At 39.4% G+C, this 144,179-nt stretch overlaps 1 protein-coding gene across 2 annotated transcripts; it reads left to right on the forward strand.

Moving 5' to 3' along the window:
• The first annotated feature begins 13,344 nt into the window (after nucleotides 1-13,344).
• Nucleotides 13,345-102,574, forward strand: calcr (calcitonin receptor). 2 transcript variants are annotated; one of them, XM_036145033.1, is made up of 23 exons: nucleotides 13,345-13,768; nucleotides 31,366-31,492; nucleotides 54,099-54,166; nucleotides 58,497-58,647; nucleotides 60,833-60,940; nucleotides 66,083-66,168; nucleotides 66,273-66,408; nucleotides 66,496-66,606; nucleotides 66,687-66,799; nucleotides 68,276-68,348; nucleotides 68,452-68,562; nucleotides 68,697-68,809; nucleotides 72,564-72,729; nucleotides 72,810-72,920; nucleotides 73,004-73,116; nucleotides 76,256-76,347; nucleotides 78,448-78,574; nucleotides 88,796-88,949; nucleotides 92,207-92,267; nucleotides 92,475-92,541; nucleotides 92,645-92,863; nucleotides 94,046-94,087; nucleotides 101,323-102,574. In XM_036145033.1, the coding sequence occupies exons 3-23, from the start codon at nucleotides 54,122-54,124 to the stop codon at nucleotides 101,542-101,544; spliced, it is 2,421 nt and encodes an 806-aa protein (XP_036000926.1). In that variant the 5' UTR covers nucleotides 13,345-13,768; nucleotides 31,366-31,492; nucleotides 54,099-54,121; the 3' UTR covers nucleotides 101,545-102,574. The 2 variants fall into 2 exon arrangements, with proteins under 2 accessions (XP_036000926.1, XP_012715647.2); XM_012860193.3 differs by lacking the exon at nucleotides 31,366-31,492.
• Nucleotides 102,575-144,179: the final 41,605 nt, after the last annotated feature.

Raw genomic sequence — 144,179 nt, forward strand, 5'->3', positions numbered from 1 at the left:
GTTTTAGAGCCTAATCCTGCTTTGAGATTCTCCATAACTTTATCTATGACCCGTCTGCCATGCTCCTTAATCTTCACGATGCTGTTTGTTCAGTCATTTTCTTGAACAGAACCTTAAGGTCTTCATTGAACATTGGGATTTATTTTGAGATTAAATCACGCTTGGGGGATTTCAGGGGAAGCTGGTTGTCCTTTACTTTATGGTTATCCTGTTAACCCTCCTATTAAATCTGCCACCACCTTCCTTGCCCCAGTGGAAGAAAAGCCCGCCCACAGCATGATGCCGCTGCCACTGTGTTTCACCGTAGGAACGGTGTGCTACTTACAATGTGAAGCATCGTTTTCTGCCACATATGTAATGAATTGCTGTGGTGAATCCAAAGTTGAGCCAAACACGGAGCTGATGCTAAAAAATGGTTTTTATTGACAAAGATGACGGATCCTCCAGGGTGACAAAAAGGCTGGGACAGACTCAAAAAACAGGACAGATCATTCAGGGCAACAGACAGATAACATAAACAGAGGCTGCAAAGCTCTTACCACGAGGTAGCGGACAGGGACAAGATGAGATAATCCAGCAACTAAGCAAAAACAAATCCGGGCTTAAATAGGCAACAGAACAGGAGAGCAGGGCGGGTCTAATTAACAAAAACAGGTGGAGGTGATAAAGGGAGGATAAGATAGATAAAGAAAACCCTAAGGTAAGGAACGAGACTAAACGGACACGGGGTGAAATAAAAACTAACAACAAAGGCCAGATAACAAAAATAGGCTAAGCATAAATCCAAAACAAGAAACAGAAATAATCCTAAACTGAAAAAATAACCAGAACCACAACAGAACATTACAACATATAGCATTTTGCATGTAGGTTTACTAGTGCCCCCTAACAAACCTATGTAATTACATTGAGGATAACACAACAGGACTCTGCTAATAGTAGGTGGCCCTCAAGGTAATTGCTTGTAAAAGGGGCTGAATACAACTGCACCCTACATCCAACTTTTAGTTGGAAAAAAATGAAAATAGAATATCCAAATTTGGAAATATGTGCTACTTTGTGAGAGTTGATAACATAAAATTCAAAGAAGTTTGTTATTACAATATAACCAAATGTGGAAAAGTTCAAGAGGTGAAAAAAAGGTTTGGCTGAGTCTCACAGAAATGTGTTTGGGAGAGTTTGTTTTTGGTCCGAGGCAGGGGTTACTTTTAATTAACGGTAAAACAATAAAAAAAACAACAACAAAAAAATTAATGAAAACAGAAAGAACATCCTGCTACAGAATGAGCACAGATCATACAGAATGTCTATTTTAAGAGCCACCATTCGTTGCTGTCACTTTGGTCTGTTTAAAATGCAAACAAAACATGTCAGCCGCCCGACATGCCATCAGAGTTTCCTCGACATCCATCACCCACTGCCATGAAGGGGAATGTCTCTGTGCCCCCCCCCCCCCCCCCCACACACACACACACACACACACACACACACACACACACACACACACACACACACACACACACACACACACACACACAAACGTAAGGCTTGATGTTGTTCCTCACTGTCCATCTGGCCGTCAAATGTAAGAATGTGTGCTTAAGAAAATCAGACAACCTTATTCGTCTCAGACGCTTTTGAACTAAAAACAAGCTGATTCCCAGAAAAAATGCCAGCACAGAAAAGATGGAAGAGAGTTGAACGTGCACATGCATGGGAAGGAGGCTCACCCCTTTGCTGTCTTATTGAAGCTGTCCTGCTGTGGGTGGACAGAGGTACAGTCATTGATTTTTTTTTTTTTTTTTTTTTAGGTGAACTCTGACTGACAAACCTTGGTTTTGCTACGTGAGAGGCTCTGACCTGCTTTAAAAGTTAAAGATTATCCTAATAGATATAAATGATTCTCTGGATGACTTTTCAGGCTTTTGTTGCCTGAGCATTGCGTTTCTTTCGCAGCGGATGACTCATGGATGAAAATAAACCCACCTCTTCCTCCCTGCTGCAAACGTGCCACGGTCGGTTTTCATCAAGGTTTTGAAGATTAGGAAATGATTTCAAGCAGAACAAACAAATACAGATGCCTCTTTTCTTTCTCCCCTTAAGTCGGGTTGTGTTTTTTTATTTTTTTATTTTTGTGCCTTTTTCTGCACAGTTGAACAAAGCTAGAATGCGATAAATAGAAATAATGAGATTTCAATCTGGGCAGGTGCCTCTTCTTCCTCTTCGCCTGCGTGCTTCAATTACCAGCTTCCCGGAGGTCAAAGACTTTAAATTGAGCTGTGCTTCAGTTCTCTGCAGACTCAGCAGCTCAACCCAGTGGCACAAGTGCATTTCATGCTTAATAATGTATTTCTTAAATATTTATTGGATTATTGAAAGATGACCTGCCAGCCGATCAGAGGAGGGTTGAACAAGTAGGACCATGGTCTTTAAATAAGAAAATGGTGTTACAGTCTATATGTTTTTGACCAGTATATATATATATATATATATATATATATATATATATATATATACATACATACGTACATATGCATATATATATATATATATATATATATATATATATATATATATATATATATATATATATATATATATATGTGTGTGTGTGTATGTGTGTGTGTGAAAATATGAGCAACGCACTTAATGGGTATATCCCTCAATAACTATGAACAGCAGGAAGTTGCTGGTTTGTTAATCAGGCCATCAAAAGCTCACATGGCAAAAGCACTGCCAATATAATAGTTTCAGTGTGGTGACAGACCTGATGATCATCATACAGAGGCCATAGGCTGCGTTCTGAGTCCGAGTCGTGAGCCAGGCTGCAATTGAAGTGCGCACCAAAATGAAGGAAGAAATGGGCTGAGGAACAGGTTGGCACCTCAAGACAAACAGGAAGGCTGGAATGTCCGGGCAGAAGCACAATGGACAGGCTGGTAAAGAGGGATGGCTCGCTTTGTTTGTCTGTCTACTATAAATGATGGAAAGAAGTGAGGGCTGTTCTGCGGTTCAAGTGTAAATGTCTGTAAGGAAGAAGTGCTCCAGCCATGTTGGCTTTAAGGGACTACCTTCAGATTTCTTTTCAAATCCAAGTAATGGTAATCCACGGTTCCCTTTTCATGTTTTTTTTTCTTATTAAAATCACTACTTTGATGCTTTTTTTTGATGCTGTTATTTGGTGCAATAGATCAAAACTGAGAAGCAGCTAGCTTGTCCAAAGGGACCATTAATCAGGGAAGTAGACCTACCTTAACTCTGGGAAGTAGACTGTAAAAAAAAGAAAAGTTGTCAGAATTCAAAATTTAAAGGCAAAACCTTCAAGAATATTTTAATTTTAGTACTTCAGCGTGACCACCTTTTGCTTTTTAGTTTGTCAAACTTTGAATTATATGTTTTTGTATCTTGGAATCCTGATTTTTTCCAATTTCCAGTTACTGCACCAGCGACTTAGAAAATGTAATGTACAAACTATGAATCTCAAATTTCTTAATGAAAATATCCTACTTTTTATTTGGCTCTTATTGTCCCTCAGTGGAGAAGGTTGTCATCTTGATTACTACCCAATCTCTTTTGTGTCAGGGACAGTAACAGCCTGAGCTTTGAACCAGCAACCTTTGCAGCCTCACTAAGAAGTAAATGCCCTGCTCTCTAACCACTAGGCCACTATCTAACAGTAATCAACCCTGACCTCTTGTAACTTAAGTATGATATGTAGTAACTTTGAACCTAAATAAGAAATAAATAAGAAGCTTTAATGTCATTGTATAGAAAGTACAACAAAATTCAGTCTCTTGAGCAGCATTTTTTTATTGTCCAAATTGAACATTAAAAGAACAATCAGCCTATAACTCAAAAGCCGACTCTAAAAGTTGGTTTTCCCGCATTTAATAACAAAAGCACAGAAGTTAGCAGAACTTTCAGTGGTTGAAATAACTTACAACCTAAAGGTATGAGACAACAGACAACTTTCTGAATAATGGTAAAGATTATAATTACCTTGGTTTTCTGAACTGACCATTTATTGTCACTATATATCACACTTTGCTTTACAAGTTTTCACAACTGAAAATTGCTTTTCAGCCCAAAATTTTTTTTTTTTTTTTTTGTGAGAGCCACAACTCAGGTGGGAGAATCTGCTAAAAGGGCAACTATTTGTCACTCCACAAAAATGACAAGAATAAAGCCTTCATTGAAAGAAAGCCAGAAGAACGCATGTTCACAGTCTACCTGCAGCTATTTAGGGGACACAGAAGACCTTAGAAAGATGGTGTTCTGGTCAAATAAGACCAAAATGTAACTTAATTTACATGCGACAGGATTTGTGTAGTGTAAAATTCACACTGAGCTTTCAATTTAACACACAACCCCCAGTGTGAAACAGGGTGGCGGCAGCATCGTGCTGCAGGGCTGGTCTTCTTCTGCAGGGAGAGACAAGTGGTTGCATGTGGTGTGAAGATGGGTTGAACTAAATGTTGGCCAATCCTGGAAGAAAGTCTGCTGGAGGCAAAAGACTTGAGACTGGTGTGGAATTTCAGCTTCCAGCAGGAGAACATCCCAAAGAGAACTGGTGTTCACACACGTTCTCCATCCATGCTGGAGCAATTTTGCTAGAAGAATATGAATAAAAAATTTATAAAAATAGATCTGTCTCAAGCTGAGACATAAATCACAAGACTTTTTAGCACTAACAATTTTTAAATTTTGATGTGTAAAAGTTTTGAAAACAACATATTATTTTCCTTTCATTTTCCTTTTAAGCTTTGTTATTTATTGCAGAAAATCCAACAGAATACATTGAAGTTTGTTGCTTACTAAGAAATGTGCAAAAATTTAAGAGGTTAAAGGAAATTTCTGTCCTGGTTAAAACAATAAGTTATTTGGGATCCATTTATCTATTTTCGTTTAATTTAATCATTTGATATAATCTCAAGAAAAAAATAAAGAAAGAATAAAGATAAGCATGATCATTTAAACCTGTATTGAGAGACCCAGCCATGCCAAACAGGGTCAAATAAATCCCTATCTCTTCACTTCATGGATCAGGCTTTTAATCTAATTATTTAATTATTTGCTAGTTCTTAAGCAGTCTTGCAAGCAGAGGCCCAGAAATAATGACATTTTATTAAAAACTGCACTTTCTTGAAGGGTAACAATTACACAACAATGATTAACTCAATAATAAAATTAGATGAAATTGAAAACTCGGAGCATGCCCTGTTGGACACTTTTATCCACCAGGGGTCACTAGAAACGAGCTGCCGATATAAGACCAGTTTAAATGTTTTGATTAGAATAGAATAGAACAGAACAGAACAGAAAAGATTAAAATATAATTTATTTTCCCACGGTGTGGGAATTCAGATGTATCAATAGCAAAGTGAAAGGCAAATTGAAGCATGCATATACAAAGGTAAAAAAAATAATATAAGACTCTACAGTAAGGGCAATTTTACAACATGAAAAATAATGCTGCACAGTTATTTAAAAAAACATGCTCAGATTTAAATAATTGTGTGTGTGTAGGATGATAAAAAAAATACAAAGCATACATGTATATTTCTGCATATAAAACAAAACAAGACTATTTATAACAAATAAAAAAAAAGGATACCAAAAAGCAGGGATATAAACACTTATTGAGTTTGTTGGAAGCAGTGATGGTTCCAAGTCCAACAGCTGCTGGGAGGAACGACTTGCTATTGCGCTCCTTTTTGCACCTAGTATGCAGCAGTCTGGGCATCTTTTGCCTTATATTTAACTATATTTCTGGTACTCATGCCGTTTGCAGTAACTCCTAAACTGTTGTACTTGTAGACATTACCCGTACCGTTCTTGTTTTCCAACCTAAACAAAAAAAGCGGATCAGGTCACAATGAGAAGATAATTCAAGTTCTCATTTGATTAGCATTTTTTTGAGGACCAGCTGGTTTTTATTTTGCCGCACTCTAAAATATCAGCATTATCGTTCACAGACGAACCGTGAACGGATTGTTTTTCAACCTTTTTGCTTTGGACCCACTTTCTAACACCATCTTCTCATCGGTGCAATGAGATAACACACAAAACCCAGAAAGCACTCGGGGTTTTACAGCTTTAATGCAGCAGCGTACTCATCCTTCAACTCTTGGATTACCAATTCACTCCCTGTTTGCTGCCTCTGCAGAGAGACAATTGGTACTTGTCACGTGAAGTGTTCAAATGTAATTACATTTGTGAGCGCGTTGTGAAAAAGGCACATGCATAGTCATTAGGTATATTCTTAAAGCATGAATAGAGATTTTAGTCACTTTAATGTGTTGTTTGAAAAATATTGTCCTAAAGCTCCAACAACAAGAAGAAGTGATTGATTTATGCAGAGAGAAATCCAGGAGTTTTAGTCTGCATTGGTCCTTCTTTAGATTTATAATAAGACATCAATATTAAAGCCAAAAATTAATGACTAAACACACACTTGTGAGTATAAAAAAAAATCATCACCAACTGAAAAAAGATGTTTGTTATTTGTTGTGTCGTGTCTGAAATGTCTCTTTGGTAAAAATGGTTGTTTTTGTTTCCTTCTGCCCCAAAGTACTTATTCAAGAAGGAACTTTGAGGATTGTTGGTTATACTGGCGCCATAATCCAAAGTATCTGGAGATGACTCATGCTTTATATTAATAAAAATTTAATTAATTAAAAAATGAATCTCTAGATGGCTCATTTAGGCAATGATGTTGTTGCACACTGAGTAGAGCGAACGTGCTCCCTTTTTTAATGTCGTGCATAATAATCAGACTCACACCCCCACAGTGTTAAATGTGCAACTGTCTCAATCTTTGCAGCTTGCTCTGCGGTTTTCGGAAGAGTTTCCAGGACACAGTCACACACACATTTCCCTCTCGAAGAAAGTGGTGCAGTGACGTTAGCATAATATTAAACTGAACGCAACCAGTGCTTTGCAAAAAGGGATCTTAGCCACTGAATTATTTTCACATTTTGTCACGTCACAACCCATAAACCAAACCTCAGTGTCTGTCTTATTGATTATGTGATGGAGCAACACAGAGTAGCACCTAACAATGAAGAGGAAGAAAAATTAGTCTTAGGCTTTTGACATTTATTTTACTAATGAAAATCTGAAAAGTGTGGCATGCATTTTTTATTTAGCTCCCAGGTGTCACTATTTTGTCAACCCAGCTTTCATTGCATATGAGGCTGTACATGTTTTGGAGTATGTTTCTGCCAGTTTTGCCCATTTAGACATTGACTGACACTAAATTACGTCTGGACTTTGACTGGGCCATTCCCATACATGCACATGCTTTTGATTTAAACCATTCAATTGCTTCTGCATGGTTAATGGCTACAATCCTGCTGAAAATGATGAACGTCTGTGTCAGGTCTTTTGGAAACTCTGGTCATGGTTAAGGTAAAGAAGGACACAAGCTCAGAGCATGATAGATAAGTAGTTTTAATGGATAATAAGGGAACTTACAAAACTGTTGCAGCACAAGAACTGAATACAGCAGGCATGGAGAAACAGGGTGGCAGGAGGCATGAATGCACAGAGAACAGGCAGGTGACAGAATAATGAACAGGTGACAGAATAACAGATGAACCAGCAAATCAGAGGGGCAAACCAGGCAGCTTATATACGGTGAGAGTGAGGAGAGAAGGCATGGGGAGCAGGTGAGACCAATGAAAGCTGAGGGAATTGAGGGAGGATGAAAGCAGAGGTAGACAAGGGGAAACACAGGGAAGGGATATAACAGTATGTGATACACAAATTATTACAGGGATGAAATAAGAACATAATCCACTAACTATTCTACCAAATGTGTACATAAACAAACACTTCAGGATATTAAACTAAATAAAAGCACACACACAGCACATTGCTGCCAACACTGTAGGAATGCTGTGTTTAGGGTGATGCACAGTGTTCATTTTCCTAAACACATACCCAAATAGTCTCATCTGACCAAATCAAGACTTCCAGAAAGGACATGAGTAATAGTTGTTCTGTCAACAGATTCTCCCACCTGAGCTGTGGATCTCTGTTGCCCCTGTAGAGTCTCCATGGACCACTTGGTTGCTTGTCTGATTAATGCTCTCCTTGTTCACCCAGTCAGTTAAGGTGGGAAGCCGTACCTGTGTCAGCGTGCAGTTGTGCCACACTCTTCCCATTTTCAGGAGATGGACAGAACAGAGCTCAGTGAGATTATGCTTAATTAGCAATGCTTGTGATGTTGTTTTATAACCTAATTCTGTTTTAAACATCTTGGCAACCTTATCGTTGACCTTTCTGCTGACCTTGGTCTTCATGATGCTCTTTGTTAACTCATGTTCTCCAATGAACCTCAGAAACCTTCACAGAAGCAGGTGGGTTTACACTGAGACTCAGTAACACAAAGGTGGGGTCCAACACTTTTCTTGATCTTTCTTGTTACTTGATCAGTAAGACATTTTTAAAAACCCTGTTCCGTATCACAATCGACGTAAACTTGCAACAAAACACATTAAAGTGTGGATTTGAAAACATTCTTAGAACAGCACTTGCATTGTGACACCAAATCCAAATGTCCTTTATTCTTGCAATATCCTCCTAATTCCCGAAAAACTGGTTCCTCTCCAGCCCAGTTTCTCCTTCTCATTCTTCCTTCCACTGCCCATCATCACCAGATCTGACCATAATGAGGGAATTCTCTGAAAGGGACTTGCCTTTTCAGAAAAGTGTCCTCTGACCGCAATACAATCATCTACTTAAAATGCATAACAGAGAGAGAGAAAAAAGGCCTCCTGCGCAGAGAGATGCTTTCTACAACTATGGTGTTTTATGCTCTCAATGGCTTTTTTACTGCAAGCTGTGAAAGGGGAGGAAAAAAACGAGTATGACATGAAAAGCAAATGACTTACAGAGAGAAAAAAATGCAATGCTTCCTTTTGTTCCTCTTTTATCTCTATAGCATAGTTAAGGAACTAATGGACTGATTCCAGAGCACCGTCGAAAAGCGTCTGATATATGCATTCCCATCCCCAGTTACAATGTATACTCAGACAGCCGTGCAGAATGTAGCTGACAAAGGCAAATGGTTTTTCGGGCTTGGAAGATTGCTAACATTCCCAAGTAGATTGTGTTTGTCCACTCCTCTTCTTCTCCCAGATGGATGCTCGGTCTGCTGGCCGATCACACAGCTTTAGAAATGACAAGCTCGTCGTGCCTCTCGCCGTCTTTAATGTGTTATAAATATGCAGATACACGTTCAGCGCCGCTTTGCCTCCGTGTGTGTGAACGCGTCCCTGTGTACGTGTACGTGGGCCGACGCACGGGGACGAACGTGGAACATGCGACGACAGGAGCTGCAGGAAAACAGCTGCTTGTCTTGTAATTAGCAGCCGTACAAAGAGGGGGCTACGGAACAAGGAGATAACGAAATGAAAAGACTTCCTCTATTTTAAGAGCCCCCCGTGGAGTTGGTTCCAGAGATGTTTCTCTGCTTTATACATCAGCGGCTGTCTAAATGCCAAGTCAATACCAAACAGCATATGACAGTGGCTTTAATAGAGACCAACTGCTACGTCTGTGTTTGATCACAGAAACTGTGTTTTGAAAGCGATTCTTCTCCAGAAAAGCATTGGGATGGCATGGATGCTGGAGCGGTGCCACGACTGACAGGCAGCTGAAGCTTTCAGTAAGTTTTACGCTTGGACACAAGACCAGCAGCACAAAAGTGATGAATTTTAAAACAGCAACAAGGAGAAAAAGATATTTGTTTTCACCAGTTTAAAGGGATAAACTAAGAATTAGAAGAAGAGTTCAATTGATAGTTCCTCCATTTTTATCCATCCATCCATCCATCCATCCATCCATCCATCAATTCCAACCCTTTATTCATCCATTTCATCCATCTGTCCATCCTAACCCATCCATCCAAATCCATCCAAATCCATCCATCCATCCATCCATCCATCCATCCATCCATCCATCCATCCATCCATCCATCCATCCATCCATCCATCCATCCATCCATCCATCCATCCAAAACTTTGTTCAGCCGCTTCCATCCATCCATCAATGCATGCATCCGTCCATCCGTGTGTCCGTCTGTCCATGCATGCATCCATCCATGCATGCATGCATCCATCCATCTATCCATCCATCCATCCATCCATCCATCCATCCATCCATCCATCCATCCATCCATCCATCCATCCATCCATCCATCCATCCATACATCCAAAACTTTGTTCAGCCGCTTCCGTCCGTCCATCCGTCCATCCGTCCGTCCGTCCGTCCATCCATCCATCCATCCATCCATCCATCCATCCATCCATCCATCCATCCATCCATCCATCCAAAACTTTGTTCAGCCGCTTCCATCCATCCATCAATGCATGCATCCGTCCATCCGTGCGTCCGTCTGTCCATCCATCCATCCATCCATCCTAAACTTTGTTCAGCCACTTCCTAAATCCCAAAGGAAGGAAAAACAGTACCGTACAAAGATATGATACATTTGAAAACAAAAATCATGAAATAGGCATGAAAGTGCACAGTAACCATTTTGAGGGTAAGTAAAACTGATGTAAGGAGATAAAAAGGAACATTTGCTTATTTATCACTATTATGTGCTCATTTTAATAGAAACACCTATTTACCTTACTTATCATCTCCTATCCTATCTGCTGGAAAAAGAACCAGCACAGAGGGTCACTCCTGCCCACTGCAATAACCTTTTGCGATGCCAGTATAACAATTTGACTCTTTGTTTGGCTTGCTTTTGTTCCAATGAAATAAACTGGACACTTTTTATTTGCCAGAGACCAGGTTATCAACTTTGGAGAGGTGGCATAACAAAAGCCCTGTTATCTACTTCTGAAAGCAGAAAATGATCACAAATATACTCCTACGGACTGGTTGTTTTTTCTCTCTCACTATTTGGGAATTTTTAGCTCCTGGTTCAAACAGGCAAAAATAATCTTTCAGCTTCCAGATATTCCAGACGACCCCGTGTCACTGATTCTCTTTGGCATTTCAGGTACAGGGTTTGAGGGTGTAGTGATGGGGAGAAGGGATTCTGTTTTGAAAATCCCATGGTTTCATCTTTGCCCTGCAAATGATCCCGATTGCCTTTTCAAATGAGAGTAGAAGATGGACAGCTGGATGGTGCCGGATCTGTTTTGGTAAAACCGGAACATTTTGTCTATGATAGAAATCATGCAAGAAAAACAACTAGCTGGGCATGTCAGCTCTGGGGAGCCATCACTCCACAGCAGTGAAAAGAGATTGTTTGGGCATCTGATTCCTTGTAGGCGTCTCCCTTTGAAGGTTTTCCAGGCCTGTCTCACAGGGAGGACACCTTTGGGCAAATCCAGACCTTGCTGGAGGGACTATACCGTTTCTGTCCTGGGAATGCCTCGGGATTGCTCGAAACTGGCTGGATCCTTACTCTGGGGAAAGGAATGTTTGGATTCCTCACCTGGAATGCAACTTTAATTAAACTATTTCAAATAAGAGGGAGACAATAATGTGTGGTTGGTGTTCCAGCCTTGCCAGTACAAGGCCTTTGCCTGTATTTTGGCTTAGATGTGATGTGATAGTACGTTGTACCACAGTGTCATCGAAGCACAGCGCATCCCACAGGCTGACATTACAGTAAATCAATTACCAAATATAAGTCACTGGAAGTTGCACATTCACCTCCATTAGATATCTACCTTGGTTGGATCGGTTTTATCTTCTGTCAGGTGTCAAAGTTCCTGTCTTCGATCTCTGACAAGAAGTCAGTTTGTGCAAACATGGGCTTGTAGAGATACAGTGCTGTCTGTCAATATTCTCTCATCCTAACACGAAACAGAGCCCAATTTTAGCAGAGCTCATCAATATCAGATAGTTAGCCACTAAGGATACTCCTTCAGGTAGTTCTTTCTCTTCTGCCGAGCACCCACAATTACATCTTACCTTGGTGCACAGTCACAATAAATTCTATTCTACTCTATTCTGGTCCCGTTTTCCAGATTTCTTCCCTAGAGAATCGGACAATAGTCGACTCTCCAGCTGTGCCAGATATTTGCGGTGGAAAACAATTGTTCCTTGCTCCCTCCTTCATTGATCTCAAGATAATGTTTTTTTTTTTTCATTCAGTCTTCATTACATCCCACAAATTATAATTTTTTTTCTTTTAAGGTGCCAAATTTGATGAGATTTGGGTTACTTTCCTGATATAATACTGAAATCTTCGATTAAAAAATACGCCTGATGCTCTGTGGTTTGATCCACTTTGTATGGCTTTGGCAATCTGTTTTTTTTATTATGAACTTCAAGACTTTGAGTTTAGAAGATATTTTTTTGGCGTAACTCTAATCAGCAACTTCAGTAGATACAAGACTCTTCCTCCCAAATTTCCTTAATGTTTGGGCAGATTATTTTCACAATGCAGTTTAACCTACAGTTGGAACTGCATCGTGAAAATAATCTGGTCATCTGCACAAACATCAAGGAAGGGTAAGGGGGAAGATGACCAGTAGATCCCTAAATCGTCACTGACTTTAGAAACTTCATGTAAAACCTCTAGCAGCTTGGATTATGTGTTTTGTGATTCTTCCTCCAGAATCTGAGAGCTTGAGTTTCAAACATTAAAATTTCTCTTTTCTCTGCAACTATAGGACTTTAAAGCACTGAGCAGCTGCAATCATTTTTGGCTTTTGGCTCAGTCATGATGCCTTTGACGCCGTCTGGTTCAGTAGTGTACAGGGAATCGAACAGTCCTTACCCATGTCCTGGATGCAGTTGTGTATGTTGGCTCATATGTTGGCTATGGAGTTTGCTTCAGTAGCAGTTATCCCTCTTGCTTGCGCACCTTTTTCTACCACACCTTTCCTTCCAGTAAACCTTCCATGAAAATACTTTTCATACCTTTTTGTGGGTAGCCCTCATTGTGGAGAATGTGAAATGTCTGTCTGCTGGACGGCGGTCTTGGCTGCGTAGGCCACACATAAGAGCTTGGCTTTGAATTTGGTTTAGGTAATATTCCCCTTTTCCCAAAAACTTCACATCAAAATCAACACTTGAAATATAACCCTCTAGTCCGTAATAAAGACGCGCAAATGCACGAGTTTCACTTCTTGAATTGATTTGCTAAATGAACCGACATTCCAGATTACTGAAATGCACCTGTAGTTCACGCTCGACAACCACAGACCAAACGCAGACTGCAATTTTCACTTTTTCCTCCCCCCCCCCTGTTGCTCCAGTGTTTGTTTTAATAGGCTACCGGTGTCCAGAGGAGTGTCCAATCCGTGCGCACAGCTGCTGCGAACCAAGGCTTCTCGTCTGCGTGTCTCAAACGCACGCAGACAGGCAGGCAGGCAGGCAGGCAGGCAGAGGTAAGGCGAGGAGGAGCTCCAGCTCCACAGTGCCATCCGCGTAAACGGGCCGGGGAGGCTGCTCTTGCGCTTGGATTATACCGGCCAGTGAACCGTCACCGCTCATAACAGCGACAGCGCGCTTCCCTCAGCTGCTCTCCGGCTGCCGCGCACCGCAGCTCATTAACTCAGCTTTTAATAAAACCTTAAGTCAATCTGGGGATCCGCACTAAAACTGCAGCAGTAGCGAGGTTTATGTGTTTTCTTTTTCTTGTGTTCTTCCCTGGATAAAATGAAGTGAAAACTATTTTTCACCTACACTGCTTGAAATAGCGGCGCAGAATCCGCGAGCCGTCGTTGGAAGAAGGACTTCTCCTTTTGCGTCTGTAATTCTCCCTCTGGAGCTGCATCTTCTGAGATCTGTAAGTCTCCACCAGTGATTTTTTTTCTCCTCATCTATAACTTTTTTTTCTGTATTTACGTTGTTGGAAAAAAAGAAGAAGAAAGATTTATTACCTAGTGTGGTAAAATGATGTTTGGTGACTCAAAAGACCCGTTTTGGAGGAGATGCTGGAAGGATTTGCATGAGTAGACTGGATGCAAAATGAACTGCATTTGACATTTCCTCATATTTATGCAGCTGCTGGATTTCTAATAGCTGCTTGCGTAGCTTGCGTGGAGGAACAAAAAAACAGTTTTTAATAATTTGATGCATGTGCTGAAGTTATTTTGTGGTTTTGCGTAACACGATTAAGCCAATTTTGAGGCACCTCTTCTTTAGGAATGCTGATTAACTTGGTTCTAATTGAGGTTAATGGTCAGCGCAACAAGGCTTTTCTTCTTTGATAAATTAACATGTATTTCTGAAGAAACTTTAAACAATAGAGTAGGAGCTGTGGTTAAAAAGGCAGCGTAGAGCTATTCTAACCGTGGCCCTTGTGCTCAGAGTCAGAGGGAAAGTGAAAAAGGTGATTCCTTCATGTGTCAGGCACAAGTGCACACATGCAAGTAACATGTTCAGTTCTGCACTTCTGAATCTTCTGTGTCAAATGATTAGATCCAAGATGAAGTACCTACACGCTGATTAAAGGTTAATGCATACACTTTCTCTGCGCCTGGTGTTATTAAACACAAGGAAATAATATACAGTCAGTCAGTAAAAGGAAAGAACCACCTTTCTGTTTTTGCACTAAGAAAGCATAATATTCATGATCTGTTATCACCCAAAACCCCCTTCTCCATTGCGGTGTGCAGTTTTTTAAACCACGCTTCATGTCTGCAGCTCCATATTGATTAACTTAGCAAAGTCGCAGAAAAAGGGGAAAAATAGGCATTCCTTCATGGACCCATCGCCCACAATCCGGAAACAAAAAAAGACCAAATTCTTCCCATTTCAGTCTCCAGTCGGGGAAGAGAGTAACGTTCAAATCCAGGAAGATGTCTGCAACTATAATTGGGAGATTCCTTTGGGTTTGTACAGCCATGTTTAGTGGAGCAGCGTGTGCCATCAGGAGTTTTATTAGAGGCTTAATCGGCATCGCAGAGCAGAAAATACTGAACTCTGATACGCACAAGCTGTGCAACGCAGAGGAGGACAGGAATAGCAGCAAAGGCACAATCAGGCTTTGAGTGAAGGAACAGGAAAGAGAGAGAGGGACAGCCATAAGTGGAGATCTTCACAGACAGGCATGCTCAGATATGTAAGGTGTCCCCGCCGTGAGCTGGACTTGGCTGGCCGTGTGTTAGTCTGCTTTCTGGAGGCTCGGAGATAACTCTGTCATTCATCAAGCTGCGAGCAAGTGTTCTGTCTAGGTGTGGGTCAACCTGTCCGCAAGATCAGTAACGTGTGAACGGGTGGGAGTCCAGTAAGCTGCACGAAGAAAAAGATGGATCTGATGATGGCCAGTGGGAGATAATGTTTTTTTTTTTGTTACAGTTACTGAATTGAACTGATAAAAAGCAGGTGCTTTAAAATGATAGCTCAGAATTACGTAGGTGAGCTTCTGTTAAAAGATTATAAACAGTCACCATCTTACCTTAAGGAGAAATCTCTATTGGTATCGTCTATTAGTTTAGTCCAGGAGGCTGAAGCTAATGGCCAATCATAGAGGTACCACACCAAAATAAATTTTTACTGGCTTCAGGCAACTCCAGTTTCAAAAAACATTTGAGCTTTTTGTTCAAACACTGTTCTATAAACATATAAACCATCATGACTTTTGCATAAGATGGTTACCTGCACAGGAAATTGAGGTCGTAGAGACTACACCACTAAGAATCTTCTTATTAGAAACATGTACTGAGAATAGAGCATTCAACGTGTTCCCGGACAAAGTTACACGCTGTTTTATAGTGAAGAGGTGTAAAAAGAAATAATCTCTTTTTTCTTTTCTTTTTTTTTTTTACATCATCTTTTTTTCATTTTAGGTAGGTGCTCTGGCCAGAAGCGATCCATGTTCCACATTCAGTACACATTTATCACAGGAAAATCACCGGTGGCTCACCGCCTCCTACCTTTGCTTCTCATGTAAATAGGCATCAGCTTCTTTAGAAATAAGGCAAACACGACATTGGTTAAAAGATTGATGAAATGCATTCCCATAAACCTCTGTGATGTTGTTGAAGTGAAACAGAAAAAGGTAGAAGCTCTTTCTTTTTTTGTTGACTCCTATCGGACAAATGCTTAGCTTCTGCATCCATCGCTATGTTGGATGAAAAAAACATTAGGAAAGTCATCTACTGAAGATATCATATCACCTTCTTACATTTCTGCATACATCTTGACCTATTCTTTTAAATCTCTCCACACACGGCAATCGTTTGGTTCTCTGGTGTCTGTTTTTAGGGGCAGCAGTCCTTATGTGATTATGTGGCGTACAGATACATCCCCATGAAAAAACACACTCTTGAAATGTAAAGACAACGCTCAGCACGCCGCACAACCTCAAGCTCCGTGTTCTTCCTTGACTCTCTGATACCTACACATGCACAAAGTAATTTAATTGACTCCTATCACTCAGGGAAGTTTAGCTGACTTGCACTCCACAAGTTGTTAGTCCTTGGTATTAATAGGGCTAATGGTTCATGTTTTATTCATAGATACAGGCAGTAACCCTGTTTGTCTCTCCGTCTCTGTGTCTGAGTCTCGTAATCGGTGACATGATGAACAAGACAACCTGTAATTAACTGTGCAGGGCAGTTGACGCTTCTCACATTGCCCAACACCTCCTTGGTAAAACAAGTCATGAAAAGATTATTTAAATTGGTGGGATTACAGCCAATAATTAAAAAATGTAGATAAAGCACAAGCAGCCAAAGGATTATATATTTTATCAGAAACTCTAGATTATAACAAATTATGGTATCTGCTCTTTTCCCCCAATCTCAAATCTGTGTTTAGATATTGAACTATAATTAAATAAAGTCCATGATAAGAAAGAAAAATGTTAAAATAGCCCTTCAATTTAGCACCCAACCCTAAAACTAGGAATTAGCTACCCACGCCACTCCCATCAGCCATCCACAGAGTAAACCTAAATTTTCTCTACATACATTGCTATATGCATTTGCTTACCAAAGAAGAACCAAAAACTATCTCATAAAGCATTTATTTCCTTTCTGTAGCACTTGTTTGTGCCGCCCGCCATGCCAGATAGCCCTGGCTAGTGAGTCATATTGCTCACACTCCACTGTTTGCAGGTCTTTTTTTTAATCCATAATATACACTCCAATAAAGGGAACATTCCTGAACATTTCAGTGTCTACTACACAATGACCGCATACATCCATTCCTAACTTGTCAATATGTGGCTGATCACCCTATGGTTTCTGCTGTCTTTTAAATAGTATTTTATCACTATGCTGTGGCTGATTTATGATATACTTGCTGTGCTTTACGTCTTGTATTACTTAACTTTTAGGGTCTAAATCCGTGTTTATATTAGCTGGTCGGACAAATACACATTATTTTAGTTCTTTATGATACATATTCTGATGTGTTTTGTATAGATTAGATCATTATGAATTGGTATGCTATGTAGGCTTTTTTTCTACAGTAATTCATTGTTGTATTGATATTGGTATTATAACCATAGAATTTCATGTTATTACTGTTATTATTCTTTCGGAATATGCTTTGCATAAGGTCTTACTGCCTATCTCCGTCCAATGTTCGGTTTCCTCCTTTATTTTTCCATCTAGTTTTGCCAAAGACTAACAAAAAGATAAACAATCAAAACTAAAATTAAATATTCCTACTGGTTGGATTCAAACGTTTGCCCATTCAGGACAAATGCTAAAAAAAAAAAAAAAAACTGAAAGGTCAGCCATCTGATCCGAAGTTCCCTTTGTTAGCTAGTTATACGTCAGGCTATGACAGATCCAAGCGTGTGGTTTAACCTTTTAGATTATGTGGTCAGTGTGCCAGTGGTGTTAGAATCACAGATGGGGCTGCGTTTATGCTCCTAATGACGTATCCTCTGGCAGACATGGGCTGAGGCTGGGTGAAGCGAAAAGGACTCTTTTAGAAACGCTAAAGGCAATGCAACTCAAAGTACTGAGCAAGTTGGATTGGTTGTAGGATCAAAAAGGGTTAACGCTACCATCCAGGCTGTTGGAGGTTTTGTCATCTATTGAGCAGAATTATATGACCAGCTTTTCTCTTTGTTTTTGCAATTTTTTTTGTGAATTGTCATTTAAACAAGTTTGAATGCACAAGCCTCTGGCGACATGAGGCATGACGTAGCTGTTGCTGTTGTTCTTTTGTTTATTCTCTCCACATTTTACATCAAACATCTCCTTCAAGGACGTTTCATTTTTGGACAACTGAAGCAAACTGTTTGAGCCCATTCCCTCCAGCTAGCCCCGCCTTGCACATGCAGTGCAGCCCAGCCTTATCAGCCTAGGTCCAGGCTAAACTAGTGTGAATTCAGACTACATGCATTGCCACTTTACTGACAATGTCTGCACCTGCTTAACAAGAAGAAATCCAAACAGATTCATACCAATCAAAAAAATAAATAAAGGCAATCCTTGTCATCATCGCCATTTGCTTCAGCTTTCCCACCTGTATCCATCATGGCTTGGGATTGTCAAAGTCGACGGACTGAAACACGCATGGCTGCACCTTTGTGAGTCATCTGTGACCTGAAAGCTTCAGAATTTAGGTTGAAATCTATCAAAAGTCGCTCAACCGCCATTCTTGCGCCTATTGCGTCATCACCCAGCTGTGTATTTATTGTCAAGTGTTTGTTTGTTAGCAACAGCAACAGCAGTAAAAGAACTGGATAATATCTTTAAATGTTGCAGCATGTGCGGCGAAAGCTTCGCCCTCCGATACTCTTCCCTTGTTTGTCTGCTACGAGTCAGATAATAACTTTATTTATGCATTCATTCAGGCTCTTGTGCATGGCTCTCCAAGCCAAAAAGAGGATTTGCTGTCGTAAAATTTAATTTCACAGTCATCTGTTTCAGTTATCTCCGCCCCGTTAAAGCTGTTTGCCAAGTGCAGGTGGCTGGATTTAGCGTCGAAGGAGCTTCGCAGCGTTTGAATATGATTTGAGGCTGGAACCCAGAGAAGAGGAGCCCATGAAATTAATGAGAGGAGAATGTAATTATCCCAGCATCGCTGTTCACGTAATGCAAGTGGAACGGCGCGCTCCGTGCTGTGACACATCCATTCCGAAATAGTGCTGAATCCACAGCACTTCAGATATTGAGCAGCTGAAGTGTTATCAATAGGTGGTGCTAGAATAGAGCGGATAGCTGAAGCCTTGGTAAACAGAGGCCTGTGCAGACAGACGGAGGAGAGAATGCATGTTTGAGAAAGAGAGACACACTCGCAGAATGATTTCTCATAGTTCAATATTATCATTAACACGTCTCTGTGTCTCCTCCAGCTTGTTATACCTTCTCCTCCAATAATACCTGAATTCAATTGGCAGCGCAGCTACTCGGGACACTGCAGCTGCACAGCTGGGGGCGAAACGTGCTTCCCCACTGGCCGGATTTATTGAATGTTCCCCATCTGAAATCATGAAGATTTATTAGCCACGCCAGCGGGTGTGCACTTTCCCATAACCTTTCAATTATTTTATTGTACACAAGTCATCACACATATTTACCGCAAGGCAAAAACAACAACAACAAGAAATCACATTAAAGGTTTTAAAGACTTAAAATGGAAATGATCAAATTTAAAGTAATACCTTCCTCGGGGTATGGTGTGACTAAAAGATGCTGGTGGAGAGTTCATTATTGAATAGCTCAAAGTCTGAGCAAACAATTGATTTAAGCATCCTTTTAAGCAGTCTAATGCAGACCTTTATTCTAGTTCCTAATTTAGCAAATCCAGCAAAACTGGTTGACACCCCTAAACACACCATTTGTCTGTTCATGTGCCAGCCAACAAACAACAACAACAGAAACCTGTTTGCAACTATTCTGATTACTGTTATAGTTAATTCAGTGTGGAAATAAATGTAAGATTAATATACCTATTTAGATAAAAATGACACGAGTTTAATTTTTGCCTAATCTGGCCATAGTACCTTATATTTTTTACATGTTTGCTGTGTTTCCTATTTGGCTTGTGAAAGTTTAGACCAGGGGGTCTGCAACCTCTACAATCCAAAGAGCCACTGTTGTCATGCTAAATACAGTTTGTTTAGTCACTAATGTCAGATTTCAAAAGATTACTTGTAATATTTGAGAAATATATACTAAAGGAAAATTGTTGTCAATTAAAAAAGAACCTTAACTTTATTTATATTATTTAAGTTTTAAGATATAAAAAACTTTTGAAAACAAAAATAGGGATGGACACAGTTCCTTCTTGGATGCTGATATATGCGGAAAGAGACGTTAAAAGAAAAACACATAGAATCCAACCTAAAGAAAAACATATCTAAATACTAAACCTTAACCAAGTATTTGTTGGTTCTTTATTATTTTAGTTATTCAGAGCCATGATGTAAGGTGAATAGAGAGCACAGAAACTGCAGGTTGCAGACCCCTGGTTTAGGCACACAATCGTTTCTAGGAAGGCTCTTAGTTGTTGAAAGCTTATGATATTGTTTTATGAACTAAAATAGTTTTTAACTTCTCCAAAATTGTATCCCTGACCTGTTTGCTTTTTTGCCTTCATGATGCTTTGTTTCCACTAATGTTCTCTAACAAACCACTGAGACCTTCACAAACCAGCTGGATTTATACTGAGATTAAATGACACACAGGCAGACTCTATTTCCTTGATTTCTGAAGTCGCCTGATTACAATACAGATATAAACCAGACTTTTAAGATTTTATTTGTAAATCATTTTAAATGTATGGGTAACACTGTATTTGAAGGGGTGTGCATAAGACTGACATTACCCTGTCATAAACATGAAGGAGTCTTTATGAATGTTTACGATATCATTAAGTGTCATTCAGTATATTATGGCATTTTAATGCAACATTGACATTGTTTAAAATGTCAACTTATGTTATGACAACTTGGCACATAACCAATAAATCATAACCCATCATAAATATGTTATAACAGGTCTAATTATAAACAATTAAAACGTTATTAAGATTACATTACACTGTCATATGTCATTGATCATAACTTTGGCTGTCATGAGACATTTTATTTGGGTCATTATTTCCCCTTAACTCAAGTAAAGTGCAATGGTAAACATTAATGACCCTGCTCTTCAAGCATTTGTCGGTGTAATAACTCTTAATGACATCTTTACAACTAGTCCTACATGTTCTACTTTACTTGAGCCAAGGGGAAATATTAATGACACGTTCATAGAGACTCCTTCATGTTCATGACAGGTGTTATGTCATGTTTATGACAATGTAATCTCAGTCTTTCTGCACAGCGCTTCAAATTGTGTTACCAAAGTATGTACCATTTCCCATTCTCTTCAAAGTCCTTTCTCATGTTGTGTAGTTCTTATGAAATCATATCAAAATATATTGAAGAGTTTGGCGTTAACAGCATAAACTGAGGAAAAGTTTCCGGAATATGAATTTTCGTTAGTTTCATTTCTTTTTCTTCTCTTTTTACATCATTGAATTGCTTTAAGATATATTTCTGCCTCTCCCTTCTCTTTCTGTCTTTCCCGTTTTCCTCTAAATTATCTCACCTTATTGCTCTTATATGTTTGAAAAACACATCCTGAAAGGTTTTTGTGTGTCTTAAAGGTACATATTTCCGTTATTTGACATTAAAAAAAAAAAAAAAGTATACGCCAGTAACTCTCTCTGGTTGCATACAACATTTTTCCGAAAGATTATCATCTCCTGCTGGCGTAGTTTTTATTAGTCTTTAGTCTTTTAAGCTTTGTTTTTGCTCAATTTGTTAGTTAAAAATCAGAATCAGAAATACTTTAATAATCCCAGAGGGAAATTACAGTTCCAGTACAACCGTCCATCACATGTATCACAAACATTTCGGGGAAAGATTTGACTGAGGCCTTGCTGTCAAGGACCCCGCCTTATGCGGTTTCCATAGGGCGCTGCCTTTAACTCCAGATATTTACCATTACACCACCCTAGGACCGGGGTTATGTCGAGCTGTTGGTTTTTCCCGCGAGGCCATACAGCACGGTCGGCTTGGTCTGACTCATTTAGCTGTCTTTATGGCAACCATCTGGCTTTCTAATAGTTCTGCGGTACTGCCAGTAGATGGCGCCACTTCTGTTTATATCAGCTCATCACGCCCGTTGCTGGGGTTCTGTTTAGGCTCAAAAAGGACTATCAGAACAGTATCTGGAAGGACACTGGTACTATATAGCTTTATTTTATCATAATCAACTAGATTTTGGTATTTTTGTTATAAGCATATAACATGGCTATATAGCTTTAAAGGAGCAATAAGAAAAATTTCATTATTTTAGATAGAACTAAACATTTGTGATGTGAAGAACTAAAGGTAATATTTCAGATGGACTATGGTATGACGTCACACCTTTACATAGCTGGGCTGGCTGCAGATGTGTGTTTGTGTGTGCGTGTGCACGTATGTGCATGTGAAGAGCTTGCACTCAGGGCTGTCCAAACTTTTCGGCACCTGGGCCGAAATTGACATGTCAAAAGTACTCAAAGGCATTTTAATTAAAGAAATTAGTCTAATTTTCTGTAGGAAAGGGATTGGTAAGTCACTTTAGAATCAGAAGTTAAAAAAGGGTTTTGCTCATTTGGTGTGTTAAAAAATGGTCACCCAGTTTGCGAATTACTTTGGATTTGATTGATAAAAAAAAAAAAAAAAAAGAATTACTTTTTGTCCTAACTGTATAGGAACATAATTTGGGTTGGTATTTCTTTGAAAACACTTGCTGTATTTAGCCAATTTTAATAATTGAATTCAAAGCAGACATTAATGCACCAGAGTCTGCATTTGAGTAAAAGTCAAAAAAGTGTGGTTATTAAAAGACAAACACCTTGTATAGTACCTAACATTTTCAGCTGTAAGATTTGATCTTGACTGTAGTAGTTTTGCCCTAATTGATAACAAATAATTTTCCATTTGTACCACCCTACTGGTAAATCAAATCTTTCTTGAAATGCAGTTTGGGGGCCACACAACATCATTATGGGGGCTACAAATGGCCCCCATGCCACACTTTGGACATGCCTGGCCCTACATGGCCTAAAATGTGACTGCAGAGCAGCGCAGCATTGGAGCAACATGGCGAAGAGCACCACCAGTAGATCAAAATGTTCTCTTGCTAACAGCATTAGAAATTTTCTGTCACATGTCTGAAACCACGTCATGTTTACTCTTTCTTTAGATAATCAGACTAAAGGAATAAACATTTTTGTTTGTGATCTTTAGAGGGAGTGATAGTTTGAACCACTGCTCAATTATCAAGTTCAAACATTTGTTTTTGTCCATTTAAACTGGCTAAAGATAAAGACGGGTAAGTTCACTCAGTCATTTTCTGCCAGTAATGAGGTGGCAGTTAATAGATAAAAGCACCGCATTATTAAAGAAAAAGACAGGAAGCACAAAGCATAAAAAAAAATGGTTTGACAATAGTGAACAGAAGATTATTTAGATGATAGATGATTCGGAAATCATTTCAGCGCTCAAAGAAACGTCTGACAAGAGGATTAGTGACACATCAGGCTGCTTCGAAGACCCCCGTGGTACAGCATTGAAGTCGCCCTCCCATGTGCCTTAAAAGAACAGCCCAATATAGCGTGGAGTAATTAATGGATCGACAGCGTATTCCCCCCCCACCCTCCAAGGACAGCTCTGTGTGCTTTGCTGGAGGCTGTTAATTCTGACTTATTACAATATCCCTCGACTATAAGACCATTCAACAATTTCCTTTACTGTTTAGCTGTTCTTCATTTTCACTTTGACTCATTCTCTTTATGACTCATACGGTCCGCTGTAACACTGGGTGTAATCACCCCCTATTAAGGTCTTCAGTGATTGATCGGTGGTGTCTAGGGAGACCTAATAGTCGATTCTTGTGGTCAGAGGCTGGTGTTCCTACTTTTACTTGTAAAAGGGTTTTATTCAGGTCTTTGTCCAATAGCTGATGGGGCAGTTTCACGTTGTATACAACCGTGTTGGTGTTCAAAAACGTGAAGCTATTTGAATTTATTTCTGTTATTTGTGATCACTCAAAGAGAAATGGCAAAAAAAAATCACATTCTGCATGTTGTTTCTTTTTAGGTTCACTTCTAAGTCTATGATTCATCAAGGGTTTTCTGTCTTAGTTGTTTTTCTCTGTACAGACAGCAGCAGAGGGTTGGAAGGGCGGGAGAGGGTCCACATGGAGTTGTTCTAAGTATCCGAGAGAGCCTTTGGGGGGGGTTCTTTGCAAAAGGGAAATTTACGTTGCAGCATCAGCAAGAAAGCAATAGCAGTACATAAGAGTTCAGGTTAATTTATCTCGTGTTGAAGAATTAATGATCCCATTTTAAGGAAAGAAAACAGAGCAATATTTGAGGTGGGTATAGAGCTTCATTCAGTAACAGCATGAGAGAGTTTGACCGTATAAGATGGAAGAATTTGACAGTTTTAAGGAGGATGCAATGCTGCTTGATGTCCCTGTGAATGAAATTAAGACGGCGTTTCTCACTAACGATCATCGTAAATTAGACCAAATATTCCAGATTTTGAGTTGGAGATGACCAAAAATTTCCAGCTTCCCTATAAAAACTGTGAAACAGGCCTTTCGTTTTTTGCTCTCCACTTTTTCATTGCACATCGGAGTTTTTAGTTTAGCACCAAGACGGCCGTGTTCTTTGGAGGCTTTCTAGTCACAATGCTTTAATCCTTCTGGGCTTTTTTTCCGATTGTCTCTGCATAGCCGCTGCTTGTGTTAATTAAATTTGTAATGTAATGTTTGCTCATTTTGCTCTTCCGTATTGGTCCATTTACTTGTCCACATTTTATACATTTCTATATTTACCTTCAGGTGGCGATATTAAGGAACTGTTTCAGTACTTGTGCTTCAATGTGTGGTGATTTTTCCCGCTACCGCACATATCCTTGATAGCACTAGTACTTCTCACTTGGCCCGCCTCTCTCTCAGTCTGTTTACAGCTTGTTAGAACCCAAACACAGCCTGCCCCCTGACCCAGTGGTGCGTATAAGACTCTCTCTCGCTCTCTGCCAGGAAGGAGAACTGTTGTTAAAGCCTTTCAAGTGAGGCCCAGTGGCAGAAATACTCCTTTAATTGCTTTTCCCATAGCTGTCAGTTCGAGTCGGCTTTCACCGCAAGTATACATGGACACAAGTTAGTCTTGTAGTTACAAAAGACATATTAATTATACTTCAGATTTATATACATATAAGAAGACATTTCATGACTTTTTCTGTTGTGCATTTAAAAGATGTGTACAAAATGTATGATCTGAGACGTGCCTAAAACTATTTGCTAATCATATTCTTTCAGAATAAGTGTGACACTTCCAGTATGGGTTGAGGGGAGAAAAATCCAAATCCATTTTTATTGCTTATGTAGTCTGTGTTTGTTCATATGCTCATGCCAGCTGCCCTTATTAGGGTCGTTTTTGTTTTGCCAGAGGGCTGCGTTGACTGATGAAATTATGAAAATTCTTTAGAAAAATAAATTGAATGTGAAAAGAGGAAAAATGACTAAGAGATACATATAACTCCATGGCAGCATTATTGTTGTTGTGTGTATTTTTTTTAAAATTCATTATCCCTTCTCAGTGAAACTGAAAGGGGAATGGGAATTTTGAAGAGTTATGATCTGCAGATGGAGTGAGGGAATAGCGAGCGCTGTTTAGTCAGTCACATAGATGACAGGCCCGGCCTCAGCCCATCTGTCACCATCTTTTCTCGCTCTGAACCGGCTCTAGAGATCTAGAGGCTGTTTTCCGTGCCAGTTGCTTCTGTGCATTTAAAATATCGTCCTAAGTGACAATATGAAAGGAGAAAAGAAGAACAAAATCGGGACTAGAAGTAGAGGTATTTCTCTAGGTAGGCTACTACTCATATTTTTTTTTCTTTTTTATGGTCAGAAATGACAAAATAACCATGTATTACATTATTGTAAACACTTTATAAAGTACCTTACAAAATATCCCTACCCCTTCAATGCAATATTTTGTTTCGTTTTGATGCATTTTAATGGTCGTTCCCAGACCAACACACAGTGGAAGGAAATTGGTAAAAACATTTTTGTTTTACAAAGAAAACTCGGCACCAAGTACAAACTGAGTCAATATTTTGCAGTTTTCCCTGCAATTAAGGCAGTTAGGTTTCCTTATCCTCCAATAAACTGACAAGTAACCCTGTTAAAGAAACGTTTTGGCCACAGCACTGCAAAAAAGGAACTAATCTTCTTAAAATTAGTATATTTTTTCTTGATTTGAGCAGCTAACTAAGACCATTTGCCAATGGAATTAGTATTTTTACCCCTAAAATAAGATAATTAGACATCCTGCTCTTGAAATAAGATGATAGAGATGAGTTGTTCTTATTTTAAGTGCAAAAATCTTGTTCCATTGGCAAATAGTCTTATTTACCTGCTCAAATCAAGGAAAAATACACATATTTCAAGAATATTTTACTTGTTTTGAGTTCCCTTTTTGGAGTGAGCATGATGTTGCCGCAACCATGTTTTACCATGGAGGTGGCATTACCTTTTACAAAATGTCTGTATAGATTCTGCTACATACTGGTGAACTTCATTCACTAATCATTTGACAATTGGTTGCACTGAGTTTTATTTAGGGGTGTCGGAGAAAAGGGGGCCAAGTACGAATAAATGGATACTTTTGCAATGCTAATTATGCTAATTATTAGAATACACTTGAGAGATGGAGACCCGATAATTCACCCGACACAGAAATTAACATTTCAAAAGGCTTAAATAAACTGGTGTTGCTGGAACAGGAACTGACAGGAGCGAGCTCCGCAGTGCAAGAACAGAACTAAAAATAAGTAAAATCTTCTTGAAATTAGTTTATTTGCCCTAAATTTGAGCAGGTAAATAAGATTATCTGCAATTTGGAATGAGCATTTTGACCCCTAAAATAAGATAATTGGATATACTATACTTGAAATAAGATGATGGAGATGAGTTGTTCCTATTTTAAGTGAAAAAAAAAAACTTATTCTATTGCCAGATAATCTTATTTACCTGCTCAAATGAAGAACAAATACACTCAAGAGTAGCAATAATAATATTAATCAAGTAAAAGTAAAAAAGTGCAGTAAAACTACTCGTAAAAGTACATTTTGTTCAAATAAGTTACTCACGTAAATGTACCTAGTTACTGCCCACCTCTGGCTTTTTTGCTTCTATTTCTGCGCCTCTGTTGGTCTCAGTGCCCTATACAGCAAAGCTACAATCATTGATTTCATATTATAGCCAAAGATGACAACAAAACATGTCAGAGAGAAAGAGAGCAGTCACAGAAACACAGCTCTGCAGTTCAACAGGAGTTTACTTTGATTTTAACACGGATTGCAGAATGATAGTTGACATGTTTGGCTGTCTTTATCATCTTACATTGGCAATTGTTGTTAAGGGAAGTCGGTCTGTTTTTAAGACATGTCATTGCTTGCATCCTTCACAAGAGCCCCCAAATGGCTACTCAGATTTGTTGCTCATTTGTGAAAATGAAGCAAAAATAGATTTTAAAATCAACTAGTACTGTGCAAAAAACACAATTATATATACAGCGTTTAAAGTTTTTATGTTTCTCATTATACTCAGAGAATCCTAAGAAAAATAATGTTTTCTTGTTTGGAGTACAAACACTTCTAATGTGTTTTTATGTGTTTATTTGTAAAGCCTGCGCCATAACAGATTTTGACCTTGGATGCTCTACTTTCTCCCATGAAAAACTGAAATGCATCCAGATTTTCTTCTTTCCTGCGGTCAATCAGTATCTCACCTGCCCCAGCGTGTTGTCTCGCAGCAGCTTTTCAATCTTTCTTCCACCAGCATCCTCCTAGTAAAAATCCATTCTGTAAATACCTGTTGTCAGGGAAGGAGTTAGACCTTAACGACCCACCCGATAAAAATCATAAACGTGTTTCTCATAATAAAACGACACGCTGTAACGATGTAAAAAGTTCCCTGCGGAGACACTTTTATTAGCTGTTTTACTAAGCTGATGAATTCAGTTTTATTCAATTTACTGTAAATATTCTAAAGATTGGCTTTCTTGGTGGAAACAAAGCCGTTTATGATGAAACCTAATCCCCACGGTGCTAATGGTTTACTACGAGGCCCACCGTAATGGCGATAGTGCACAGCATCAGACACATCAATGCACATTCATCCACTGATTAGTTAATAGTGGCTGCAATTTGCGGTGTACTTTGGTGGCCGCACTCTTCCCGGGCTGAAAATGGTTGTCCATCAGCATGGCACAGATAATGGCATCTAACGCGGGATATGAGAGGAAATGGGGGACAGGGACACTCACCTCTGTGAATGTATGCAAGGTCTGGTGTGTGCCAGGACATGTGTGCGTTTGCTAAAGTGGGAGAGTTGGCAGCGCACGTTCTCTTTGCATTGTGCAAAATGGCTCTTTCAGCATCACTCTCGTACTTTGTTCTGTCCATTTACTGAATTTTACAGAAGTGTGTCTAAGTGTTTGCTGCTTGTTCTGATGCGATGTGTATGAAACGGACGTGACAGGGTTAAATAATATATACATTTTCGTATTACGGTCCTTACATCGTTCACTTTGAAGATACTGCTCTTGCATCTCCAAGCATTTATCAAGTGTTTGGGGACCTGACAAAATGCCCCGAAGGCATAGATTATAGATTGTAAGAAAACCTCCTTGCAAAAACTATTTGTATTTCTTGTCACCTTGAAGCCACACACTTCAATCTATTCTATTGTGATATTTTGTGATAGACCTAAAAAATCATTGCATACATGTGAAAAGAGGAAATATGACTCTTGAACTATTTTGCAAACTAAAATTTGAAAAGTGTAGTATTATTTGTTTTTAGTCACAGAAACTTTGCCCATTTGTCTTTGTAAAATAGCTCCAGCGATGTCAGACTCATTGGCCTTGAATGGAGAACATTACCTCCAAGGTTTTGCCTCAGATTCTTAGTTCGATTTAGGTTTGGACTTTAACTAGGCCATTCTAGCACACAAATGGGCATCACCCATTCAACAGTTCCTTGAAAAATATAAAAAAAAAAAACAGATTGGTACAAAATTATTTGTACCAATCTGTTAAAAGAGGATTTTATTTTATCAAGCATATTTATTTTTTATTTTATCAGGCATCGATAACTGTCCAAAGCAACTTGGCCGTATGTGTGAACTAATTGCGCCTTTATTCTAATACCTGGTAAAGCCACCCTTTGTAGCAGCAGCTGCCATCCGGCGGTAATTGCTTTTACATCACTGTAAATGTTTTTGCAGAATTGTTTCAATTCAGCAACTTTGGAGAAGTGCTGAGAAACAGCCTATTTGAGGTAATGCCACGGCATCTCCATTTGATTGAAGTTTTCATTTTGACCAGGTTTGCAACAAAATCATTTGTTTGATATCTTTGTTTTGTTTGTTTTTTGAGACTTTGTGCTTACTGGTGTCAAATATTGTAGGTCATTTTGGTCTCGAAGCAGCCTGGCGTCCCAGAGATCACACTAAGAACACCACAAAGTTTTATAGTTGCTATAACTGTGTTTGTCTGAAATGCTTTAATTGTTCTATGCCAGGTGTGACTGGACACAAACCTCCACTTTTCATAAAAATCACCTTTGTTTGGAAAGTCCACAGAACCTGAAATGTTCTGGGGATCGTTAAAATATTGTTTTATCTTATTTTTGAGGTATTTTTTTTGGTTTAGACTTGGAACTCTTCCAAGGATGTAGTATCTGCTAAGACATGTTCTTGTTGTTGAATCCTGAACTTTGACATTAAATTTGACATTAGCTGAGGCATCAGAGGCCTGCAGTGCAGTTTTGTGTTTTTTTTTTTTTTTTTTGTCACTTCCCGGATGAGTCGTTGATGGGTGCCAGGATGCCGGCCACTCCTGGGAAGGTTCACCATGGTTCCATGTTTCCTTTATTTATGGATGACGTGTGGTTCACTGGAGTCCCAACGCATTAGAAAGGGCTTCCAGACTGATAGATGTCAGTGACTTTTGTTTCTTATCTGTTCTTTGGTTTCTTCGGGTTGCTTTTTGAGATCTTTTAGCATACTTCATGCTGTCAGATGGGCTCTATTTAAGTGCTTTCTAGCTTTTAAATGTCTGCTAGTCATCAAACCTGGGGATTGCTTGTGACATTTACCTAAACAATAAGGTTAAAAACTAAATTCAGGATTTACCAAGGAGGGCTCTTTCACAAAAGATTAGGCTATTTTTGTCAGTTTTTCCCCCCTTAATAAATGAAATGATCTTTAAAAGACAATTTTTTTTTAACTCAGGTTATCTTTCTCTTATATTTAATTTTTTTTTATTATGTCAGTACATTAGGTTGGTCCTTTCATTTCATATGTATGCACCTCTATCTTCCCTTGGTTATATCACATAATCTCCTAATGAAATACTTTGAAGTTAGTTGGTGGAACGAGTCAAAATGCAACAAAGTGGAAAACGAATGCTTTTGTAGAGCACTGCTGATTATCATTAATATGTAATTGTCAAGCCAGAAATAATCTACCTCGAAAACTTGACTGACAAGCTGAGTCCACGATAGTGTGAATTTCTGGCGTTCAACTGCTTGAACTTTACGAAATGAGAGGAATTTAATTTTTCACAGTGAAACATTCATAGCTTCTGAATGTCAGCCCAAAAGGACGCAGAAGGCAAAAAAAAAAAAAAAAAATAGATTAATTATTTGGTTTTAAATTACAATTTCCAAACTCCTGGTTCCCTGCTGTATCTGGTAGACCTACCTATGGGCAGCAATACATGCATAAATATGTGTGTGCAGGCAAACTAGAGGAACACAGTCCAGGGAGGATGCTATTAGAACTTTAATGAGTTTGTCTTTGTGCAAATACTTCGCCCTTTAATGAAAACATTTGGAATGGATAAGATAAGCGGGCCCGGCTGCTTGCACATGAAACGTATTTGATTTCTGCTATAATCGCCTCTCTGAACTGCAGTAAAAAAAAAAAAAGAATCCCTGCTCTTCTCAAGCCGTCTTAATGGGGTGTTACTGGCAGGCCATGACCAATGGGGTACTGAGGAACTTATCCTCTATTTGACATCGCATTTAACAGCAGCCACTGGGGAATTAGCCTTACAAATGATGTGGGAAAGTATTAAAGCGCATCAGAGAATTGAGGCCGATTTTAGAGGACGGTACGCCTTTAACCACCGTAGAGTCAACGAACTGCAGAAAAGATTGCCAGATATATGATATTGTTGTGTAAATAGAGCCAACACCTCTCAAGTTGTGGGAACATGTTTTGAGTAAATGCTGACAGAAGCCGACACCTGATAAAGCATCGGAGCTTGGAAAATGTTCATCCTTGTGCAGGACGGCAGCCTTTCCATCCTCTGTGATGTAATTAGACCTTTTTTTTTTTTTTTCTTCTGCTTCAGGGACAACACAAATCATCCCGTGTCTGTCGACGGTTCGGGAATGTCAGCGTAGGTTTGGTGTCATTCCAGGGTAATTCTGCGTAGGTCAGCTCTCAGGTCTGACATCCTCTGCCGCTTTTCTACCAAGGTCAGACTTTTCCGCTAAACATCCAAACTTCCAGCATTGCTTTTCAAACTTTTTTCAAGCGTTTCTCTCCCTCGGCATATGCTCGTGAAATGGTTGTAATTATCGTAGGCATTCGCGTTGAGTGGAACAGCTGCCTGGAGTCAGTGAAGCAGTTGGGTTTGTTCTCTGCGGTCGTACGCGAGGCTGGAGCTGAGGCTGCGCTGCCTGGGCTCCGCGAACCATATGCCAGGGGAGATCAGTTTTAAAATCCACGTAGATCTTTCCCATGATGATTTCTCTTTAGCTTAAGCCAAATTGTAGTTTCAGCTTGGATGATTTCAATTTTCACTTGACGTGTTACTAATGTAATCAGTGCCCCACAGCGCTCGCTTTCAGCTTTCCGTCTTCCTGCATGGAAGGCTATCTGTATCCTGTATCCTGACTTGGAGAAATTTGTGCTCTCTTAGCCTCGCTAAGGTTCTCCAGATTTATTTGATTCGGAGGACATCTCTTGTCTACAGTCCTCCTAATGGGACCCAGCAGATTTTTGCGTCAGATTTAGATCTGAACTCTGGCTTTCTTCTGGAGAAGTCATTCTTTTGATTCTTGTGTTGATTTTGACTCACAGCAACATGTCTTGTGGCCTCTTGTCCAAGGTCAACGTCGGGAATGATTACTCATTACTCAAACTTATTACCTGTTTAAATAAAGATAAAAAAAAAAAAAAAATCAGGTTTGTGGTCCAAACTGACCGGCATTTAGATCTTTTCACGTTTTCACGCATCATGATGATACCACCACCATATTTCCATGTGGTTAGTGTGTTCTTTTGGTGATGTGTTTACCTGTTTAAATAAAGATAAAAAAAAAAAAAAATCAGGTTTGTGGTCCAAACTGACCGGCATTTACATCTTTTCACGTTTTCACGCATCATGATGCTACCACCACCATATTTCCATGTGGTTAGTGTGTTCTTTTGGTGATGCGTTGTTTTGGTTTTCTGCCAAACTACCAGGGAACAAGAACACTGAAATAGCGGGTTATAGGAAATAGGTGGATGGATGGATTTAAAGTACAAATGAAAGTTTAGACAAATGGCTTTAGATAGAAAAATCTGGAAAAATCTATTGCTCTCTCTTAAAAACATATGATCAAAATATCAAGCAAATTGCGGGTGGTATGCTAATGTTCTGCAAATGAATATTGGATGAGATGAAGAAACATTGGGGATGAAATATTTAAAGTTTCACAGAGAGGTAGAATGTCTTTAAGAAGTATTTATTCCCCTTGAAGTTTTTCACTTTCTGTCATGATTCAACCTCAAAGTCGGACACATTTGTGAAGTATAAGGATGATTTTATTTTTTATTTTTTTACAAACAAAATCTGAAAAGTACCCTGTGTGTATATGAAGTTTTCCTGCTGTAATCTAATTTAAAACAGATCACTCTGTACGTGTCCTCGCCACAGTGAAGCATAGTGGTGGCAGCAGCATGCTGTGGGAATGGTTTTCTTCTGTAGGGACAGGAAAGCTGGACTTTGAATCTTAACATGAACAAAAAAATCTAAACTTTTACAATAATGTTGACAGTTGGTTTAGAAAAGTACTTCTTTTGGAGAAAAACAAAACAAAAACAATTAAACATCATAATTAATTTCCTCTTTTATTCAACGACATTCTTTAACAAACAACCTGCAGTTTTCATTTTCCTAATTTTTGTGTAATCTTCGTTTTAAAAAAAGAAAAAACTCGTCTAGAAAAGGCCAACACTGGAATCAGCAGACGGAATCTCAAAGAAAATTGGAAAGCTGTATTAGCCAGCAAAAGCCTGATTAGTGCATCTCTTGACGTAAGACATCATTTCCATCGATTATTTGGCTTTTGTCTGACGGGAAATTCAGAATTATGTGTCCCATGTTTACTTTTAGATATGTTTCTTACAGTTTTCAGTTGCATGATCAGATTCATAAAGGACATATAGTTATGAGTGGAAATAAGCTCCTTCCTTTTAGCCCTCCCAGTTTTAAATGCCCTCGAGAACAACATGCAACAGCACGACATTTGAGCAGACTTTTGTATAGTGAGTGTCTACAGCGTCCCTGTTGGGCTCTCTTTGGCAATAAGACAGCAATTCTTAATGCTGCACTGCCAGACAAGACACTTAAAATAAATAAATAAATAAATAAATAAATATATTCCTTCAAACCATTTCTTAGCAACAGGAAAAAATTCTACTTATGCACTCATTTACAGGAAAAGATGGTAGAGTAAGTTGTTGCATTCATACTGGTGCAACAATTGGCTCAATTACCTTTCAGTATTGTTGCATTTGCTCATTTACTCACTGTAACCTATTAAGCACTCGTGTGAAAGCCTCTCTCGGTACATATACGTGTGAAAATATTTTAAGAGTGCTTTAAAAGATCTTGTATTTGTTTTACCCTCTTCATGATGTTGTTTGCTCTTTTGTAACATCTTTAATATATTCTGCAGCTTATTCGTAGAGCTACTGTGGTTACATATTCACACCCCCTTCCCCCTACACACACAAACATATATATATATATATATATATATATATATATATATATATATATATATATATATATATATATATATATATATATATATAAAAATGCTGGAGATAGGCACCAGCAACCCCTGCGACCCCATGAGGGATAAAGCGGTTTGGAAAATGGATGGATGGATGTATATATATATATATATATATATATATATATATATATATATATATATAAGGCCCATCTCTATGTGAATAATGCAATTTAGCACAGGATGTAGGTGGGGAAATGTTCTCCTACACAAATGAATTAAAAAGCAAGAAGAAGTGTAATCCTTCTCTTTTCCCGTGTACACCAATGGCATGCTAACCCTCAGTCCTCATCCTCTATCCTGACGCAGCTCGTGTGGCGTTCAGGCAGTTTTTCTTATTTCGGTGATACGGATTTGGCAGAACCTGTTTATTGTTACTCCGTGTCCTTCAGGATTGCTATTTAGCCATTTTCTGTAAGCATCTTAACCTGAATGCACAGTCTCAGTTTGCACATTTCCTCCACTGTGAGACCATTTAAAATGTTAATTCATTTCATTGTGGATGTGTTTTCCCTGCTGGCAAAAAGAAAAAGAAAAATGCCAGTAATGTTTGGATACAGTGTAGGTTTTTACGTCTGGAGAAGCTGTGTTTGCATGATTGCTTTCTGGGAGGATGTGTTTCCATATCGGCTTATATATAATCCTATTAGAAGTGCATGATTGTAGAAAAGTTAGAGGCAGAACATCCAGGATTTCTTTGTATTTTTCTTAAATAGGTATCTGCCTGTGCATTGCTCTAACTGTTGTTTTGAAGTTTTGTTGGATCACGGCAGGGCTGGCTGCAGCTGCTGTTAACAGCGATATTTCTGTCAAACCTCCTCTTTTTTTCCCCTCCCACCCAGCTGGATTTCTTTTTTTTCTTTCTTTTTTCTCTTTTGGTTGCAGTGTTTGTTCCACTCTACTAGTGTACATCCAGGAGCTATTAGTTGTTCCAATAAGCACCTATCATTTTCCATCAGAATAAGCCCTTACTCACTGCTGCTCTTTAAACTGTCTTGTTTGAGTTTATGATTGAGAAATAGAATTGGATGGATGTACGCCCTCTGGGCTCCTGATCTCATCCTCGGAGATCAATTCTCTGTTTGATTGCCCTCCTTGACCTAGAGGTGGGCTTATCTTTTATCTTTGATTTGTAGCAGCTCTTCTGTGCTAATGCTTCTCCAGGCTGATCTTTGCAGCCATATAGCGCCTGCTTGCCGAGAGCACTTCCAGCGCACACTTTCATTTGTACTCCATTTCATTTTGTAATGCCTTGGCGGGTAAAGATGGTCTTTTCTCCTGTCCAAATCATGGTGGAGCATGCAAAGCAAAGCCTTTAATGTGCCTGTATGAGGAAAGGGATAATGTGAACCAGAAATCACCAAAATCTCCAGTTAAGAGATAGATGGAGGATTGATATTTTCTTTGGAAATTTGTAAGACTATCAATCTCTTCCGGGAGATTTTTGGGTGCCGCCATGAAGCAGTTATTTTATAGTGTTGACAGAACTTTAAATCTGCTGAATAGCACAAATGACACTCTGCAGTTAACCGTGAATTAAATTTTAATGACACATTTAAACAAAAATACACGTTTAGAGGAATGTAGAGAAACATCATAAACTCTGAAATGTGTGTCTTATACGTTCACATTCATTCCCGTTCATTTTATTACCCCTGAAGGAAATTTTTCACAACTGCAACGCAACCAAGATATGGGTTTCCACCTAAAGGGAATACACGGGGCAAGGAGCGCATCAATCAAAGAAGTGGCCAAGTGGCCCTCAGTGACGAAGTGGTGGAGCTGCAGAGCTGCGGATTTCATGTCGGAGAATCTGTCAACACTTTGGGCTCCAAAAATGTGGATGAAGCCATATAGGGGCACAGCAAACATTTAGATAAAGGTGCCTGGGCGAGACCGAAATGAAACTCTTTGGCCTTTATGCCAAACATGATGTATGTGGCGCAAAACCAGTGCTGCACCTGACCCCAACCACACTATGTCTATGATGAAATGTCGTGGCAGCAGCATCATGCGGCAGGGACGTTTTTTTTTTGTAGCAGGGACTGGGAAGCCGGTCAGGGTGGATGGGAAGATGGATGAAGCTAAATACAGGTCAATCGTGTAAGAAAATCAGTTTGAGGCCGCAAAAAGCACAAAAAACACAAAAACACTTGAGATTTATCTTCCATTTTGCCAGTGACCATAAACATAAAGCTACAGTTACTATGAAATGGTTTAGATCAAAGTATGCTCATGTGTTAGAAGGGCCTAGTCAAAGTCCAGACATGAATCCAAGTGGGAATGAGTGACCAGACCTCTAGTTTATTTTCAAAGAAAAATAGACAATTTTAGTCTCCAGTTGTACAATGCTGCCAGAAACATAGACCTGCAGCTGATGGATTTAATTCGTAATCATTTTTAAAACCATGTGTCATTTTCCCTCCACTTCACAGCCAGGCACTACTTTGTGTTGGTCCATCACACAAACCCTTATGTTAAAACACTAAGAAAAATCTGGTAGTTTTACCACAACATTTTGAAAGTGCAAGGAGTTTAAATACTTTTGCAAGGCATTGTATGTGGAGCCAAAGTAAGGGTTATTTATTTTAAGTGTTTGTGAGTCTTTGTTGGAGACAGGAATCTAGTTGGTATAGAGGTTTGTTGTGGTTGTTATGCTGGGCTTGTGCTACATGTTTTTATCAATCCTTTGCTAAATGTTTTATTTCTCTGTTTGTGTGTGTATATTTACTGAGTATATATTTATAGTTTTTTCAAAAAGTATATTTTTATATTGGACTAAGTGCACTTTGAGGGAGTTGCTCTTAAATCTCATTGTGCTGTGGATAATGACAATAAAGGCTTTCTTCCTCTTCTTTCAGTTTCTTCAGGATTTATCGGAGCAGCAGGAGTGGATGGGATGACAGTTCTATTAATGTTCAGTAATCTGCCCTTTTACCAAAATGATTGTAGATTAAAAAGGTTAGAGGCGCAACTACAGCGCTGATCAAAATCCAAAATGGCAGGAAAAAGGAGCATGTGGCAATGTGTGGAAATCCCAGTGAACCAGCCTTTGCATTTGACAGTACAGAGTGAGAATCTATAGGAAACAGAATTATCCCTGATAAACACTGAGAACGTTCGGGGTTAGGTTGGGGGTTGGGGCTGCTGTCCAGTCAACCACATCCGGCAGCTGGACAGGAAATATCAACATCGTGCTCTTCAGCCTGGTCAGATAACATTAAAAAAAAGGCCTTCCTTCTGCATGACGTCTGTTATCTAACAGCCTACAGGTGCTGGTTAGATTTTCACTGGCTGCTTAAGACAGAAATTGGTTATATTTTTTAACCTTTTAAGTAAGAGCAAAATAAAACAAATGAAAACTCTGACGAAATGTAATATTTCTGGCGACAGTGAGTTTCAGAGACAACGAGTTTTCCCCGCTCTGTCACTCTGAACCCAGAACTGGCAGAGGTCACCGCTCATTTGCCGTCTGTCCTCCGCGGTTTCATTTTAGGAAATGAAACAAACAAAAGTCACCGGGTTGGCTGACAGATGAGATACGTAGTTGGTGAAAGTCAAGAGGAAATGAAAAGGGTGAGGAAAGGAGAGGTTGCCGAATGAAAGGTCCGCCACCCCGTGAAAAAAAAGCCTTCTATTCACTCCCAGACGTCTGTAAGCACCTGAGTCGGCTCGTAAACCGCTGACAGACTCCCGCCGTAAAGTGACAGGTAATTGTATCAGGGAGTAAACAAAAAGAAAACAAAGGAAAGATGTCACTGTCACAGAGGGGGCAGCTCATTTGTCCCAGCAAAGCTCACGTTCATAAACAAAGTCTTTTTTTTTTGTTTGCTGGTATCACCAGGACCGATTATTAGCCAGCAAAATATGTCATGTATTTGAAAGTTAGGTAAACACAGCTGAGAGGCCTTTTTGTCTAGTTGGAAATGATAGAATCTTAAGTGGCAATGGTAAATAAAGGCACCCTCTAGCTTATTTCAGCATAATATAAACAGGAGTGTCCTTCAAATATATCGAACCCCTAAATCATTTAAAATTTAGTTACTTCTGATATACTGTGTGATTTTTTTTTTTTTTTTTTTACAGAACTGCATGAGGCCAACTTAAACCTTAATCGGTACCCATGGCTCTCTTTTGAATAATGAATTGCTTTCTTGTCACTCGTCTTAAAAAGGCCGGGTTTGATGCGAGAAACTGATGGCTGTCGGTGGATCCCTGCAGCTCCTCCAGAGTTACCATTTCCCTTTTGGAATCTTCTTTTCACAAAGTTCTCCTTGCCTTGCCAGAGAAATTAGGATGACAACCAACGCCTTGTCTGTCGTCGGCAATTGTGCCATACTCTTCTTAATTTTCTGGTTAAAATGTGCTCTATTAAGAGCTTTAATGTTGTTTTTGTGACCTCTTGCTTCAAACCTCTCCACAACTTTCTTCCAGACCTGATTAGCTTTTTTTTTTTCTTTGGTCTGCATGATGCTAGTGGTATCTTTCTGTCTACCCAACCCTGGTATGGGAGTTCTTGTGGTTTGTTTGTAGGAGTGGAACTGCTTTCATGATTGATGTGAAAAAACGTCTATGGGCCAAATACTTTTGCAACACATTACGACCGTTTCTTATTTGTGCCTCTCCCCCCAGTGTGACGTAGACATTGGAGGATCACGCACATGTGCTTCATCAACCAGAAACCCCCGAGACGTACACACATGTTTAAATTATCAACCTGCATGCAAGTCAGTAGGAGCTTTGTAACCTCTGATCATCATCAGTGTTTTCTGTTAGTTAGTCTGCCTCTTTGCATGACTGACAACGTTTCACATCTGATTACCAGATTCCTTTGTATTGTTCTCTTCATTGGGGGAGCGACGCAGCTTTTCTATAAAATTGCAGCGTTGGTGTTTTGGCCCGGAATGAGATTAGTGCAGCCACAGATATCGCTGGTTTAAACTCACACAGGCGATAGCCAGCTGTCCAGGAACAAGCCAGTAAGTCCATCTTCCTGGTTGCTGTTAAGCCCCACCCTTCTGTCCCGGCGTCTTCCTTGAGCCGTTCTTTCATCGGGTCCCTAGCAGGAACATGACGGTACACAGCCCAGCCTGACTTTGTAGGGATTTCGGAAGGCCCGGCAAATAAACACATGTTCATTTGGAGATGCTGACTCCGACATGTTTAAGATGCGTGGCACTCCCAGCACTGCTCACCACAGCGCTCTTCCACTGCTTAAGCTGTCGGGGTCGCAGAGTGATTCAGGAGAGCTACAATTTGTTCCATGTTGTCATAACTAAGCCCGGGGAAGGAAATGGTAAGATGGCTCCCACCAGTCTGCGTGGCCAACACTAAACAACTCCAAATATTGTATGATATATGCTTTCAGTGTTAGCAAGACGTTTATGCCAGGTGGGGGGGGGGGGGGGGGTGTAGAAGGGAGGAAACGTGCTTTAAAGCAGGAAAGTGGGCAGTGGATTAAATGAAAGTGTCTGAAAATCTGCTGAATGATCCACGCATACAGTGGGTTTAGCACAAATGTTGATCTAATTTGAGACTTCCTTGTGATGCACTTTTTATCCCCTCTCAGCAGGTTGAGATTCTCACAACATGATAACTTTGACTAAAAAGGTATTCCACTTTCATGGTATTTAAACAAGATTATTTCTAATAGCACTTATTTGGAAAGGAGAAGAAACCCTAAAATTGATAATTACAGATATAATAATGCCATCTGTAGCATGAAACATCCATCCAGGACTCGAACCCAGGATCTTCTTGCTGCATGCCAACAGCGCTACCCACTGTGTCACTGTGCAGAAAGTTACACTTTCTTTTTTTGTTTTTTTTTATGAAGAAACACATGAAGTGGCTTTTAGTTGGTTAATTAGTCAGGCTGTTAGCTCAGGTAACCAACCAGAAGTCCCAAACAGCATCTTATTTAAAGGAAGTGAAGCGTTGAGGAAGTTAAGCTTGGGGAGCATTGCGTCACTACCGCCGAGTCGCCATCGAGCTAACAACAGCTAGCATTTAGCTTTTCTGACCGTTTCATGTTGCCCTCAAACATCGATGCATTTAAAATAACAAACGAGGCGAGCTGAGTTAGGCCTGGCGGCCTGTCAGACTGATTATATGCTGGGGGAAACCCTGCTCATACTATTATACCACCATCACCCGTACCATCTGAATGTCGAAGCTGAAATTGTGTCTCATCGGACCAGGCAGCATTTTTTATTGTCCAGTATTAATGAGCCTGTCAAACCTGAGCCTCGGTTTCTTCTTCTTAGCTGACAGAAGGGACCATATGGTGTGGGATTCTGCCGCTGCGGCTCATCTGCTTCCACGTTTTATATGTTGTGCATTCAGACATAACATTCTACATAACCTGATTGAAACAAATGAGCTTTGATTTTGAACCGAGCTGCCCCTTCTTTTTTGACCACTGGCATCGATGAGACATTTTTATCAGATAAATGGTGTTTACTGGATTTTCTTTTCTCTTTTTCTGAAGTTTTTCTGTAATTGTACATTTAACAAATCCTCATAGTTGTCTATTAAAATTCCAGTAGATCGTCAGTTTCCGAAGTATTCTGATGCTAGTACTGAAACGCTGTCGCCACTCTAGTGCCTAAACGTACTGGGATGCTGCTGGGTAATTGCCTGATTTGCTTTTCTTGTTATTGCACAACACAACCGCTTGGATGCAGCAATTTCTTCTGCACGGTTACACATCCAAAGTTATTTTAAGGCCTAAGTGGGAGTTCAGAGTCTTACCCAAGGACTCATCTACATGCGGTGGGGCTGAGGATCAAACCACCAATCCCCCGAATGCAAGATAGCCACTTTCCACCGAACCACAGCCGCTGCGCTGGAAAGACACCCGAAAGGGGTTTATGGTTCTGCAGTCTGTGTTTCCATTATTAATCTGCCTCCATAATACCTCCTCTCTGTCCTGTCTGCCCATTTAATATCTTTCTGGCCTAGCAGGGGAAGTGTGTGGGATGTCAAGGCATTAGAGAGCAGGTATAAATCAACTGCTTTACATGGAGCTCTGCGGAGTCGGCTTAATAGAAGGAGCATCGTGGTGAACAGCTGGTACTCCATAGCACACAAGTTTCCCATGCATCATTACAGCTGAAGCTTTGTATTATAATAATAATAATAATAACAACAACAACAACAACAACAACAATAGGCTGGTCATGGTCATTAAAAAAAAAGTTATAAAACAAAACAACTGGACTTTTTTTTCCGAAGTTTGAAGACGTTTCGCTTCCTAGCTGGATAGGAAGCGAAACATCTTCAAACTTCGGCAAAAAGTCCAGTTGTTTTGTTTTTTTAATTTTTTGGAACAACAACAACAATAATAATAATAATAATCCATCCATCCATTTTCCAACGCGCTTATCCCTGTTGGGTTTGCGAGGGGTGCTGGTGCCTATCTCCAGCTGTCATTGGGCGAGAGGCGGGGTACACCCTGGACAGGTCGCCGGTCTATCACATAATAATAATAATAATAATAATAATAATAATAATAATAGCATATCACAACTTTTTGCAAGCGATTTCAAACTGCAAACTTTTTGAAGATAGATCACATTATGTGGAACACGATGACAGCCTAATCAATTCAGACGGTGCAAGCGCTGTTTGTGTATTCAGTTGCATCTTAATTTGTTTACTCATTATGAAGATGAGTTTCACTGTCATAACCTGTTTGGTCTCACAGCGGTTAAATTTCTCCACATTCTTTGGTAGTCTGGCAGCCAGACAAAAGATGACTGCTCAGTGCTTCCTCGCAGCTACACGACTGTCATCAGTAATGACGCGTCCCCTCAGTCCACCGAAGGGATTTGGACTGTTCAGCTACAGAGAGTTGATGGGTTCAAAACGGACAGCATGGAGATGATTTGCAACACTGTGTTGAACGGATGTCCTTATTTAGCTGTGAACATGTCTGAATAAGAGCAGTGTCATGCTTCTATTTCTATTTTTACAACATAAAAGAGAAAAAAAAGACACCCAATGCATAAAATCCCAGCAGTTGTGAGAATGTTGAACCTTTGTTAAGCTGGTGTGTGGATTAAAAAAATATATTTAACTTGCTAACCTTTGTTACAGTGTGTGTTATCAGTATCTGCTGGTTCAGTGGACTTACTGCGGGCTTTCATGGATACCTCGTAAAGTCTCTTAATTAAATGGAGCAAACTGAGGAGCCTCGAGTTATTTGAAGACATTCATTCAGAGGGAAAAGAGAAGTAGTAGTTAATTGCCATAGCTTCGCTGAGCTTGGTGACTTGCTGAGGAGGTAAATCCACCAATAGAATCAACATCAAGGTTCCCAGGGTCTTTAGAAGACAGAAAAAGCCCTCAGCATCACTGATCCTCTGCCATACCCCCTTGTTTCGACCCAAAACCACCCAGAGCGTTTGATGCCCAAAGCACACGGCTCCAAATGAAACATCAGTAGAATTTCACACATTTTTATCTGCTGACATGCTTTCAAAACAGTGTGCAAATTCTGGGATGTACGTAGATAGTGCCTGAGGGTTATTAGGGTGACTTAGGGCTACGTTCACACTGCAGGCCTTAATGCTCAATTCCGATTTTTTTGTGAAATCTGATTTTTGTTTTGCGTGGTCGTTCACATTTCCAAATATATGCGACTTGTATGTGATCTCCTGTGTGAACTGAATTCATACAACTTAAGTGTCGCGCATGCGCAGTAGAGGACGCGATGACATCACACGTAGCAAGCGTGCTCATTGTTTGCGGAAGTAAACATGGATTATAATGCTGCCACGCATTTTGCAATCTTTAATTTATTTTCTAACCGGAGCTTTCTCTCCATTGACTGCTCTTCTCTTTGTAGTCCGCTATGGGTGTCGTCTTTCTTCCCGCTTCTGCCTAGCAGGACGCAGAATAGTGACGTTTGTCGAGTATCGGCGACGTACAGGTCGGATAAATGCGACCCGGCCGTACAGACACAGGTCGCATTTGAAAAGATCAGATACGTATCGGATTCAGGACCACATATCCAAGTGGCCTGGGTCGCATTTGAAAAAATCCGATCTGTGTTGTTCAGACTATCATAAAAAGATCAGATACAGGTCGCATATGGGCAAAAAAGTCAGAATTGGGTCACTTCAGGCTGCAGTGTGAACGTAGCCTTAGTGTCCCCAATGTGCCATTCTTCTGTGCAGTTGTCCAACAATGAGCTTTGGAGATCTTTTTACTTTCCTTGCCATCCTCTATGGTAGCAATTCTTTCCCATTCTGAACAGAGGGATTTTACAGCAGGACATCATGCTGCTGCAATAATAAAAACAAAAAACCTTTTCACACATTGTGCTTCAATGAGTGAGGGGGATGCTGTAAAACATCGCTAAAAAACATTAAAATGTTAATTTTTCTGATGTCAAAAACCGTATTTGGGATAAATAAAGACCTGTTTGCTATGCCTTTTTGGAAATAGAGGGATTATTCCAGATAGACAAGAAGCAGGGTTTAATCTTATTTTTTCTGTTTAAATATGGTTTGCAATAAATTTGCAGAAATATGAGAGGCAAATAATTTATATAAACTTGACGATCCAAGTATTGTGAAAAAAAGTATCCCAGTTATATATTATATATGTGCATGTTATGTAAACAGCAGGATGGGGTTGAAAGGTTGAAAATATTATAGATCACCGTAACAAAAGCCTGTTTAAAGAATATTCTCCCTGCTCAATCTTTCGATTTTCCATCACCGTCTCAAAGAGAGGAAGAGTCTAGAAGATTCTGCTAAAAATGAGAGGAGGAAAGCAAGTGCATTGTGAAGGAACGCAGAGCTTTTAGACCGAACTGTAGAGAAAGGGAGGGAATGCGAGGAGAAGAGGGAGCTGGAGTGAAGACAGGAGGGAGTGGATGGGGGAGATACAGAAAAATGAGGTGAGTGTGGAAATAGATTATGGTAGTAAAAGATATATGGAGATAAAAATAGACCAGACAGGAAATTAGAATGCAGAGAAAAACTGAGTTTGGTTGAAGAGAAGCAGAGAGAAAACAACACAAGCTCCTTCTCTTTTTACCTTAATTGGAAAGAACAGTATTTGGTATTTAGAAGATAAAAAAAGAAATAGGAGCTGGTCAAGATGCAGAGCTTTTACTGCTTTCTTCGTTTATCTGCTCTGTTCCCCCTCAACCTTCATGTAAACTAGGTCTCTTGAAGAAGTGAGTCACCCGCAAGCTTAGCATTTGGAGCTTTTATCTAACCAAATCTCACACAAAAAAAACTCATTACAGCACATTACATGGAGGCGGCCGAACGGCTGAAAATACGTGCTTGCCCCATTTAATCAATGCCCATCAGGCAATTAGCAGATTAATCATGAAATCCCGCTATTTGTCTTGCTGGATGGTTGGATATCTTTTTATCAACGAGAAAAGCGTAAAGAACAAAAAAACTACTGGCCAAGAGAAAAGAGAGCGAACAGTCCATTTTACACAACACAAAGTTTCTTTACTTCTAGCCTCAAATTATTTAATGTTAAGAGGAAAAATACCACTGTACACTTATTGAGCCGTGAAAACGAGTTGCTATCTGCTCTCCTCCGAGTCAAAGAACGTGAAACGCTGTGAAAGCAGCGGCAGTTTCATCATCATCATCATCATCATCATCATCGCCTGGAGCCCCGGCCAACCAAAGAGGCTGATCTGTTGGGCTGACCTGCCCTCTTCTTGACTTGTTTACAAATTAAGTGAGTGGAGGAAGACTTCTTTATTTAGGAGATGCATCTATCTACATTGATTAAAACTGATTAACATGCTTGCAAAACCTTTCGTGCTCGAATTCTCGGAATTCAGCAAATATTGAACATTCTAGCATTTTAAAAAGACAGTAACTAATCAATTTTTGAGGTCTTTACCGACAGCAGCACCATTTACTTTCTTTTTTAATGACGATAGGGGCCCTCATATAGCATTAATCTTTACACTGAGATGTTTATTTGCCAGTTTAATATGGAACGTGCAGACCGCGACGTCACAGCGAAGGTAATTGCGTTTTTGCCGATTCCTGCCGATCTGAAGTTAAACAGTGAGTCATACACAGAAAATGTGTTTAGCTCATGTAGCATAACATCTTACAATAATGTTAAGGCAATTTCATTAACATTTTAAATTCAGACAGAAGCAAGTGTCTCAGACTGATTCTTCTAAGTCTTTAGTTAGTGATGTGACGATGGCTTCCAGGGCCTGACTACAATAACTTAATTGTCATCATGACAAATAATTAAGATAAAAGAAAAAAGTAAAACTAATTCATTAGAAATATATGAGACTGCCATAATAGTTATGGCAGCTTTGCTAGCAGTAGTAGCAAGGATTGATCTCAGCAGAGAAATGCTGATGAAAAAGTTCACAGTAGAAGGTAATTCTGTACATGATATTTGTCTCTAAAAACAGCAGTCAGCGTGTTTAAAAAAATAAATAATTGTTTTTACTTGTCCGGAAGGTACAGCTTTCATCGACCTGTAAGGCTTGCCCAAGCGTGGGGAACAGGAGTCTTTGAGGATGTTTCTAATATCTGGAATTGGCAATCTCCTTCAGGGAGGGCAGAGGGCATCTGGTAATCTTTTGTGCTGTATTTATGACCGTCTGCAAGGTCATGTCTGCAGCTCTGCTCCCAGGATACCACATCCAGATGCAGCACGTTGTAAGATCCGAGATTGTGGCAAGGTAGAAGGACATGAGCAGCTTCTGGTTCTGTTTTCACTGAGAATTTGCAGAGGAGCGTCGTTGCAGAGGCTAAGCATCTTCCAACCAGCAGTAGCCTCCTCTCAGTAGCCAGCCTCAATAAAACAAGACCAAGTACAAAATATATGCTTTATTATCCCCTCCTTTCCTTTATGTCAAGCTGGTGGGCCACAGATGTTTTTTGTTGTGATTATTAATGTTTAATTAATTTGTAGCATTTAATTAACATTTTAATGTTAAAGTTTTCAGTTTATGGACATTCTAATGGTAAAAAACTTCAGTTTCTTTCTTTCTGTCTTTATTGTTTTTTAACACAAATCTGTAAGATAGAAATTAATTTGAATTACTAACATCTAACTTCCTTTTGACACATGAACTTACACAAAGAATGATGAATCAAAGCAAATAAAGTGATTAATGTGTTCTTACTGTTAGCTGAACAACTGAGGTTTTTGTGCTGATCCATTTAATTATGGAGCCTGTAAGGTCACAGCTGCTAACTGGGATTTAAACCGATGACAGATTGCTGTTTTAAATCAGATGGTTAGAAGTGGAGTCCGCTAACCTTGTGATAGACTTCTGTTTTTTGGTTGCAATAGTATGCAGGAAAAACACTGGGAATGTCATCAGGTAACATTCCCAGTGTTTCCGTCATTCAGTTTGAAGGATTTCCTCTGATTTATATGTAAACACAGCAGGTCTCTGACCTTTGAGCCTGAACCACAAAGTAAGTGCACCTAAGCTGGTGGATAACAGCACCCTGATGTCTTATTAAATCAACTTCATTACAAAATGCATTTCTATACAGTTGTATACATAACTTTTGTTGCAATTTTAATGATCTAATGTTACTAATATTGGTTTTGTATTGTTGGAGTCGTTTACCTTGAAAAAAATTGTTAAAATAAAGATTCTTATCCCTTGAATTCTGGTGATTTTTTTTTTTTAAATAATGAATCAGTTTCCTTATTATTTTCTAAATTTACCAGATGTTTGTTTTCCTTGGGTTAATATTACCTTTAAAAAGCAACAATGACACTGATTTTCAGACGTTCAAGGATTTCCCTTCCTCCTGCTGGTTATTCTAGTGCACTGTTTCACAAATTTGGGGTCGGGCCCCTTTTAGGTCCATCGTTAAACAATTATGGGATCCTGAGATCCTCTGCAGAAATTAAAGTCAGCAATTAAAATGATAATGATAAAACAAATAAATGTTATGGTGTTTAAAGACATAAAAATGTCACTGAGAAATAGACCAAACCAAATAAATTGGCTGTTTATGCTCTTTATATTATAATTGTATCCATGGTTAATGGATTTAGGAGAAATGTTTGTATACTCAACTAATAGTTTGGGTCATGAGTTCATTCTGGTATTATCATTTTTAAAATATCCATCCATCCATCCATTTTCTGACCCCCATAATCCCTCACGGGTCATGGGTGTTGCTGGTATGTTTAAAATATATTTTATATATATATATATATATATATATATATATATATATATATATATGTGTGCCAGATTGTAGCCATTGGCTAATTTCCATCTGTAGTCCCTGGACAGGTTGACGTCAACATTAAATTTAAAATCAAAGAAACATAAGACACAAACATTACAAACAGGCCAGACAAAAACAGTACGCTAGGGTCAATCTCACTACACACAGGATAGACTCAGGACGAATTGCAGTTTTTCATTTTGTGGGTCAGAAGCTGAAACCTCTGTTCTATTGGATTAAAAAAAACTTTTAAAATGATTTATAAATCTCTAAATTATTATTACGCTAAATGAATTACATAGTTGGTAAATTGGTTCCAAATCCTCTGGTGTTGGTCTGTGTATATTTATCTCTTTACAATCATGAGTCGTTCCATTTTTTTCAATGTTAGTTTTGAGAGAAGTATTTGGGGCAACATCAGATATCTATACTCTGTAGCAGTGCCAAGAGGCTTCAATAGGTTATACATGAAATAGCATTTTATAAGAATATAGAGTCTATTAGTTGCTGCAGTGTGTAGCTTGATCATGTAGTTTTAATAACAGTGTCAGTGTGTTGCGCTCTAGGCAAGACTTATATACCAGCTTTCTGTGGTTAACATCTGAAACGTGTCCATTTGTCAAACTAATCCTCATGATCTGGGATTGGTATTGCAACTCATTTGTGGCTGGAAGGGAATGAGACACCAAATCTATGTTTGTGTGGCTGCTGAGACACAGCTAGTCTGTGTTGAATCAGTGGGAAATCCACAGAAAATCCGATTGAGCTGACGCATCCTCCATCACTGATGTGATGTCAGCAAAAATGTGTTGTCCCGAGAGGGGGTGAAGGATGAGAGACTCAATAGGACAGATTTTTGCCCAGGACAGGTAAAAGGACAAAGAGATGGCTCACCCAAACAACTGTTACTTGAAAGGTAACAGAGGTAAGGTGCTCCTGGGGTAAAATTTGTAAGGTGTGGGAGACACAGGGTCAGGGAACAGATTGTTCAGTCAGACGATGGAAAACTCTGACCAGGAAGTACAGTAATTAAGCATGTAAAGGAGATGTGTTAGCACATGTGTTACCCACAAATCATGGGAGCATCGCCACGGATGGCAGTGAAGATGGGGTCCAATTGGTCAGTGCAAGATCTGTGGTTTGAGGGGTAGACATTGTCAGGTCCTGAAGTTTTCCTGTTTGTTTTTGACACTGAAAGAATCCATTCACATCTTCCTCAGAGGGACCTAGGAGCTGTGCAGTGTGAATCTTTCAAAGCTGGGTAACAGGGATCCAGTGTGGTATTATGCCTGGAATGGCACTTAATATGCTCTCTGCATTTTGGAAGTTCTATTGGAGAGATTTGTGCTGTTAAAATCCATAAAAGCAATTATGAGAGTCTGGGGGTGTTATTCCCTTTGTCTGCAGTCAGCTCAGCAAGTTGCTTTTTAGCCTCTGCTGTGGAGCCCTGGTGGTGGGATGTAAACACAAGACAAAACAAATGAAGTGATTTAAACGGTTTATAGTACATAAAAAAGACTCCAGGTGAGGACAAAATTTTTTCTGTAAAACTGTACTATCAGAATACCAACCTTCGTTTATTTAAAATTCTCTGACCTCTCTTTTCCCCCAAGAGCTCTGCTCTGCAGTTCGTTCGAAATGCCTGGAAGTTGTAGTTCAGCAAGCCAGGTCTCGGTGAAACTAAAGGTGGCAGATCCACTGAAGTCAGAGTTTGTTGATGTGCGAAGCAGCACTTGTCCATTTTATCAGCCAGAGAGCAGACAATAGCCAGATGGATTAAAGACAATGGTGTGCAAAGTCTCTGAACCTTCACCGTTTTCCTCATCTGCCTCTGTGGTAATAGCCACAGAATGCTGCCACGCCCCCAGTCAAGATCTCCATGAAGTTAGGGTAGATAAATAAAGAGGAAATATCTGGAGAGGAGAGTCTGAAGTTTTAGGACTTCCTCTCCAGTGAAGGTGATCATCGAATGGTGGTGGAGAGCAGAATAAAGGCACAAAACCAAAAACAAAGTCCAAGTGAGCAAAGTAGCAAGGCTGCCATCCTCAGCGCCATCTTGTGAACACTGAAACATGTAAAAACAGCTTTTCAATTTGTTTGGTAAGAATAATAAACCAATTAATTAAGAAAATTAACTCCAATAACTAAAATAAGAATAACCAATGTCAGAGCCTGCCTAACATGGCCGCAGCTGGCTTCATAATTTTTTAGCTGCTGATGCAAAGATCCGAGGCCCTTTGTGGCAGAGACTGAGTTCAACCTTTGGAAACTTACTGTTTAGCAGCGTGACACCTTTAGAAAATTAATCATTACTCAAAGTATGAAGGAAACATGGTTTTCACGGTTGCCAAGTGCAGGACTTATCACCCCTAACAGGTACTTTTTCTGGTGGCAGTACATAATTGCAACCCATTATTGCACTTAGCTCTATAATTCAACTGCATGATAATTTCTGTGGGACCAGATTGAACAAAATTAGTCACTAACATTCAGTTATATGGACTACATGGGGTCTCTAGCTGATACCCCAATGGGATACAGAACATTTGTCAGTAAAAAGGCCAACATATTCACTTTTGCTGAAAATATTTTGCCCACAAACCTAGCCAGAGCTAACAACTAACAAATGTGACTGTGGTGCAGAGAATTTTAAAATTATTTTGGGGGAAATCTTTTATCCCTGCAAACGGTTTGACGTTTCATCCATTTCCCTTGCGTTTAAAAACAATGTATTATTTGCTCCACTGTGGGTAAAAAATACAAAACAGCAGCAAAAACATAGCAATAAATACAGAACAAAAAACAAACAAAACAAAGATGACAAAGCAAGAGATATATTTAAGTCCACTGAAAGATAACTTTGATAATATAAACATTTATTGCACTGAGTCCAAACAGGAAATTTATTTTAAAAGGTGACAACGCTCAGATAGAAGAGGTACTGATATAATTGCATGCCTTGATGATGTAACTGAATGACTTTTTTTTGTGTTTGTACGGCCTATTTGGAGAGATGCCAGCTGGAAAGCGGAAGGAGCTGCCTTAATGGTCTTTGGTGCATTTAGTGTGCAGTAACCTCTCACTAAATGAGCTTTCTCCCGTCTCAGTGAGACATTATCCAGGAGTGAGGTTAGCATCCTCCTCAATAGAAAATATCAAAAAGTCCAAGAGCAACAGACTGTTGTACACTTGGTGTTCGGTTTGTAAAGCAGATTCTCTCAGCGACTTTCTCTGAGCTTTTGACCACACTGGAATCATTTTTTGGTTTGTGTTGGCCTGAAAACGGTTGACGTTTGTGGTCGCATGGACTAAATGACCATAAATATACATTTGGAGCAATTTCATAGTTCCCACACTCAATAAAGGGCAGGTTCCATTGATATTTCTAAAATTGCTAAGCTGTTCCAGATGTTATTTTTGCTGTAATTTCATCTCCCCCAAGACAGCAGTTGAAGACAGACAGAAAAAAAGGTGTTTGACTCGCTAAAAAAGACGTGTTTTCCATAATGCAAAAAGCCAAATAGGGCACAACCTGCATCTGCTTGACCTCATGATTACTTATTTTTTAAAGACATCTGTGTGACCATAAAAAAGTTAAACACAAACCTAAGCATCATTTGTTGTGCTCGGAGCACCATCAGCTGGTTCTGTGCAGATCACGCTCATATAAACAAGCCTATTATGTGTCCGTCTATGATTCATCACTAACACCAGTCCATCACAGCCAGAAGCAACCCCGCCTGTTTGCAATTACTCCGCAGAAGATTAATGGTTGTGTGCAATGTTGGAATGGATAGAGGTTGCTTTAAATCCATTGTTGAAACCTGACGGGGACTTAAATTGTTATTAGTTTATTTAAGAATGCGGTGGAACTTGTTAACAATTTCATGAAAGGCTAGATCTGTAGAATTTTGGAGAAATTTAATTTACACGGTTATCGGCACATCTGGTAACGATGCTTTAAGGCGTCAAAATAAATTTTCATGTCCTCTCTGGGGCAAAATCATAAAATAGATGCAGTTGTCTAACAATGGATAATTTAATTTTACCTTCCATGCTGTTCTGCTTTAACCTGACAAAAGCCAGCTGTATGTTGCTCCGCCTAGCTTCACTCACATCCATCTGGGACATCTCCCATAGAGAGTGATTTCTCCAACCAATTTTATGGTCTGGCCAATCAGGACGCAGGGCTGGCATTTCATAGATGTGACGTAGTGGAGACGTGACCATGACATGAGACTGTTTTGATAGCAATGGCGGCTCGTCGAGGAAGCAAGCGTTAACATTGATGCTGCCATTTCTTCCGTGTTGTCCAATCTACCTAATATTGTTTCATTAAAAGAACATCAGAGAACACCTCTGAAGGCTTTTGTTGGTGGAAACCAACAAATCCCGACCGGATTTGGCAAGTTTTGTTTTCCGGGGCGCGTCCGTGTCTGCAGCGGACGCGCCCCGGAAAACAAAACTTGCCAAATCCGGTCGGGAGCGGTTAGCACGAACCATGTTAGGAGGCCTTTAGTCCTCAACGCGGTCGGCCCGGAATCGATCCCCCCTCTTCCTGTCAGCTCACTGTCAATAAAACGCCACTAGAGCCGCAAACACATTATTATTTTTTTTTTTTTTTTTCCTGCGTCGCTATCATCAGCGTCACAAGTTAGCTTCGGTGTGAGTGGTTGAAATAGCACGTCGATAAAGATGACAGACAAGTGGCTTATCCAATCATATGCAAGAATGTTTGATAAGGCCCAGCCTTCAGTAAAGGCAATTCCTATGGCGGTGTCCCAGATGTATGTGAGTGGAGCTAGGCGGAGCGAGACATGCATCTGGCTTCTGTCAGGTTAGTTCTGCTTACTTTGCTCGGTAGAAATATAAACTTGAGTCTTCTCCAGACTTGTCAGTGTTTCGATTTTAATAGTTGCTCTAACATGGGCTAGTTAAGGTGATTTACTATTTTCAAGTAGACATCTATGTTTTCATGCTTTTCCCATTTTGAAGAGTGGCTAAGAGAAATGGCCATCTGATTTATTTCCTATTTGTCGCCCTGGGAAACACAGAGTCATGCCTAATTAATTGAAGGTGTCATATCCTTCTGATCAACATAAAAATGTTGAATAAGCATACCTATACTGTATTTAGATCTGTGTATTTCTGACATTTTAGCTGTGGGATTAACTACTGCTTTGAAAGACGTGCTTTTATAAATCTTCACCAGGGATGCCAACAAATGCGAAGGGCTCCATGAAATTGATCAGATTAAAAAAAACAGTGGATACTATTTTTTTTTTCATATTAACATTTTATATTCTGTCATTACCTTCTATAGAACCAGAAAATTATTTAAAATTTTGATCATTATTTCATTAATCCATTCTCTCAAAATAACTAAGCTGTTTTTATGTAGCTACCTGAAGTAATTGTTGAGTCATTTTAAAATGATGACAGTGCAAAAATGAAGATGTTTGTATAAACTTAAATCCGTCATTCAGTGGTTTCAGATGATGAATTATAATGTAACTACATGTTACCACCTTGGTCTGATGTTCCTTACTGTGACTATTTAAGTTTGCTTCCAAAATGTTTCAGAAATATTAGGAAAAATCAGCCCTTCTTGGTTTTGTTGGATTACTAATTATCACAAGGAAAACTAAATAAACAGGTAACTATATTAACCCCCTACTGTTATGAAATTAGTTAATCTTCAAATTATCACATGATTAAACTTACTTGATTGATTTGATTAAACAAAAACCAGATAGCAGTCTTTGTTGACTTGAGAAAATACATTTAAATAAATAGTTTCATAAGGTTCTACTTTTGGTATTTTCGACAGATTTCCAAATCATTTAACTAGATCTATTTCTGTTTACATATGATTTTACAGGGTTTACATTGCTAAAATGTATGATTCAGTGTAAATAATTATAGAAAATATATGTAGAAGATAAACATTTTGTTTCATTTTGCCTGAGACTGAGAGCTAAAAAAAAACCCTCAAATAAACACTAGATGCAATTTTTACATTAACATCCACAATTATGCATTTCAGGAAAACGTGAAAGAGAAATAAGGAAAATATTGTAAGATGCAAAGAAACCTTGGCTGCTGATGAAAACCCTCAGGACTAAATTCTTGGCAGTTGCTATTCCAGGTTTATTTGTCATCTTAAAGCTAAGTAACCTACCATCAGAGTGCCACTGCTGCCAAAAGAAATACTATCAATAACTCTGTGACTTGCTCACCCATGTCTGCCTGCTGAACAGTCTGCACCCCGAGTGGCTGTGAGGGTGGATGCAGCGAGGAGGCAATTCTTAGAGTTCAGATCGGGGAGTGCTGGGCTTCCAGCAGGTTCTCTGTAAGCCAAAGTAAAAGACCTGGGGTGAAGTCTCAACCCACATGCCTTTGCTGTTCTGGAGAGGCAGAGGCTCCGCATACGCTGATTAATGGGCCTTAACGATTTAGTCTGACTCCGTCTGTTTTTCTTCATTTTTTTTTTTTTACAACCACAACTTGCTATTTCATACTATCCTTTCACATACGGATCAGCATGTAATGTGTCTGTCGGCTTTTTAGACACACGCAGAGAGGTGTTAGATGTCCCAAACTGCATTGCTTCTGCTGCAGTGTTTTGCATTTCTGATGACTGATTGTTGTGGCTGTTTTCTCCTGAGAGGCTTAAGTCCTGATCTGAAACGAAATAAAAAATAAACAGCAAATGTTTGTTCTCTCAGTCACTTTCACGCAAGACAAATTATTTCTCTAATAGGTTTAACGTGTTGTTCTTCTCTTTCCCTCTCCAGAGGTTTACCTGTGTGTGGAAGATATGAGGTTTGCAGGCGCCTTGTGGATCGTTTGGTCTCTTCTGGTGGTAAGCTCTCATTTGGCTTTCACAGTTCAACTCTGCAAAGTCCTTCTTAATTTATATCCCGTGCACATGTGCTGAGGATTCGGTTTCTATTAAAAGGGACATGTAATATGTTTTGGTCCGGTGGTTTCCTTTATCAGCAAGAATCTCAGAATCTCCTGATTGCTTTCCACTAACCATTATGATTTGGGCTATTTAATTAGCTCAGCTTGGCAGGAGGAACTAAAAGAGGAATGACTCAGGAGTGCATTCGTTTCTCTGTGAGTGACGCCCGGCTGTACAGCTTCTGATGCTGACACAGAATGAAAACAAATTCCTCTGATGTCATTGTGTTGTTGCAGTGAGTTCAATTGTTCGCCGATGGTGGAAAGAGATTTGGATTTTGGAACGCCTAATTTCAGCCAAATTATGGCTAACATAGAATCGTACAGTTACGAAACAGAAAAAATGAATAAGGTATTTTCTGGGTTTTTAATTAAATGTTCACCTCTTTTTGGGAATATTTATCATAATACATTTTGTTCCACAAGATGCTTTAGTTTAAAACGACTAGAATGGCTTAGTAGTATCATCTATTTAATAAATGAAACCAGCATCGTTTTTGATAGTTTTATCTATTATTTCAATTAGTTGCCATATGGGGATCTGAGACTCCTTCATCATTTATCTGCATGCATCAATGTTCTCATGAAAACCTACTGGTATGTAAGGCCCATTCACTGTTTTTATTTCTTTGTTTTCTCTAAACCTTTATTTAACCAGGAAAGTCACCATTGCGATTAGTAATCTCTTTTTGAATGGACATTAGGCAAAAATGAAAACAAATAAAAAACAATTACAAAACATTGCATGTAAAACATTTTATAAGAGGTTGTAAGACATTTTGCAGTGTTCGATGTTGTGCGGGCTAGGTAGGAAATAGCATTTTTTCCAAGTTTGGTGCGAACATTCAGGACAGAAAGCAAGTACAAGCAAGTTATCGGAACAAAAAGAGTATTGCTTGGTGCTCTTTTGTATGACCATTTCACACAAATAGATTGGAAGAAGACCTAGAATAGCCTTATGTATATATGAGTGTACCAATGATGGAGCCTGCGGGTAGTCAAAGAAGGCCATCCAACCTTTGTTATAAATCTTGATAAACCGAGTGAATCCCAAGAAGATCTGAAGTGTGCCGTGTGTTATTATTGCCAGTATTTGGGCAATGTCTGCTGTTTATTAATGTGAATTTTTAAGTTATATAAAACATCAGTCAGATACAGAAATGCACAAAGTGCAGTTTTCTAGACAAATAATTGTTTTATAACCCTTAGACCTGCCAACTCTTACTCTCTTAAAAGATTCAAATTTTATTTCGTTTCTTAATTTATGCATTGGAACAGTTCATTTAAAAAAAAAAAAATTCACAGATAAAATAAAGAATTCATAAATCCCCAACGGTGATTTAAAAGCTTAATTACTTTGCGTAAAATAGTTGACTTCAGGTTTAAACTTCAACGTATTTTGGATTTTGAACCAGAGATGATTAAATGCAAAAGAAGTTTCTTAAACAAATTAAAAAACCCTCAGTTTAGCACAAAACCTTATTAAAAACTTCAGCCTCATTAGCCATACACAGTAAACAACTTTATTTTAAATAGACATGCAAAAAACTCACGGGTACAAATTACTGTTCATAATGTGCAGCAAAAAGAAAACAGGGGGAAAAAAAGACGATATTGTTGATTTCAGTCAGAACAGCACACTAAATCCCAAAATAATGTGTATCTTTGGGATATTTAGGTTAAAGGAAATCTTCTGATTTGACGAGCATATTTCTTTTATATGGTAGCAATATTGTTATTATTTATTTATTTTTTTTTTTAATATTTTTTTGCGGGCCCCGCCAAGAGCTTGCCAGCATTTACAAGAAGGATTTGATTGATTCTATACAAATAAAAGCTTTGATTATTGAAGAAGGTATACATCATTTTATATATCTATTTTTTTTTAAATCTAAACAATTATTAAATTGATCTGTTATTTTTTTTTTTATTCGGCTTAAGGCTTTTTTCTTAAACATTCAGATCTTGAGATGTATTAGCCCAGCCTTCATCGGAGCTGTGGGGCTGAGTCATAATGCGCTCACTTTGAGAAATTGCATTAATTAGCTTAATGGAGCCCTTTCTAATCATCATTCAAATATCCCCTCATAACACAGAGAAGAACTGCAAATCATGTAGTGGTGTCTCTGCTGTGCTTTGCCATTAAGAAATTTGACAATTTGCTTGATGGTTTTAGTACAATCAAGCTTTATATCTGTCCATATGGGCATCTTTACAGCTTAAACAACGAGGTGGGGAAGGGCATTTTGTAAATAAAACCCTAAACTAATGTGTTTTCAGCGGAAGGAAGCATGCAGGCTCCTTTTCCTACCTCCTTCCTTACTGACTACACTATTGGGACAGCACTTATCATGGCGACCGCTGACGCACCTCCGCTTTGGCTAAAGAGTCCTCGCTCTATAAGGGTATTCGGATGAAGCCCAGGTCATTTGTAGAACTCTGGAGAACTTGAATGCATACCAATGAGTGAGTTCAGACATTTGATTCAAGTGAGTAAGACCAGGGACATGTATAAAAGTTGCAGGACACCGGCATTGGGGACTGCCGTTAGACACCCTTGAATTAAAGGAAGATAATCAGGTACATCCCAATAAATTAATGAATACAAATGAAGATATTTATTTTGAAATATGTATCCCTCATATATAGATTACAGCAAGCGCAAAGTAAAATATTTAAATTGTTTTTATGGTATTTTAATGATTACAGGTGGCAGCTGGTGAAAACATAAGATTAAGTTTCTCAGAAAATGGGAAAACATGCTTTCTAACAGCAAGTCATGTCGCGTCATGGCTTACACATTAATAGGTATGACTGCTGAATTCACAGTTGTCCAGCTGGCGGTCATCACCCTTCACAAAGAGGGGTAGCCATAAAGGGTCAGTGATACGGACAGAGCTGTTCACAGAGTGCTGTGTCCAATAGAAAGTCGGGTGGAAGGAAAACGTGTTGTAGAAATACCCGCACAAGAAACAGATGTGGCCTGAGCCTTGAGAGAATAGTGAAACAAAACCCATTTAAGAATGTGGGGCAGATTTATAAGGTGTGGGCTGCAGCTAGAGTCAGTGTTTCAAGAGCCACCACACACACACACACACATCCAGGACATAGTCTACAACTGTCGCATGCAACTTTTTGTGAAACAGAGTCCTGGCGTCTCATTAGCTGTAAGGAATAATCATCAAAATGAAGAGAAAGAAACATTTGAAATTCAGCATCAAGCTGGGGCAGTCCAGGTGCGTTACGCCTGATCCACTTGAGCTCTTGCTGTGCCCTGTAATATGACATTGTTAGAAACGCTGCTTTCATTTAATTCAGGAGGATTAAGGCGCTGCATTAAATGAAGAAATGCCTCGTGTGAGTTTTTTTGGAAGAAAAAGAAGATGTGTTTTTTTTTTTCTGATATTGGTGGTGGCCTGGTGGTCGTATGTATGACGTCATTTACTTCAATGCTTGGAGTGACATCATATGTACGGCTGCTAAACTGCTACACGGGACATCATTTTTTTTTTTTTTGCCGAATGTCACGTTACTCGTCTCTCGTTTTTTGTGCCTTTTCTGATCTTATATGAGTCAGGAGAGGTAAGAACTTCACTTGGATCCTCTGAAAAGAACCAGGCTAATGAAGCTACGCTCCTCCGCCTGTGATAAGAGCTGGACACAGTCCTGGCAAAGTATTTAAATTCTCCAAGTAATTCATGAAATGCAAATGCTTAAGCCTGGCACTCGGAGAGGCTTAGATTTCACCCCCAGAAAAGAGAGACTAAGATAAGTCACACCAATATAAGTTCTTTATCCTTCAGTGAGCAGCACGATCGAATCAGCATTTCGCACAACAAGCCTGTTCATTCTTACTGCTACCTCCAAATACAAACAATAGGGCAGAGATATGATTCATTTGGAGGAAAATCAGCTGCTTAACTTCTTTTGTGTGATCGAAAACGCATTTTAATGAGTCACGCACTCGGAGTGAGACGAGAATTTTAAATCGGAGAGAAACTGTGATCGGATCAGCTTTGAAAATGTTCAAGAACTTTCCATGCTCGTTCCTTCATAAAAAAAAAAATGCCATTATATGTAAAGATGTACATCTTTATCTAAGCCTGTTTTACTGAGAAATGAAACCTTTTGAGATCTCATTGCCATTAAAGATGACATTTACACTTCGCCGTCTTCCCGCCTGCAAAGGGAATGTAAACGAAAGAACATCTGATTTCGTCTCTCCACAGCTGAGGGAGGCGGCAGGCGCTGAAACGATCTCAGACACATCACTCAGTCCTGCACTGAGCGCTGTGACAGGACAGAGTCAGAAGGCGCTGAGCCAAGGTCAATACAGATGTGTCGAGCCATCCAAAAGAGATGCCCAAGAAAACAGAACCGGTGAGAGGCAAAACTCGAACCACTCGGTGGCTGTGACAGACATATACTGCTATGCAAAATGATTCATACTCCTTGGGTTTTCTTTTCAGATTTTGTCACATTACAACCAAAAACTTATATGTATTTTACTGGGGTTTTACCAACCAGTTTTGATCAGTTTTGTTTTTATATTCTTCCCTGCAAAATAGCACAAGCTCCATAACATTAGATGATGATCGTCTAGGAACTCATGTTTTCAAGAATTGCCACAGATTTTCAGTCGGGTTTTTTGGTCTGGACTTTGACAAGGCCATTCTAACTAACTTTGATAAAAAAAAAAAGTCCTTTTGTAGATTTGGTCACAGCAGTCAAGAGGCCAGAGGCAGGATTACATCCCGGGCGGGCCACCAAACCATTGCTTGGCAACATACAGATGCACGGGACTCCTACATGAGATTGCTTTACCCTGTAATTCCACATCCTTTGCTCTTGTACGTGTCCGTTCTGTTCCAGACCGCCTCTGTGAGTCTGTGAAAAGCAAAGCCTACTATATCCGCGGTTACTCCGTCTAGCGCCGCTCCAAAGTTGCTGGAGGAGAACATGTGCGATCATCGTCATTACAAGCAAAATGCAAATCTATTTGGAGAAGATATATCTAAATAAAACAGTTAATTGTATTAAGAATATTAAAAAAATAATAATTTGTGGCCAACAATCTCTATTTAGGCTATTTAATTTCACTAACCGGAGGTTGTTGACGTTCTTTTTCCTGTTTGCTACGATTGTGACTGTGAAGTTTGACCCGGCTAGCGCCCGACGGACCGGAACAGGAAGTTGGACTTGTTCCGTAATTTCACGGTGAATGGCGGAGAGCAGGTTCGTCAACGGTGCCATTTGAAATAGACACGGATAATGTGGAACCAATCGCATTAATTAATATAACAATGCAGTTGCTCTTGTCGGTCAGACGTGAACTTATGTGAACGGACCGCAGCAAGCATGGAGGATATGGAATTTGGGGGTTAGAGTTACCAAATGAGAAAACTTTTGGATATTTGGAAGAAAGGTTAACCAACACAGGCTAACCCCATATAGAAGAATTGAAACCAGAACCTTTTTCCTGCAAGGCAACAATGATACCAACTGCAGCACAGAACATGATGTGAAGACATTATTACAGCAATCAGTTCAACTAAAGATAAATGCATGGATGAGCTTTTCAAGACCCTGCTGGAGACATTAGTCCTTTAATCCTGTATATATTGTTCAGGTTATATAAGGTTGATTTTGTGATTGTCTTTAAGTGCCTCTTAAGGTTCAGGACTAAGTCCATCACTACACCCAGATTTATGGCCGGATCAGCAGTTTCTAGCTGTAATAATGGAAGATGTGTGCTCACTCTTGATCTCGCCTCCTTTGGTCCAAACATAATTACTTTGTTTTTGTTTTTATTCGACTGGAAAAATGATGGCACATCAGATTATTTCTTTGTTCTATGCATCTACTCAGTGCTGAAATGGGTTCATAGTCACCTGGTGACATTGTGATGTAGAGCTGTGTGTCATTTGTATAATTATGAGAACTTATCTTGCTGTTTGTTGTAATATGAGTTAGAGGACGGATGTACTGTAGATATTAAAAAAAAGAGGGGCCCCAAGATTGAACCTTGGGGAACCCCACTTGTATTTTTTGTTAACTCTGATGTAAAGTTACACAGGGACAAAAGGAGGTCCCTGTGCTTCAAGGATGATTCAAACCAAGCATGTACAGTTACAGAAAGACTGAACCAGTTCTCCAGTTGCTCCAGTAATATCCCAAAGTCAACTATGTCGACTGCTGCACTTATAATGCAGCAGTTTCTTCTCAAATGTTCTCTGACAAGCGGTCCATTTTTTTTTCTATTTCATGGCTCTGCATTACTTACTGTCAGTCCATCACATGGAATTCAATAAAATGTGTAGAAGTTTTTGGTTTTAATGTGAAAAAAATTAGGGATAGAAACACATTTATGAGGCACTGTGTATATAGTGAAAGTGCAAAATTTCATAAAAATCCTGGAGGTGAAGATTAAGCACAAACGATCCGAAAAGTCTCTTTGGGTTGGTACGTTTGTTTTTTTTAAAGTATGAAACTTTTGTCAGCAGACGACAGAAAACACAGGCAACATGTATGTGTTTGTAATTATACTTATTATTCGGCTCTCAAGGTCTTTTCTGCACCCCGATGTGGGATGGTTTTCTGTGCTGGAGCGAGACACCAGCTGGGGAATCCGTAACACAAAAATGTCCAGATCACCCCGACCTCGGTGCAACCGGTAAGGCAGTTTTATGCTTTTCTCGCCAGAGTAGAACAACCAGCTGGCTGAACCGAGACCAGATGGATATTTAGTTTCTGTTTAACTATTTTACACAATGATGCAGTGTGTATGTGCTCTTGTACTGAGTGAGAACCTTTTTTGCACATTGTACTACTGAAGTGAGGACTTTGATGTAAAGTGAGGCTCACTTTTTTGGTCTACGGGGTTAGGTTTGGGACTAAGGTGTCAATTCGGTTTAGGTAAAGGTTTGGTAAGTACTAGTTAAGGTTAGGTTTAAGGTTAGGGTCAGGGTTAGGCCATAGAAAGGGTAGAAAATGAATGGAAGTCAAGGCATGGTCCTCATTTTGTATTTAAGACATGGATGTGTGTGTGTTTCTATGCTTTCTTTCCTCATAATGCAAATAAACTCTATCAGATTTCCATGATGCCAGATTCTTTAATATTGTGTAATATTGAAACATGTCAAATTCTAGAAAAAAGCAGAAATTCTACTTACAGGTTTACACACCGTCTCTCACACCACACCAGCAGGAACTTTTCTGCTCTCTGGTTATTGGTCTTTTTAGAGGTTTATTCAATAAAGTTATGTGGCCATAATTCATCACACAGGCAGCTCCAGCAAGATGTAATTTCTTCAGTGACTCACCTTGGCCCTGAGGAAAAAAAGCAATATTAATGAACGGCCTTTTAATCATTTTCCTATATGGTGATTTTTATGCATTTGACAGACGCTCTTATCCAAAGCGACTTACAAATGAGAATATAAGAATGCAGTTGATATCAAAGCTAATAATGAGCTACTTAGGAGCACGGCCAGTCAGTTTCTGTCAGAGGTGACGGGGGGCAACATTGTAGAAATAAAGTGCGGGCATTGAGGGACCCGCAGAAAGAGTGTAGTAGAGTAGAAAGGGAAGTACTGGGTCGGTGCTAGGGAAGCAGATGATCTCTAAAAAAAAATTCCTGTTAAGAGTCTCTGAAGATAAGCAGGGGCACTTCTGTTCTGATAGGGCTCAGTAAGTCATTTCACAATCATGGAACGACACATCAAAAGAGTGTCCTGTGGCGCAGGCACTGCTAGCCGACAATCCCTTGATGATCGGAGTGACTGAATGGTGACACAGGCTTTTGCGAGAGCGTTCAATTAAACACTCTCCAGGCTGACATCAGTGGCCATCGGAGCGCTCAAACCGAGGGATGACATTTGATATTTTATACATTTCACTGTTATAGACATTTCACCAAATCCAAAGGATTATTAACTGCGCTGTGAAGGTTTACAGTTTATTTTCTGCATCAGAAAGAGAATCAGTTTCAATCTTTAAGCTGTTTCACACAACATTTAATTTGACGTTGGTTTCCCTTTGCTTTCAGTGATGACATTTTAAGTGAAATATACAAAAATTGTTAATATGAACAACCTTTTTTTTATAACCCTTGTTTGCTAATGCAACATAATTAATCTCCTCCTACATTTCTGAGTGAATTGTCAAATCAGTTCACATTTGTTTTGCCAAAGCCAGCATGAATACCTTTTCTCTGGTTGGTGGTGCTCGAACAATTTACAAAAACCTTAATATGATTATAATATTCTACAATTTATCTATTGTTTAGTTTATAAAGAAATTATAATGAGTGGTTTTATAATTGGCCAGAAGCAAATTGGCATAATTTAGAACATTCACATCTACTGCTTAAACCCAGAGCTAACCTTACAAACCCTACAAGTATTGCTGTCTCTTTTCAGCAGATGTAGAAAAATTTAACAATATATACTTTGTTGCTGTAGTATATTCTCACACTTAAAATCTTAATTTGGTCAATATTTGATTAATATTACAAATTTTTCATTAATTGAAACTATTCCTGTTAATAACGTTGTCCAACCCTTGTTTCCCAATTTAATCTTGTTTAGTCTTCTCTTACAATATTTGACAACATTTTCACACTTCTCTTTTCTTCAGTGCACTCCTCTGGTTTTCCACAAGATTTTGTTCTGGGAACCACAAAGACTTTCAAGATTGGTTTAATTTTTAACTATTCTATGTGGATTTGGGTCATTTTCATTTCAGACAACTCAATTAACACCAATTTTCAGGTGACAGACAAAGGCCAGTAGATTTAATTTATAATTGTGTTATTTCAAAGTGTTCCTGATGACATGCAGACTTCCCAGAGAACTTTGGATGCAAAACAGAACCCCGGGATCACAGATCCTCCACCTTACTTAATAGTTGGCATGGATTGCCTTTGCACATCTTCATTCTGTTTCATGCCAGACACAACTTGGCTGGTAAGGAGACATAATGACCCCAAGATGTATTTTCCTTTTTATACCCTCCTGCTTAGTGTAGGTGGTGGCCAGACAAAAAAGGGTCCTAGTATGAGCAAATACCCAGTGCCTAAAAGAAAAGAGCCTCTGAGTGAAGTTAAATTTTTATTAGGGCTGTGCATAAAAATCGATATAAAGATTAATATCGATATTTTTAAAAACGATTTAATATCGATATTCTGGCTTTCAATATCGATATACCGCCCAACCTCTAGGGGGCGTTTTTTTTTTTTTTCCAGTGTCCTGTCTAGCAATATGGCAATAGGAATTGATGTCTCAATGCCAGATAGAGCTCGACAGATTTTGCTTTTACAAGTGGAGCAAACGGCTTTCGCCATAGTGCTCCACTTGATTTATGCTTGTAAATAGCTTTATTATGATTCCTGCAAGGAGAATTTCAAATTATATGGACATGACAATGGGAGAGTAAAGGAAGAACAAAAAGTGAAAGAAAAGAAAAAAAGAGTAGAGGTGAAAGAAAGAGGAGATAAAAGGGAGAGAATGATAAAACCTTCTTTGTCTGCTCCATCACCTGGAAAGAGACACAAAAAGAACAGCACAACCAACAGACATAAAGCAACAGATACACTCTAATAACACCTAGATGCCATTGCTAAATCATATATATTATTATGTAAGCTGACATGTGTAATGTGATATTTGAAAAAAGAAAGTGAAAGAACATAAATAAATAAATTACAAGATTACTGTATATAAGTGAACACTTAATACCTGGGACCCAGCACCTGTGGGAGATGTGAAAGTGCACTAGTTTAGGTGAACATTATCCAGAAATAGCTTGATAGTGATTGTGGAGAACCGAAGACCCTAGGGGGCGTTATTACAGCGCAACCATTACAGTTCACAGCGAAGGAGAGCGAGTGAGACGAATTTGTGGAACGGCCGACAGGATTTTAGAAGCTCCTTTGTCCCTAAAATCAGATGTTTGGGCACATTTTTGGTTTCTGTGACACGTTAAATGCATTGAAGCAAATGCACTTTATTTTCCTGTTAATATGTCTGTGATCAATAAATAGAACATAAACATAATATTTGGCTGATTTTGGTGATTGAATCACTGAGCATTAATTCAAAGTAATAAATATCGATATTGGAATCAAATCAAGCTGAGCTATGTATCGAGAATCGTATCGTATCGTGAGCTGTGTATCGAGAATCGTATCGAATCGGCTCATCCTAGATGATACCCAGCCCTAATTTTTATATCAGGGAGTATGAAAGTCTGGAATAACTTACAATATAATTAAAAAATTAATCTAATTTAGTAACTCAGTTTAGTAATTGAAACACATTATATTAATAATTACGCCCCGACTGATATTTTCAGTATTTATTACTATTATTTATGGTACTTTTCCTCTTAGAGCTAATAAACACAATTAATTTCTTAGAAGATTAGAATGTTTCTTTAGACCAAAAAGAGAAAAAAGGCATAAAAATATGAGGGTTTATTAAAAAATCTCATACTCGAGCCTCAACGGAACACATATTCCAATTTTACTCAGATGGACACATATAAACTTTGAAAAATGAAGGTCTACATCAGAAAATGCAGCAGTTATATTGATTTAAAGTCATTTTTGGATTAACAAGTATTTCTCATGAAGAAAATGTTTTTCTTTTTGCAAACGTATCACAAACTGATGCAAAGGACAAAATATAACTTACAAATAATTGTTGAAAACAACCCCAAACTGTTTAAGTTTTGGATTTCTACAGCATTATAAGCAAAATGTAAGCATCATAATTTGCATAATAGCTAACTGCTTCTTGCAGAAGGTTGGCTTTGAACGTAGAGAAAAAAAATACTGCTGTTTCGTTGCGCCACATTTTCCCAACAAACCACTTAAATTCAAGCAGATATAATGGACCTCTACATCAGATAAAAGGTAAATCATTATCAGATCAGTCAGGCTGAAGAAAGACGAGCATCCATTTAAGCTGAAATAGACCGTGAAGTTTGATTATGTAAGGAAGGTTAATATTTGATTTGCAGGACAGCTGTTTTCCACAGAATGGGCCATTTTTACATTGTGGATAATTCAAGGCTCAGCGGTGTGTAGCTGAAGAGACCCAAAGTCAGGTCATGTCATGATTTAGGAGATGCAATATGACGAAGAGAGGGGAGGTGAGGTAGAGGACAGAGAGATGAATGAGGAGTAGGTGGAGGGAAAAAGAGAAGAGGAATGAAGGCAGGAAAGCTGGAGCCAGAGAGATGGATGGGGAGAGAGCGTACGAATGAGGGAGCCGATTGGTTGTTTTTGTACGAGCTGGCTCATGAGGGATCCTCCTAAAAATGTCTGTGACTGTAAGCGTCTCCCTGTGGCTCTGCGTACAGCTGAGCTGACGCCTTTGGGGCGTGGTCGTACAGTTGGACGTATGCTATGAGCAGTCGATGAGCTGTCAGCGAGGAAGAGGCCGTTGTTGCTGCCGCTGTCAGGAATGACGTGATCTCCTTCTTTCTGCCACTTGTCTTTTTTTTTTTTCTTTTTTATTCTGACATTTGATAATATGCCAGCAAATTATTCCAAAGGTGGAAAACATTATGTTTTCTGCTGTGTGCCAAGGGGAATTAATCACAGTTATCTGCTACTGCCAAGATTCACTCTGTTAGGATTATGCCAAGACGCTACTGGTGAAAATCAACTGAGTGAGGCATCCAAAGCGTACAAAGATTCGTCAGTAAATCTCTCTTTAAAACAAAAGAACAAATGTGCCTGCAGGTGAATCGTTTATGACATTTACTGGTCGATTATGCTCCGATGCCTCTTCTCTTTCTTCCTCTGCAGTAAAAGTGACCAAACGTTGTGACAAATCAGGTAACTGGGTCCAGACCGGCTCCCCTTGTCAACCAGCTTTAAACGGCAAAACAGAGGTAATTGTTTATTGAATCTTGGACTGGATGTAATGCAAAGATCAGGCACCTTGTTTCACTTTGCATGTAGACAAATCAGCCGGTTGATTTCTTGCTTCCAAAAGGAAGTTCATTTTTTAAAGGATGCGGCGGGAGAGCCAACCACAGAAGCCATGTGGGTCAGAACCGAAAAAGTTCTTCTCGAACATGAAAATAAATGCCAGGAGAAAATGAAGAATGATCCGCCGTATAATAAATCAGGTACGGACACGGTTTATTATTATTATTATTATTTTAAATCCTAAACCTTCCAGGGGTTTTAATGTATTTTCATCATTTTTGTGGCAGGACTGCACTGTGGTAGGAACTGGGACGGTTGGCTGTGCTGGGACGACACGGCAGCAGGAAGCTACGCCACCCAGAGCTGTCCTGATTACTTTGCAGACTTTGATCGCACAGGTGAGAGGTAAAGCTCATGAAGTTGCGTCTCTATTACATGGAAATAACGCTTTAAACTACGTAATAAACTTGCTTTGCAGAAAAGGCAACAAGGTATTGTGGGGCAGATGGACAGTGGTTTCGCCATCCAGAGAGCAAAAAACATTGGACCAACTACACACTCTGCGTTGCCGCCGATGACAAGAGGCCGGGGGTAATGTCTATTTGTAACAGATGCACTGATCCCTGCTGTTGTGGCAACTATCAGATTTTTGTAAAGCTTTGACTTCTGATACTGAATTGAGCCAAGTTCATTTTTTATTTAAGAGATAGAATTAAGACTTAAAACACTGTTAAAAATGTTTTAGTTTTTTTTTGTTTTTTGTTTTTTGCTGCTGCCTTCTTGTCATGAAGGATCATTATTTGTCATTAGAAGCAGGTTCAACCTCAACCCTCATGGTTAAACAGTCCCTGTAAAATGGGGTTAGGTAATATTTAAACCAGATGTAAAAGATTATGGAGTTGACATGTCAAAATTGTGTTGAATTAGCAATTAAGACAGCTGGTTAGCATGACTAACTCGGTTTGTGGTTAGCGTTACAAAAAAAGGCACTGTCTATTCCTAAAGATTGCAGATCTTTACTTTAACTATTACATTTCCAAAACGCTGTTAACATTTCTGCATCCATGTTGCAGAGCACACAGAGGTTGAGAGCTCAAAAGAATAAACATTGCAAAAAGGGAACTAAAAGTAAGTAAACAATTCTTGAAAATGAATTTATTTGTCCTCGATTTGAGCAGGTAAATAAGATTATCTGCCTATGGAATAAGTATTTTGACCCCTAAAATAAGATAACTAGATATACGACATTTGAAATGAGATCATGGAGATGGGTTGTTCCTATTTTAAGTGCAAAAATCTTATTCCATGGGCAGATAAACTTATATACCCGCTCAAATCGAGGACAACTACACACGTTTCAAGAAGTACTTTTAGTTCCCTTTTTGCAGTGCAGTGGCTTTGTGACTTCTTGTTACCTGCTGAAAGCTTTTTTTCTCTTGCTTTGTTCCAGCTTGACTTAATTCTATTGATATTTCAACATGACGCTTCAAATGTTTCCTTTTAAATAAGGTCTTACATCTCTGTGTCACTTGACTTCATTTTAAATGCCTAATTTCCTTCTGAAAAGAACTAGCTTTGAGTCTTTTTCTCCTCACATAGGTGAAAGAAAGGCACTCTTTTTAAGTCTCTCACTGCAAAAATAGAACCAAAAGCAAGTAAAATTTTCTTGAAATGAATGTATTTGCCCTTGATTTGAGCAGTAAATAAGATGTTTTGCCAATGGAATAAGATTTTAGCACTTAAAATAGGAACAATTCACCATCATCTTATTTCAAGTCTAATTATCTTATTTTAGGGGTAAAAATACTCATTCCATTGGCAAATAATCTTATTTACCTGCTCAAATCAAAGGTAAATGCATTAATTTCAAGAAAATTTTACTTATTTTTAGTTCTGTTTTTGCAGTGGACCAGCTGGTCACCCGTTAAACTGGAAATTGGAGGATTTTAATCCGTGGATAATATCAGTGCAGCTCTCGTATTTATCGCACAGGTTCGTCTAGAACAGCTGTATTTGTTTATGCTTTATTAACTGATGATAAAATGTAATTTCCCCTCCCACCCACAGAAACTCAAAATACATGAAAATGAACAGAAATGTCTCAGGAAAATGAAACAAGACCCAGCATTTAACAAAGCAGGTATATTTAGTGTTATCCTCGAAAAGTCTATATGTGGTTAACGTTTCATGTTTGATAATATCAACAGGTGTTGTTATTTAATCTTATTGTGGGTTTGTTGAAGGTCCATACTGCGGTCGTACCTGGGACGGCTGGCTGTGCTGGGATGACACGCCGGCAGGTACATATGCCTCCCAGAGCTGCCCCGATTATTTTTCTGACCTCAACCCCAAAGGTAAGGGAAATCAATTTCACTCTCCTAACAATCCGCTCATACTCCATTAGTTAGTACAGATTATTTTAACTTAAAGCAACCACATAGGTGTGCTACCTAATAACAACGTGGCATATTTGTTATCTGAATCCTAGAAATGGCTACAAAGTTCTGTGCAGAAGATGGACGCTGGTTTCACCATCCAGGGAGTAACACGACTTGGACTAATTATACACGGTGTGTTGGCAACAACCGGGAGATATTAAGGGTAATTTCCTCCTTTCATTTTTAACATGACTATGTTTACACAAAAATCAAGCAACTGCATATCCAACAAGACACTGTAATATCAAAACAACTGAGGTACAATTACTGCCATTTTGGCTAGTATCTTCAAAGGGAAATGAAATAAATGTACCTTTTCACCATATTATGTTGGGTTTATTTCTTTGTAATTTGTCAAAAAAATTATGAATGTTCAGAATGCTGTTTTATAGGTTATTTGCAATTAAGTTGAATCAGCATCTGACCAGATATTTTGTGCATAAAATGTAAACAGTTTAAATTATTATGCTTTTTAAATTAATTTAATGATTTTGTAAAGCTCTTAAAATGCTACATGTCAGGTAAGTGATTTTACAGTAAAAATGCAGCATTCATTTCAAAGTGAACTCTTCAGATATAAACCTAAAACTCAAACAGCATTTGATCAATATTACCTGGCCTGTTACAGTGATTGCGCTCTCACCAAGGTTTTTGTTGTAAAGCTGCGACAATGTTATAACACATTACGTTAGGCGCTCATACCTAATTATTCATTTCTAAATCACACTCAGCACTTCAAAAAATCTTTAGGAAACCAGCATCTCACACTGCTGAGGAGATTTGCCTACAAAAGGAGATTTATTCTGCTTCACAAACTAAAAGTATTGCTTTGGACCTGTGGCGTCTCTGCATTTGGGGCCAGGCCCCATCAGATGTCGTTGTGGAGCTCTATGTTCGCAATAATCAGTGGGACATTATCGTTCTTTATAGAGCGATATTGTAAAAAAGGCCGATTCCCTTACTAATAAAATTCTGTTAGAAACATTTGTGTCTATATATCTAAGTCTGCCAGAAAACTAACCAGCTCAGTAGGCTAAATCCTCTTGAGGCGCCTCATATCGGGGCCGGCCCACCACGTTTGTTTAAATTAAGACCCTCTGAAATCGCAGTAAGCATGCTCAAGACGCTCTCAGTGGACAACCATGGGGCACAAATCCTTTGGCCCCAAGCTCGGATCATCCAATCAAAATACTCGAATTGCACACGTTACGTTTCTAGTGTTTGTTGTCCTTGCTGGCTCATTGGAGGATCGATGTGAATATTTTCTGTTCACTAACTTAATATTATTAGTGAGCCCTTATTTGTAATTTTAAGTGTTAATTTTTTTATTACATTTAGCTTATATAATATGGCATTTCTAGTGAAGTGGTTTATGCTAATTTATTTGTTTTATTTAAAATTTATCAAAGTCAGGTTGTATTTATCACAGAAAAATTAGTTGCTGCTGATGGATGTTGAGTTTTTGTGCCCCACTTAACTTATCATGCCAGAGACACCACTGCTTTGGACAATGTTATCATTCATGCCTGTTGTGATGCTAATACATTTTAATTTTTAATCACCATCTCCCTATGGCTGTGGTGTGTGTTTTTATTAAGATAAAACAAAGCAGAACCACGGTTGATTGCAGAAAATAAAGCCACGAGGCACACTTTGACATTTTTTAGTGTAAGGTGCAAAGATTTAACCGCACCCTGTCGCGGTTCTCCCAGTTCTTTACCCTGGAGAAGCGGTCTTCTTTTATTGATGACTTCTTAAGTAGGAAAAGGACCCTTGATGCAGAAACTATACTTTAATACATTTAATCTAAACAAGCCAGAGGAATGGTAAATCTCAGTAGCCTACTGGACTCTCATATTAATCGCGATGCAGGAGAGGGTCAAAACAGGACGTGCGGGCTTCTATTGATCATTTACATCAGCATTACATAGAATCTAGAATATATACTCCCATGCAAGGGATCGTACCCATATGACATCATTGTCCCTCGCACGGCATCGGTGGATAATGTCTCACCATATTCTGGAAGTGACTATGCTGACCTATTTTCATTAATCAGTCCATTTTGTCCAATCTAAGTATGCCAGTCTGTGAGTCCTCAGTGTCCGAAAGTTATCTGTTGTTTCCCAGTAACTGCTTTCTGCAGCTGTAATCTCATAATCTTTAACAAAGGACTCAGACGATGCGTTTTATTTGAATCAGTAAAACTGTTTGAGTGTGATGCGTGGCTTGGGCTGAGTTGTATAACCTATAAAGTGTCTCCCATTTGCATGGCACTGAGCGCTGAAGAAACTCTTAAATGTAAAACCCTGTTCATAGAATCGTTCTTTTCCACTCTTTCCATTTATTATTGATGTAAAAAGGACATGCAATGCACTCTAGCAGTCCTGTGTTACATTTTTAGAAACATAAGTGTCAGGATAGACGAGCTCTCGCAGTGATCAAATTGCCGGAGCCTAGACTTGTTAATTAGGAGGGGCGGCTTCATTAATGGCAGAATCATTTGGAAATTGCTCTTCTGTAAGCCTTTTTAGAAAATCACCAACAATTTTCAAGTGGAAATTGTGAAAGAATCAGAGTTTATCTTGCATTAAAAAAGAATAGCAACTATAAGCCATCATTCATTACGTTACTAATTTGCTTTCTAAATAAAAATCCAATGTTGAGAAGCGGGGCAACTGTTATTCTCAATGAAACGCCTCTTCAAAGGAGCATCAAAGCAGCACAGATATGAGTCAACTCTTCAGCTAAAAAGTTTCAGGACAAAATCTGAGTGAAATGAGGATATGAGGCTTGTGGTTCTTGGTAAATTGGACAGGCTTTCTAATCAAGTATTTTCATGCACAGTTGTGTGATCACTAGATTGAACTAAATATATGGGAAGACTGTCATTTAGACTTGGTTTAGTCACAGAAGATTTTCTAAATAGTTATCTTGGTCAGCTAACTCAGCTTAACTCCCTGCAGCATTAGATTGGTCGTATGACAATATAATATAATATAATATAATATAATATAATATAATATAATATAATATAATATAATATAATATAATATAATATAAAATAAAACATGCCTGGCCAAAAAAAAGTCTCCACCTTGGGTTTGAATAAGCAAATAGGTCCGACCTTCCTCTTGGATAATTACTGCATAGGCGATCAGCAGCTGGCAACAAGTTATTTCACCCCAGCTGATGAGTGGCTTCTCATTTCTTCAACAACCACGTCGAAAGACACATCCTGTGGTTGTGGAACAGATGTTAGTCGGTTTAACAAGGGTCAAATCATTGGCAACGTCTAAGGAGATTGCAGTAACTACTGAAGTTGGAGTGAAAACCGTCCAACGTATCGTTAAAAACTGGAAGGATGGCGAGGAACCGTCGTTTCTGAGGAAGAAATGTGGTCGGAAAAAAAGGGATCGGAGATCACTTAGACATTTGGCCCAATCAAATCACAGAAAAACAACAGTAGAACTCTTGTATGTTTGATGGTGAAAGAAAGAGCATTTCCGCACCCACAATGCAAAGGGAACTCAAGAGAGGGACTGAAAAGCTGTGTAGCTGCAAGAAAAACACTAATCAGCAAGGCTTACTGGGAAAAATAGCTACAGTTTGCTAGGGAGCATAAATATTGGACTGGAGGACTGGATGAAGGTTGCGTGATCTGATGAGTCCAGATTTACCCTGTTGTTCCAGAGTCATGGGTTTGTCAGGGTAAGAAGAGAGGCAGGTGTTACACCAAAACCTTGGTATACTTTAATAGCTGTACCCCTCCTCTGTCGACTAATTACCTTTTTTATGACAATATCATTTTAAAAATCTATTTTCATCATTTAAAATTATGTAGCATACATTGTAATGTGGTCGATCCTGACTCTATTTTTTGATGTTGTAATGCTGTTAATTTCACTCACATTTAGGCAACTGCGCAGTTCTCCAGAGATCCTGAGATGGAGCTTATCAGCGAGGCCACAGAGAGTCCAGAGGTTCAACAAAAGGATCGGGAAGTTGTGCGGAAAAAGATCCTTGACAGTCAGTACAAGTGCTTTGAGAAAATGAACCGAGATCCACCTTACAACAAATCAGGTAGAGAACAGCCACTGATGGTAGTTTAACCCTTTTTCCGCTTCCTCTCTGTGAATCACGCTGTTTTCTTCACGCCACAGGTCCGTACTGCAGTCGCAACTGGGATGGCTGGTTGTGCTGGGAGGACACTCCAGCCGGAACGTACACGGCCCAAAACTGTCCCAACTATTTCGACGACTTCGACCCCACAGGTATAGGCACGAAGCTGGAATCTGCTTTTAAAGATCGCCTTAACGGATCAAGCTGATTTACTTGCTGCGCTGCTTGTTTTCAGAGAAGGCAACAAAGTACTGTGGGGAGGACGGGCAGTGGTTTCGCCACCCAGATACCAACAGGACCTGGTCCAACTACACGCTCTGCAATGAAAACACTAAGGCAAAGCTAAAGGTGATTTATGAAATCGCTGTTATAAATCTACTGCATGGTGGACACAGTGGAAATTAGTTTTTTGTTCTGTGGGGTTTCTGGCAATTTAAGTGTGTGTAGTTGGGAAGAAATTACATTTTTATGGCACACGTACTTGCCAAGATTCATTGCTCTGTTAAACTGATGTGACACTGCAACAGCAATGTTTACAGAAGAACAAAGATTAAAACACAAATTGGTTAAATGCTCCTGATTGGCTGCTTATACTCCACTGCCTCCTTATCTCAGAGACACGGCGGTCAGGCCCGGGAGTTTCTGTTTGTCAGGGCAAACAAACTTTATATTTATCGGAACAAAACAATAAAAAATTTTCACAGCTTTCTGTCCCTTGGGCTGTAAAGGCAGAAGCTCCTAACAGCCCAGTAGAGCCACTGCCAGGGTGAAAAAAAGGAGAGTCAAGTCTTTTTTTAATCAGGAGTAGCACCTGGCTGCAGCGACAGACGGCAAACAGCACATCTCACATAAAACTGGACCTAGATGTCACGTAGCTCTGCACAACACATTGCCCGATGTGTTGTGCGTACTTTGTTTTTCCAAACATGCACATTTGGAGACCAAGCCCAAAACAGACACAAGATTCACATGCACATTCAAGTGGGAATAAAAGATCTAAAGTCAGCCTTCAATGACTGAGAAAAAAGTTTGCGACACAAATTGTTGGTCAGAAAACAGGTACAACTGAGAACGGACACGTAACAGTGGGGTTAAAAAGTACAAGTAGGACAACACAAGGTACAGATGATTGTACACAGGAGACAAGTCGGTGCAGCTGAAACACATTAAGGTGAGGTAGGTAATCAGGACAGCAGGGAAAACGGGGAACAGGGACTAATGTGTTGGAAAAATAAGGTTAGTCTGGAAAAATTGAACACACGCTATCACAATATCAACGATGCATAGATTCCATGCAATTATTTTCTATTTATTTTGTACCAAATCTCAACAAGGCACTTTACAGGGTCAAATTCAATCAAATCATACAGACGGAATGGTCAAAAAGTTTCCTTTATAAGGAAAACCCAGCAGATTGCACCGAGTCTTGACAAGCAGCGTAGAGCCACAGTGGACAGTCGTCTTGTGGTACATTACTAAGTCGTGTATTTCACAGTGAAGGTGAGAGCCCAAATAATCTGGTGCAAACTCTATGATCTGTAAGGATGACAGTGTGGCATTAGTGTTAGCCAGCAAAAAATTGTTATGTTGCATAAATGAAATGAAAGACGTCCTCAAGCTAAAGACAAACCGGTTCAATTTGTTTCCAGTGCAGATCGGCTCAGATGCAGCTGATATGGAACCAGTTTGATCCAGCCAACTAATCTTATAGTCAGATCTAACTGCATATAATTGATGTATGCTCTGCTAATATAAGTCAAATTCAGTTGATATTGTTCAATCAGGAAAAGGTTTTATATCCATTGAAGGCCGTCCAACTGCACTGAGTTGTTGACTTTGCAGCAATTGCTCATCCTGAGCAAGCATGCGGTGACAGTAGAGAGGAAGCGCTCAGTTTCAACCAGAGGGAAGCTACAGCACAACCAGGCTGAGGATCCACCTGCGGCAACCAGCTGGGGATGGGGAGAGTAGGAAGGAGATCCCTAAACACACAAGCAGTGGTCCATGAGTGTTTTTAATACTCATTTATTTTTAATTAATAAAAATTTAAGCATGAACAAAAAAAGTGATGAGACTAGCCCCTTCAATGGGTTTGAAGGGGCTAGAGGGAAAGAAAGCCTACAATGATTGTAGGGATTATTTATATTTATATTATCTATCAATAATATTATTGTTGTTAGGGGATGCAAAGTGGCGCAGTGGGTAGCGCTGTTGCCTTGCAACAAGAAGGTCCTGGGTTTGAGTCACCCCTTGGCCTTTCTGCATGTTCTCCCTGTGCATGCGTGGGTTCTCTCTGGGTACTCTGGCTTCCTCCCACAGTTGAAAAACATGACTGTTAGTTTAATTGGTCTCTCTAAATTGTCCTTAGTTGTGAGCCTGAATGGTTGTTTGTCTCTGAGTTGCCCTGCGACAGACTGGTGACCTGTCCAGGGTGTCTCTCGCCTGGTGAACACAAGATAGGCACCTGTGAACCCATGAGGGATTAAGTGGGTCAGAAAAAGAATGGAAATTATTTATTAATTTTGTTGTTTTTTTTTTGTTTTTTGCTATAGTTGACTGGAACATTGGAGTATGACAGTCACAAAGGACTGCTTGGATGCACTAATTACTCAGATAAATGCTATAAAAGGCAATTTATGCCAATTATTTATCTGGCTTGTTGGATGGGTTTACTGCTCTTGATGCCCAAACAGACTACAACTAAAACAACTAATTTGCTATTTTTAAATCTTCTCTTATCACTTTTTTTTCCTCTGTGGCTTTTAATTAACTCTGAAATGTAGCCTTTTATTATTATTATATTATTTTTAATATTTTTATAAGTTTCTTTTAAAGTTCAATTGTAGTTGGTCATAGATTTATCGTATTTATGCTTGTGTGTATAATGTATATGCATAATGTTTGTATTAGTTTTTATCAGTGTAAAGCAATTTGGACAAGTGTTTTTTTTATTAAGTGCTTTATAAATAAAGTTGTGTTATATTGTATTGTATAAACATTATGTATATATTTGTTGGCTGTGACCCAAAGCTTACAAAAAGTGGTTATGACATTGTGATGAAAGGCAAGAAAAAGTCAGGAAAAATACACTACAGCCACTTAGTACTTTTTATTTTTAACAGTTATTTTAATTATCTGAATTTTCCTGTTAACCAACACAAAAAAGCTTCTTATCCACAATATGAATTCTACTCATTTAGTTCCTAAATTTCTAGGTGTTTCTTTTTAATTTCACCAAAATTTGAACCATATTGCAATAAAATACATTCAAATTATTTTAGATTTTTCACCATTTTGAGGGAAGCAGTAGGTGATTCTGCAAAATTCCTCACAAGCAAATGTTTCAGCGCTTAACACAGACATTTTTGATATTTGCTTACAGTGCCTCTTTGCAATGACAGATGCGGCATTATACAATTATTATTGCTTTATTTACTTCTCCAACCTCTCCAACATCTAACATAATGTCTGTGTTTGTTTTTCACAGTCAGCTTACATCCTGTTTTACATGGCTATTGTGGGCCATGCGTTATCCATTGCCTCCCTGCTTATCTCTCTGGCCATCTTCTTCTACTTCAGGTAATTGATTCAATTCAATATTATGTTCCTGTCCTGCATATATGAATCAATTAGGATTAATTACCTATGGTTCCGCCCACTAAAGGTCAATAATTTTCATCATCGAAAGTAGATCAGACAGATGCTCAGGGGGGAGCGCAGGTGGTGTTGTTACTTAGTCAGCGAGAGCAATATTCTGGTTTATGTAGTCAGCATAATCTTCTCTGTGCTTCTGACCAAAGTAGCATAGTTAATGGGTATTTAAATGCTCACCTCAGAGCCATATGCAGAAGGTTTTGCAGCTCTGCATGTTTTTTTGATTATGATTAAGTTAACTATTCCAATAAATGTCTTTTTTTTAACTGGCATTTCAAATTATGCAAATCCTTTAGGAGATGCGTATAGGTATTAGTACTGCTGCTGCCCTAAATTAAAATGGGATCATCTGCCTGAAATTGGTTGATTTGCTCATGCACATATAATTAGAGCTGGTGTAGTCTGCAGCTGTAAAGGAGTCGGGATGTCTGCTGAATGCACTGGTGGATTGCCTCTTATTCGAAACACATGCACCTGAGCGCATTCCTCATTATGAAGGTTCACAGAGATGAACGGCATTTTTCCCAAAGGGGAAAAGTCCGCAATCAATTTAGATTATTCTGCCTAAATCCATATTTGTTATGGTTCAGAAAAACAAAACAGATTCCTGGAAGAAATATATAATGCTAAAGAAGGTAGGTACAGGAATGTCTGCACTTTATTCTATTGAGAATTTATCTGCACTTACTCAAAGGCAGAATATTAAAATGTCCAGTTTTAATATTCCAACTGTTTATACGCAGTACAGATCAGTAGGCCTCATTTAAGGAAGGTGCAAAATAGCAAAACTCAGGGTCAAAGTCAGCAGCAAACATCAAAGTCCTGAAGAAAAACTTTTATTTCGACACAAAACTGTACATCTGCTGCCAAAACCCTTCAACACCAGAAGTCTTCATCTTGTATTATTAGATCCAGATGTTAAGACTACAGCGTGGTATGTGGTGGTGTATCGCCACACCAGTTATTTACAACTCTTAAGTCATGGCTGTTGGATTTTTCAGATAAAGGTATTCAGGTTCACTGTGGAGACACAGTTTAGGCGGGAGTGTAATCCAAACACTTCAGGACAGGTGAAACTCTAGGAAACTCTAGGTTTTCGCCACACACACACACACACACACACACACACACACACACACACACACACACACACACACACACACACACACACACACACACACACACACACACACATCTATATCGATATCGATACACAGCCATATATTCTAGAAATTTTAATATTATTGAAAAGGTTATTATTTCAGCCACTCGGTTCACTAAGGGAAACACCATATGTAGATCATAATGATGTTTTAAAGCCTTTATTTCTGTTCATTATGTTTTTCCTCCTCCATCAAATAAAGACACAGCATTTAAGATTAGAATATTGCATCAGACCAATATAAAAGGGACAATTTTTCATGCAGACATGGGGGCTGAATGAAATGTATGTCTGCTTAAAGCTTGTTTTTTTTCAAAGGGTACTTTTAATCTGACAGGCCTCTTATAAATGCATATTCTAATTTATTTACTATGACTTTATATGCATGTATGCATTCAAAACGTTTATCACTAAGACTCTGACCCACTCTTGACACAGATGCATGACTCAATTGCTACGGTATGCAAATCAGCTATTTTGTTTTTAGGTGGCTCTTCTATGTGACTGCCTCAAGAAATACTGAAAAATCAGCATTTCTGCCTTTGTTGAGGTTAAATGAGGAGAAATTATTTTCTCTGCAGTATTTAAATTGCTTTTTTTTTGCACAATTCCTAGCTACAACATGTGCACAACAACGTGGAGGTGTATTTTGCATCGATGCTTTCACTTCAGTTATAATTGACCTCTCTTCTCAGCAGCAAACACTAAGAGGATCCAGCTTTTTCAGCTAATGCAAGAAATTAATTTTGGAATAAGCAGAAGTATTACTTTTGTCTTGTTTGATGTGGTGTTTTTCATTTTTATTTTATTTTATTTATAACTTCAAGTATGTCTGGATGTTGACATCCAACATTTTAACACAGGAGTCTGAGCTGTCAAAGGATCACCCTCCACAAGAACCTGTTCTTCTCCTACGTGCTGAACTCTGCCCTCACCATCATCTACCTCGTCACCGTGGTCAACAATCCCAAAGTGGTTGACAGTAATCCAGTGAGTAGATCTTTACCCTCCGGCCTCTGTCCATTTCAGAAATACCCTGCTTGTGTTGTCAGACACCCTCATATCCAGTCATATTCAATAAATCACAATACGGATTCCCATGAAGCTTGTCTTTTAGATTAAAAGTATGTGTTAAAGCAGGTATTAAACATACTTTTCATCTAGTCAACATTTCTGTATTAAAATTGTTCTTTTATTGGTCTGATGCAATATAATGTGATTTTGTTAGCTGTAAGTGGAAAAATCATCATAATTGTAAGGAATAACGGCTAATAAACACCAGTCTGTCTGTAATTACTCTAAGTAACGTAATTGACTTAGTGAATTAAGTTACTGAAATTAATTAACCTTTAAATTATATTCACATTTATTGATTATGACTGTGGGTGGGCTTCTTGTGGCAGTTTTCTTCACCAAATGAAACAAATGGTGAGGGAGATTCCATAATCAGATTTTTTGGTGTTTTTTTCTTTTCAAATAGAGGGAAAACTCTGTGTATAAAAAAATAAATGATATTTCCATATATTGAAAAGTGATCTGATTTTAAGTCATGGTTTGGTAAGATAGATAATTTGATTTTTGATGTACGTATTTTTTAGACCATAAGGTGCACCGGATTATAAGGTGCACGGTGAATTAACGTGTCAATGTGTGTCTTTGTCCGCACATAAACCACACCTGATTATAAGGCGCATTAAATATTCTTCCCAAGTGTGTAATATAACTCCGCCCCTCCATGCATACAGCTCTCTCCTGAAAGCTATCCATCTCTGTTGGGAGGACAGAGTAGTTGGACTACACTGCCTTGTTTCTACCATAGGGCCAAAATAAACATAACTTTTATATTGAATTAACTTACTTAGTTTATTGTTGCTAGCGCGTACTCCAGGCGAGGGCTGCCTGACATGAATGCACTTCTGGTTTAGACATTACAGTCAGGCAGTTTTGTAGACTGCTCAGGGGTCCGATAGTGACAAAGTGTACCGTAATACCCCGAATGTCCATTGAGCGGAGCATTGTATGAATGAAAAATTTTGACATTTGATTTTTCAGCACATTGTACCACATAAAATCAGTCAGTAAGCACAATGGTAATCATATGTAAGGCGCACCCTCAATTTTTGAAAAAATTTAAGGATTTTAGGTGTGCCTCACAGTCTGAAAGGTATGGTAGGTGGACAGGAGCACAACAAATATTAATTTTTTCACAAATGTTTTAATGTAGATGTTAGATACATATAGAGATATGTAATAGTATGTAATAGTTGTGATACATAAAAACAGCCACTAATGGTGTAGTTTCTCCCTTAATGAGCAAAAAAAGGAATACTTGGACAGACTGAAAATACACTAGCTTCTGTGTATAATGCTGTGTTGTACTTAAAACACACTTTATGAAGACCTCAGTCTTAGCTAAAGAAAATGAGTGTTAATATTTTGCCTTTAAATATATGCATTTTGTTAATTCATTTCAGGTGGAAATTTTTATTTTACTTGTTTAAATAAACAGGTGATTGATTATTGATTTTGAGGGTCCTCTCTAGGAATGCTCATTCTTTACCTTTTTTTATGGATGCTTTCCTTTTATGTCTGTGTGTTATTTGTGTATTCTGAAATTCAAAAATTCATTATGGTTACATAATTACAATAAAGACTCCTGGTTCTGATTCTTGATTATTTTCAAACCTATCTTTGTTATCTCAAAAGCTAGACATCAGTCACTTTAACCTAATATTTTTTGTTTAATGCAGCCATATTAAACCGAAGCGACTGTTGCATTTAACAAGTTAAATGCCATCATAAGAATCAAACATTATGTGGGCATAGCAACATCTGAAGAGATCATCCAGGAAGTTGAAACTTTATCCAACATGGATCTTACAAATGGACAATGCATGCAGATGGACTGGTTACAAAGTGGCTCAGGGACTACAAAGTCAATGTTTTGCAGGGGTCATCACACAGCCCTGATCCAAGTCCCTTGGAAAAGTTGTGGTCAGAGCTGAAAAGATGTGCATGTGAGCAAGGCGGCCTACAAGCCAGACTCAGCTTTACTTGTTCTATTAAGAGGAACGCCTGAAAACGTGTTCAAACCTGTGAGGACCTTGCAAGATGATACCCCGCACATTGGTATTTTAAAGGTGAAAATTTAAAAAGGAATTTCTACCACATACTATGAAAATGTATGTAAACGTCAGAATTTCATGAAAGTCTTGGACATCTCTAAAATATTTTCTATTTCCAGTTAGTAAGCTGAAATAATTTTGATAATCCTGACTGACCCAGAGTAAATCAGGAAATATTTAGTCTCGGTTTATGCAAGAGAGTGAGGATAATAAATTGTGTTTTAGGTGCGTGTAAACACATGGTTTAAACTGAGGATGAGAAATAAATAAATGTATTATCTTTGAACATTAGATTATATATTTCGCCATTTGAAAAAAAATGCTATTAGATGGTATCTCCTAAATGATTCCATATGTCCAATTAAAGAGGACAGCCTCAGTTGAAATACAATTATACCTTGCAAAATGAAATGCAGACTTACAAATTATACATAAGGGTATTTATGTATTTAGTGTGCGGTATTTTTTTTTTTTTTACATTCCTCTCCTTTCTGCTCTTGGAGTTGTGCAGCTTCACCGAAAGCCGACATGAAGTCTTAGGAACTCCAAGGTCTGCTCAGGCAGAGGTAATAAATCTGTCATATAGGAATGTCTCGCTATCAGGGTTGAACATAAATTTGTCTGTTCGTCCTTGGAAATCAAAACAACGGAAGCCCCACAAGCCAAGTGCCAACTGCGTCTGCTTCTCACAAGGTGTTGCTGAATTTCTGCAAACACACACAAAAAAAGAATTATATTGTCTTTGCTTTTAATGTTGACCCAAATAAAACTGAATGCAATAAGACTCTCCAAGTTATAAAGCTGATGAAATATGTAATAGAACCCTCCGTTAAGACCAAAAAAAAAAAAAGACTAACATGTAATATTTGGCTAAATTTGTTTAAAGAAGTAGTTCAGATGATCAAAGCACCTCAACAAGCAAGAGGTAGGAATGTCAAATTTGGCTCACAGTCCTCCCAATCCCATCAGACCCTTCCTGCTTTCAGCTGAAGCATCTCTTTCCTGAAAAAAAAACTACAATTAGAAACACTATAGAGCCTGCCGAGGCTGCAGCTGGAACTGAGTAGGTTTTTGAAACTTGCTGCTGCTAGTGGCTTTCGCCAAATCTCCTCAGCTCACACACTTCAGAAATGTATCCAAGAAGCAGAAAAAAAAAAACTGACAACCCTCATCAACAATGTTTGCTCACGTTGATAATGATAGGTGCTGCGTGTGGTGGCTCCCCTTTTTCTAATCCCTCTCTGTCGACATTTGTCAAAAGAGGTTTGGATTTGGACTGTAACTCCGGTGTAGTCACGATGGTCAAGTTTTGCTCGATTGCTGCTGGATGTCAGAAATGAAATTAGTCACCGTGGCTTTGCTTCTCAAAAACACAAAGCGAAGAAATCGGGAGCAACATGTTTGGAGTCAAATGCGCCAGTTGGGAAACATTTTGAAATTAATTGCTGCCAGAGTGAGATGTATGAGCCTGCGTTGGGGGGGTTGTGATTTAGGAACGGGGGATTGTAGGAAAGATTTGCTCTTACCAAGAAAACATGCTTTTTCTATTCTCTGTGGTGTGCTGATACAGAGTCTGGTTTGGCATGCCAGCAGTGTGGAGGATTTGAGCCCCAAAGCTTCTCTCAAACCAGGGAGAAGATTTAACTCATAAGACATCTAGATAATCTATAGCTGTTTTGTTTTTTTTAACCAGAACTTTGCAGACCTTGATATGCAACTACCATGTAACAGATGTAGGAGTTTTAACCCTTAGATGCTGATAAGATGATGAATAAAGTCCTAATCTGTTTATTGAAGATCATTTTCAAAAGTATTAGGGTAAAGGAGAGTGGTATTTATTGCTTCAGTTCTTTGTAATTTTCCTCTTCTATCATTAGCTTATTGAAGGGCAGTATGACAAGCAACTGTATTGTATTGCTGCTAGACGGACTTGGGAATGAATCATTTATATGAAGTTGGCTGAACAGTGGCACAGTTGCAGCAAGTAGGTCCTGGGCTCAAATCTTGGCCTGAGGATGATCTCCCTGTACATCTGTGGGGTTTCTCCAGGTTCCTCCCACTGTGCCAAAACATGTCTGTTAGATTAATTGGTCTTTTCAAATTGCCCTTAGGTGCCCCATGAATGTTTGTCCAGTGTTGCCCAGTGATAGACTGGCGACCTGCCCAGGGTGTGCCCTGCATCTTGCCCTTTCTCCGCCGGAGATTGGCACTAGACCACAACCCCGAACCCTGCCCTAAACGACCCAGCGTAGATAAATGGATATAGACAATGGATGGAAGTTGGCCTATTACAGAGCTCTGCGACACTCCATCATCATCAGTAAACTGCCATAATTTGACACTATAGCAGGTTTAGAAAGATAAGAAATGCTTTTTGCTAATTGTACTTTGCCACACTGCCCCCAGGTATTCCGGTGGTATTACTCTGTTTGTTGCCTTTGGATAACAATCACCAAGCTCCCTGATGATGTACTCAAATACCAACAAAATGAACACAGATGGCAGACAGAATTTTCAGATACAGATACATCTTTATTCTGTGATTAATGCATACACTATCAAGAAATTTTACTTTTGGTATATATATATAAATAGTCTTTTTTTGTTAGCTTTTTTGTTTATTTTGATGTCAAAAAATAAAAAGGGAGATTGTAAGGTGTGAGAGTGAAACTTATTTGTTTCACAGCAATTTAGGTGACTACTCAGTCAAGGTTTTGATTGTGTTCATTAGACAGACAGCCTGAGGAGTTTTTGAAATAGCACTCTGTAGCACCGACCTGATGGTGAAAATCTAAATGATGCCAAGTTTATTAATTAAATGGCAAGTTAACTGCAAGGTTTGTGCACACACACAAGGAAGTTTGTGTGCACAAACTTTGCAATTACCTTGCCATTTTGACTTTGGTTCCCCTTTGCTCTCATTTAAAACATTTTATGTACAAATATACAAATAAGCAAAATAGAAATTGGTTTACAAAAATGTAATATGTACACACTGTTTCTGCAAAAGAGGAAGAAATGGCTGGATTGGTGCAAATAAGCATGATATCGATCTTGGCACTATGATTGCTATGTGTTCATCAGATTGACATCCTGAGGGAAGAAAATATTCTGTGGTGGCTGGTTTTTGTAAATAGCGCTCTGGAGCACTGGCCAGAAGGTAAAAGTCTAAACAGTTTGTGTGCAGGATGTGTGGGGTCTTCCGCGATGTTAGCTGCCCTTTTCCTGACCTTGGACTTGTAAAAGTCATTGGTGGAGGGAACCTTGACGATTCTCTCTGCAGACCTACTTGCATGTTGTAGTTGGGAACTGTCCTGATGAGCCAAACCACACTTTGAAGGATGTGCACAGAATACACTGAATAATGGCAGTGAAGAAGATGACCAGCAGCTCCTATGGGAGGATGTACCTGTTAAGGTTACCCACAAATTATGGTCTCTGCTGGGCCTTCTTCTGAACAGTGTCTACGCAGACTCAGTGTTGTTGAGGATAGTGAGGGACGGGAGTGTTGGGGTGCTCTCCGGAAGGCCACCGCCATCTCCAAAATCTTGAGCGGGTTAAGCTCCAGGTGGTTCTGAGGATTTCATAAACACAGACGTCAGGGCGAGAAACCTGTAGTCATTCAACCCCATAATAGTGCCTTTATTGGGGACTGAAATGTCGGTGGAGTGTTTGAAACACGAAGGAACCTCACACGACTCTAGAGACTTGTTGATAATCCGAGTGAAGATGGGGGCCAATCAGTCAGCACGAGCTCTTGGACATGAGGAGGAGGCATTGTCAGGTCATGGACGTTCCCTGGTCTTTTGGCACTGAAAGAGCCTATTAACATCTCCCTCAAAGGTCTTAAATCTAGGTAGGGGGTCTTGGATAGAAGGGTGGTTGATGCACAGGGAGATTTGTGTGAGAGTGGGATATGGACGAGTTGGCTGGAGGTATTTCAAATCTACAGTAGAAGCTGTTAAGGTACATAAACACTAAAAGTGCGCATGCACAGCCGGCAAGTGGAAACTAACAAGCTACATGCATGCACACCGGCGTTACGTGAGCGCTGATTGGCATGTGGGACAACCAGTAGATAAGATGATGTCCCTGGAACTTGAGGGACAGAGGGGGGTGAGAGCAAGGACAAAACTTTGACAAATCCATGCCCTTCAGTGTCAATGGCAGTGATTGGTCAGAGTTTTTACAGGCCTACAGCTCCCACAACAATCTTCCTTTTTTAAACCTCCTTTTTCTGAATACATAATGTATTAACTACTTTCTGGATGGAAGGACCCAGTATAACAAAAACTGTTTCTGAACAAGATTACCAACTATAGGTTTAAAGGAGCAATAAGAAAAAAATCATTATTTTAGATAGAAAGAACTAAAAAATAGTGATGTGAAGAACTAAAGGTAATATTTCAGATGGACTATGGTATGATGTCACACCATATCTATGTTGTTCTCCAGTCTCTTGTTTATATACCAGGGCCTGTACATGTGCATGTACGTGCATGTGAACAGCTGCTACTCGGGGCTAAGTCCCTCCCTCTACCAAAATTTTAGCGTCAGAGCAATGCAGAGTTCGAGCAACATGGCGGAGAGCACCATCAGCAGATCAAAATGTTGTCTTGCTAACAGCAACAGTTATGAGTTACTCACATCTTCACTAGAAATGTTCCTCCAAAAGGCGACGCTGTTTTGACATGTTTTTATCATTTACAAATATGCGTATAGGAGGCGATGCTTGAGAAGGGAAAGGAGGGGCCGGGTGGCAGCTGGTGTGAAGGTAGAGAGGCACAGCTTATCACACATTTTCATCTTGTTTTGGTCTACAGACAGTGCTCACGAACCAACTAGTGGTGAAATATTGCTTATTGCTCCTTTAAGTGACAGTTTCAGCAAGCTTAGTCTGGTCAGTGGTTGAAGCTTCAAAGACAGTTTAATGTGTAGTCAAAGGAGGCCTATAACATCTGCTTTGACTCATCAGTCCACTTCCTAACAGTCCTGAAGCTCCATCTATATACATCTGTGTATGTAACGTTGAACACTTAGCTTTGAATAATTTTTTTAACCTCTCTTACCATTCGCCTGTCTGTACGTGGTAGCAAGTTCAATGTTAGTCCTTTTCTAGCTTAGTTTGTCACCGTCCAGTTGTTCAGAATTTCTTTCTTTTTTTCTTTTTCTTTTTTTTTGCTCTAACAGTAGATAGAAACAAGTTTAGGCTAGTGGCCATTTTCTTACTGCCATTTCCTCAACTCAACAAATAATTTTTTTTGAACAAAGTATACCTAATCCTGCACAAATTTGAGTTGTGAGTGAGGAGAACAGTTTAGTTTGACCTGTAAACGCCACCCCCGACTGGTTTTACCCCATGACAAACACTCGACATACACACAATCCATTGGAGGAAACAAGGCTTTCATCGAGGGACTCTTCTTTGTTTTCTTTGACATGAATGGCTATGTCTCGGATAAATTAATTTACAATGGGAATGGTCAACACTTACAGGCATGCCATGCTTTTCTGATTACATACCCTGTGATGCACACTGCTGGAGGAGCTGCTACTTAGCAAAGGCTCCACATCTCATAGTGTCCTTGAAACAATACGGTGTTGTCCCTAGTTTGCTGCTTATTCCAAAAAAAAAAAAAGCCTGGAAAATTAGTCAATTGTTATTATGAATATAGATGGAACTCATAATACATTGTGGAAAAAGCATTTTTCTTATTCAGACAAAGATAAATTCAGGTATAGTTCCTTTAATGGCATCTTCTCTTGTCTTTCTCATTTTGAACAGTGGCTGAAAAAAATTAGGCGTCTCTGGCACATTAGTTAATTAACCAATTAATTCACTGATTATTACAGATAATTCATAAAAACAAATGGGATCAATAAATCTAGCATTACCAATCTGACACAAACTAAATAGAAAAATAAATTTCCACATTTTCAGTGAGATTATCACACCATGAAATTTAGCTCACAATTTTCAAGCTATGACCACTGAACATGAATTAATTCAGTTTTAATTAGTATAAGTCATTTATTACGGTATGTAAAATTGCACAAGCTGCCTATATGAGACCTTATATGACTAGAACATTTTAGGCAGTTCTTTCTGTAAACTGATGTTTTTTTTAATACACCCATCAGGACAGTATACTGTAAGTTAGATTGACTGGGTGACTCAAATGTGCCCTTAGAGTGACTGTGCATGGCTGCTTATTTAGTGAGTAGGCCATGACATAGACTGGCAAACGGTCTTGTTTGCACTCCGCCTTTTGGCTGAAATCAGTTCCAGTGCCCCCGCAACCCTGAGCAGGATTAAGTGATTTCAGAAAATGAGAGAGCAAGTAAGATTTTCAGCACATTCAGTAATTTCTAGTGTTTTTCTGACAGACAGTGGAAGAATTATGACTTGTAGCACATCCACAAGTTTGTTGATAATTATAACATTAGCAGACTGTGGTTTGATGAGATTGACATGATAATAATATGTCATTAAAGTCATCACTTCTTATTGTAATGACTTAATCAGGGAACAGAAACCATAATGAGATATGCTGTCGTTTTGTTGCATTGCAGTGGTTTCATAAGTACAAAACCACATAGTTCTCTATAAACTACTTTCCCAAGTTCTTTTTGTATTGTGCAACAAACAGAGTCTCAGAGCACTCTGATTTTAGAGCAAAAAATCCCAATTTTCAGCTCAACTCACATCCAAAGGGGGTAAATGAATAAACGTCTTTTCAGCCTGGGAAGCATCAAGGCTGTTAATGATTGTCTGCCAAAAGCAATGAAACGTCCCATTAGATATTTTTTTTTTATATCATGCTGAGATGATGTTAGGAGTGTTTTAACGAAAACATTTTTGTACAAATAGTGGTCTGCAAAAATATTAATTTCTCTTTAACGTTTTACATTATGTCAAGTTAAATTCAAATGCGCTTTAGCGGAACTTTATGTTGCAAACCAACACAAAGTACTGCATAATGAAGTAAAGGAAGACGATACATGGTAACACATTTATCCAGATAATTTTTTTTAGATCCCCAAGTAAGAAATTTGGATTACTGCCTTTCACAGCAATTTTAGATCCAAGCTTGGGGTACGTGTCTGCTACAATGACAGACTATGCAAAATAGCTCAGGCTCATTCAGATTGAATAAAGTGTCTGTAAACAACAGATGTCAAGAGTCCCAGACCTGATCAGATATAGCCTGGGCTTGGTCTTTCTGACAAATGAATATACTTTGATCTAAACTTTCCATTATAGTTCTGGCTTTATGTTTTGGTGGCTCTCCTGCTGGAAGGTTTAACCTTCATTCCAGTCTCGGGTCCTTTTCAGCCTCTAACGAGCTTTCCTCCAATATTAGACTGAATTTAACTCCTGCCATCGTTCCAACAACTCTGACAGCGAACTCTGTAGTTTTCTCCAGAGTTATTGTTGTCTTCTTGGCTATTTAGCTGAGTAATGCTCTCCCTGGCCAGCCTGTCAGTTTAAGTTTGCAGTTGTTAGACCCTTTTGATTTTTGGATAATGGCTTGAACAGTGCACTGTGAAACGTTCAGAGCTTGGGATTTTATGACATAACACTGCTTTAGGGTGTATTCACACCAGGAATACCCATTGGTCCGCTTGTTTTGTCTGGATTAAGAGGGGAAATAAACTCTGGTCTATTTAAAGTGGACCAAATGGTAGGTGTTAATACTGTACACCCTAGGTAACATCTGAGGCAATCACAGGAGAGCAGTTTTTTTCCTTAGATTAAATAAGACATAGGTAGACTTTGTTTACTAAGTCGGTGAATTTTGAAACCATTGGTGGCATTAGGTTTTGTTTGGTGATTTCAGAGTAAAGGGGGCCAAATACATTCGCAAATTTACAAATAGAAATGCTGAAAACCATGTATCATTTCCACTTCACAATGATGTTCTGCTTTGCTTCACTTTCATGGAAAATCCCTGTAAAATACTTTGAGGCTGTAAAAATGACAGAAAGTGAAAATGTTCAGCGGGTGTGAATGTTTTTGTAGGGCACAAGTACAAATCAAACATGGCCAATAACCAGTTCTCATATGTTTATACCCTCCTTGCAGGTTAGCTGTAAGGTCTTGCACTTCTTCCACATGTACATGTTGGGATGCAACTATTTCTGGATGCTCTGTGAGGGGATCTACCTGCACACCCTAATCGTGGTGGCTGTGTTTGCAGAGGAGCAGCACCTGCACTGGTACTACCTGCTGGGCTGGGGTGAGTTTTTTGGTGTGAAGTGTACGTCCTTCTGTGGTGTAGTGGTTTAAGTCTTTGGCTTAAATTTAGAGGGACCAAACTCTTCCAATTCTGTGTGCAGGTTCTAATGACTTGCTGTGGTGAGCCCTGAATAAGGGAACAGCTGAAAACCCTTTCACATTCGTGCGAAGCGTGTTATGCACACTAAACTTAAAACTAGATGGAAAACTACCATGATTCTGCTAAACAAAAAATGGACAGGATCTAGTTTTATTAGAGTTTTATTTCAACTACAGAATGTAACAGTATGGACAAGCTAACATTTTATAAACCTTTCTGTGGGTTTGTTTTAATATAAGTAGTTTCCCTTCCCCTTTTTGAACCGAAATTGTTGAGCATGGTTTGTGAAAGGAGCGAACAACTGTCACCGTTTTAAACATTCAAATCTTTCTGATGCCTCACAAAAGGGTCCCTAACCCTTTGACCTTGACATTCTGCCTTGTTGCAATTACAAACTAAAGTGTATTTTACTGGATGTGAAAGACCAACACAACACAGTGCACAAAATTGTGAAGTGGAAAGAAATTGACACATGGTTTTCAAACTTCTAAGCAAATAAAATCGGAATAGTGTTGTGCAACTGTATATTTATTTATGTTTGTGTGAATGTATCTCCACTTCCAATGTTATGCCGACGACGTCCAGCTTTATGTCTCCACCAACTCCATCACCCCCGCCACTTACTCCTCTCTCTCAAACTGCCTGGCTGACATAAAATCTTGGATGCAGACCAACTTCCTCAAACTTAATTGTGACAAACTAGCCCCCAATCCCTCAATAAAACCACAGACCACAGTTTCCGCCTCACCGTGGACAACTCAACCTTGTCTCCATCCCCCCAAAGTCGCAACCTCGGAGTCATCTTTGATAATAACCTGTCCTTTAACATCACATAAACCAAGAGAACTGCCTCCTTTCATCTCAGGAACATTGCCCATCTCCATCCATCACTCTCTTTCTCTGCTGTGGAAACCCTCATCCACACCTTCATCACCTCCAGAATTGATTACTGCAACAGCATCCTCTACCAAACATCATCCAAAACTTTAAATAAACTACAGTACATCCAAAACTCTGCTGCACATCTGCTAACCCACACCTGCACCCGTGATCACATCACTCCTGTCCTCCAGAAACCCCACTGGCTCTCGGTCCCACAGCATATAAAAATCCTCACTCCTCACACACAAAGCCCTCCATAACTTTCTACCTCACTGATCTGCTCCATCGTCACAATCCATCCCGCAGCCTCCGACAGATCCTTTTCTGTAGCTTCCCCCTCCCTTTGCAACTCCCGCCCCAAACACATCCGAGGCAGCAGTGAGTTCCACACCTTCAGATCTCTGATAAAAACACACATTTTGAAACTTGCTTTTAAAATTTAGCTCAGTGTAATTTGTTTTGTGTTTTAGTGCGTTTAGTGTACTATTTCATACTGTTTTGTGGATTAGATGTACCTTTTTGGTAAAGTGTTTTTGACTATTCAAAAAAGCGCTTTTAAATAAAAAGTATATTATATATATATATATATATATATATATATATATATATATATATATATATATATATATATATATATATATAGATAGATAGATAGATAGATAGATAGATAGATAGATATAGAATTCCCTATTCCTAAATGCTCTCCAGTGCAACCAAGTGCCTTTTAAAGTCATCTGGTTAGTAGATCAAATCCAGTGAATGATTCCACCACTGTGTAACTTTGTCTAAATCTGCAACAAGCCATGGAAGGACATAGTGGTGGCAGCATCATGCTGTGGGATGTTTCTCTTCAGCATGAACAAGGTAGCTGGTTGGAAGTTTATTGGAAAAGGAGAGTTAAATACATCAGAATTCTAGAAGAAAACCTGTTGAAGGCTGCAAACTGGGTCAGGGATTCAACGTCCAGCAAGACAACTGTAACATTGAGCCAGAGCTAAGATGGAAAGGTTTAGATCAAAGGGTATACATGTGTTAGAATGGCAAAAATGTAAGTCTGTAGATATGGAAAACTGGCATAAAAATATGCCATATCTCTGCATTCAGACCAAACGCGATTTGAGTGTCAGGGGTGTCTTGTTTACATTCAGAGTCTATGGCGGATGCGTCAAGAGGTCCTGCGGCTTGTTTCACCCGTTGGGTGCAGCGTGTTTTGAGATTTCAACATCTGAGCGTCCATCCATAGAATTGGAAATGCTGAACTTTTGCAGCTGGACGCGGAACATCAACAAATCAGAGACTTCACTATATGACGTAGTGGCGCATTTTCTGATGAGACAAAAGGACCATGAAAAGCTAGGAAGTCGACAATAGAAGACAAACTGATTGTCGCTGTTTATGCCCATCCTGTTATCTATTATCAGTCAAGCTATCACTACAGAGACCATAATAGAAAGGACTTTGCCGGGAGGAGGATTAGCTAGGAAGTTAGGATGTTGGGTAAGTTATGAAAACTTTAACCAGAGTAAATATTTCCACAAATTCAGGGAAAAGAGCAGAGTGAATCCTCCCAATGGACGTTAGATGAGTCTGCCCATACTTTGTGCCGAGCGTCAAAAATGCTCTACACAAGCGTCTAAGTTGAGGCATTGGACGCTTTTTTAGGTGCTGAATTCACATTAATTACTGCAAAGGGTGCTTCTACCAAGTATTGACTTGGAGGGCCTGATACAAGTACAGATATTTACGTCTAACTTTTTATTTCCAATTTACTCTTCTGCGCCACATTGGTCTGTCACAGAAACTTCCAGTAGAATGCAATGACGTTTGCAGTGTCAGCGCAACAAAATGTAAAACAAAACATGAAAGGGATTCGAATACCTTTGCAAGCCCCTGCACATGTGTCTTTGCAAGTGTGAGTGAAGGAAAGTCTTTTTGTCAGGTCCATCTGTAGCTGATCTGTTGCAGAGCGCAGTCGGTGTGTGAAAATAAACTGTGCATGAATTTTTGTGTTTGTGTTCAGAAAAAAAAAAGTTAGAAAAAAATGTGAGCCTAGTGTCCACTGGAAGAATTTTAAGTTGAATGGTAATGTCACAAAAACACCACGTGGCTTCGCGTTGGTCACCAACAGAGTTAAGTTATGATAGAAAGACCTGTGAGAGCAAAGGTAAAAGATATTTATAGAGGAACACCTCATCTTCTGAAGAAGCTGAACAAAGCTGATGGATGCAAGATAATGAATCAACATTGCTACATATGGTTCTCTTTTCCCCTTCTAGGCTTTCCTCTGGTGCCCGTGTCCATCCACGCCGTAGCAAGGAAAAAGTATTTTGATGACAAGTGAGTAATGTTCCATAAAACCTGTACAAATAAACAAAGAGAGGTTTACGCATGTGCTGCGCCGCGCGTGGAGGAGCGAGAGCGTGGCGATCGGTACACATATGTGTTTTCATAATGTGTGTGTTCGTGTGGATCTTGGGCAGCGAAACAGCACTGACTGAAATGTTGTTTTTGTTCTTCTCTCTCTCTCTCTCTCTCTCTCTGTAGCTGTTGGATGAGCGTTGAGACCCATCTGCTCTACGCAGTACACGGACCTATAGTGGCAGCCCTTCTCGTAAGTCAGCTGCTTCCGTTCAGTCTTTCTCGCCGCTCGCAGCTTTCGATGCGGAGTGACGTTTGCTTGGATTCAGAGTCGATGTTTGCAAAACTTTCCTCAGGTCAACCTCTTCTTCCTGCTGAACATTATAAGAGTGCTGGTGACAAAGCTGAGAGACACTCACCGGGCAGAGTCTAACATGTACATGAAGGCGGTGAGAGCCACCCTGATCCTGGTGCCACTGCTCGGGATACAGTTCGTCATTTTTCCCTGGAGGCCAGAGAACCGTCTGGCCGGCGAGGTCTATGAGTACGTCATGCACATACTCATGCACTACCAGGTGGGTACCGAGCAACAACATTGATCTAAATTCCTATTAAAGTGCCAGATACAGCAGTAGCTCAGCTCGCAGGTAATTCGGCAGAGCATTACAAATCATGATAGGGCCGCTATAATGCTCTGTGGAGCAAGCGAGGCCATTTCAGGCAGGTTTCATGAATATCATAGTAGTAAGACTGTTTTCTTCCTTGCTGTTGTTGAAATTTTAAGTAGAAAAAAAGTTCGGCAGCATTATGCACTTCTCAGAAGTCAGAGGTCAGAGGTTTACATACACGTGTGTCTAATAGGTTCGGAGCTCCTTCAAGATTTATATCAGTTCTTTCAAAGTAGAATAATGGTACCAACACAACTTCAAAATAACCCCACAGCTTGATGCTGCCACTACCATGCTGAAGCAGTTCATTCTGTTCTCTAAACATATATCAAACCATTTTGAATTTATCTATATGGAAAACTGAATTAAATATTGATTTCTGAATTTGACTTGAGTGCCTTGAGATTAAATTAGTTGTGAATCGGCAGTATGGAAATAAACCAAACTGAATGACTCTGGTTATTTTGACTGAAGAGCTCAGTCTTTGCTAGCTTAGACATCTTTGCTAGCTTAAACGTTTGCTAAACCAGTTTCAGTGCCTCTTGTATTGTAGTTTATTTTGTTGTCACAGAGTTTGAGCGGGAGCTGTGCTTACAGACAACGTTATCCGTCGAAAACCATTAATGCAATTTCCAACACAGTTCTTAAAAATTGTTGGTCTTTTAATAATAGTATTAAGAAATCCCTCTGGAAATGCTGTGCACAACTGCCTCTTCTAGCGCTGGTGTTACCAATAACATCAAAGATCAGTTGGTTGGAGATTACGAAACATCCACAGATACTGCATTATGTTTAAACACAAGATTAATAAATATGTTATTTGTTTGGAATGGTATTGAGATCGATAGCACTGCATGATCTGAGTGGTTCCGCTGTCTCAGTGTTGTGATTCCTCCACAATAGTTGAAATCAAGCAGAATTAGTAACATGTTTTCAAGCTAGCGCTCTTTCATTTCGTGAGTTACCCGTTTTCTTCTTTTAGATGGATGGATGGATGGATGGATGTATGTATGTATGGATGGATGGATGGATGGATGGATGGATGGATGGATGGAAATTAATGTTTTTTTTTTTTTCTCCTTTTTTAAGGGTTTGCTGGTGGCAACAATATTCTGCTTCTTTAATGGAGAGGTAAGGCATTCTTATACTTTCAGACATACCGTATTTAAAGGACTTTTATGTAAATAACAACGCTTTCCCCATGATTGTCATCGAAAAATGGATGTAGATATAGAGAAATGTCAGGAAGAGGGCCCATATACAAAACACATCCAGAGACAGAAAGGCAGATGGCGATACAAAAGGAAAGTGTTCAAGTGCTAGAATGAAAAAACAAAACAGAAAAACACTAGTTGTATTTAAAATTGTGGGGAGATAAAACTGTCTAAAAATACCAAGAGAAACAATTGCAAAACCAGAACACCTTTTAGATTTATTTATGTGCTGAAGCAAAAATATAATGAAACTTTGAACAAAGGGGAAAAGTACACATTTGGAGGCAATTTTATGCATTGCTCTGAAAAGGATTTGAAACCAGACAGATTTCTTTTGAATGTGAGATAAGTTTAACTGTGAAAAAAGAAGAGGAAAAAACAAAATATACATGTGGGTAAAAAGGCTAAGTAGTGGTTTGAGATCTTCATGTTATGATAACTTTAAGAAGATATCTGGAAAGTCTGAAAAAAGTGTAAAATAATGTTACTGCTTCTATTTAAAGCTGAAAGGCTTGTAATAACGTTGAAATATTTATTCATTGTTATTTTGATGTTCTTTTGCAGAATATATAGAGAGTAAGAGAAAATAGGCCATCAGCTGTTCTAAAGAAGATTTCTAAACACATTTTTTCCAGTTAAAAGTAAGGTTAAAGGCATTACATTTGACTTTAGTCACAACAGAAGGACTAATTAAAAATGATTGCCTATAAACTTTAGGCCCATTAGAAATTGTGGTAATGAAAGATTAAAGTGAAAGATGTATTTGACATCCTATGAATTATGTAGATATTTTCAAGCAAGTCTGCTTATTTTGTACAGCACTGTCTCTTTTTGCCAGTGAGACTAGCAAAATGACATGAGCTGGCTAATTAGCTGGCTAATTGGTTTGATTCACTAGTCTGCACCCTACTGCTCAACAGGCATTCCAGCTTAACTCCCAAAGTATTGGTTGGTTGATTGATTGATTGATTGTTTCTTTAGAACATAACGGGAAAATTAAAAAAGTAAATGAACAAAAATAAATAAATAGCATGTATAATCAATTGAGATTACACAGTAATCACAGCAAAACAGCTTAACGCTGTGTTCGAAATGGGACAGGACCTTAATTGAATCCTTTGGTTTTCACACCACAAAATTCTAAACAGCCAATTATCTTTCTTGTAAACAAGAGCCATGTGTCACAGTAGTGCGTCGACACAGGTGAGGGAGGGGCAACATCAGAGTGAGACCCCTCCTTGCTGCTGGAGAAAACTACGCTCTCTCTGAAACTGTCTCTGGCTTTGTGTCAAAGGACTTTGAATCGCAAGAGCAGCATAATGGAACATTTCTGGGATTTTGAAAACTGAACGTTTAAAAGTCCTGGAATATCAAGATTGCTTTCTGCCCCGTACGTAGGTGCAAATACTATTTTACTAGATTCAGAACAAATATACTGATTTTTTATTTATGTATTTGGCTTAGTATGAAAAAACAGATATATAGCCCAGCGAATGAACAGAGAAACTAAATGGAACTCAAGTTCTGCTGAAATCCAACTACCTGACATTCAGCCTCAAAATTGCATTTAAAACCTTCTCGGCAATAAGTTCAGCATTGATGAAGGAGCATATAAAGTAGCCCTGCCAGCCAGCATGACTTACACGGAGCGTAAGAGCATCATGGGTAAACCCACATACCCTGCAAGGGAATGTGGGTATAGAATATATGTAAATGTGTATGCATATCAATGAACAAAATCTCAAGCTGTTCCCTTAAATTTATTGTAATCTGGTGCCATGTTCCACATAATATTGCTGTCCTTTTGATCGGAGCAATTGCTCTTTGGTAAAGGTCAACATCCACATATTAACCTGAGACCTGCTCAGCCATTGAGCCATAAAGCTGTTCAGTGCCTGTGGCATTATTTTTGGACATCTGGCTTCATCTCTCTCTCTCACACACACACACACACACACACACACACACACACACACACACACACACACACACATTTTTTATATTATATTTATTTTATATTTATATTTATTATATATTTATGTTTATATTATATATTTTATATATATATATATATATATATATATATATATATATATATATATATATATATATATATATACTGTATATATGAAGCCCAATCCAAAGGCAGTAAAATCTTAAGGGTTACATCAAGTGACGAGTAAGAGAAGTGTCTATTTTGGTTGCCACGCTTAGCGGACAATTAACTTTCCTTTCACGTCGCCGTGTCAGCATTTCTAAATCTGTCTGCAGCTAACCAACTGCAAACATCTATAGCTGGATGCGAACACTTCATCCACCCAATGAGCTACGTTCTTATGAAAGTTTGTTTATAAGATTAATGAGCTTGTGGAGACTTCTTGGCTCGCCTGCCTCAATGAGGGAAAGATGCTTTCAGGCTCGATGTCCTCAAGAATTGAAGGTTTTTATCACGTCTCTATGGTCCATTGCAGTTGAAACGGTCCACAAGAAGCAGACAGTTAAACTCAACCATCTGTGTAAGATTTTGATGGAGTAAAAAGGCGTCGGGTGAAACTCTGCTCCTCAACAAGACGATGAGATACAGAAAAGAATTTGTGACTACCCCTTAAAAGTCTTTTGTCACATTATAACCACTAACGTCAATGTTTTTATTTAGGACTATTTAAAAAGGAATAATTGGGAATTTTATGTGGAATAAAAATTGTCCTGTAGACAGTCTGTCTCTCAGATGATGATTTATTATTTAGAGATTTCTGCATTGCATGCAATGCAGTGGGCACAAGTGCATTAAAGGAAAGGCTAAAACAGTTAAGCAATCAACAGGAAGGTGGGGGCACACCCCAAATCAGCATACAGTAGTGAAACAGGACTTTTGGTCTTCATAGATCAGCTATTGGCTCATAAATGACCAGCCAGGAGAGTCATCTGAAACTATGCAATCGACTCTTGCCGTGAAAACGTGTGGTGCATATGTTTAAAGGGCCAGCGGAGAACACTGTCACAAGGGAAAGAGCAGGGTTTGTTTTTCTTCACCCACATAATGACCAATTCATGCTCCCTTAATCAGGACAAGGATTTCTGGGGCTGCGTTCAATTCAGTTTTTTTGATTTCAAGGCCAAACTGCACAGACCTGCCTTGTTTCATCAATGGCTCCATTGTGAAGTGAGGGCAGCGAGACAAACAGCTCCCGAGTTGTGTTTGTGTCATCAACCAAGACGTTCTACATGGAAGCTTTAAGCCTCAGCTGCTCTTTTGTCTCTTCATGACAATTAGTAGCTTCATTAATATCATTACATCGCCGTGTGGTAATGCACCCACAGTAATCACACTAGTTTTGGTGCGTGGTTCAGAACAAACTGGTTAACACTGAGCTTCTGGGGTGATTTTTGCTCTGGTATGGAGTCTAATTAGTGCAGACATGTCTCCACAAAACATGACACGAGCACGCATGACATATCTGCACAGATGCCTTTCATGAAGCGCATCTTTACAACGGGACTTATCTGTCCCACCGTAATAGCGCAGCCCTGCAAGCTTTGAGATGCAACGAGTGTGAACTGAGAATGCGCAGCTCACTTACCTCCAAGTTGATGTAGGAGTCTTTTGAGGCAACATACAATTGTCCTAGTAGAAAAATAAGAAAAATATACCAAGAAATAGGAATACTTGTTGCACTACAGTAGCACAATAGTTTCATTGTCTTTATATAGATGATGTACCAAAAACTACTATTCAAACATAGAGTCATATGTAACATTCCCTTTGTTGCAAACCATACCGCTCAAACTAGGATCATAAAACTGTGGCAGAGCAATTAGTGTAAAGTATGTGTGATTTTTCCAAAGCAACGTTTGACAGCCACTTACTTCATAGAGGACGGATTTAAATCCAGAAAAAGAAATCATTTTCACTAAACGGTTCTACAGTATGATATGGCTTCAAAGATGAGCCCCCACCCCCCTTTTAATCTACCCTAATTTAAAAATAAAATCCCATAATCCAATCATATGTGTGCCGTGACAATGTGCTTTTACTGAACAAATTATCCTCGATCTGCTCGTGCCGCCTCTCCTTCACACCTACTCCCTAACTCGTCTCTTTAATCCTCTCCACTGCAAACTCAGAAGTGTAATGTTGAATGTAAACGGCCTCTCTTTACCAAGACTGCAGCACAGACCCTGACGAGAAGCGGCAAACGGAAAAAGCCGCAGCATAGAGTCTGAAAGAACTGTTCTACATGGATATAGACTTAGACACTTAGCCAACTTTATTTGTCTTTTGTATGTACAGAGTGCATATAGAACAAAATTTTGTTGCATACAGCTTATAGGGGTATAGTGAGATTCCAGGTGGAATAAGGCAACATTACAGTATAAAGGGCAGCAGTGATCAAAATGTAAACATGTAAACAGTGCAGGAGAAAAACAGTGTGAAATCACAGTGTGCAGGAGAATGTCCAAACCATTTTTATGTGCAAAATAATGGTGCAAAAAGGCATTTGTGCAAAAATTTACGTTGAGTTGTGAATAATTAAAAGGAAACTAAAAGTTTGGCAGCATTGGTAATGCCAGATAGGGATGCAGTGACACAAATGTGCAAATATGCTTGACTGATTAGAATTAAGGAAGACATATTTATGGGAGCATTTGCTTAAACCTAAAATGCCCTAAATGTCTAACTTTTCTTATTAAACTGTATGTTTAACAATGTATGCTTCCTGCAGAGGCTTCTTTTGCTGCCACTAATTGAACACAGGGAGATTTTCTGTGCCGTGGCTATGATGGCAGTGAGCCCTCCGCTGCGCCGCGGTCTATGTGTCTGTTTATTCCAGTCCCTCTGTGCTGAATGGCGGCGCCAGTTTAAAGCCTTTGGTCAGCTTGGCCTATCAGACAAACACATAATTGAATTAGGTTTATGCAACTTCATTTATTAACGATGGTTTAACTTGACAACTTATTAACTAAAAAAAATTAAGTGGGGTAAAGTTAATTCAATTACTTGTTACCAATTGGAGCAATTGATTTAAGGTGGAGCAGTATTCTCTTTTTTTAGAGCGTGCAACAGCGACAAAAGTTGAACACTTTTCAACCTGTGTCGCATTGAAAGCCCGCATGTGCCCGTCTACTTGTACGAGCTGGAAACTTCACATGGACAAATTGGCTGGAGGAGGGCAAGCGATTGTAGCCTCATTGCACAAGTTCCGTAGGAGGTGAATGGAGCGGGAGCGACGGCGCCTCCCGTGTGTCGAGGCCTTTAAGACCTGGAGCAGAAGAGGCCACATTCTTAACACCTGCTGTACTTGATGGATGTGTTTGTGTGGGCATATCATTAGTGCTGTTTGCTTTATGAATGAGATGCTGAGACAGGGCAAAGAGTAGGTGCAAAATTGAGCCCATAATATTGTTTAATGGGTCGGAAGCTGCTCGGTGCACTAATTAGGTTTAAATAACTTGTTGCCTCCTTAGGTATTTTAATGACCGCAGTAATTTTTCCAACAGGCGGTGCATGTGCTCTGTTTAACATAGTGAATCCACCAGAATCCTTCCATGTCTGTGTAACAGAACCTGTTACTCTTGCCAGTCACCATCCCTGCTGAATTTTTGTATTTGTCAGATAATTAAGTTTCTTTATATAGCACCATCAGAATAAAGTCTAAGGAGACGGATTTGTAGGGATTACTTCCAGTAAATCATCAGGGGTGGTAATGGATTTTGAGATGTTACAAAATAAATTTTTTTTTTTTTTCCTCTTTAAAATGTTTTCTGTGTCAACTGCTCACAGCAGGGTGACATTAACGAACTAACCTCCCAGGTTCCTCTCGGACACTGAAATGGCTGAAAGATATGTGGATGTGTAGCGACTTGACAGTTAGACAAAAACTGTAATCCCAATCCCTTATACCTGTAAGCCTTTACCTGTTGTAGGAAGATATGTATCGTGCTAATGAAGGTAAACATGTATAGATCATTATTTCCACTCCTATTGTTATGGCCTGTCTTGTCCACAAAGCAAAACCTGGCAGCAAGTCAAAAAAATGTCCTAGCTAGCATTGGCTAAATGGCTTTAGATTTTAGCAATCTATACACTGGCTTCCAAAAGTATCCACATCTGTCTTTATGTTCAGCTAATTTCACATCGATACCTCTAAACTAACTCCAGTGCAGCCAGTTGCCTCCAGAAGTCCCCAGATAATGAACGGGATCACCTACGTGCAATCTAATTAGATATCCAGCTAGTTAGTGAACATTAGCAAACACCATCATGAAGATAAAGGAACACAGCTGAAATATCCCAACGAAACAAAACAACATACCAAACTTTAAACTTGGGCCAGCTCCTCTGGGGCGGATCCCGAGGCGTTCCCAGGCCAGCCGAGAGACATAGTCCCTCCAGCGTGTCCTGGGTCTTCCTCTGGGTCTCCTCCAGGTGGGACGTGCCCAGAACACCTCACTAGGGAGGCGTTCAGGAGGCATCCTAACCTGATGCCCGAGCCACCTCAACTGGGCCATTTTAATTATAAATGCAATGGAGAATCTGTATCAACACTAGGAAGTGGCTGTCAACAGAAAGTGGGCATCCCAATTGGCTGAAATGAAGCTCTATGCAAATACTATGGAGCATTTTTAGTCTCTAGCTGTGCAAAGCCAGAAGAGACATATCCAAGACTTGCAGCTAGAAAAACTCACCATAGTGGAAAACAAATGTACATCAGCCTTTTTAGATTTTTATTAGTTAAAATAATAGGAAAACCATTTATTCTTTCCACTCCCCTTCACGATCAAAAAAAATCTGTTGGTTGCATAAAACCCCCAATAAAGTACATTTGAAATCTGTGGTTGTAACATGAAGAAAGTGTAGAAAAGTGTCGCGAATGCGTTTGCAAGGCTCTGTGTTTGTTGCGCCGGGTTTGGATCAGTGTCAGTTTGATTAATACTCTCGCATAATGTTGGTTATGTGGTGTCTGCCCCCTAACCTCACGCTCAAACCACACCACGGTTTGTCTGTAAAGCTGAGGCGTCTGGTGGAATCATTTGGTCCAGAGCACAGCAGGCCGGAGAGGAAGCATAGAAAATGTTGGATTTTGGGGGGGCAAACCTTTGCCTGTATTTTCTATGTTTTTACTTTTTCGTGTTTGCTTGTGTGCGTTTCAGGTGCAGGCAGCTCTGAAGAGGCAGTGGATGCAGTACAAAACCCAGTGGGGTCAGCGGCGGAAGGACCACTGCTCCATGCGCTCCACGTCCTACACCGCCACCTCCATCACCGAGGTGCCCGCCTTCATGTACCACCACGAGTGCAACGCCGAGCACCTGAACGGGTGCCACACAAAGGACTCCGAGCTGGTGGCGCTCAAGTCGGGAGACACGTACGCTTAGATTACGTTTTTTGAATCTGAGCGGAAAACAACAGACACACGCGCAGCAAGTCAGGAAAAAAAAGAAAAAAAGAAAACGCTTCTGGTCTAACCGCCTCATCTCAGCGAATAAATCTCAGAGGCTGGTTCGTTCAGCACGGTGGGGCAGGGGGGAACACACGGCTCCGGAGACAGAGAGCTCCCCGGGAGGAAAGATTAGCTAGAGAATGAAACCTTTTATTCACACTTTACTCTTACGTTGCTGCTGCAGCTGCTTTTTAAAAGCTTTTTTTTCCTTTTTTTTTTTTGGAGAACTTTGACGTCAGGAACTTGCGGCATGACAGGATAGCTGCTCACGATGTCTGCCGACTTCCTAAAAGCTGCTATTCTGTGTGTGTGCCGTCTGGCGGAGACAGAGGGGGAAGAAATGACAGCGTCTGGGGTGCTTTCTGTTCTTGAGGACGGTGCCGAATGTGACAGTAATGAGGGTAGCAGCTCTAGCTCTACAGGACGTTGACCTACAATGATGGAATGATGAGGATTATTGTTGTTATTATTATTATTATTATTATTATTATTACTATCAAGCAGAGGACCACATCCTTCCTGACCTCACCAATACCAAAGGGTACTATTTGTCCATCACAGCTCTGAGGACCCTACAGAGTGTATCTTGGAGCACAGAAGCAAAAGTTAAACACCCTCCCCTCACAGATTAAGTTAAAACGACATGCTAGAGGAAACATTTCTAGACATTCTTTTGTGCTTACAACGATGGAATTGTGTACATATTATGTATGTTCAATTCTTTTGATTTGGCAAAAGTGTTTAAACGTTTCGAAAGGACTTTATTCTTCGATTTCTGTTTGTGTTTTACTCGTCGATTCCTAACTCTGTGCTACCTGTGTGTCCCGTGATGCTGCATTCTTGACGGCTTTGTTGTTTCGAAGTTGCTGTATCTGTGCTGACGCTGAACGTCACAGGGCTGAGCGGTAACGATGCATACTGCAGACAGGATGAAAAAAATAAATAAAAAGGATATGAAGGTTTTATCGGTCACAAGAGTTCCTTTTGCTGAGTTAAGCAGAGCGTGCCACCAGCCTTGCCAGGGGTCCTGATAAAGATTTTCTCACCGGTCGTTCTCGAACCGCTCTGTGGTTCATCCTCGGCCATCTCAGCAGCGATCCTCCGTCCTCTGTGCATATATAAAGATTATTTTTCATAACCTTCAGTGTGACTGACCAGGGGTGAATGAAATGATGAAATGCAGATTTACAGTGAGAAGAGAACCAACCAAAGTTGCATCTTTTACACAGGAGGGAACAAACATCGGTTATTAAATTATTCTACCATGTTTCCAGTTGTCTCCTAAATTAGGATGCAATGTACAATTCTGGTTATAAGTTTACAGACAGGCAATGTGGAAATTAATATTACAAACATTTTTTTTTTTTTTGACGATGCATTTAAATCTTTCTTGTATTAGGCTGGAATGATTTAGCAACAATGTATTAGATGTTGAGCAGATAAGTAGAAATTTTGTGCAGTTTGAATTCATTGTGGATTTTTTGCAATCCACAGTGAGTTACAATTATACAAAAAGGCTCATATATACACACACATCCCAAGGGTAATTGGTCAAATATCTCTCAGCAAGTTGCACCTCGAGCTCATGGTCTTTGCAGGCCTCAAGAACATGGAATAACCCTGGCTTGATATTCGGCCGCTGTTCTCTGTGGATCTAAACTGTTTGTATCCCTGGTATTGACCTGACTTTTCAGCATGGTTCACAAATCTTTAAAAGGGTTATGTGACAAAGAATGACCCAATTGGCTAAAATTACAAGACCTGTGCTTGGAGGTTTCGAATCAAAGTCAAATGCGTTTACTTAAATACCGCCAACTAATGACACGTCAACTCAAAGCACTTTACAGAGGCGATTTATATTGCTGCAAAGCCATCAACAATCCAGATGACTGTCCCTGTGGCCCTGCTCTCTTTCAGGAGGAGTGAATGCTGCTTGTCAACACTTGATGCAATCTGTTGGGTTTCCTTAGATAGGAAACTTTTTGACCAATAAGTCAAATTTTACTTAGTAAAGTGCCTTGAGATGACACGTGTTATGAATTGGTTCTATATAAACAAAATTTTATTCAATTCAATCAAATCTGCCAAACAGATTGGTTAAAACGTTTTCTATCTAAGGGAACCCGGCAGATTGCATCAAGTCATTGACCTGCAGCATTCATTCCTCCTGAAAGAACGTGTAGCGACACTGGAAAGTCCCTTGCATTGTGTCGTTGACTTGGCAGCAATCCCTCATACTGAACATGCATGTAGCGATAGTGGAGAGGAAAACTCCCCTTTAGCAGAACCGGGCTCAGTGTAAACGACCATCTGGCGAGAAGGCTGTTTCAAGGTGACACACTTGAACCTAAGAACAGATTGTCAAACATGGTGGTGGCAGCATCACGCAAAGGTCTGTGTTACTGGCCGAGGTGCTAGTGCATAACAGTAGAGGAAACCTCAAATAAGGAATATGCTTATATTGCTCATGTTCATCTCTAATCAAAAGTTGGATGAGTGAAGCTTAAACATGGTTGGGTAACTGAATAAGAAAATCATCTCAAATACATCAAAACTGGTTTTGGTGTTTTTGACATCACATTTATTTTCTGAAATGGAGCTGATCTCTGCCCAGTTTATAATTAATGGACTATTATAGAATAGATGACATATAGAATAGAATAGAATAGAATAGAAATACCTGTATTGTCCCACAATGGGGAAATTCAACCATGACAATGGCAAAAACACGCAGACAGGAGACACCAAATTTACACAATAGACTAAATAATATGAAGAAAACGTTCAACTTAGGGTTAGGCTGTAAAGCAGGTATCAGAAAGAAGAACAATTTTGCAGAAGAGCTAGGTTAGTGCCAAGAAATTAAAACAATTTAAATAAACTCAATAAACCAAGAGAAGGGGTCAACTATCCAGTCTGGAATTATACCAAGACCTTGTTGATAGCTACAATAAACCATTAAATTATTAATAGGGATGTATGTGTATATTCGACTCTGGATGAATCAGAGAATATTCATAATAAATTGAAACTTTTGCCCCCATTCCTTTTTTTTTCAAGGCAGAAGCTGTCATTACATAATTTAATCACTGTGAATAAAGAATGGTTCACTTATATGTCATTAAAAAAATATTAATTAAAACATTATGTGTGCAGACCTCTGACAGAAATTGTAGACATTTTTCTTGAAATTGTCTCCTCCCCATTAAGTTACTCAGAATACTTTAAGCAAGACTAAAAGATCAAAGCTACCGATAGATTAAATATTCATTTAAACATATGTTTGTCATCAATATAGCCCATACTTAAAAGTTTATTTAATTTTTTTCCCAATGTAATCATAAAGTATAGGAAATAGGTGTTTTATATTAGTTTTACTGACTTAAGAGCTTCACATTAAAAATAATTTTCAAGAAGCAGTTGATAAGACTACTGCTTATCTTTATTTTCTTATATCTAGAATGATTCACACTGTGAGTCAAGTTTGGCAACAATATGCAGAACTGTTGGTAAGGTATACATTCAGCTGAATTAAAAAAGTAAGAGGTTTTCAGGAAAGGTTTTAAAGAAAAAGATTTTTCCTAGTTTAAAGTTGGGTCTTTACTCTCTACTGCTTCTCCCTTTGCTTTTGTTTGCCATCAAGTCTTTGGACCAGCAACTCCCACAGGACCATAACCCTCTCATTCTTCGTCAACCCTAATGGCGCCTCCTGCTTTAACTGTTGGACCTCCAACCCAAACTCAGTAAAGATGTTTCTGATCACTACTCCAGACATTTCATTAAGGAATCTGGAGTGTGTCTTGCCTGCCTGTATCTTATACCTCCCATTATGTGCCGGGCCGTCTTGGGGGCATGTTAGCCTCGCTTCAACTCGGGTCTTTCTGGTTGACCCTCGGCTTCTGTTGCTGTCCTGCTTCGTGCGATGACTAACCAGGACCTCCTGTCATCCTTTAATCTCCATGTTGGTAGGATTTCACATCACCAGCCACTTCAGTCTGCACATGCCGCCGCCCTCCCCTTGCACCTTGTATTCTTGTCGCCACAGTCACTTACTTAGCAATCCACAGTCAGAGGCCATATTCCTGATGTCCTCCAAAATCTTTGCTGTTTTATTTATTATGGAGGTTTTGATGCTTACTAGCCCCTTGATCACTCTTACAAAAAAAAAAAAAAAACATGAATGAATTCTCTTTTGTTGCTATCACTGTCTTCTCGTCCTTTGGCCCGCAGGTTTGCAATGACTGACAAGGCAGACATGTTGATGTTTGGACTCTGTCTCTAAGGATACTTCATTACCTTTCGTAGCATTTCTTTTTTTTTTTTTTTAGGCTGACTGCCTGGTGGCCTCTATGTGGTCTCCACCTTTAACACCCTGATGGACTCTTTTTATGCTGCCTCTGCCTGTTTGTAAATCATCAATCAAGGCAGCAACTCCCCATTAAGCACAGAGGACATGGAAACAAGCTCAGTGGGGTCAATGTAGAGTGCAACTTATAAAATCTGTGTCAGATTTCTCCCATTTCAGTGGATAAACAACAGTTTGCCAATTGTCAACAGAACGTGCCTTCTTAGTATTTAATTATGACAACTCAGACCAGAAGCATTTGGTCAGTGACCATCACTCCACAACAAAGTAACGTTCTCAATTTGGTTATCTTCAAGCCCCCCAGCTATGGGACGAACTTCCTATGACTTCAGTTAGGATCCATTCTGTCTTAGGGTGATTTAATTACATGTTAATAGAAAAAAGTATGATAATGAAATGATCAAATACCCTTGGACCAGAAAGCTGGCACAACCCTTTTAGTAAAGCACGAATGGGTCTTTTGCTTCATGATTATGGGTCATAAACGTTGGACGGGTCTACTTAGACTATAAGAAATCAGGAAAAGAGTCACTTAGATGTCTGTACAAAAAATAAATAAAAGAACATCAAATTATCCTAAAACGGTAACCAGTCCTTGACCTAAAAAAGCATAAATAGGTTGTTTTAAAATTGAAAATAGCCTTCAGAACACCTGGAGGGGTGTGCTAAAGACGACATTAAAAGATTACAAGATCCTTGGAAAAGCCTGAAAATAATGTATGTCAGTGAGTTGTTGGTTTTTTTTTTTTTATCAGCCTTTTGCCAATATGAAGAGGAAAGTGACAATCATCACAGAATAGTGGTTTTATGATAAATGTTTTGCATCCCATAAAATGTATATGTTCAGTTTTATATTAAATTCAAACTGCTCTTCACTGTCTGATCTGGCTTTCATCTGGTGCGTGCTTGGTGGACATCCTAAACGATTTTTGGGTACACATTATTTTTGCTCTGTGAAATGCTATTCTTTTTCACCTTGCTGTTGTTTACACACTTTCTTTCTTTCTTCCCTCCCTTTTGGCGAAGATTGGAGTTTTCTCAGAAACATGATAACTTAATTTTGTCAAAAAGCATCTTGTCTCTAGCACAGGGGTACATCCTGAATCTGTTCTTTATTGCTCGAGGAAAATAATCCAGAAAATGATTTTCAGCTAAAGAAGCAAAGCGAAATCAGCTGTAGGGAATCAGCAGATTTTCAGTCTGATTAGCCCAAACTCAAGAATCAAATCTATTTTTTTTATTTTTTTTGATCATTGAACAAACCATAATAAGTGTCTCCCAGGTATTGGATGCCATTGCAAGACTTTGGTAAGTTGTGAATAAAATCAAAAGGATCATACAGATTGTGAGGTTATTTATGAGGAAACTGTATATTCTGTGTCATGTCTTGTTCATTCAGGCTGCCAGTAAGTGAGCGAGAGTAAGACTTCCAGCAGATAACACGAAGGCTGAATAAAGTGCAGAAATCTGGGCTGTTGTATCAACTTTTGTCTGCTAAGAAGCTTTTTGAGAATCTCAAAGTTAAGCCTAGGATGTATTGTACATTCTCTAGTTTTTTGAAAAGTCTCTCAGAGAGAGCTTTTTGTGATACGGGTTGTACTATTATCCGAAGGCCATCATTTTCTTTTTCCATGTCCAGTTTGATGTCCAGGGTGGTACTCTGGCTGCAAACATTTTTGCTTTACCAAGGGAGGCTTTACACCTATAAATCCTCTCTGCTCGCTCAATACTTGATGAGTCATTGCTGCTTACGGTATTATGTACTAAGTGATGCCCAACATGACAGGGAAAAGGGGAGGAGGGATAACGAGGACAGAGTAAGAGAGAAAGAGAGAAAGGACAGAGACACAAAGAAAACAAATATGACAAAACCTGACAACCATTTGTTGTCCTCCATGGGGAAATTGGGGAAAAGACAATCACGAACATCTGCAAAGTAACAAAAACACCTATGGCAACAACACCAGCAGCAAGAATATGGAACAAAACTTTTAAAACTAATGGAGGGCAACACAGCTACTGTAAGTGCGTGAACATGAATAAATGTGTCGTAACCCTTGTATGAATTGTGCTCAGTGATGGGGGCTGACAGCTAGTGCCATTACCCTTCCAGGGATCAGAAACAAGCCAGACAGGACCAAGGAAAGCAGCAGGCCCATTGAGGACAGAGGTGCCGATACCTGAGAGGACGTGCTACAGCGCCGCATGGGCCCACACTGGCTGTAGGTGGGCACAGTAGCAATCCTAAAGCCATTTTAAAATGTAATTTCATCCCTGTTTTGACATTAGTGAAACCTGTTTTAAAGCAACTGCTCTTTGTCACAGTAGTGATACAAATAGTAAATGACTAATCGTGGCAGGAAATGTAAAATATATATGTTAGATTTTGTTTTTATGCCGCTTAAATGTCCTGTAATTATATCCTGCTTTATCAAGTCCAGAGGACCCCAGAACACTCCACACTGCATTTCAGACATTCACACACTGACGGTCGTGAGCTACATTTGTAGTCGCAGCTGTCCTGTGGCACACCGACAAAGGCAAGGCTGCCATGCATCGGCGCCACCGGCTCCATAGACCACTGCCAACAAACAAAGTGGCTGAAGTGTCTTGCCCAGGGACACAACAACTGAGACGGTTGGAGCGTGGGGTTGAACTGGCAACCTGCCAGTTACAGGACAATCTTTCTAAGCCTTTCTATATATACCTGACCTATTTAAAATGGATCTGTACCCAAAAAGATGAAAAATGGGTGTGAAAACTTTGGTAGTAAGAATTGCCTATGAGCATTTGGAGAATGAGTCACCGAGGAGGATTTTTTCCCCTCCCTCCTTTGGATTTAAGTCCAGGATTTTACCAGCCCATGACAGAACATCCTGTTTAGGGTTTTCTGAGCCATCTACAGGCGGACGTGCTGTGTACTTCAGACCAATGTCCTGATGCATAACTGAAGCGTACTTGACCATAAACACAATTCTCTTCCAGGGTTTTTTTTTTCTAGTCAGCAGAATTCATGATCATCCAGGTTCTGCAGCAACAAAGCAGCTCCAGACCTTCACAGTAGCAAACGGACACCATCTAAAAGGTTCCACTTTTGCTTCATCAGCCCACAGAATATTTTTGCCAAAGGTTTTGGGGCTCAGCAAGACTTTTGTTTTTCTTTTTTTGGGGGGGCAAACTTGAGATTAGCCCTTTGTGTTATTGTTGCTCTGCAGTGTTTGTGGCTTTGGAAGTCTCGTATGTGCGCAATATTTGTCTCTTTTCTCTTTTTGTTTTAGATACATTTTTGACCTCCTGGATTTTTTTTTTATCAGTGGAATCGTTGGAGTAAGTTTCTCAGTTCATTCTCCAGATCATTTTCTTCAATAAAAATACTTAGGAATACTTAGATGTGGTCTGGTCCTCGTCGCCAGTGAAAGCAGGTTCTTGAGGCAGGCAGTGGTTAATGTGGTTAATCAAAGTTAATTAATCTACATTATCAAAATTGTCAAAGTTAGTTTATTTAAGACAATGGGCAATCATATTTTTACAAAGAGCCAGGCTGGTTTGGATAGCTTGTTTTCCCTCTTATCGTTTGAAATCAGTATTTTATATCTACCCGGATAATAATATTTAATATTAATTTATTATTTAATATTAATTTAATATTTGATGATCTGAAACATTTCAGTGTGATATGCTTATTTGCCACACTGTATGTGGTACCTAATCGGCTCACAACGGCGCCGGCATATCAAAACCTTCCAAAAATTGAAAATTGGAATGGGCCAACAAATTATGTTCAGTGCTTTTCTCGCATTAACACATCCTACTACTACCACTACTACTTAGAGCTGGACGATAATTCAATAACAATATATATATCAATCAATAGACATATATATCAATGATAGAAAAAAGGGTCAATAAAAGTTCAATAGAATAAAAGTTTTCCTTCCTTTTGTATTCTAAGATAAGGTAAGGTAAGTTTATTTAAATAGCACTTTTCAGTGACAAGACATTCAAAGCCATGTTGGGTAATATTACACCATCCTGTACCTCCCTCCACCCACCCGGTCTAGTCTGTTTTGGTTCTGAGGACGTCATTATTCCCTCCCAACCAATCACAAACAGAGACCCAGGAACGCTCTGTCACCAAGCCCCGCCCACTTCAAAGAGTTCAGAGAACACGTGTTGTTTTTTTCTTTTTTTTAAAAAAAAAACTTGCAGTTTTGGTAAAAACTTGGTTGAATAAAGTGTTGAGTTTGAATTCATCGTTTGTGTGTTCTATATCCAATAATAGGTCGCTAAGCAACAGCATAAAATGGTAAGGGCGGCACAATTTGTTGATAATTATCGATATCGATCAATATGATTTCTATTTTATCAATACGCTTTTTTTCTAAATTGTCCAGCCTTACTACTACTTCTACTACTACTACTACAACAGAGGAAAGCATGAAGTCAGTAAAAAACAACAACACATGTAGCACTTCATTAATCCCTAATTAAAAGGTTTGTCCATTTCTTTTTTTATCTCAATTATGAAACATGGCACAAACTTTGTTCCAGCTCTCCTGTAACATTCTCTGATTATTTAGCCGCTTGTTCCCGGGCAACACCATTCTTGTCTATATTTCAGGGTTGACAGGTTTTGCATAATGAGCGAGCGGGGAAAACAAAGACAGCCCTACACCATGTGGTGTCTTGCTTTGTGATCCCATGAGCTTGGCAGTGAAATACGGGCACAGTTTTTTTTTTTTGTTCAGAAGGCTCTGCTGGATTTAAACCAGCATCGAAATGCGTGCGACAGGACATAATCAAGTGATGCAGATCATCCTGGAGACGAGATGGATGTATGAGCAATGGATAAAAGCCATTATTTTGAAAAGTTTTCCCTTTCACTGGGCTATATTTCAGCTTTTATGTAACCACCTGCTCCGTGGTTGATCGTTTCAGGCTCTGCCGAATCTGGGACAGCAATGAGAGGAAGACGTACTGTCCTCGCCGCGATGAATACCGTTTCCTCATCAGCTCAACACCCACTTGATCAAAAGGACTCAATGCCTCAATGGGCTCAGCGCAGACTACCGAACTTATATGCAACGTTGATTGAATGTATGATCAGAAGCAGAAATGTTACGCAATGACGAGATGCATCGAAGCCCATCTGTGTGGATCTTTCTGCACTGAAATCAGTGGAAAAGCGCAGCTAGAAGAGGAAGCTGTGAATCTCATTGAGAAGTTTTCATTTTGGAAGTCCTTTTGGCCCAGGAAGTGCTTTAAAAAAAAAAATGCCGCTATCTTTGGCATTTCAGAAGGCCTCCTGACAGCAGCGATGTCACAGCACACTGGACCGAACCCAAATCACTCCTCGCCCCGAGAGCTCAGAAATTGCATGTGACGGTGACGACGTGCGCAGCTTTGGGTCAGGAGTGTGAAATATGACAGTGTTTCATGTCTAAATATTTGCCTGTTTGCAGCTTTTTGCTTAAAAATGAAGAATAGCAAAGCACAGATGTATGTTGCTTCGGAGAATGGAGTTATGAAGCACACAGTCTGTTAAAGAGCGATAAACAAGAGTAAACAATTGTCAAATACAGGAAAATATGGTAAATTACACAAAGTATATTAAAAAAAAACAAGCTCAAAACTGTGAATACGCTCTAAATAGAATGGTGGAACTATAGGGGTACAAAATGAACACTGGATCTGTCCTTTTACAGCACAATAAAGGGAATTTTTTTCCTAGGATTTTTTTTTTTTTATCTGTTCTCACTGCTGCTAGGAACACTAACCAAGCTTACCGTCACGGTCCATGAGCAGTCATGCCTGGAGGCCCCAGAATCCAAAAGATCACTGAGATGTGGCCGCAGTTTTTTGTTCAAAAGGCAAAACACGCAAATGAAAAACACAAGCCTGTCGGTAAAAGCTTTCTGGTGCACGTGAAATACTGTGCTGCGAGGATAATGTTGATGCAAATTACCCGTATACCATTTTCCTCTGCGTGCTGAAAGATGCAGAACACTGAGGATCTAAATATCTCAGCCATTCATAACTTTTCAAGCTTGTTCTGATACACCGGACAGATTTATGTGGCCAGTTTTTGAGTTTAGTAAAGCTTGGACCCTACAATAACAACTGAAATAAATAAAATAAAATAGAAATTAAAAGGTTATTTCCAAAAGCATTTTAAATATTTTTTATAGTCTTGATGTAAGCAATCATTTATTTATTTTAGGAGCAGAGGCGACATCATAAAGTGTTAAGCAGGATTTTACAGTGATATTAAAATTAAAGCAAACTGCTTGGAGACTGATACACTGAGCATTAGTAGTTATGTGTTTATTCCCTAGAGAATGCGGACCCTTAATTTGACTCTGAGATACTCCAAAGTTAAGCCAAGCCACCGTGTCAAAATCCAGCATCCACTTTGTGCTTCTTCTGACTTAATTTTTTAACACCTCACTGATGCTGAAAGTAATAGACTTTCATCGTTCTTCCTTCAGCACCAAGTTCCACATTGGAGCATTTGGCTGCTACGACGACCTGCCAGCGTCGACGTCCCCGTCCCATCGCAGGTCTGGGCCGATGAAGCTGAAAATGGCTCCATTCCAGTCACCGGGTGATTTTGTTTTGCATCTCTACATGTAAATGGTTAAAGACCCAAATTCCTTTCAACGTTTCCTCTGAGGTACTTGATCTGTTTGCCTGAGAAGTTAGTCAGTCACTGATCTCATGGTTATCTGGTGTCCATGCAGTTTAAAAGCAAATCTGTTAACATTGGATAAGATAACCCCTTTCTCTTTAGTTGTTTGGTTGCGTTCTTCTTCGTTTCTACACATTTGCAGACCTACCACTCGTCAGTCCCAACCACAGTCACTGTGTGTTTTTACTCCAGCCGTTCCACTTGACCTCTCCCTGCTCTCGACCCCCTGCTGTTAACACAACTCAAGGTTGTCACCGTTCATTTGTCAGACTGTCTTTGTGGGTCTTGCCTTTGTTTCCAGTGTGCTGCGCGGGAAGATCCGTTCCCACCTTTTTATGCAGCCTTGAACCTATTCTTTGAAGTAAATGAATTTTTATTTTGACTTCCAGAAGTCTCCAGCTGTGCTTTCAGGCCAGTGAGCGCACAGCTGAACCCATACGGCGCCGCATGAGTCCTAAAGCTTGATGTTAGCCTGCCTCATCTGTTCCTTAATTTGTTGTGATGTGTGTTTAAAATCGTTAAGTCTGAATTTATACCATCTGGCTATTGATTTGGAGGTAGTCATTCTTCAATATCCATTCAACAAATGTGCACTATGTATTAATGCACCTTCTAAGGAAGACCCTTTGCATGATGCAGCCACCTCCGTGCCTAAAACCTTTAGAGTTCTTCACATTGAAAGCCTCATATTGACTCATCTCAACACGGTTCTTGTCATTGTGGCCGGATCATTATATCATGAGCCGTTCTTCCAGATGGCATTCATCTTGAATGTGTCAGTTTTAGAACAGAAGTGTGTTTGATCACACCCTCCTATTCAATTAATTTCAATTAAATTTTATTTATATAGCGCCAATTAATGAAACATGTCATCTCAAGGCACTTTCCAAAGTCAAATTCAATCAGATTATACAGATTGGGTCAGATTATACAGATTGGTAAAAAATAATTCCTATCTAAGGGAACCCAGTTGATTGCATCAAGTCTTGACAAGCAGCATTCACTCGTCCTGAAGGAGCGTAGAGCTACAGGGAGAGTCGGCTGCAGTCATCTCCTTGTCCTTAGTAATAGGACATTAGCTACAAATGTGGACATTGACACTGTTTTTTTTTGGCAATTTCCAGTTCATGATACACTTCATTGTTCCTGGCTATTCCAATTGTTTTCATCTAAAGGGGACACTTATGTTGAATAATTAAGAGCTCAAAACCAAATTGAGATTTACCTCCCTGAGTGGTACCGTATGTTGCTGTCGCTGTGTAATTTATGCACATTTTTCAGGCGGAAAATGTATGTTTTCAAAGTATTAATTGATTGGCAAGTCATTCCCGAGAAGCACCGTCTCATTTTGAAGCTGTTGTTTTCTCCTCAACGTGATGTGTTTACTGGATTCCTGCAAGTTCTTAAAGGGCAACCCAATTTATTCACAAAGCACAAAACAATCAAGATTTTTTATTGGATTTCTAAATTCCTGTTGATGGAGTTTGCCTTCTTGGGAAATAAGCATCCCCTTGGATGGAGAGGGAGGCTGAGGTTTGCTAATGAAATAACTCCTCCTTCAAGATAACAATGCAGCACTTAGAAATTATAATCTTAAATTAGCTCTGTGGTTACAGATCCTGTGATGTATTATGGTGAGACAATGCTTGCCGTGTGATACCGTAATTATCTCCCGATTTAAACCCCCGGTATTGAGAGCAGCCAAAGTCTTGCCCTCCAGCTGCTCACCGATCCACTGGTATGCATCCATCTTGGTACATTATTTTCCAGAATGGGAGGCCGTAGGCAATGTTGTGGCAGCAATTTGTAGAGTTGCAGAAATGAGAAACAGAGAGAGAGAGAGAGAGAGAATGATCTGCAAACATATATTTGTCTATTCTTGCAGAGCTGAAGGAGGTTCAACTGGATCTCGCTCACGGCTGCTGCTCATTTTGCTTCTGACCTCACCCAAAGTCTGAGTCATGTTGCCTCCAAACGAAGTTTAGAAAGTACCGGCAGACATGTTCTGCCACACAGGCCAAAAACATCATGTCGTGAAGCTAATATCTCCTCCTGGCTCCATCCGACATGATAAAACAACCATTTCCGCTCGCGTCTTGGCTGTCCTGAAAGCAGGGTTGCGCCTGTCAATGAGCCTGTGGCTCCCAATACATCTCCAACGATAAGCATCTCAGTTATATCTTTCTAATAGCACTTGTTCCCTCATTATGCGCTGATGAGATTTGTGAGGCAAATCGTTAATTATCAGGGCACTTGACAGAGCACATGTTGTAGCGCTGGAAAGGTTTTGCGACTGAACGACATTCTTACTTTGTGCCGAAGCGGATTTGCAGACAAAAGTGTCCAAACCCCTTGAACTGTTACACATTTTGTCACGTCACAACCACAGACTCATCTTATTGACTTTATGTGAGATTACATTAGTTTTCCAAAAAAGACAAAAAATGTGATAAGTGTGCCATGTGTTTGTAATCAGACACCTTCAAATTTTTTATTTTTTTATTTTTCTGTTATTTATCGCATTTAAATGTTGCAGGACAGAGATTTTTAAGGGCTGCGTAGGACACCCCTGACTTTGTAACATGAGCTCTGGGTTTATTTACAGGCGTGTTGTCTTACTGAAAGGGAAACTTCTTCTGGAATGTCTCTTGTTTTTTTTTTTTGCAGTTTTCTCTTCCATTTCATGTGTTATGCATCTGTATATTTTGCATCCTTCTTCTGAAGAAACACATGACATGCCTCCACCATCTTTCCCCAGGAATGCTGTGTTAAAGGGGACCTATCACACTTTTTGGTTCTTTCTTATCGCATTGAAATCATTCAGCTGGTGTCTATATAATAAAATGGTGCACGCCAAAGTATTGCCGTTCCATTTTGAATTCCCTCTTTTTACCCCTGTTCTGAGATGCGTCTGAGAGCAACTCGTTTTGCTGCAGTCACTTTAAATCTAAAGCAGGCACTTCACATCCCGCCTCCAGGTGGCGCTGCACCATGTTTGGTTATTTTTGTTGTATGCTGGGTAGCGGTGTGAACAATTTGACTTATTCACTTGCAGCTTTGACAGCCTATGGAATACAAAACTGTAAACCCTGAGAAATAAAAACATTGGCTTTACTGAATTGATAAACCGGAGGTCCATTACTAATCCATGTTTAGTAGCAAATATTGTGACATAATATTGTTGAAAACAGTAATAGAAAACAGAGAAAACTGAACAGTTTGAAAATTATGACACCCAAAAGCATATATAGAGATAAGTATGCAGCTCCTGAACATACTTTCACATTTTCCAGTACACAACAAAATGTATTTAAGAGATGAAAAAGTGGATTTTGTACAATAGGTACATGCCTAGTAGCAAATTGGATTTCTAAAGAGATTCTTAAAACGACTGCCTTCGTCCTGCTATTGTTTTATAAATGCCAGATTTGGAGACTAATAGTTTTTGTTTCGTCAGATTACCCGAGCACAGCTAGTCACCTCTTGCTGCATCTCAGATGAAAGCTAGCCCTCCCCAGCCCGTTTGTCTAGGTGGGCCGTGATGTCTTGTTAGGTTTGCAGTTGTGCCTTGATGGTTTGATAAGTTCTCTGCAAGACGCTGAAAGCTTGGGAGTTTGTTTTATTACCTAACCTGCTTTAAACTTCTCCTCAACTTTATCTCTAACAAACTTCTGAGGCCTTTACAGAACCTGTTTACTTCAGCAAATAGGTGACTTGTGAAGGCAATCAATTGCACTGGAACTTGTTTGGAGTCATTTAAGTAACAGTGGCTGAATGCATGTACATGCCACACTCTGCATTGTTTTATTCTTTCAATGAGAATAAATCAGCATTTGCTATTATTATGGTGACATGACAAAATATAAATTCATTTTAAGGGGTAGGGATACCTTTAAGACACTGTATCTTCAAATTCATATTCTATGGCATAACAACGACGTACGTTCAAACCCTCCTTCAGAGAAGGAACTGTTTCCTTGCATCTTTTGGTTTTGGAGCAGCTTTCCACAAATCAATTTATTTTGTGCTGACATCTCTCAGGGACTGATTTATGCAAATATTTCTCTCCCACCATCAAATAATCTTAAAATGCAGAGGGAGTTACTCACCGATGTGGAATGTCTGGTCTGTCTAAACATCCAGCATACAATTACACAAAAACAAGATCAAATCTTTTTTTTTATATATATAAAACAACACAAACAGAACACTAAAAATTATGTTTGATGCAGAGTTAGAGTGAAGGAGATTGTTGGCTTTAATCCCCCCCCCTCCTGCTGGGTTCCTCCAGAAAGGTCATTTACTCCTCCAGGCCATGTTGTCATCTAGATTCTGTCATATTACGGCTGAATAAAGCTGCCGTCTACAACGGCCTCAGATATTTCACGGGGTCTTCATGCAGGTGTACGAATAAAAACCCTCTCCAGGTTGGTTCTCTTCGGCCTGCCTGATCCCACTCAGCGAAACTAAAGTCCGAGTCCCCCTATTTCAACATCTGCAGCGTGGAAATACAGTTATATTCTTTTGTTGTAAATCTCTGACACAAAAACCAGCCAAACAAATTGAAGTGCTTAAAGTTAAGGGACCGCAGAGCCTCATTAAATGCAGTTTGAGCGGCCAGCACTCCATTTCCAAGAGCAAGCTACACTTTTGGGTTTTTCACGGCACTCAACACATTTTATGAGGGTTCCCAGCACAGCAGGAACAGCAGGGACTTATTTCTGTTTTACTACCCCTGCAGAGCATGGTTACAAGAGCAAGTTTTACTGCTTTGATAAAATGCCTGCAAATAAGTGACAGCTGATTGCCTTTCTCATAAAGGTCGTGCTTTGTTTGTTTCATAAAGTCTCTTGGCAGTTCATAAAACATAATTCATAAAGTTATATTTAAGAACATGATTCCCTTAATTAGTGACAAAAAAAATAAAAGCATGTTGGAAACCGATCTCAATTAAAGTTAGTTCTGGGGATTTATTTTGTGAGTTTATATGGGTAGCTGGATTTTAGACACATTCTGACCATCTCTGTATGATTTCTGAGAGAAAAGTGGCTGCTAAGCATCTTTGTCAAGCATGGTGGTAAAAGTCTCATACAAAAGTGACTAATTGTGGGTGATGTGGTTCTTTGACCAGGGCGCAACTGTGTTGAGGGGCGGCAAGAGTGCTTGTGGGGGGAAAAAAATTAGTCAGACCAGCATTGTGGGCACCATAACAAACTAACAGCATAGTTAGCATCTAGTGGTAGATGTTTTGCTGTTCTGATTTCAGAGTACTGTTTGATAATAAATTAAACTATGCTATTTTGAAGGACTCTGTCCTGAATTTAATAATCTCAGCTCAAAATGTAAAATACCTCGACTGGCTAAACTTCTCCTAGCTTATTCTACAATGAACAGTGATTCTTTACAACACAATTTGAATTTATGAAACCTTACTTCTTAATTCTGTACCGCCATATACCAATCTTTTCAAAACGTAGACTGAACTACTCTACGCTGAATACAGATTCTTCAAAGTTTAGTTTCTAGTTGTCTAACTTATAGGTGAAAACAAATTAGATAGATTTTTTTAAAGGGGCGGAAACAGATCTTATCCCATCTCTTCATGTGACAGTAGCAGTGGCACAAATAGAGTGGGAGTGGCCAGATGCAAATGGGTTATCAATGTTAAGAATAGGCCAACATAGGCACAATTTATATATGTCACATTTTTCTTATGTCTTTTATCGTTTAGAATTAGAGGTCATGGTACATATCGCACCACCTATGGCTCTGCAACACCATTGTCGTTTATGAAATCTCACGTCTGGTTAACTATTTGGGTGCACACATTTAGTTGACTCATTTTGTCATTTCTTGTGTTTTTGGTTTACTTTAAACTAATATACTTTTCATCTGAGTTGCCAGTTCCTGGGAGGCTGTCATGTGGGTGTGGCCAGTAAAAGAAAGGAGTCCCCAGCTGTAAAAGATCTCAATGACAAGGAGGCTTAGTTGGACTCTTCCACTTAGTTTTAGAAGGGGTGTTGGAAATGTTTAGGTTTTTCTATGTGGTTTTGTCTTTTGTAATTAAATTTGGGAAGTTTAATTATTTAAGTCCTCTTCCTCATAGGTTGCTAATTTTAGTACTGTACTGATTAGTTTGGTCTTTTGTTGTAGTTTTGTTTAGGTGAATGTATTTTATGTTCCCCTCTTGTGTCAAAATGGTCTGATCAACAAGTGTATATGTTTCCCTTGTGTGTCAGTTTAAAAAAGGAGAAAAAGTCTGTTCCTGTGTGGTAAATAAATTTTGTTAGTATTTTTCCTCAAAGATTTCCCTGTGCTTCTCTGCTTTTTTGGCTCGGTCCCTGCAGTAAAGCTACTCCTAAAAATACATTTTGCTCAAAGATCTACTCAAGTAAATGTAACTGAGCTAGTTAATACCTGCCTCTGAAGACCAGCAGTAAGTGTTCAGACCAACCTGAATTTGGAGAATCTGGGTGAAACACTTATAAGTAAGACAAGAAAAGCAGTACCTCACAACATGGCCTGGTCAAGAGTGATTTTATACATTCTTTAAGACGTTAAAGTCCAAACTTTACAAGCAATATAAGTGAACATTATGCTTTAATGATTTTACCAACTGACTACTTTCCCATTAGAAATTCAATAGTCTTGCTTGTTTTTCAGTTGAAGCAAAGCTATCTGTGTAAACCTCTTTTTCAAGCCAACAGTGATAGCAGATATAGAGCAAACACCAAGAAACACATGATGTCTTGAGCTCCTACTCATTTTTTTTTTTTTACCGCCTTTAGATGTTGCTCTGGGATTGAAGCATTAGAAACTGAGAGTCACAGCAGAATTCATTGGTTGCCAGACAGCAGAAGTAGCACAGCTGTTGTTTGGTTAAGACAGTAACCACCAGTGACTGCGGAGCATGTTCAAAGTAGATCAGAGCCATGAGTTGCAAATACACTCCCACAGTCATGTAACGTTACGACTCGTGCATATTTAAAGCATACAGCAACTCTACAGAATGAAATACATATATTAAACGTACAACTGCTCTTCCTATGCAGCCATTGAGCTGATGTTTGTTGTTTTGCTGCAGGAACTCACCTTCAAAACATCCACCGTCCTCAATAATGTGCGTTTGAACAGGCGTGCATATCAGACGGTTAAGTCTTTTATCCATCAAGGGCTGCAGTTGATACCACTGTTGCCAGCCAGCAGTTATTGGGTTTGAATCCAATGGTGTTACAGGAGTTTGCACGGTCCCCCCGAACATGTGTGTTCTCTCCGCCTTCAACAGTTCAAAATCATAGCTGTTACAAAAATCGCCCTAAGGTGTGTGTGTGTGCATGATTTCTAGTCCTGTGTTTCACTGAGTAGCCCGGAATTGGACTGGCAACTTGCCCAGGGTGTACCCATCCTCTCACTCAGTGGAATGGGCAGATAGGCACCAGCACCAGAGTGGCCCTGCGAGAAGGAGCAGAAATGGGGGCTGGATGGATGTTAGGTTAAAAAAAAAAAACCTTCTAGATGAGGGATTTTTCAGTGAGACCTCTCATCATGAGCAGGTGCTTTTGCATTTCTGCAAATAGCCTTATTGTCTGAGGTGTCACATCTGCCGATGCTGTGGATGACACACAGTCATTCAATTCAGTTTGCTTGCAGAACTGCAGCATGACTGTTGAGGCTAAACTGTTTCTCAAAAGAAAAGCCGAACAACTGATAAGCAAAGCAGCCGCTGTCTGTTAGAGGCGAAACGAATAAAGTAAAACAGCGACTGGAGGGTGGATCTTGCTTTAAACATGGGATAACATTTCATAAATATACAGACAGGCCGGTCTAATACCGGAGCAACAGATGGGAAGCTTTTCATTGAAGGTTGCAGAAAGTTTCCATAGTTGATTGAAGTGTCAGCTGAAAAATCTGCCATTTTCATGTTTTTTATTTGTTTGTAAAAGCGAATAAGCAAGCAATGTTTAGCTAGCTGTCAAATGGCATATACGAAGGAGCAAATATTTATTAGTGAGTGAAAACTTAACTCAGTTTCCTATAGATCTATAGGCAGTCTATGAAATTCTTTCTTTGTTGAGTTTGACAGCTAATATTTTTGTCAGTTTTGTTATTTTACATGTGACACTCAAAGTGGGTATCCCCATCGGTTCTACAGTCCACAGTAACAGTGCAAACATGTGCTTCATGCAAAAGTTATTAAAATATTTCTAGTTTTAAAATGTGTGGTGTTTGATGCGCTGTGGGCAAATTTTCCTTTTTAGGTAAGATAACAGTTCCTGAAAGAAAAAAAAAAGCCTTTTAATCATGAAAGGGTAAATGGTCCTAATTATTATGCAGTGGTGGGCAACAGCTAACCAAGAAGTTAGCATCAATAACTCATATTTCATAAATACAAATATTAGCTTCTCTACCATTAACCTGATGATGAAAAAGCGAATTAAAGGAAGCTAACGCTGTGCGTTAGCTAACATCACAGCTAGCAGTGCACTGTTTTCAGCCAAAGCAAAAAGGTGGGCACCGGCGTCTGTGTTGTTGAGCAATGGGAGCTGATAATATTAAGACCACAAGAAGAAGGAAGAAGAAAACAGCACAGATACCAACAATGGTGTTTTTTTTTGTTTTTTGTTTTTGTGGATCCGTGACTTTTACTGGTGTAGAGAAGTCTGTGTGGATGTGTAGTGAGAGACAGGACAGTGACGTAAATGGGGGATGGTATCATACTTACAGGTGTCGAAACCCAATATACTGGAAGCTAAATGGTCCGCCAACCGCTTCTAAACTTGGCGAGAACGATAATGCTCTGAATGAAAAGCTAGTTATGCAATTATCTGTTTGTGGAAAAAAAGCACAGCTGTGCCCACCACAGTTATTATGTTACTTTGCCTTTTATTTCAGTTCCTGCTTGAGAAGAATTAGACACCTAACCAACATGGATTAAAACATTACCCCAATGCAGGCCTTCAGAAGCTGTTGTCTGTTCCTCGGCTAACATATCTGTTCTTCACGGCGTCTGTTTGTGTGTGTGTGGGTCTGAGTGTGTTGAATGAATCCCTTCAAAATAAATAAACCCACACACTCCAGGCGCTTCACTTACTCTGGCAGACAGTCACATTCTTAAAAACAGTTCGCCCCAGCACGTCGCCAGAGGTTAGGAGAAGCACACAGAAAACCGTGTTGAGCACAAGAGGGGGAAGTGTTTACCGTCAATCAAATGTGTTGGTGGCACACAGGAACCAATGTCGGCCGATCAGGCTTCAATTAAGCCCCAGCAAGGAAACAGCCTGTGTCACTGCCCACACCTCGGTGTATCTGCTGATGTGGAATGCACCCAAGGTCTCCGCCATGACAGGTGAGTGGTAAAAACAAGGGAGCATCCCGAAACCTGTGCAGGGATGGACATAAGCTGCTGTTTTAAAATTGTTTTCACACTAGCAACATTTTCATGGTGCGAATAAAACTTCATAACATCTCGGGGAACAAAACATTTTATAAATCTGTATTTGTTCTTTTTTGACCGGAAGTAAAACATGGCCAGAATTGTTGCAATTTGAATTGAAAGCTGCAGCCGACCGCCACCTGCGCAAGCCAGATACCTACCGCGCTACTTTCTACCGAGTCAATTCTGGAGATAATTAAAATATGTAAATAACACTGGCTCACATCCAAATAGCACTGCAAGGGAGGATTTCACTGAAGCAAATCTGTTAGTCCTCCGCTCGCAGTTTCCTGAGAGAAATCCTATAAAAACCCCGTCGGCTTTATGTTAGACAACAATGAGCTCATCCAGCAGTCAGAATGTAATCCCGATTCCCAAGGTACACACCGAAATCCTACTGATTAACAACATCAAGATCAAACTGGAGCAAATGGTATTCAAACAGGATGACAGTTATCTTCCTCTAAGTGTGTGCGCCACAAGGAGAAGAAAGGCTGATATAAGGACAAAGTGACACCTTCAAACTCGTCCAACTCATTATTTTGAAGTATATATTTAACAGGCTGCTCTACAAGTCTGCTTGTGCCGTATGAAGTAGAAAGCTGTAATATCATGCTTTATTACAGCTACCAAGGAGCTGACAGAGTTATTTTCTGACTGAAAAAGCTCCTCCGCGTTAGGAAGGTGAGGCTGTGGACGCTGGAGAAAAATCAGATAAGCTAATAAGAAATTGTTGCAATTAGAAATGTATAGATTTTGACCAGCAACCAAACAGTCAAGTAATTTTATGTATAATATGAAGTAAAATAAAAATAAACATTTAGGCGATTTTATAAACGGAGCTTTAAGATACAATGGAGTCATATTTCATCAGTTAACTTCCAAAATGTCCAGCCGCACTGATCAATTCCCCCTTCAGCTCTGAGTCGATACAGATTCGATTTGATGGCTCGCAGGCATAACTTTAAGTATCTTGCACCTGACGTTTATTTAAACGGAGCTGTTCGGGGAAATGGGATCCATCCACAACAGCTGGCTTTTGTCTGGTATGACTTCATAATTTGAGAGACCAGCAAAGGATCCCAGAATGAGTTTTAAAATGGATCGTTCCACGGTGGGATTTAGCTTTGGGTGGTAAACCAAAGTCCAGTCACAGTGCCTTGCGAGACTTTTCATCCCCTTTTGATTCTTACATGTTTTGTAGCATTAAAGCCACACAATTCTGTGGATATATGTGGATTTTATAAGAACCACCAACACAAAGCAGTTCCTAGCTGTAAGTAAATGGATTATGATACATTCTGTTTTCAGCATCGAGGAAAACAAATTCAGAAATGTGCACCTTCTGCTGCAATTAGAAGATGCAGTTTTTCTTCCAGCTTTGCACATCTTAAATCTGAACTTTTCATACATTCCACAATGCAAAATACCTCAAGCTCAGTGAGACTGGATGAAGGATTGTCCGTTCTCGGTCCACTAACTCTTCAAGCCCTGCCACATATTCTCATTTGCATTTAGGCTCTGGACTTTGACTGGACCGTTCCTACACACAGTATGATTAGGTTGTTCTCCTCTTTTGCATTCTGTCACAGAATTTTCTTCCAGGAGTGCCCTGTGTTTAGCTCCATCTGTATTCTTATGAACTCTCGACAGCTTGGTGTTCTCTATCGAAGAAAAGCCTCTCCGCAGCACGCCATCAGTCTCCCTGTAGGAATGGTTCCAATGGACACCACTGATATCTGATTGGCCCCCCAGTGTGGCGGGCCAATCAGAGAGGGCGGTAACAAAAGTTAAAACAATCAACAAGATAAGCTATCCAGAGGCTTGATAGGCTTGAGAGGGTTGAAAAAAAGAATAAAAGTTTGAGAACTTATCATAAACCAGCAGAAGTTTGGACAGATACTTACAGGTAGGCCTACTGACTTAATTTACTAAACAAACTTTTTTTGCCCACTCTTTGAGGTCTTGTGAGTACTAAACTTGACTGAGTGGAACTGTGTGCATGTTGGCTCGCCGTAGTTTAGGCATAGACCCATTTATTAAAGATTATTACATTATGTTTTCCTCTTTTTTGTGCAGTAAATTTGACTTAATGGTCTAGGGTAAGGGAATTTGATTTCTTTTGGCCCTTCTTAAGGGAAAGAGTGGTACAGTTAAGAAATAAGTTTTGCTGACGTAGTTCATTGTTTTAAAGGGGTACCGTACTTGTGATGGGGAAGTTGCCCCCATCCCCAAACAAAAAAAAAAAAACTGCAGGGACACATCTAAAAGTTCCAGGACATGAGACCTTGAGGACCAGAACGGAAGAGCCCTGCTATAGAGCGTCCAGAAACATGTTGCGCACCAAGTCATGTGACAACTGATACGTGGCATATAAACAAACTAAGTGTGGGTTTGGAAATTAGAACAGATTTCACAGTAGCCTTGAGGAAAGCCCCAAGATGATTCAGACGGTGTGAAAAAGTATGCTCCAGTTATTCCAAACTTGTAACTCAAATACAAAGCCATTAAGTTGGGATTTCTGGAGTTCAGGGATATGCCAACATGAAATGTCTGCACTAAAGTTGAGATATCCACTGAGATAAAGCCTCAGCAAAGTTTTTATTTATTTATTTATTTTGCCCTGACATGTAGTTGGGAGCCTTTTTGAATGTTGCAGTGTTTGGATGGCGACTCTACTCACATGACAGCTAGAATAATTGTATTTGAATCATGTTTCAAACTATGAAATATTCTTAGTTTTATCCATTTTCTTGCTCCCTACGTCTTCAGTCATGGTTTAGTTGTGTCAGGCTTCAAAAGCTTACTAGTTAGGGTGTTTCTTTAATCTTTCTTTACCTTCTGGTTATCTGTGAGCTCAGCCCACGTAACACACAAACTATACTTTACACAAGTAACACACACCCATTCAAAAGCTACTTTATCCGGTTTGGTGCCAAGTAAAACAGCTGAATTAACTCTGCATAAATAAACAACCTTCCCACTTTGTGCTGGTTTCATGTTTAGGCAGGAGACTGAATTAGATCTCTTACAGCTGAAGTGCATTATTTCCAAGTTACATAAATAAAGTTTTTAAAAAATCAGTAAAGGAATAATTAACTCTAAGAAAATAAAGATTGAACAGTTATTAAAGTACATAATTAATATTAACCTCTGAAGACTAAGTAGATGGGCTCAGATGTATTGTTATTCTCATATTGCCCACACTATTATCCAGGAGCAGTACAGTACCTTTATGTAACACATTTGCATTCCTGCCTCTCTGACACATGGCAGGTTGCGTAATTGGCATCAAAAGGAAAGTTGTCACAGTTAGAGTTTCACACAGGTTCTTTTAAACCTTCACTTAGCCTCACCCTCACAAAGAGACTCAGTTAAACACCCCCGATAGGAAGGCCATTTTTCTACGAGTAATGAGAAACAGTGAAAGTCAAGAGGAGCACGGTGGCCCTTATGATCACCGTGTAATTTGAAAGGACTGTGTGCGAAAGGTTGTTCTGTAAGTCAATTGGGAGTATTTCGTCTTTCTTTTCAGCTCAAGGCTAAAGACAGATCTGTACTAATTCCTCTGCTAAATTGTAATACTTTTTTTTTGCTATTAAAACACTCAATCATTCCTCTCTTACTGTCTTAAACAGGGGTGGGTGTCTCTGCTTTGCAGCTGAAACAAAACGTATCTCAGCGCCATGCAGTGAGTTTTGACTGAACTGAATAACACCAAATTTGATTTGATGCAATATATCATGATCACGTAAGGAATGAGGATTGCAACCAAATGCAAATAAGAAAATACTTTCATTTTCCAGCGTGATCAGCCTCAGTAGAATATGAATCATCCACCGTGCAATAGATGTCCTTTTTTTGCCATCCAGTAACTGAAGAAAATCTATTTTCTTGATAATGAGCATTGGAAATCTTCTAATCTTCAGAGAGGGGGCGTTTATGACTGCTCATAAATGTGTAATTTATAGTTTTCATTTTAAAATAGAGTGAAATAGTAAAACAGGTAGTACAACAGACCAAACCGATCCAAACTCATTGGCTGAGCACTTTGTGATGACCCTAAATTGAATTGTGCATTGGTCAGCACTGTATTAACCCATATATGATTGAATAAGGCATTCCTCCAGGAATAACATTTGATCCACATGATCAGGATGAAATAAATTAAACTAGACTAATGAGGCTCCAGCACGACTTTCGACCTCTCTACTTAGAGATCAAACTAGTTGTCTTCGCAAACAGCAGGGTTAGCCGCCACTAACACAATAATTACGCTCCACAGCAGAAAAGCAACAGAAGAAGGGTTGAAATTGCCGAGCGAAATCCTGTCTGCTATCGTTTTTATAGTGATGAGATTGTTGAGATTGCTTAAACTCAAATATTAATCTTTCCAAATACATTTTAAACTATTTCCCCACCAGAAAAGGAGCTACAATACAACCATAGAAGAACAACTAAACAGTGCAGATAAAGAGAGGGTACAGGAGAGGGAATGCAGTGATATTTGTGGTTTTTTTCCTGTTCAGGAGTGTCAGCACCATCTGTGATGCCTTCCCTGAATACTGTTTGCGACTTCAAACCGCCTCTGACAGATACACAAAAATATGGGACTATTAACGTTTGTATCTTAAATGGGATCATTTAATCACAGCTGCCTTTTCAGTAAGACTGGCAGTAAGACCTGGAGAAATGGACTGACTGTTCAGCTCATTTAGCTTCTTCAGCACCATTGCTTCAGATGCGAACGGAAGGGGAAGAATATTACTCAGATTGAAATTGAAAAGGGTTTTCCATGCTTTTTAATTGTTGAGTGCCATTATTTGTGTAACTGTGTTCAAGCTGTGATTTACCACTGAGAGAAAAAGATGTAGAAGAAAAAGTTAGCTAGAGACAGATGATTCGCTTAACTCTGTTGCAAACATCACAACTAGTAGCCATGTCTGGACATGTCTCACAGCACTTTCTCACAGAAGCATTGCACAAGTTTAAACTTTAAATATTATTATGATGCTCTTCCTCTCCTCCAATGCACATGCACAACATGGGTGTCATTTCAACTTGTTGCCAGAGGGGGCAGACTTCTGCAAATCTCTGGAACATGCACTATGCTCCTTTAAGCATGTGATTGCTGAAACAGATTGACCTGAAAAACTTGAATTTGCAAGCCTATTATTTAAAAAAAAAAAATACAGCTCATTGCTTACGATTTGCTTCTAATAACTAACCGCTGTTGCTATCTTGCCAGGAGATGTAAATCTTACCTCAACATCCACAGGATATCCTATACAGTTAGTGATGTAGCACGTATCTGTGGTAAAACCAAAAGCAAAGCTAGTGGGGACTTCAACCCCTTATTGGTCATTTCATTCCTTTCATTGGGTTACCATGGAGACCTGGGACACAGGTCGATAAAGTCAATAACCAAAGAGCCACATTGATATCTTTGGTAGGTCTTCCTGCTGCTTAAACTTCAGGGGATGTCTCCTAATTCATGAAAGGCAACTGTTTTATTTCATTACATCTTTCTATGAAATGGCAAATACATTAATTGCTGCTTGTTAAATAATCGAGGATAAATTTCTGTAGTTTTTTTTTTTACCCTGTAATTCCATGTTTGTTTGAAACCGTAAAAGGTTACGATTTTTTTTCTCTGCCATCTCAACCGTTAAAATCACATTATTATTCTAAGAGAAGGGGTAGAAAAAGAATATAGTGCACAACAAAAGTGACCTTTGGAAAGATTATGTTTTGCTGGATTCTGTCAGAACTGGTGAGGGCTAAAATATGATTCCAGTATGCGCTTTATAATGTTTCATTTCTTCTATCCTGAGCTGAGTTCAGCAAAGTTGGGTACAAATATTCACCTTATTTTAATAGTAAGTGTTCTGTTTTGTTTGTTTGTTTTTTACCTATTGCTGTAAAAGTGCTGTAAATGAATTGTGGCCCAAATATTTACCATATTTAGATGTTGGCTTCACAGACTTTTCATTCAAATCTGAGCCTGCAATACACCTTGCTTCACCTAAAGATGCTCATCAAAATTAATTGAATTGAAATTAAAGAATTGATTTGAGACGCTCTCTTTATTTTTTATTACAATGTCATCACCCTATATGGAAGGACAAATACGTGAGGCAAAAACTGTGTACATTAATGTTCCGCTTACATGGTTTTGTGGAAACAGGTTGTTTGCTGTGAGGAGTGTAAAATCATGTTAGACACACGGAAGCAACTGTGCATGTCTGTCAGTCTATTACATCAAACTGAATTACGTCAATATCACTTATAGGGACCTCGGAGGGGGCCGTGGTTTTCATTTTAGTGACATTTCAATCTTTCCTCAAGTTCCTCCATGACAGATGACATTTTTAGCTTTTACAAAAATGTCTCAACACTTTTTTTGGAGACGTTGCCTTAAATGCGGCCGAAGACATTTGGGCCCCATTCCCCTGCTGGCCTGGCGAGAAGGGACTTGAATGTTTAAAGAGATACCCTGTTACATCTTCAACGTTTTTCCTTTCATTGTTGGGTCAGCTGGATACTCAACTCGCAGGGTTGGCAAATGAATTTTCCCCACTCCTTCAAAAATGTCAATTCTGATCTCTTTAAAATTATTATAGAGGAAACTAGGATGGCACTCGCTGTGGGTCATATCATCACTTTCATGAGCTATTTCATTTTTCCACCACTCTGCCTCCTGGTTTTTATTCTGTAACTTATTGACCTTATTCTTTACATATATATGTTTTTATAGAATTGTGTTTCTTGAAGTGTTACACTGAGAATCATGTCTGTCGGTGATGCTTGTTGTACAGGTAAAGAAAACCTGTTCAATCTAGCTTTTTTTTTCTCAGCCTGCTGAGGTAAAGCCATGCCTTCAAGCTGATGTGTTTGAGTATGTCTTTCGCTTGTTTGTTACCTGCAGACTACTGCAGCCCCCCTGCACTGTAGCTTGGACCATTCCTCTATTCTGTGCAGCCTGTTTTCTGACTGGTAAGAAACAGAATGAGTATATTACACCAGTTTTAGTTACCCTTCACTGGTTTTCTTGTCTCTTATAGGATCCAATTTAAAGTTTTACTTTTCATTTTCAAATCTCTATCTGGTCGTGCCCCTTCCTGCCTGTCCGAGCTGCTCTCTGTTCATGCTGCTAAAAGAACGATGAGGTCTACGGCACAATTAATGCTGTCTATTGGCAGGTCTAAGCTTCTTTCTCGAGGAGACAGAGTCTTTGCTGTGGCTGGTCTTAGACTCCGGAATAGCTTGCCTCTTTACATTAAATCTACACTAACTCAGGAGCGTTTTGAATCACTTTTGAAGGCTCATTTCATTGAACTGGATTTTAGTACGCGATGATCCAAATGTTTTGTTTTATAGCCTTTGTATTTTAGATAGTTGCTTTTATGTTTTTATAGGGTTTTTCTTTTTCTGTTTGTTTGATTTTTTGTTCAATTTTTTTTTTAAACTCTGATGCTGTTCTTTTAACATTGACTCCTTTGCTTGTAAATCACTTTGTGCAGCTAAAGCTGTTGGAAATGTGCTACATAAATAATTTGACATTGATCTTTTCTAGAAATCCCACCATAACGGATATGCCCACCATATATAACTTCTTCTTTCGGCTTTTCCCCCTCCAGGGAGTCGCCATAGAGAGTCATCTGTCACCATCTAACCCTATTTTCTGCATCTTCATCTCCTGTTTGGTCTTCCTTTAAGCCTTCTGTCTGATAGTTCCAGCCTCAGCATCCTTCTACTGACTATCTCCCACTGTACATGTACATGTCCAAACCATCTCAGTCTGGCCTCTCTGGCTTTATCTCCAATACATCTAGGAAGAGCTGACATGTGATCCTGTCCGTTCGTGTCGCTCCCAAAAGAAAAAAAGACCTCAACTTCTTCATCTCTGTCTCCAGGCTCTTCCTCAGTGCTGCTGTCTACGCTCAATGTTGCTCTGAACTGTTGACACTAAGTACTTCAAATCCTCCACCTTCTGTATCTCTGCTCTCTTTAAGCTCACAGCTCCACTTGGGTCCCTCTCATTCACACACATGCATCCTGTCTTGCAACAGCTAACCTTCATTCCTGTCTTTTTTCAGGGCAAACCTCCATCGCTCTAGATTTTCCTCCACCTGCACCCTACTCTGACAGCAAATCACAATGTCATCTGCAAACATCGTAGTCCACATAGATTCCTGTTTGACCTTATCTGTCAACCTGTCAATCACCACAGCATACAAGAAGTGGCTCAGAGCCGATCCTTGATGCAGTCCCACTTTAAGCTACAACCGCTCTGTCACACCTACAGCACGCCTCACTGTTGTCCTGCAACTCTAGATGTCCTGCACGACTGTAACACACTCCTCTGCTACTTCAGACCTATTTTCTCAGTGCCCTGTCTTAGGCTTTCTCCAGCTATTTCCACTATATTTAACCCATATGTAAATATAACAACACATTTGTTCTATAGTAGATTACACAGGTAATTCTGAAAGGATTAGGTTCATATTTTGTACAAATAGTTAAACAACCTATTTACATAACTGTTCTTCTCTTTTCCATTCAACTGTCAATTATTAGACTTTTAAAGAGCCCAGGAGTTGAATTTATCTTTGTCCTATAATTTATTTTCAACTAGAGATAAAAACACTGCATTCAAAGTTGAGAGGAAAAAATCACAAATCATAATAGAATTATTACCAAATTAAAATATATTTAGTTTTTGGATATGTAAGTAATAAACTGAACTACCATGAACACAACTATGAACAACAGAGAACAAACAATCCGCTTTTACTGATAGGAATAAAAGGGGTCATTTAGGAACATCAATCAGTCTTACTCAGATTATTGATGGAGCTCAAGGGTTATTTGAGAAATTGTATAAGACTTTTGTGAAACCTTGTATGAAAAGTTGTCATTGTTGTCAAAGTTGTTGTCATTGCATAATAAAACACAATGAAAGTAGAAAACAAACACACGCTTAACCTTGCCTACAAGATGAATCCTCGGGGTATTTGTGCATTCGCATGGAGGACGCATGCGTAGCTGCTGCTCTCACATCTGTTTTCTCAGAATCCACAATTTCCTCTTTGAAAGACGAGCAGCAAAAAGTGCCATGACCAGCTTATCTTCTTATGGTTTCTCATGATGCCTGCTGCTTACGTTTTAATTTGATACCGTGATTGACTAAAACCAACCTTTGGTAGGTGGGCACTAGACGTCGCTTCAGCCAATCAGGTCAGAGAGTTCTGCTCCTTTCCCCAATCGGATTCGACAGGAGCAGTCCCAGATTGACAATGTGCAGAGTGTATAGTACTACACATTATTACGTAATCTGGCTGGCCAGGTTAACACACACTAATAAAAGAAGCAGAATGTTTAGGAAGTTTTAAAAAAAATATAGCGTGAGATTGTGCACATTTAGTTTTAGGTTAATAGTGCTGATGACTTCAATAAAAACTGTTTCTGACTCTAGCTACCTGCTCTGTAACGTCTTCCAGAAGGCAGTAGTTCAAAGAGATGATTACCAGGATGGCTGAAGTCCTTGATGAATTTTTGCTTTGCTTGCAAAGTTCTTCCGATGGGGTCAGAAGGCAGCTGACAATTTTGACTGCAGTCTTAATCACTTTATTTAGAGCTGTTTTTGTCTGCAGCCCTAGATACGGTACAAGAAGATCCTCTCGATGGTTCCTCCATAGAATATCACCAGCAGCTCTGCACACAGTTCATTTTCACGACTCTGAAGTCTCTTTTGGTCTATTCTGACAACTGCTATAGTATTTAGCAACCGGGAGAGCTCATCTGATATATAAACTACAGTTATTTTTAAAGGACTGTCCCCACTCTCACCATCGATGCAGACAAGGGGAGGGCCTGCGTCACATTTCCTCCTGGAGTCCAGAATCATTACCCTTGTCTTTGGTGTGCTCAGCAGCAGATTATTAGCCAGACACCACTGTGACAGTTGCTGACCCTCATCCTTGTATGCTGTCTCATTGCCTTTGGGGATGAGCCAATGACGGTTGTTTCATGTGTGAATTTAATGATGGAGTTGGATGAGTGCGCTGTTTAAAGACTGGAGAGTTCAACATGCAGCCCGGAGGGGAGCCAGCGCTGAGCCGCCGCAAGAGGAAACGTGAGGACCAAATTAAACCCTTCAAAGGCGGTCAGTGAGAAATGATTAATCCAGGTTCAGATGAGAAGAGGGAGGACTAAATCCAGCCGCTTGCCAATCAGGATGTCTGGGAGGATTGCATTAAAAGCTGAAGTCAATGGAGAACATCCTCACATGGCCCTTCTGATGTGCCAAATAGCGTAGTGTGAACCGTTGTAGCAATGCATCTTCAGATGGCTCTAAAGGGAGACTGATGTGGCTCAAGGAGAGATTAACAATCGGAGACTGGCTTTGATGTCACATCAGAAATGTTTTCACACTTTATTGTTACAGGCGTAAGCTCAGCGGGTGTGTATTCTTTCAGGTCCATAGAGAGGCTGATGCTTTGTGCCAAGGAAAAGCTCCTAAAAATATTTGTATGGTATATATTCTTTTTTTTATATTTGTATGTCAAGAATGAAACTGATTATTGACTGAAAAAAATAAAATCTTGATGATAGTTTACCATAATTGACAATCCACATGATATCCAAAAAGTGCCTTAAAATGTATTTATACCTCTTGATATATTCAGACATTTTGACCTTTTAAAACTATTAACTTCAATGTGTTTTATTGCAATTTTAGGGGATATACCTTTGCAATTAAAAAAGCTAAAGTCCAACTCCAAGGTAAAGGAATATATGGTTACAAATATTTCTTAGGGTGACATCAATCTTTTTTACCCTTTTTCACTGCAACCCTAAATACAATCCTCACTTTAGATGTCCCTTGATTAGAAAGTAAAATCCGCTTGAGAGTAATTTAATCTGAAAATAAATTAAGACATCCTGGGAAGGCCTCTGAACACAGTATCCACAACGGGAAACATGGTAGTGGTAGCATCATGCTGTGGGAATACATTTCTTAACAGACAGGGGGCGCTGCAGAGAACTGATGGGAGAAGACTGGAAACCATAAACACTTCACAATCATGCACATATTTCTGTTTGCCACAAAAAAAAAAAACTGAGAAAACCCATTGACGTTTGTGGTCGTAACAATAGAAACTGTAATAAATTAGCATGTGGCAGCTTTAAAAACAACCAAATGCTCAAATAAATCTTCATGGAAGGACCAAATAACATTAGAAAGATGGCCAGAAATGGAGAAAGTCTGATAAAAGGCAATGGCTTGATGTAACATAGGTGAGCCGGATCATTTCCAGTAACAAGATAAAGTTGTGCTCGCTAATGACTTTGGAGATAGTGCTCAGTCTACTTTAAATAAAAATGTCAACCCCTGGCATTGAGTGAGGATGTCAGAAGTCTAGAACTGAGATTTTAAAACAAAAAGATATGCATAAAAAAAGTAAGTTCAGCTCCAGGTAAACTAATGATGTGAAACACAGATGATATTAAACGAGACCCTAGTGAACTGTGGAAAAATAAACCTTTGTTACAACTGAAATGTCGATGAAAAACTGTCCCTGTATGTCAAGCTGTGCGAAAAGTGGTTGTTCAGACCAAAAATCCAGAGGAGAAAAATCAATTCACATTCATGAGGTGGGGGTGGGGGGGAGTATCGACCCTGCGGCTTGCCAGATGGAGGTGAACTGGAATAAAAAGCTCGATCCCCATGTCTGTAGGGACAGATAGTATAAATACGTGTTTTAGGTTTTGACACATGAGCTGTTTTTAGCTCTCTGGAATCAAGACACAAAAAAAATCATTCTATCTGCTATAAAGGAATAAAGAAAATAAACTTTTTGCCTACAAATTAAATTGAATTGTGTGCCCGTTTACACTGCCAGGAAAACATTTGATCATGTTACAACCACAAACTTCAATGCATTGACTGAGAATTTAGGTGACAGACTCACACAAAGCAGTGCAAGATTGTGTGAAGTGGCCGGAAAGGAATTAATACCTTTCTTCCCCAAAATAAAGATGTGAAAAACACGTAGCATGCATTTGTAATCAGCCCTCTTAAGTCCATACTATATAGAAGGACTTTCCAATGCACTTGCAGCTGTTTGGTGGCAAGTCTTTACCAGCTTTTAGCTTAAAGAGACCAAAGGTTTTGTCCATTCTTCCCTGCAATAGCTCAAGCTCAGTAATGTAAAGCCCCCTATTGTTTTGGTACCCCTTAATAAAATCCAGGGGAACCGATTGTCTTGAAGGCACAGTGTGTAAGTAATTTAGCTTTTAATTAACAAAAATCAAGTATTGCTTTTATAAATAAATACTCTGGCAAAGTCTAATAACCTCACATCAAAAATTAAAGCATTCCCATAACTTAAAACCGACAGGGGAACAAACCGTCAGCCAAATGTGTTTTCCCCATCTGTCTCCTAAATGAAGACATGCTGTCGGCGGAGGAGGAGTAGAAAACAAGCAAAGACCACCATAACTCATTCTATTTTCTGTTTTCTGTTGAAATGGAGGACCATCCATACTTTGCCCAGTGAGAGGGAAGAGAAAGTAACCAAGAAAAGAAAAATACATTTAAAAATGAGAGTCTATATTGGCGTAGCTATTATTACCAGGTGCCGTGGAGATCATTCTGAGGGAGCCCAGACTCAGAACTGATGCTGGGGTTGCAGGCTTTCTGCTGGACAGGTAAGTTAATTTAAAATAACAGTGACATTTATTTTTGTCGTTATGTTAGAAACACGGCACTGTAGCTCAGCAGCTACTCTGTCAGCCTGGCAGAAACAGGTCGTTTGGTTTGCCTATTTCTCCCTGACGCCTCTTTGTCCCTCTCAAGGAAAGAGAGACAAAGGTTATGTATGTACAGTGCACGAAAGGATATCGGACGGCCCGCTCATTCTCTGTAGTGCAGCAGCAAGACTGGCCGCGTCTCTTTACTGGTATTTACAGTCACTTATTTTAGAGCCCAAATAAGCGACTGCACATCCATAAATGAGCCTAAAAACTTGAAACTCACGGAATTTGCAAGCAACTTTAGAAAAAAAGACAAGCAGACTTCACAACAGTGCCAAAAACCATTTCCCACGATGACCGTAGCTATTAGCAGTAGCTAATACATGGAGGACATGTTTACATTGTTACACTTATTATACTCCGAGGCTTCTGTAGTAGCTATTACAGCAAAGTCGACACAGTTGATCACCTGAACTGACAGGCTTTGTAAGAGCATTAATCAGAAGAGCAGCCAAGAGGCCATTTGTTAGACAGGAGGAGCTGCAAAGACCAGCATCTCAGGTGGGAGGATTTCTTTACAGGATAACCACAAGCCATGCGCTCTGCAAATCAGGCTTTTAATGTTAGAGTGACAAAAAATAGATCAGTTTGAAAGAAAAGCTACAATGGAGCAAAAAAGTATTTCGTCAGCCACCGATTGTGCAAGTTCTCCTACTTAGAAAGATGAGACAGGTCTGTAATTTACATCATAGGTACATTTCAGCTATGAGAGACAAAATGAGAAATCACATTGCAGGATTTTTAACGAATCTATTTGTAAATTATGGTGTGAAATAAGTAGTGGTCAGCCACAAACAAGCAAGATGTTACACAATCCTGTAACCTCTTTAAGAAACTCTTTTGTCCTCCATTCGTTACCTGTATTAATGGCACCTATTTGAGCTCGATATCTGTATAAAAGACACCTGTCCACAGCCTCAAACAGTCAGACTCCAAATACAGCGATGGCCAAGACCACGGAGCTGTCGAAGGACAGCTAGATGTGACAGGGAATCGGCAGCGTTTGGCTGCACCTTTAAATTCCGAGCAACCTGGCAACTCAGTTCTTGAATCAGTCTGGCTTTCGAGGCTTCAATCATCACCAGCTACGTCATCGACAGAACTTGCAAAATCAGTGGCTGACTAAATAGTTTTTTTTGCCCCATTGTAGGTGCTCTGCTGACCTAAAACTTAAATTTAAAATTTTTGCTTCATGGAAATGCTGTGCGAGAAGGAAAACAAGCTCTGCAGAGTACCCTGAACCCACCATCCCCAATGTGGGGCACTCCATCCACTCTGACTAAGCTTGAGCTATGTGAGGAAGAAGATGGGTAAAAAGATGGGTTAAGTTGGCGGGGGCATCCTCACTTGTTTTTCCAAATTATCAAAGTGTCATTTAATTTCCCTTTAATCTATGCACAACTTTGTACTAAACCCTGAGCTCATTCCGTTAAACTTAATCTAGTATTTTGCACAACTTTCACCCCAAGTGAAGTTCCCCTCGTCTCTCTTTTAGGCCGTACACAGGGCCGTAACTCTTCTGGGGAGACCTTCCTGCCCCGTTCTTGTTTACAAGCACACTAAACATTTGTTCCCACCCAGGCACAGTTAGTCAAGCAACAAATTAGCAGCAACCGGTGGAACAAGGTTCTCAGAGGACATTCATTAGAGTTTACAAAGCAGGCTCAGTTGCTTTTATCCCCTTGCCAGTCAAAAGATGAGGAAAATACTGCCGCTGCGTAAGAAAATTACCCCAAGTCATGAAACCAAATACATTTTTATTTGGCTGCTTTACGGCTTCTTTCGTTAATTAAGTTGAAACCAGCGCATCTATTAAGAGACAACATGAACATTGCTCAATTTCTCTCCCAGAGGACAAATGGTCGTCCTCGTCTTCTTTAGGAAAACAGCCGCTCACATTCCCCAACAGGTTTGTTAGTGACAAGGCTAATTCAATCAGCCCGCTTTAATGAAAAGCTCTGTGAACACATTATCAAAGACTGAATGGGTTCGTCTGAAACGCGCGCTCAGCTCCCTGGTTACACTTTTCGATTTTCTGCTCTTACAGAGTGAGACGGCGAGATTAAAAGGTCCTCAAGTGTGTATGAGACTTTCGGTTTGCCCGACGTCCCAAGTTCTCTTCCAACCCCAACTCTCTTAAGGCGCCTTTTCACTGTGCTTGTCTCCTCTCTGGCAGATACGCGGCTCTTGAGTGACAGCTGTACTCATGTGGAAGACAAGTTACACAGCTCTTCATCAACAATGGTCTGCAGACCCTTACAGGGCCCAGTAAAAGTATCCTGGGAGCTCAAACGCTTCCACGTTTTGTGACATTATAACCACAGATTTTTATTGGTCATCGGATCTTATGGGATGTTAAGGCCAAAAAATAATGTTTATTTGTAGAGTGAAAGGATTTAACCTGGTTTACGCCAATACCCCTGAATAAAGCAGTACAACCAATAAGAATCCCCCAGCGAATATTTTAATACTAGTATAAATACTGCAACAGGGAAATATAAACTATGCAGACCAACCAGCTCCACCTCAGAAATAGGAAAAAAAATAATAATTAAGCACTTAAAGAAGCAGTACTTTCTGAAAGACAGCTGTGTAAGATGCTTTTTGGCACCGGTGACCTTTATTCAACAGTAATTTGACAGGAATGAGGGTGAAGAGAAATGGCCAGAGACCAGTAATCAAACCCAGGATAACCACGCTGAGAACTGTGCCCTCTGCCCATGGTGCGCCTGCTCCACGATCTCTACGGCCTGAGCCAACCAGCAACCCTCTCAAAACCCAACTTTAAGAGAAACCAAAAGATTTCAGGGAAATTTAATTATCTCTGAATGGACAGTCCACTGTTCTTCAAATATACACACTCAACGGCCACTTTATTAGGTACAGCCGTTCACCCGATTGTTGAACATAGTGGACCACCTGGCAGCAACGCCATGAGTTTAGACATCCTAGATGTCTAAAGGACAATAATTCTTATATTATAATAATAATATATTATTATTATATAATAATAATAAATGTGTTAATGAATGATGATAATGAACTTGTCACAAGCTTCAAAAACAACCTTGCTCATAATAAAATAGATAAATGAATAATTCTGAACTAGCCCTATTAACACTGTTGCGTTAAAAAAGTTTGACTCGCTTGGTATTTGCATTTAAAAGAGCTCGATTCATCAAAGACGTTCGCATGCTCCAGATGACGCGCGCGCGGCTGATAAAAAAAAAAGCCTTTATCGCTCACAGACGAATCCTTGGCGACCTATGATCTATCTGCGCTTCGTCGGACCATCTTGAGGCTTTTCTCTCTCATGCAGTGCAATTAAAATCAACTCCTCCTCAATGAAGCACGGTTACGTTCAACCGTTCCCGCCACAGTCGAATGTAGTCCTCGCAGCCACTGTAACCCGGTAAACAAAGCTAATAGGCTCTGCCAGCTATTGTTCTCGGCTAAGCAGGTGTGAATAACCATGAATGAAGTTTATGTGAACAGTAAAGCGCCAAGAGGCCATGTAGGTCACCGGTGGCGATTTCTACAGAATGGGACGCATGGAGTTTTTATCAGAGGGACTGACACACAGGAGCACAAAGGGCACGCACTTTTATCTGAAAGGGTAAGTGGGGCGCAGCGTCACAGGGGGAACACCCAAAATTTGTCAGACAAGGACAGCGGAGGATGTGGGTCAGCCGGTGGGAGGGTGAGGATAGCTCTGCTAAGCACACAAAGCAGGAGTGGTTTAATACTGCTGAAAGGTAAATGATGACATATGGGGTTACACGCGTATTAAAGGAAGGAAGGAAGGAAGAGAAGGGCAAGGGCAAGGAAATAAAAAAAGGAGGACATGAGGATAGAATCAAAAATATGAAACCATGAAGAAAACAAAGGAGGGACAGAAGGAATGCATAAATGCCGCTGTCGTCCCTTTAAACTGAGTCGACTACACAACAGTGGGAACAGCCTATGCTTTGTTGCATAATGTATGCATTATCGCCTAAATATGCCGTATTATCAATATTTTATTTTCTCCCTTTGTGATAAGTTCATTCTCTTCTGCTATAGAATTTAACTTTAAATGAGCTTTTGTAAACTGATATTGCTCTAGTGTGTAACTCTGGTGTATCCTGATCTCCTGTCTCCATGTTTTGGTGCTGTCAAAAACATTGTGGGACAATAAATGTATTTCTGTCCTATTCTGTCCTTTTGTTTTGGGCAAATCTGCCAAAATACTGTGAGGTACCCAGACTCATCAAAGTTATCTCATTATGTTTTTAAAGGCGGCTTTAAATGCCGGCGGATTTGCCTTCAGTCCTTCACAAGCTTTGAACATTGCTATCTCAAGCAGCTTTTTAAATGTTATTGACTCTTTTAACTTTGCACACTCTGTGTCTGGTCCTACTCGTGAACTCGGGCACACGCTTTTGACTTGGTCCTGTCGCACGGTCTGGATGTCACCAATCTGGACATCTGTGATGCTGTTTTCTCGGATCATATGCCGGTCCTATTTGACATTCCCACACACTGTTAGGTTAAACTGCACGCTCTTCCTAAGCGCTGTCGCATGTTTAACTCCTCCTCTCCAGCCCTTTTGTCCTCTACTTTTCTTGGTCTCTGTAAGGATAACTCTAAAGACTCTGTTTGTTTAAATACTGATGAACTGGTTTCCAGCTTCCACTGAAATCTGTGAAGGTTTCCTCCACTTTTTCGTTGATAAAATTGTGTCAACTAGAACTTGTATTTTACAGCCTTTATATGACCCTCCTCTTCCTTTGGACTATTCATCTATTTTTGATCAGTTTGAGTCGGTGTCCCTCTCTTTTTTAAAGGACACAGTTGGTCATATGAGGCCCTCTGGTTCCCCTACAGGCTCCATCCCACCTCGCTTGTTTAAAGAGGCTTTAGCTCCTATTGGACCACGTGTACTTCAGATTATCAACAGTAGTCTTTCCTCTGGAACAGTTCCAGGGGGTTTTAAGCAAGCATTTGTACGTCCCCTTCTTAAAAAAATAGGCCTCGGCCATTCTCTCTGCTCTAATTTCAGGCCCAATTCCAATCTTCCATTTATTTCTAAATAAACATGACACAACACCTGTTATGACAAGCCCTTAACTTAACCTAATCCCAAGTCAAGCCCTAAACTTAACATTGTCTCTGTTAATGTCAAGTTGTCATAACAAAGACATTTTAAACAATGTCAACTTTGCTTTAAAAGTGTCATAATTTACCGAATGACAATTAATGACAACAGTCCTAAACATTCATAAAAGGTGTTATGTCATGTTTATTACAGTGTAATGTCAGTCTTATGTACACCCCTTCAAATAAAGTGTAACCAAAGGTTGTTTACAACCAGTTGTTACCATTTTTAGAGGACAATGGTATCACGGAGCCATTTCAGTCTGGGTTCAAAGCCCTTCACAGTACAGAGAGCGCACTTCTGAGGGTTTTTAATGACATACTTTGGTCAACAGACTCTGGAAAGTTTGTTGTTTTAGTGTTTTTAGATTTGTCCTCTGCATTCGATACTGTTGATCACAGTATCTTAATTTCTCGTCTTGAGCACTGTGTGGGCATTAGGGGTGTCACCCTTGATTGGTTTCGGACCATGGACTACTTTTTAAGAACTAGTCCATGCTTTTATTATCAGCCTAGTTTTAGTTTGACTACTGTAATGCCCTGTAAATATAGGCATTAGCCAGACCTCTCTTGCCCGTCTGCAGCTTGTGCAGAACTCTGCTGCTCGTCTGATAACTCAGGCCCGTAGGCACGAGCATATTACTCCCATTCTAGTGTCCCTTCACTGGCTCCCTGTACACTACAGAATTAATTTTAAGCTTTTGTTATTTGTTTTTAAATGTTTGAACAACCTTGCTCCACCATATTTATGTGAGCTGATTCAGCCTTACTGCCCGCCCCGACCCCTTAGGTCATCTGATCAGCTGCTGCCGACCGTCCCTAAAACTAGGCTGAAGCTCAGAGGTGACAGAGCATTTGCTGTTGCTGCTCCTAAGTTATGGAATAATTTACCAGGCCTCCTCTATTCTCGTTTTTTAAATCTTTTTTAAAAACGCACTTTTATTTCCTTGCTTTTAATACACTGATTTAGTCATGTATGGCATTTTAAATTACTCTTGCTGTGAACCTGATTTTTAGCTTTTGATGTGTGTATGTTGTGTATGTTTTTAACTTGTTTTTGAACCTTTTCTTGTTTTAATGTACAGCACTTGTGGTTCACCCATGTGGTTTTTAAAATGTGCTTTAGAAATAAAGCTGATTGATTGATTGACTGATCTGGTTTAGCAAACAAAAATCAGCCTGATATTGGACCATACCTAGAGGAAAAATACTCCAAAGCACAAAACAAACCGGATAACAAAAGACCTTTAGAAAGGCGGACAAAATACTGATAAAGAAAAACAAACCAAAAAAAAAAAAGAAAGAAAAAAAAGTCTGGCTGGTTGAAAGCAAAATATATAAAAATGAGGGATGACTCTGAACTTTTCCCCAGTACTGTACACATATTCTGGTTTTGGTCATCAATCTGTTTTGTGCCTCACCCCTGAGGCGTCTTAGACTGGATAGCCAGCAGAAAGCCAAGAGGACTGATACGCCACTTTCGAGTCAGCTGCTGGAGGCGAAACAGCGTCCTGCTGATTAGAGCAGAAACCGTGAAATTTCCCCCTTTCCTCTCTCTTTGATAAATATGATCTGTGACAAAAAAAAAAAAAGAAAGCAAAAAGAATCCAGGCGTTATTTTTGTATAATGGGCTGTTGACTCAGGCAACATAAGCAGTAAACAGCGTACCCAGGAGAAAGTCATCTGTGTGAGCTGGACTGCAGGCTGCATTTCCTGTAGGGAGAGACCTGAACGCATAAGAATGACTCTATTCTAAAAGGAGCTATAAGGACATTAGAAAAAAAACATTGAGACATATTTATAGGGAGACCTCTACAGACCAACCTCATCAGTTTACAGCCACACAGGAAATCACCTTAATTAGAAGGACATAGCCCTGCTGGAGGCTGAGCAAAGCATCAGGAGCACTAAGAGTTGCTGCTTGTACGTGACGATGAGAAGCCTGAGCTGCTCTATTAAATGTGGCAGAGACATTTAAAAGATAAGAAGGCTCCCAAATTTGACAAAATAAAGACAAATCATATGAATATCCAGTGTTAGTGTATTTATTTAGTTGTCATCCTTCCTACAGTAACAATCATTACATACAGACTTTCACTATAGTGCACTTGAAGTTTAACAGAACTTGATGATTATTAAATGTTTGCGTTTGATTCAGATAAGTTACATGAGAGGCAATGACATTAACAACAGCCGTAATACAAAAAACAAACACAAAAAAAATAATCAAGAAAAAAAAAGGCATGAAATAAATACAGCCATTGTTCAAAACATTTATATTTACAGTTTGTGTTCCTGGAATAGCTGCACACAAGATACAATGACGAAGCTGCATCGAAACCTGGAATTTAATTAATTTATTCAGCCTCTTTTTAAGGTAAATTTAGAAAACTTCTCCGCTGGTCTGTTCTTTCATCCGGGAACATTTTTGTGTTCCTGGTAGTTTTAATCAGAGTTTGCAGATTTTTAAGAGGCGCAGACGGATAAATACCAACTATAGGAACAACGTGGGGCTCATATATCAACGCAGAGCAACTTTTAACAGAGAAGATCCTCTCTTTTTCTAATTTCACCCAAACTGTCACACATTGCTAATAGATCATAAAGGTCTAACTTATGTGGCTGTCAACTTAATTTGCTCATAAATACAAGAATAAACGTGTCTGGAAATTGACTTGGAACACAAAGATGTGTCGGGTTCTCTAAAGGCTATTTAACTTCAGTTTTTATGTGTTCGAATGAGATTTTAATATCCTACACCGGTTTTGACATTTTCAAGGTAAAGCTTTCTTTAAATGTCAGTTTCTGCTAATGCCACAAACATATGCTAAACAGGCTTTAAAATTAAACGACTTGCAGTTAAGACATTTAGCCCTGCATAAATCCCCATTTAGGTCGAAACTGTAACTCTGACAGAGTGTCTAGAAGCGGCTGCAGCATGATGAACAGAAGTCCTGTCGCTCCATATTAGTGGCAAGTCTCTTCAATAAGTCCCAAATAAAAGAACGTAACACACACACAAAAAAAGAAATGTGAGGTGGGAACGTCCGGTTGAGAGCTCTTGTTTCTGTTGTGGTTTGATAAATGGTGACAAAACGTGTCTAAAGACTGGCCGAGGCATCAGAACCACACACTACAACAACCTTCGGTGTGGATGCTGTTACTGAAGGACGAAGACTCAGAGAGAGCTATATTCATTATTAGTTACGTGTCTAAAAATGAGGTCAGAGGATGGGCAGAAATGCAAAAAACTTTTAAAAGAGAAATTATTTCCAACCCAGATCTACAAGTCGAGACGTCTGCAGTTCGTTAAGGCCGGAGCGAAACTGAAAGCATTAAAGGAGAAGTCCGGTCAAAATCAGAATTCAAACTGCTGAAAGTACTTTAAATATAAAACTACTACATACTGTGCAAAAAATTATAAGTTTTTTTAATTAATAATAATTCTCATTTAATCATGTTTATTTGGAGGAATCCATCTTGGTCAAGAATAGTACTGTCACCTCCCATTTTTTGACGTCACTCGGCGGACCCACAGTTGAGCAAGTTTCAACGCTCTGTTTGTCACGTGCACTATTTTCCAAGATGGCGACGGCTGGTGCTCTGTACGAAGCAGAGAGTGATGAAGTACTTAGTGACAGTGATGGGAGCTCCGTGGAGCTATCATCATCTGATAGTGATATGGATTTTTTTAGAAGAGTTTCTTGACAGAAACCGGACTTTTGACGGAATCCAGCGCACCTTTTTCCATTGCAAACTCAGTCGGGTCCTACAGAATATATCTATACACGCCTGTGTGTGTGTGTGTGTGTGTGTGTGTGTGTGTGTGTGCGCGCTCCGCGCAGCACGGCTTTGAGCCGTGGAGCGCGCACACACACACACACACACAGCGGAGGAGAGATCGCTGAAGTGACTTAAGTTAGCTGATTATTATAGTATAAGTATTAAAATATAAGAGCATTCCAGCACATGCTGGGCGGAGCACAGCTTTGCACGGCGCTGCAGCTGAGCGCGCGCACACACAGACACAAACACACACACACACACAGCGGAGGAGAGATCGCTGAAGTGACTGTGTTGAAATAAGCAATGTTTTTTTCCACTTTTACCAGTTGTGTTGGAAC

This window comes from Fundulus heteroclitus, chromosome 13 (genome assembly GCF_011125445.2).
Source record: "Fundulus heteroclitus isolate FHET01 chromosome 13, MU-UCD_Fhet_4.1, whole genome shotgun sequence".
NCBI lineage: Eukaryota > Metazoa > Chordata > Actinopteri > Cyprinodontiformes > Fundulidae > Fundulus > Fundulus heteroclitus.

What these genes read in the sequence shown, in the direction of transcription:
- calcr (XM_036145033.1), top strand. Translation starts at nt 54,122, where the DNA reads ATGAGGTTTGCAGGCGCCTTGTGGATCGTTTGGTCTCTTCTGGTG. An exon ending in CTTTAAACGGCAAAACAGAG is followed by an intron (nt 66,169 to 66,272) that starts GTAATTGTTTAT and finishes TGCTTCCAAAAG; the next exon opens with GAAGTTCATTTTTTAAAGGA. An exon ending in TCTGCTTCTTTAATGGAGAG is followed by an intron (nt 94,088 to 101,322) that starts GTAAGGCATTCT and finishes TGTGCGTTTCAG; the next exon opens with GTGCAGGCAGCTCTGAAGAG.